General features: G+C 47.2%; 1 protein-coding gene across 1 annotated transcript; it reads right to left on the bottom strand.

The window, feature by feature from the left end:
• Positions 1 to 26,692: 26,692 nt before the first annotated feature.
• Positions 26,693 to 94,852, bottom strand: LOC126065086 (cadherin-5-like). Its single transcript, XM_049864749.1, is given in 11 exon segments — positions 26,693 to 26,906; positions 29,744 to 29,806; positions 30,080 to 30,113; positions 70,636 to 70,840; positions 71,039 to 71,226; positions 72,137 to 72,295; positions 73,203 to 73,319; positions 74,570 to 74,858; positions 90,540 to 90,643; positions 90,646 to 90,763; positions 94,832 to 94,852. Coding segments are annotated over 11 exon segments (1,512 nt in total).
• Positions 94,853 to 144,179: the final 49,327 nt, after the last annotated feature.

Here is a 144,179-nt window from a genome sequence, read left to right as displayed (position 1 = left end):
TGCATCTGGATGTACACCAATCATATTTTGAAGTTACAGTTACAAATATTATTGTTTACAAAACTTAGGACATAACTCTGTACATAAATGCTATACAGTTAAAAGTCACTTGATTGAATTCATTGCAAAGGTTGACTTTTGCAAATGGATATCCAGTTATGCCAGCACCATTTGTTAAAAAGATAGTCTTTTCCTCATTTAACTCCTTTGGGGCCCTTGTCAAGTAGCAAATGCTCATATGTGGATGGATTTATGCCTGGATTCTCAATTCTGTTCCATCGGTCCATGTATCTGTTGTTGTACCAGTACCAGGCTGTTTTGACTACTGTGACGGTATAATAGGTTCTAAAATCAGGTAAAGTAAGGCCTCCCACTTTGTTCTTCTTTTTCAGTAATGCTTTACTTATCTGGGGCCCTTTTCCCTTCCATACGAAGTTGGTGATTTGTTTCTCCATCTCATTAAAAAATGTCGTTGGAATTTGGATCGAAATTGCATTAAATCTATAGATTGCTTTTGGTAGAATAGATATTTTTACATTGTTAAGTCTTCCTATCCATGAGCAAGGTGTATTTTTCCAATTACGTAGGTGTCTTTTGGTTTCTTACAGAAGTGTTTTGTAGTTTTCTTTGTAGAAGTCTTTTACATTTCTGGTAAGATTTATTCCTAAGTATTTTATCTTCTTGGGGGCTACTGTAAATGGTTATGATTTGGTGATTTCCTCTTCGATGTTCTTTTTGTTGGTGTAGAGGAATCCAACTGATTTTTGTATGTTTATCTTGTATCCTGATGCTCTGCTGAGGTCTTCTATTTGTTTCAGTAGTTTTCTTGAGGATTCCTCGAGGTTTTCTGTGTATAAGATCATGTCATGTGCAAATAGAAATATTTTTACTTCTTCCTTGCCAATCTAAAATGCCCTTTATTTCTTTATCTAGCCTAATTGCTCTGGCTAAGACCTCCGGCACAATGTCGAATAAGAGTGGTGATAAAGGGGATCCTTGTCTGGTTCCGGATCTCAAGGGAAATGCTTACAAGCTCTCTCCATTTAGGATGCCTTTGGCTATTGGCTTTGTATAAATGCCCTTTATTATGTTGAGGAATTTTCCTTCTATTCCTATTTTGCTGAGAGTTTTTATCATGAATGAGTGTTGAACTTTGTCAAATGCCTTTTCTGCATCAATGGATGAAATCATGTGATTCTTGTCCTTTGTTTTATTTATGTGGTAAAAAAAAAGTGGATTATATTAATTGTTTTTCTACTGTTGGACCATCGCTGCATACCTGGTATGAATCCCACTCCGTCACGGTGAATTATTTTTTTGATATGTTGTTAAGTTCTATTGGCTAGAATATTGTTGCGGATTTTTTATCTAAGTTAATGGGGGATAGAGGTCTGTAATTTTCTTTTCTTGTGGTGTCTTTACCTGTTTTTGGTATCAGGGATATGCTGGCTTCATAGAATGAGTTTGGGAGTATTCCATCCTTTTCTGTGCTCTGAAATACCTTTAGTAGTAGTGGTGTTAACTCTGCTCTGAAAGTTTGGTAGAACTCTGCAGTGAAGCCATCCGGGCCAGGACTTTTTTTTGTTGGGAGTTTTTTGATTACCTTTTCAATCTCTTCTTTCGTTATGGGTCTATTTAGTTGTTCTATCTCTGTTTGTGTTAGTTTAAGTAGGTAGTGTGTTTCTAGGAATTCATCCATGTCTTCTAGGTTTTCAAATTTGTTAGTGTACAATTTTTCATAGTAATCTGGTACGATTCTTTTAATTTCAGTTGGGTCTGTTGTAATATCACCCATCTCATTTCCTATTCAGGTTATTTGCTTCCTCTCCTGTTTTTCTTTTGGCTGTTTGGCCAATGGTTTATCAATTTTGTTTATTTTTTGAAAGAGCCAGCTTTTGGTCTTGTTAATTCTTTCAGTTGTTTTTCTGTTTTCTATTTCATTTAGTTCTGCTCTAATTTTTATTGTTTGTTTTCTTCTGGTGCCTGAAGGTTTCTTTTGCTGCTCTCTTTCTATTTGTTCAAGTTGTAGGGATAATTCTTTGATTTTGGCCCTTTCTTCTTTTTGGATGTGTGCATTTATTGATATAAACTGGCCTCTGAGCACCGCTTTTGCTGTGTCCCAAAGGTTCTGATAGGAAGTGTTTTCATTCTCGTTGGACTCAATGAATTTCTTTATTTCATGCTTAATGTCTTCTATAATCCAGTCTTTTTTGAGCAGGGTATCGTTTAGTTTCCAAGTGTTTGATTTCTTTTCCCTGCTTTTTCTGTTATTGATTTCCACTTTTATGGCCTTATGGTCAGAGAAGATGCTTTGTAATATTTCAATGTTTTGGATTCTTCTAAGGCTTGCTTTATGACCTAATATGTGGTCTATTCTAGAGAATGTTCTGTGTGCACTAGAAAAGAAAGTATACTTGGTTGCTGTTGGGTGGAAGTGTTCTGTACATTTCTATGAGGTCAAGTTGGTTGACTGTGGCATTTAGATCTTCCGTGTCTTTATTGAGCTTCTTTCTGGATGTCCTGTCCTTCACTGAAAGTGGTGTGTTGAAGTCTCCTGCTATTATTGTGGAGCTATCTCACTTTTCAATGCTGATAAAGTTTGTTTTATGTAACTTGCAGCCCTATCATTGGTTGCATAAATATTTGATATGGTTATATCATCCTGGTATACTGTCCCTTTCATCATTATATGGCGTCGTTCCTTATCCTTTATGATGGATTTAACTTTAAAGTCTATTTTGTCAGTACTTAATATTGCCCCTCCTGCTCTTTTTTGATTGTTTGCTTAGTGTATTTTTTTCCATCCTTTGAGTTTTAGTTTGTTCGTGTGTCAAGTCTAAGGTGTGTCTCTTGTAGGCAGCATATAGATGGATCATGTTTTTAAACCCATTCTGCCACTCTCTATCTCTTTATTGGTGCATTAGGCCATCTACATTCAGCGTAATTATGGATAGGTATGAATTTAGTGCTATCATTTTGATGTCTTTTTTGTGTGTTGTTGACAGTTTCTTTTTCCTACTTAATTTTATGTGCTGAGTAGATTATCTTTATATATTGTCTTTTCCTCATATTTGTTGTTGTTGATTTTGTTTCTGCTGAGTCTCTATTTTTTTCTTGTACTTTATTTTGATGTGTAGGATAGTTTGTCTCCTTTGTGGTTACCTTATTGTTTACCACTATTTTTCTAAATTTAAAACTAACTTTTATTTCTTTGTATCACATTGTTTTCCTCTCCATATGAAGATCTATGACTCCATTTCTTAGTCCCTCTTTATTGTTTTAATGTTGTCTTTTTTTTTACATAATGACATCGCTGTTTCCCTGTTTTGAGCATTTTTTTTATCTTGATTTATTTTTGTGATTTCCCTGTCTGGGCTGACATCTGGTTTCTCTTTCCAGTGTTCTAGTCTTGGGTTGATACCTGATATTACTGATTTTCTAACAAAAGAACTCTCTTTAGTGTTTCTTGTAGTTTTGGTTTGGTTTTTATGAATTCCCTCAACTTGTGTTTTCTGGAAATGTCCTAATTTCACCTTTGTATTTGAGAGAAGTTTTGCTGGATATATGATTCTTGGTTGGCAATTTTTTTCCTTCAATATTTTATATAAGTCATCGTATTGCCTTCTTGCCTGCATGCTTTCTGCTGAGTAGTCCGAGCTTATTCTTATTGGCTCTCCTTTGTAGGTGACTTTTTGTTTATCCCTCGCTGCTCTTATAATTGTCTCTTTATCTTTGGTTTTGGCAAGTTTGATTATAATATGTCTTGGTGACTTTCTCTTAACATCTACCTTATGTGGAGTTCGATGAGCATCTTGGATAGCTATCTTCTCATTTTTCACAATATCAGGGAAGTTTTCTGCCGACAAATCTTTAACAATTTTCTCGTATTTTCTGTTATCCCTCCCTGTGCTGAGACTCCAATCACTCGTAGGTTATTTCTCTTGATAGAGTCCCACATGATTCTTAAGGTTTCTTCATTTTTTAAAATTCTTTTATCTGATTTTTTTCAAATATATTGGTGCCAAGTGCTTTATCTTCAAGTTCACAGATCCTGCCTTCCACTTGCTCAATTCTGCTCCTCTGACTTTTTATTGAGTTGTCTAATTCTGTAATTTTGTTGTTAATGTTCTGAATTTCTGATTGCTGTCTGTCTGTGGATTTTTCCAGCTTATTAAATTTTTCATTACTTTCCTGAATAACCTTTTTAATTTCTTCAGCTGCTTTATCTGTGTGTTCCTTGGCTTGTTCTGCATATTGCCTGATTTCCTTCCTGATGTCTTGAAGGGTTCTGTATATTAATCTTCTGTATTCTGCCTCTGGTAATTCCAGGATGGCACTTTCATCTAGAAGATCCCTGGATTCTTTGTTTTGAGAGCTCGTTGAGGTGATCATCATCAGTTTCTTTATGTGACTTGATACTGACTGTTTTCTCCAAGCCATCTATAAGTTATTGTATTGGTTTATTTTATGTTTGCTTACTGTATCGTAGGTTTTTGCTTTGTTTTGTTTTGATATGCCCAAATGGGTTGCTTGAGTGCGCTAGCTTGATTATTTTCACCTTTGGAGTTCTGATGTCCTGTCTCTGGATGGCTAGAGCTGTTATCATGTATATCAGTCTAGGAGACCATTCACTTTTCTTGTACGAATTCAGCTCAAGTGCCCAGGTAGGGGATCACCAAGTGTGTGGTACAGGCTCTCCCCTACAGTCTTAGAGGGGCAGGGGTGACTGGTGCGGTTACCGGTATCTAGTTGCAGCAGGGGGTCACGCTCTGAACAAGGCAGGAGGCTGAGAATCGTCCCCCATGTGTCTCTGAGGACAGCATGTCCCTGTTCCTTAGAGTGTACAGGTGGGTGGGTTCTGCAGACGGACCATGGCACCCAATGTTTTTGGTTGTAAGTATTGGGAGGTACCAGTTATCCTCGGACCCCTGTTGGAGGTGGCTGGGTGACCTGAGTGGAGACACTAGTCCTTTGGGCCCTGATGTGGGTAGGTGAGTTCCCTGTTTAATAGGCAAAGTGGTGTCAAACATCAAATACCCACCTCTCCAGCACACAGCTGAAACAGTTGTAGTCTGCCAACAAGGGCCTATTCTCCTGAAATAGGCCCACACAGGTCCATGGAGAAGGGAAAGGTACTCAATATCTATGGCCGTTTATGCCTGGACAGGAACCACTCTGTCCTGAGCTCCCCTGTTAGTGGAGCTGGCAAATTATCTCTTCCCCCAGTTGGGAATTTATTCCTTCTCCAGGGCCTGGAGGATGGCTCTAGGGACTCAACAGGGCCTATCTCAGGCCCAGGGAAGTCAGCTGCTGAAGCCGGCTTGGGTGTGTGTGTGTGTTGGCGGGGGGGTGGGGGTGGTAAAATATACGCAAGTATTTAGCTTTTGCTGAGAGCACCGTTCTTCTCTGGGTCTGGAGGTGTGAGTAGGCTGTGTAGCTGGCTGCTTCTCCCTAAGGAAACTGCGGCCGAATGCTAGTAACAGCCCACTGCCGCCACTCCGGAAATGGTGCCTGAGGGCTCCCTGCAATTTGGGAGTGGTAACTCCTCTCTGCTTCTGAACAGTCTCTTCCTCCCACTGCCCCTCAGTTCGTTTTCTAACCTTGCCTTTGATGTTCAGGGCTCATAGCTTGTCACAAATATACTTGTTTCACTTCTTTTTTTGGGTCTTTGTTGTAAGAGGGCTCGCTGGAAGCATCCGTCTATTCCACCATCTTGGCCCCATCTCCTCGAGTTCCCTCACTTCTGCACATCATCTGGGACTGGTGTTCCCGTTCATTGTTTACCAGCCCATGTGCACGAGCATACCCTTGTGTTTGTATCATAGCAAAGAACATTGCTGGACCTTCTGGCTGGAGTTGCTGGATTAGCTGACATGGGTGTACAAGATGGTTCTCTCAAAATGGATCAGAGACCTGCCATCTATTAATATAATCCATCCTTGCCCAGTAACCACTCATGTTGGATCCAGTTGCATAGTGGGTGAAGGTAGCGAGAGTTAGACTTGACGGCCCACCCCCACCTCTTGTTTATTAGAAAGAAATCGTATACTCCCAGGAGACCCGCCAAGATAAGGAATTTCAATTACATGGGGGGGGGGACTATAGGAGACAGATGTCCAAGAAGATGTTGAAGTGGTAGAGGCCTCATAGCTTAAACAGCTCTGCCAGTTCCTTTCCACTGTGGCACTTGCTTTTCCTTGTGTCCTATCTGCTTGGTGTCTATGCATCTTTGCTTTGGACAGCTGGTGCCCCTGTTTTGTTGATGCCCTAAGCATTTATCTTGCTTATTGGGTAATCCATCCCTGGGAGGCCCAGTGTGGGTTGCTGAGTGTACCACTGTACTCCCTGGCTGCCTGTGGCCATGGGAGGCCAGGCCTGTGAATAGCACCTCGATTGCCAGGAAAACACTGTAATTACTGAAACCCAGAAAACTTTCTCCCTTACCTCTCAGACAAAAGGAGGCAAAAAACCTTTGATAAGTGACTTAATTAGCGGCTGCCATTGGCTTAACAACAGCGATTAAAACGATCAATTATTTAGATATGGGAAACTGGGGGAAAAAGCTGTTAGGGGCACTTTTAAAGCCTGCACAGTGTCAATAGTAGTGTTATTAATTTCAAGCTCTAAGATAGTATTTAAAACAGTGGTTATGAGACTCCTCTGAGGGGAAAAAAGGCATCACGAACATTTAGATTCTGAGCTAATGAAATTTCCGTGAGCCTCCAGGGCGCACTACAGACCCTGCCGTCACCACTGGCTACTGTGGGGTGTCCGGCTGGGCCGGCCTCAGGAGCGATGCCCCGGGATCCTGCCCGTTGCACTTGACCTTCCCGTTCTCAGGCCGGAGCCATTGGTTGGGCTGCAGAGCCACATTCCAGGTGGGCGCTGCTACCCTTGATGGTCGCTAGGGGGGGCCGAAGTTCTCGGCAAAGTGCTTCTCTCTCAGCATAAACCCCAGGAATGAGTTCCCTTCTGTGGCTTTGCCATCCCGGATTCCGACAGCGGGCTGGGATGGGGACAGCGTGGCTGCTAACTGGCCTGGCGGAGGTGGACAGTGAAGATGCCCGAACTCTAAGCTATGTCCGGGTTCCTCCCTCGTCAGTCGTCAGTCCGGCTCCGTCTCAAACAAGAAAAGCAGTGCAACATTTTGAGCAAAGCACGACCAGCTTCACGATTACTGTTCCAGAATACCTTCCGGAGGAGTCCCCATCCCTTTCCGTGACCCCTGGGTTGTTAGGGGCCTGCCTCATGTCTGCTCCTGGTCCCAGGACATTGTCTTCCCAGTGAGAAGGCAGACGAGGACTGTATTGCATTTATACCTCCGCTTTTTCTTCCTCCCTCTGCTCTTAGCACCCTACCCCATCCTTTACTTAAGCACCTCTGGTTTGCAGGAAACTGTATGCTTGGTAGGACCCTAGGTGGTGCAAGTGGTTTACACTTGACTACTAACCAAAGGTTGGTGGTTTGAACCCACTGAGGAGTACCAAGGAAGAAAGGCAGGGCAATCTGCTTCCATCAAGATTATAGCCAAGAAAACCCTATGGAGCAGTTCTGCCCTGTAACACATGGGATCATGGTGAGTTGGAATTGACTCAATGGTCACAGGTTTGGCTTTGGTTTTTGGTGGGCATGATGTCGGGGGGAACTGGAGGATGGTGGGGAGAGAGAAATAGCTACTGCATCCAAGAGCTTTCTGCTCCATCTGGAGATGAAGGCATTTCATGCAAGCCATTGAAGGTTTGCTGGGTGCTTGTTTGAGAAACAATGGGAAGCGTTGGAAAAAGACAAATGTTTGGCTCCACCACAAAGAGCCAGTATGACATTGTGTTACTTGAAGCTGCTAGGCCTCTATTTCCTCCTCTGTAAATGGGGCCAGACATTTCTAAGGTAACCACAGCATGTTCTGAGAATCAAAATGGTGATGAGAGAGAGGTTTTCTTACCTACTAATTAAGCATCACCTCCTTCGTGAACCTACCTAAGGACCCCAGGTTAAACAGCTCTCCCCTTGTCTGTCTCCCAAAACCTCTCCCTGAGCAATTAGAGCTGTCTGGGGTGCGCAGTCGTTATTTTTCTGTCACGAACCTATGAACTCCTCCAGGGCTGGGTGGTGAGTAGGCCTGATTCATCTCTACCCAGCTCACAGCCTGGCACAGGGAAGTCCCAAATTTGCAAATTGACTGAAATGTTGAGGGTGAGATGCTGGGGGTAGGGAGGACACTGGAATGACTCCCCTTTTTCCAGTTGGGTCCCTGGGCTGTGTGTGGTGCCTTTCAAGTATGTGGGGGCTCAGGTGTGGGTGTGTGTGTACACTGCTGTGGCTGGAGCTTGGGGTGAACCCAGGGGAGAACCTGACCACTGAGCCATTGGCCACAGGCACCTGGGCTGTAGACACACAGATGGGGACCCTCAGAGTGGCGCGGGCATTGGAGCCCTGGAAATGGATGTGTTCCAGGACAGGGGAGGACAATTCCACAGAGTGGCCCATATATCGCTGAGGGTGGGTGGGTCACAGGAGGATGTTGTCAGGGGCCCAGACTGAGCCTTTACAGTGCTGGGTCACAGGGTGACAAAGGCCCCTTTGACAGCTCCATCAATCCTGTCTTGGTGAAAGAGGTGGTTTGGTGACAAAGTGTCCCTTTGGACTGAAGAGTGGGGCAAGTGCCTCTAGCAGGTAGTAAGATTCAGTGGTAATTCTTGCTCAGTGTTTTCTTTGCAGGTTACTTTTGATAGGTGATACTATTTTTCATATAAAAACTAAAGCAAGTCCGTTGCAGTTGAGTCAGTCCTGACTCATGGTAACTCCGTGTATTACAGAGTAGAACTGCTCCATAGGGTTTTCTTGGCTGTAGTCTTTTATGGAAGCAGATTTCCAGGCCTTTCTTCTGTGGCACTGCTGGGTAGGTTCGAACCGCCAACCTTCAAGTAGCACACAAACCATTTGTGCCTCCCAGGCACCTCCATTTTTACATACACCGTAGTGTTATAGTGTTTACTTTAAATGCATTTATTTATGTCAAAAAAAAAGTCAGTTTGTATAAAAATATTAAGTAAACAATAGGAAAGGTGGTGCACGGATAAGACAAAATCCTGATGCCTGCACAAGACTGACTGTAGTGGGGTTGAGAGCACAGGCTTCAGAGTCACAGGTTGAGATCCTGGCTCTGCCTCTTCCAGTGGCGTGGACCTTGGGCCTCTCTGAACCTCAGTATCCTCATCTATAAAACGAGGCCCACGATGCTCTCAGGAGGGCTGCTATGAGGAGCAAATGAGCTAATGTATATGAAACGCTTGTTACAGGGCCAGGCACACAGTAGGTGCTCAATAATTGTGCATCGTTAGAAGTCTTAGTTTGCAGCAGGGTTAGATGGGGCCTGAAGAGCGAGGGAGCAAGAATCTAAGCCAGAACCCTGGGTGGGAGGGGTTCATGACCTTGGGGATGGAGGGTGAAGGGAAGCAGGGCCTCTGATGAAGGGTCAGGAGGGACCAAGGAACCCAGAGGGCATGACCAAGGGGGCAAGAGTCCATCTCAGCTCCCCCTGCCCTGAGCAGGAGGCCAGGGGCTCCATGATAGAGTTCTCTTTTGGCTTGGAGAAATTTCCTCCCCCTGCCCTGCCGCTCCAAGTCCCATTCTTCCAAGATTTAATTCAGAATTAACAGTGTTCATAATAAGATCCTGGCAATGTTGACCTTGAAGTTGCCTAGCCTGGAGGGTCGCATTTTCTACTGACACTCAATATGAACAGGCTCCTCAGGGAGCCAGGGGGCTTCAGCTGACAAGAATTGCAATTACCCTCCAACTTGCAGGCAGGAGCGGTGGCCTGCAAAAATATTAGCGAGCTTTCCAGTTTGTTTCTTCATTCACTCATTCATTCATTCAACAAGTATTTATTGAGGGCGTAACGGGCATTGTTATCTTCCAAAAACCAAACCAGTTGCCATTGGGTGGATTCCAACTCACGGCGACCCCATTTGTTTCAGAGTAGAACTATGCACCACAGGGTTTTCATGGCTGTGACCTTTCAGAAGCAGATTGCCAGGCCTTTCTTCTGCGGTGCTTCTGGGTGGGTTCGAATCTCCAGCCTTTCAGCTGGCAGCACAGCTCTTAGCCATTTGCACCACCCATGGACTCCACTAGTATTTAGGCCTTTGTTAAAACCAGGAGTGCCTCCTCCTCTGACAAAGGTCTGACTTAATTTTCTAAATACAAGCAAAAGGCAGAAATTTCGCTTGGAACAATCAAAAAATTCTTCTCCTGTCCATTTATTTGCTTCTGGTGTTTGTACAACATTCAGGTCACACACACACATTGCACCGAGTCATCTGCCTGTGAGAATTATTCTTATTGGTCTGTTTGCTTAGTTTAAAATGTCAGGCAGGAGAGACCAAACCCCCAGGAGCACAGCCCTCGGCCCAGGAGCTGGACTCTGGAACCTTCCAGGAGCCAGTCAACCCTCCTGAGCTAGCCTTCCTTCTTTTGCTTTGGTGGCCGCGAGGCCCTCTGCCTGACTACACTTGGCCCTGACAGTCCCCACAGCCACCAGGCAATTCTTGTATCGGTGCCAGCTTCTGGAGTGCTATCTTTGGTCCTCTTCACTTTGAGACACTCAGGCCCTTCCTCTCCTTTGAAGTCCTCCTGAGACTTTCCAACCCTTCCCCGCACGGAGGCCATACCCTGGGCCAGCAGCCCTATAATGTCTGAGTCCCCCAGGTCTCCCCAGTGGAGTCACAGACTCCTGGATTCAGGCCCTTGTCTTCTCCCTGATACTTGTTAAGCATTCATTACTCATAAGCTCAGTGATTTTCATCCATGAACTCAAAACCAACCTGCTGAGGCAGGGGCTGCATGGACCCCATTTCCTGTGCCAGAGGTGAAGAGCCTTGTTCAAGGTCACACAGCAGAAGTAACGGAGTGATGACGTGAATACAGGTGAGCTGGCTGCAGTGTCCTGTGCTCTAAAACACTCCCCTACTTGGCCTGCCCTTCACCTTGTGCTACAGAGTAGAACCGCCCTATAGGGTTTTCTTGGCTGTAATATTTACAGAGGTAGAGTCAGGCCTTTCTTTCCTGTCGCCACTGGGTGGGTTTGAACTGCTAACCTTTAGATTAGTAGTTGAAGGCAAACTGTTTGCCCTATCCAGGGACTTCAGACGTTTAGTAGGTGCTCACGAATCATTTCTGCATGAATGAATGATGGAGTGAATTAATGAAGGCCTTTTATTCCTTCTTGCCAGCTGCACACTTCCCTGACCCCAGGTGGGGACTTGCACATTTATGTTGCCACTTTGGAGATCTAGAACTCCGATTGTACTGCTGAGATTCATCCCCTATTTTCATTCTGCGTGTTCCTTTTTCTGGCTGTTCTATTCTACCGCCTGGTGCACAAAAGGCTTCCACTTTTCTGTACCCGGGAGCCCACCCACTCCGTTTCTGAGGCCCGAGATGCTGATTCTTCAACAGAAGGACTTGAAGTCTTCCTGGGCACAGTCATTTCAGAAATTCTTCATTTCAAAGCTGTGTGAAAGCGAGAGACTGTGGCTTTGATGTCTCTGTTAGCTCCTCTGTAGGGGAGACAGGCTGCCTCACTGAGGTTGCCTGGGGTCTGAGGACAGGGGAGGTAGTGGACTTTTGGGGTTTCAGGGAGGGGTGGAGGACCCTGGGATCAGTCTGCTGGGACTGGAGGTGACAAGGAGGCACCCCCATACCCATCTCCATTCACTACCTGCCTCCCACTGTGGTATCAGCACAGACCCCGTCTGCGGGGTCTTGGCACCCATTCCCCAGAGCTAGGAAAACCTCCCAGCTGCATCCCTCACTGGACATGCTGCTTGGGTGTGGGGAACTGTCTCACCCACTTCCATACAGTGACTGGCTGACGGGGGAGCTGAGAGGTCTGGATTTAGGATAACTCGGAGGGCCATCCTGACTCCAGAGCTCCCTGAGGGATGAGCTGAGCCTTCAGCTGCTTCTGCATGGGGCGTCAGCCTTTTCCTCTGCCCAGTCTGTCCTTCCTGGCTTTCCTTCAGGTAGATCTCCCGGGACCACGCCACACGAGGTGCTCTGCGTGCAACCCTCCTTCCCAGAGTCTGTTTCCAGGGAGCCCACTCTAAAAGACCCTCTCATCTGGGGCCTAGCAGGGGCCTCCTGGACACCAGCTGGGGTGGCGCCATCGGGAGTTGTGTGTGATGCAGCCCCACAGGAAACACATCTCTGAGCTGGACACCTGGCGTGTTGCAATCACAGACCCAGTCTCCCCCTCTCCTTTCCTGGACCCGGTTCTTTTTTTTTTTTAATTTAAATTTTTATCGTGCTTTAAGTGAAAGTTCACAAATCAAGTTAGCCTCTTATACAAAAATTTATTTACACTGCTATATACTCTTAGTTGCTTCCCTCCCAATGAGACAGCACACTCCCTCTCTCCATTCTTTATCTTCGTGTCCATTCGGCCAGCTTCTGACCCCCTCTGCCCTTTCATCTCCCCTCCAGACAGGAGTTGCCAACATAGTCTTATGTGTCCAACTGATCCTCACTCCTCACTAGTATCATTCTCTATCCCATAGTCCAGTCCAATCCTTGTTGGAAGAGTTGGCTTTGGGAATGGCTCCTGTCTTGGGCTAACAGGAGATCTGGGGACCATGACCTCTGGGGTCCTTCTAGTCTCAGTCAGACCATTAAGTCTGGTCTTTTTACGAGAATTTGATGTCTGCATCCCACTGCTCTCCTGTTCCCTCAGGGTTTCTCTGTTGTGTTCCCTGTTAGAGCAGTCATCAGTTGTAGTTGGGAACCATCTAGTTCTTCTGGTCTCAGGCTGATGTAGAGTCTGTTTTATGTGGCCCTTTCTGTCTCTTGGGCTCATAGATACCACGTGTCTTTGGTGTTCTTCATTCTTACTTTGTTCCAGCTGGGTCAAGACCAATTGATGCATCTTAGATGGCGCTTGCTAGGGTTTAAGACCCCAGATGCCAGTCTCCAAAGTGGAACACAGAATGTTTCCTTAATAGATTTTATTGTGCCAATGCACCTAGATTTCCTGGACCCAGTTCCTGTAGAATCCTCGGGTAGGTCTTTACTGCAGCGTGGGAGTTCTTCACTGCAGACTGAGCCCTTCTATCCAGACAATGATCAGTAGCAGCTCAACATGGGGCTTGGATTTCCTTTGTCCTGGGACTTTGGCCTGAGTGAGGGACACACTTAAGGAACAGTAGCCAAAAAGGAAGCAATGCACAGGCTTGCTAGGAGCTGGGCAAGCACACACAAGGCCTCTGGTAAAAGCTGGGTTGGGAATGCAGCTTGTCCTTGAGGCTTAAAGGAAGCTTCCTACATCCTGTGATGAATCCAGGATGGCCTCCTCTGCAGAACAGACCCCAGGTGCCTGCATGAACGAGGACAGCTATCCTGCCTCTTCCTGTTTACTCATGGACACAGGAGGGACAAGAGCATGAGCCATGTGGGCACAAGCACTGAAGTCTAACACACACAATGACCCTGCTCACCGGTAACATTGTACCCAAGTCTCTGGTTTGACCAGTGGGTGACCAAGCCCTCTTTCCTTGGGGGAGTGGCCATAAGGGCATAGGGGTGAGCAGAAGGGTACAGCCATGAGGGATACACTCCTCCTGACAAATGCCTCTCGACTCTGCTGTTGTCCACCCTTGCCTTCTGCACCATGGCCACCTCCGCTGCGTCTTGAGTAGCTCCCCTGCTGGGCCTTCTCCCTCTGATATCAAGCCTTCTCTCCCCAGCACGATTACAGCTACACCAGCTTTCACCTGCAACTGGCTGACCAGCAGTGGAGCACGGGAGGGCTGCCTGTTGCTCAACTTGAACACCCTTCACCGAAGCCAGTTCTTCCCTTAATCTGAGACAGATATGTAGCAAATACCACCTACCCACCAGTCTCTTGCTAGTCACTCTGCACGCAGGGGCACCTTCCACCCATGCCCCAGAGTATATGAGAGGGAGGTCCATTTTACAGATGAAGCAGTAAGGGGCAGAGGGCTTAAATGCCATGTCCAATGTCACTCAGGTGACTGATGGCAGATCTGGGTTTAGAACCCAGATCTACCTGACTCAGAGCCCTGCTCCTCCCTTTGAACATCTTGGCAAGTTCAATACCGATGAGGTGCTATGTGGAAGAGTCAGGACTCAAAGCGAGGTCCTGACTTTGAGAGCTCCTTAGCTCCCACCTAAATGATAATGATCGTCACTGCCATTTATGGAGGGTCTAAAGGTGCCACGTGTTGAGTTTGGTGCTTTGCACACATTTTATCTTCAGTGTAGTCTTTCTGTGAAGTGTGGTTTATAGCATCCTCATTTTCTAAAGCACAGTTAAATGCTTGTTGTCGTTGTTGTTAGTTGCTGTTGAGTTGATTCCAACTCACGAAGACCCCATGTGTGCTGAGTAGAACTGCTCGATAGTGTTTTCAAGGCTGTGACCTTTCAGAAGCAGGTCACCAGGCCTGTCTTCTGAGGTACCTCTGGGTGGGTTCGAACAGTCAATCTTTCATAACCATTTGCACCACTCAGGGACTCCATAAAACAGCCATCATTTTATGAATGAAGAACCTGAGTCTCCAGCTGCCCCTCCCACAGCCTTCTTTGGCCCTGGCCTGGTTTTCCAGTGGAGCTCCGAGATTCCTCCTCCTCCAGCCCCATCAGGCCCCGAACAGCCCAGCCCCCTTTTTCTACCCTTACTTTAGGGGGGATGTTGCTGCCAGTGTGGAGAAAGAGAACCCCATGCTGAGATTTCTGCAAGCTCCGGGGAGACGGTACTGGAGATCTCTGGATAGGGCATCCCACCGTTATATTGACCAGCATTTTGATGAATTCAGCTTCCGCTCAAAAAAAAAAAAAATTTTTTTTTTTTTCAGGGCTGGGCTGGTTCTCACCATGTTCTTCTGGTGGGAACCTGGGAGCAGGGCCAGAGGGTGAGCAGAAGGGGCTGGGGCGTATTTGGAGCCCCCACTAGCAGCGTAGGTTCATTTTGGGAGCCAGTAACTGGAGAGTCCTGGTGGGGCCCGTGTCCCTGTCAGTTGTCTCTATGGGCTGCTCTCAGGGAGGAACTTAGCAGCACTCTCTGTGTTTCTTGGCAGAGGAGCTTGGTGTGGCCTCCTCCGGAGACCTCAGAATTGCATTATGTGTCTGAACTGAGGGTTAGCAAGCAGCAAGCTGCCACCAGGTGAGCATCCTTGTCATGGGGGAGTGGAAAAGGGGCAGCCTTGGGGGTCAGGTGGCTCTGGTTCCAACCCTGGCTCTGCCACTTACAAGCTGTGTGACCTTGACCTTACTTAATCTTTCTTGGCCTTAGTTTTCTCAACTAATAAAAGTGAGTTACTCCCATCTTGGCCCTGAAGTTGATGTGGAGCTTCTGTGAGACAATGCCTAGGGGAAGACCTAGTAGTTTCTCCACAATGGATTCCTGTCCTTAGCTATCAGTGCCCACCCACATCCCTCAGGCCCTGAGCTTTCAGCAAGCACAGTTGACTTCCCATTCCATCTTGTGCCTGATGACTTTCCTGGAACCTGGAAGGCCCGATCCACCTTCCACCTGAACCCTACTATGGAAATGTTGGGGTTGGTGTATCAATATCCCAGCTCCCTTGACCCTTAGCTGGGCTAACTCTGAGGCGGGCTCTGCACCATTTCCCAGGGTTTCCTCAACTGTGTTGGTTTCCTATTGGTGGTGTAACAAACTACCCGCAACGTAGTGGCTTACCAGCTTACAGCTCTGGCGGTCAGAAGTCTGAAATATGTCTTGCTAGGCTAATATCAAGGTGTGAGCAGGGCTGTGTTCCTTTCTGGAGGCTCCAGGGGGGAATCCATTTTCTTGTCCTTTCCATCTTCTAAAGGCTTCCTAAATTCTTTGGCTTGTGGCCCCTTCCATATTGAAAGCCAGCAATGGCCAATTGGGTCTTTTTCACATTACCGCATTCTGCCCTAACTCTTTGGCCTCTGTCTTCCGCATTATAAGGACCCTTGTGATTACATTCAGTCCACCTGGATAACCGGGAAAATGTCCCTACCTCAAGGTCAGCTGGCTCACAATCCTTAATTTCACCTGTAATCTTAATTCCTCTTTGCCATGTAATGTAATATAGTCACAGGTTCTGGGGATTAGAATGTAGACATCTTTGCGGGGGAGGGGGGCATTGTTCTACTCACCACCTCACCCCTGTGGTGGCTGGCTTGATGTTGTTGCTAGTTGCTGTTGAGTCAATTCTGTCTCATGGTGACCCCACGTGGGCAGGGTAGAACTAACCGCTCCATAGAGTTTTCAAGACTGTGGCCTTTTGGAAGCGGATCGCCAGGCCTGTCTTCCAAGGTGCATTTGGGTGGGTTTGAACTGCCAACCTTCCAGCTAGTAGTTGAGTGCTTAACTGTTTGCACCACTTAGGCTGTCTCCTCTTTCTCTGTGCCACTTTCCCAGTCCCCTGCTGGTGGTCTCTGTACCTCCCAACTGACGTACTTGCACTTGAATCCTTATCTCAGGGTCTTCTGGAAGGAACTTGGACTAAGACAATGAGTGAATCTTTAACATTAAAGACACAGTGCAAAGGTAAAGTCAACCTGAGCTACAAAGACTCGAGACTGAAACCAATGAGCTCTGGTTGGGCATGCCCCCGTCAGAGTGGCTGGGCTGTGAGCAGGCTCCCCATCTTACAGATGGAAACCCTGAGGTGGAGGCAACATCTACCCTTTTCCACCACACATCCCTCTCCCTCCCCAGGACTCCCTGCTTCTGCCAGGATTTGGGTGTCACTGTGCTAATGAACGACTCATTCCCTTCACTTGGCAAATTTCAGTTTTAACTAATTGCTTCAATCCAAGTTACTTATTGGATCCTTAATACACCTCAGATTTGAAGCTGGTTTTGATTAGTCTCCATCATTATTAAAATTGAAAATATGTTTTCCATTTTGGGGCAATTTTCCTCAATAATGACATGGTTGCTAATGAATACAGCTTTAGTCATCCCCGACTTGAAGCAATTTCTGGATCTTCCACTCAGCTTTGCTCCTTTTCTGTCTTCAAAAGGGTTTTACATTGTCATAGCCCAGGTTCCCAGTGGCCACTCAATAGGTGATTGAACAATTCCTTCTGGCTATATTAAAATAAAATTTACAACATACTGAAAAGCATCAAGTCTAAAATGACAACCCTTATATTTCCGCTGTTTAACATTTATCATATTTGTCCCGACTTTCACAGGTGCTGTGACTACAGTGCTCCATTGTCCCTGTCTTAGTTATCTCGGGCTGCTATAACAGAAACACCACGAGCGGATGGCTTTAACGAACAGGAGTTTATTTTCTCAGTTTAGGAGGCTTTAAGTCCAAATTCAGGGTGTCAGCTCTAGGGCAAGGCTTTTTTTCTCTGTTGGTTCTGGGGAAAGGTCTTTGTCATTAATCTTCTTCCGGACAAGGAGCTTCTCAGCACAGGGACCGTGGTTCCAAAGGACACACTGTGCTGCTGGAGCTGGTTTCTTGGTGATATGACTTCCCCCTGTTTCTCTCTTTTATATCTCGAAAGAGATTGACTCAAGATACAACCCAATCTTGTAGATTGAGTTCTGGGTCATTAACGTCATAGAGGGAGGATTTACAACACATAGGAAAATCACATCAGATGGCAGAATGGTGGACAAGCACACAATACTGGAAATCAGGGCCTAGGCAATTTGACACATATTTTTGGGGGACACAATTGAATCCATAACATTTTCATACAATATGTCCCCATCTCCCTCCAAATCCTCATCTTTTCCCTCTCTTCCCGGTGGTATCCTCCACAGTGAGTTTGCTGTATAGCTATTTGGCACTTAAAAAACCAAAAAAAAAAAAAAAAAAAACCACCAAAAAACAATCAAACAAAAAAGAAACAAGCCTTTCACATACACTCACACATCCATTGGAAATAATAGTATTTTCTTATGTGTTTTTACTTTCATAAATGGCTTTATACTCTTCATATCATTCTGCAGTTTGCTTTTTATTTTTTTCACTCAACAATGTGATTTTGAGGTTATCTGTGTCCAAACCGACGAGTCTGGTTCTTTCCTTTTAACTGCTGTTTTGTCACATGATTAAAAAAATCCGTCCTACTATTAATGATTGTGTAGATTATTTCCAGTTTCTTTTTGCTGTTATGCACAATGCTTCGTGTCCTGTGCACGTTTATGTGGGTGTCTCTAGGGCAGACGTCTTGCAGGAGAAACACCAAGTCATAGCCCAGTTTTAGTTTTAATGGATGCCACTATACACAGTGCCTGTACCAAGTTACATCCCCTCCAGCGGTGTGTGAGACTTATGCTTTCCCTGTACTCTCACCAACACTTGATAGTGTCGGACTTTTTCATTTTTGCGTCTGATAACACCCATCACCTGATTTGATACTAGAGAAATCAAATGACTTCCTGGAAACTCCACTGATGTTCTTCATCTTAATCCAGAAGAATGATACAAAGTACACATTTTATATGCAGGTTTCTATCAACCAACCAAACCAAAAAAATCAAAGCAGTTGCCACCAAGTGGGTTATGACTCGTGGTGACCCCATGTGTGCAGAGTAGAACTGCTCCATGGGGTTTTCAAGCCTGTGACCTTTTGGAAGGAGATCACCAGGCCACTGGAGTCACTAGGATTGGTATCATTCGATGTGGTAACTCATGGTGTTACAGCCCTCCAACCCCCTTTGGGCAGGCCAGCCCGGAAACCCTCCCTCTCTTGGGTGATGGGCCTGGCCCACCTCCAGCAGCTCCCCAAAGCTACCCTCTTTCCCATTGGCCAAGGTGGAGACCCTCTTCCCCCCCAATGTTGGGTGCTATGGGCCACTGGCATCCTGACCAGCAGGTAGGGGTGCAGGGGAGTAGATGGTGGGGTGGTGGTGGTGATGTTACTGCACTGGATGACAGGTGACACCAACCCTAGTGACAACCCTGCCTTGGCAGCCCCTCCCTCAATGGTGCTGGCCCACCTGCCACTGCTGCCTGACCCTGGGGTCATTTTGGTGTCACCCCTCTGACAGCATCAGGGGGTGTAATCTGTACCCTCCACACCCCACCTTAGTGATGCCATTGCACCAGACCTTTCTTCCCAGGAGCCTCTGGGTGGGTTCAAATTGCCAACCTTTCAGATAGTAGCCCAGCGCTTAACCATTCACGCTACCCAAGGTCTCCTAACCCTCTCCAAAGAGTGTGCTGAGCAGACTGGCACGGGCTGCTTCTGGAGAGCCTGTGTCCCCTAACCAACCCCATTACTATCTGGCTGCGAGGCCGGACACAGCCCTAGAACCTTCTCCTGGGAGCTAATTCGGCTACTGACACCCCGAGAGCCAGAGCTCCGTGTGGGGCCATTCAGCGGAGTGCAATGAGACAGCGGCGTTTATGAAGTGCTCGGCTAGTCAGCTGCGATGGCTCTTGCTCAAAACCCGCTCTGAGTCAATCAGTCGAGAGGGGATTATCTTCTTTTTTCATACCCTAGGGATGTTGAAGTATTTTGAAAAGAACAAGCCCTCATATTTGCAACAAGCCTCACTGAGGTGGAACCGTTCATTTTATAGGTGTCTGCCTCTGAGATATGAGGAGCCCTGGTGGCGCAGTGGTTTAGCGCTTGGCTGCTAACCGAAAGGTCGATGGTTAGAGCCCACCAGTTGCTCCTCGGGAGAAAGATGTGGCGGTCTGCTTCAGTAAGGATTACAGCCTTTGAAACCCTATGGGGGCAGTTCTACTCTCTCCTGTAGGGTCACTACAAGTCAGAATTGATGGCAATGGGTTTGGTTTGGTTATCTTGGCCTCTAAGATATTATTTACCAAGTTAACAACTAGTCACCACAAGCCTGTGTTGAGCACCTCTGGCTCCACCATTTGGGAGTTGTAGAGGGACTGGCCGAGAAGCGAGGCGCTGCAATGCGGAGGACTCAGATGAGAATGGGACCAAGAGTGGTCGGTTTCCAGTGGGATCCTGATGCGGCTTCGGAAAAGTGACTGTGGGTGCTGTACTCCAGAGGTGAGTCTGGAATCACCCAGCTGGGTTTTGGGGGCTCCATGCAGCTGGGGTGGGTGGGGGTAGGGAGGACATCCCCCCATCCTGAGCCCTGCAGCAGGCGGGGCTCTCCCTGTCCTCGGGTGATGTTAGAGGCCATTTCGATTTGCAGATTTTTGTTTTCAAAACACGCCATAGAATCATGCTAAAGAACAGATTTCTGTTTAACATGAGGCTGGGGAAATGGTTCTTGTTTATTAAAACACACACAGACACACGACAAAACCTGCTTACTTTGTATCACCAGAATCAGCCTGGAGGCCAAGGTGAGGCGGAGGAGACTTTATTCGAGGAAACAAGTTTCTTACCTGTTTCTTGGCTTGAGGGGCAGATCCCTGAAGAACAGGTGAGTCCCAGAAGATGAGAATGTTTTCTTGGAGAGAAGGGGGAGAAAGCCAAGGCTTGTCAAGTCTCTGCTCTGTTCCTGACACTTAGATCATTCCATTTCCAGGGGGACAGGGCCACATGAGTGCTGTTCCCTGTGCCTGGCACTTCACAAGGGCTCAGTAACTTCTTTGTCAGCAGATGAGTGAATTATCTCTTCAACCTCCGAACAACCTTCTCTGTATCGTTGGGTGCCATTGTGTCAATTCTGACTCATAGAGACCCCATGTGACAGAGTAGAAATGTCCCATAGGATTTTCTTGGCTGTAATCATTATGGAAGCAAATAGCCAGGTCTTTCTGCCTTGGAGCTGCTGGGTGGGTTCAAAGAGGCAATGTTTCAGTTAGCAGCTGAGAGCTTAACTGGTGCACCCCCAGGGCTTCTTCGCCCTAGTCTGGTAGGTAATAGTACGTCTCTTTTGTAAAATCCTGGACTTCCTTGTGCCACCCAGCTTTAGTCATGTTGCCCAAAACCAAACCCACTGCTGTCGAGGCAATTCCAACTCATAGTGACCCTATAGGGACAGAGTAGAATTGCCCCGTAGAGTTTCCAAGGAGTGCCTGGAGGATTCGAACTGCCGACCTTTTGGTTAGCAGCCTGAGCACTTAACCACTATACCACCAGGGTTTCCAATCACGTTGTAAGTTGTAGTCACCCCTTATTTCTCTGGGTTTTGGCCCAACCTGCTGCTTTCGGATCTCAGGCTGCTTCAAACCTCACCTGGAGATTTCTGGGGCTGGGCACTGGACTCAACTGACTCAGGCACTTTGTCATACATTGGACTGTTAGTCTTTTTCCTTGGGGTCAGCCTTACAATGTTCATTCATTCAGTCACTCATGGATTCGGCAGACAATTATTTGGTCCCCACAGAATGCCAGCACTATGCTAGGCACTGGGGAATCAATGGCGAGAAAACAAACAGGCAAAGATGCACATGGCAGGAAGTGGACGCCCCTGGCACCCTGCACCACATCCCTTGGCCCAGCTCTGATTTCAGCTCAGTTACAGTGGATGGTGGCCAGTTCCACGGCATCTCAGACTCACCTTGCTCCTACAGCCTCCCCTGCGAGCATGCACCAGGTGCCTTTTCCTTATCTGCTTCTGTGGGACCCTCTCAGCCCATGCAAGCCCAGCCTGGCTGCATGTGTGTGTGTGTGTGTGTGTGTGTGTGTGTGCGTGTGTGTGGGAGGTGTTAATCCCTCCCACGGGGCAACCCTCCACAATGAGGGATGGAAGCTTGTGGGTAAATCCCCCAACTTCCTGCCCCTTAGGAATGATTCTGGCGCCTTCTCAATGCTTCTTGGGAGGTCCCAGCAGGATGGAGCCTTCTTATTCTTCCCTGTGTTCCTCTCCCTGCTCCTTCTCTCCTGCTCCCTGGGACCTTCTCCCAAATAAACTACTTGCATCCAAGTCTTGGTCTCAGGCTGCGCCTTCTGGGAGCCCCACACAAGCCACCTGACCCCTGCTGCCTTAAAGCTTTGCACTAGACTACAGGGAGATATGTATCAAGGAAAGCTTCTTTGAGAAAATGGAATTTTTACCGTCACCTGAAGAAAAACTCATGTTTCATGGGTGAAAGTGTTGAAGGGGGAGCAGTCCAGGCAGACGGAACTGCAGGTGTAAAGGCCCTGAGGCTGGCAGCAGGAGCATGGCCTGTTCTAGGGACACCCCAAGAGGTCCCCCAGGGCCCCCCCACTCCTGTCAGTTCCACACTCTTCCTGTCTCCATGGATCCACAGAACCGAGGTCCCAGCATGTGTTGTACCAAGCTCCAGCCAGTTACAACAAAAACCCGTTGCCATCAATTCTGACTCAGGGACCCCAGTCACGACAAAGGGGAGAGTATATTCCCCTTTGGCACATTCCCTTTTAAATTCCAGGGTATTCTGGGACAGTTGGTGGGTGAGTTCCCACAAAGGGAAAAGTTGCAGAGAAACTTAGGTTGTTTGTTTTAATAAGCAACTCAGTTTGGCCTCTTTCTCTAGGGTAGTGGTAACAGCAGGGAGTAATTAGCTTGATGGGCTGTGTGTAAATGGTTGTATGCCTTCCCCCCACTTGCCCTCCTCCCTCTCATGATCTCACTAAAATTCATCCCTTTCTGGGTTCTGGGACTGTGGGGGCCAGTTGGCACAGAGGAGGCCTTGCCTGGCTTTAAACCGTGCTCACCCACGAAGGCAATCAGGCTGCTTTGTTAGTCTTTCCACCGCAAAGATGATTCCAGTTGTCTGGTGACCAGCCTGGAAGAAGTCCCTCTGGCTTTCTTGCTCTGGTTCCCGGGTACTCCCCTGCTGGCCAGGCCACTGTGGTGACCTTGGTCTGGGCAGGCTTTACAATAGCTTGACCGGAGAACTTGGAGACTTAAGATCTCGGCCAGGGAGGAAGGCTTTGCAAGTCAGAACCCAGCCCACTTGTGTTTGAGGCCAGGGGAGAGACCAGGGGGCCAGTGAGGTTCTATCCTTGCATCTTTGCTGGAGATGGGGCAGGGGCAAGGGAGCAACAGAGTTGAATCTGAAGCCACAGGGAGCGGGAGCCACTGCACTGTAGGCATTTCATGGAGCTTGGAGAAGTCATTTTGATGGGCAAAACCTCCATCTTCCCTAAGCCTTCTTTCTTCTCCATTTTTGTGGAATCATACCCAGGGCAGTGGAGATGGACAGAGAGGCCTGAGTAGGCCCCGGGGGGTGGGGTGGGGGGGGAGGGAGGGTAGCTGAACTCCCTGCCCTCCGGTCCTTTAATCCAGCTGCCCAAACCACCAAGCTCCTTTCCTTATCAGTATGGGGATGATAACCCAACCCAACCCGGTATTCCCACTCATAGTGACCCTATAGGACACAGTAGATCTGCCCCATAGGGCTGTGATCTTTATAGAAGCAGACTGCCACATCTTTCTCCCTTCGCGTGGCTGGTGGGTTCTAACCACCGCCTTTCGGTTAGCAGCCGATACGCTTAACCACTGCATCACCATGGGGCTTTAGTATCGGAATAATAGGCTTGATATGAGGAATAATACCTGGAAAGTGTACTAAGGTCAGGTGAGGAGAAAGGTCACAGTAGAATTTGGGATCCCCTCTTTTTTTCTTTAGCTACCACTGTTTGGGGGAAGAAATAAAATTGCGAAGGAAAACATCCCTCTCCGATGGGGAGTGGGCGATCGCAGCGGGCAGGGCGCCCTTTTACATATATAACACATTAGACAAGAGGCAGGGGGTGCCCTATTCGCTTAGGACCTGACTCCAGAGGCAGAGGATTCGGTGCGCTGGGAGTTTCCAGGAAGTCCCCGGATTGCTCGGCGGGGGGCGACCCTGCATCCCTCCGGGAGGACCGAGACCCGGCAGCTGCGCGCAAGGAGCCCGCGGGCCGCCAGGGGGCGCTGTGGCCACGCAGCCACCCGCTGGCCTCTCCCCGACTGGGGAGCGGCGCCTCCCTACAGCCCTGCGGGCCGTGCCCCTGCTAACCGCGCCCTAGAGGAGCGCAGCTTTGGCCCAGTGCTAGCACCCTCACCCCCTCACCCAGCCCTGTGGCCATAGTCTCCGCGGAGAACCGCCGGCTCCTTGCCGAAAGTGGGGCCCTGGCAGAGATCACCGCCTTCAGGCCTCAGTTTGCTCATCTGCCAATTGGCGCTGCTCGCTCCCTCGCGGCCCTGCCTAGGCCCCAAGCCTTTGATTCCGTGTTGTCAGGGTCACCAGGCCCTGGAACTCAGTGCCCACCCAGACCCTGCCCTTCAGCTACCCCTTCAGAGCTATCTAGTTCTCTTTCTTTTCTTCTTCCCTCTCCTTCCCTCATTTCTCCTCCCTCCCACCTTCTCTTGTCTCCCTCCATTTCTTCCTTCTTCTCCCCTTCCTCCCTCATGTCTTCTCTCCCACCTTCCTCACCTTCTTCGCTCCATTCCCTCTTCCTTCTCTTCCCCCCTTCTCTCTCTCTCCCCTCCTCCCCTCCCCTCTTCTCCCTTTCCCGTTCCTTTCTCTTCCTTCCTCCTTCCCCTTCCCTTCTTCCCTTCCTCCCTCTGTCTTCCTTTGGTCTCTTCCTCACTCCCACCCTCCTTTATCTCTCTTATCCCCTCTCTTATTTTACCTCTTGCTACTGTTCCCCCTTCTACCCCCCTACCCCAGGCTTTAAAGGACAGGAACCAGGAGTGGGTGTGTGCACGTGTGTACATGTGTGTGAGAGGGCAGGTGTGTGCCTGTGGGTGGCAGGTCCTGAAGTCCTGACCGCCCCTGAGCCTGAGCTCTGCCTGTCGGAAGCAGAGAGGACCCAGGGCAACTAAGCTTTCCCTCTCTGCTGACTAGCAAAACCTCGTGCCCTGGAGCAGGTGGAAGCTCTGTTAGCACCTCAGGGCTTAGGCTGCTGAACCGCACAGACCTGGGTTTCCCTTTGGGCTTGGTGGCTCAGTGGGTTTACCTGGAAATGGGCTAGTAACATCTACCGTTAGAGGGCTTCAGGGAGAGAAGGTGTGTAAGCGTGTAAGTGGCCTGGGGCCTGGCCGCCCTGTGGAAACCATGATGCAGAGAACAGACCACAGTGCTATGGCTTCAGCGGCCTCACCTGCCAGGCCCAAGGTCCAGGGCTGGGTGAAGCCTTCCTGTGGGGCGCAGAGCCAGTGAACGGCCTGTGACAGGGTGTAGGGTGGAGTGTGAGCACTCAGCAGAGCCTGGAAGAAATACACTGACCTTCCTGGAGAGATTCCTGATGTGGTTTGAGAGGAATGTCGCAGGGCTGTGGGCCGTGGGGCCTGGGAGCTTTCGGTCTTACCGCTAGGTTCTCCAGCCAGGGCTGCACATCTGGATGTGATTTCCAGCTGCCGGGTGGGTCTGAGGCTCTGGTCAGGGCCGAGGTCCTCATTTTGGAGACCTCTGGGAGGGGGAGGCTTCTGGCTCAGACCGAGACGCCCAGTCAGAGTGGGAAAGGAAGGCCAAGGAGAAAGGAAAGGAAGGACTATGCGGGCGGCAGGGGGAGCAGGGGGAGCAGGGGAGAGGAGTTTTGTTCTGAAGAACTTTTTGGTTTTTTCCAAAAAATCAGAAAACACAAAAGGAGAAACTGCTTTTATTCTCCTTGGCCCGTGTCTTAATCACACAAAAGTAAGACACACCCGTGTTTGTGTTCCGGAATTAACCAAAGGGACTAAGCAGGGTCCTAAAAATACATATTGAGAACTGGTCGTGTTCTATCCAGTCCCCTGAAAGTTTTGTTTTCATGACTGAAAAACTTCCAGAGATTTACCATCTCTTGCTCTGACCTCAAGCACCATGGGTAGTGCCAGTGTGTGGACATTGGCTGAGGGCTGGGAGGAGCGGAAGTGGGTGGAGGGGGGGAGCTGGCAGGCTGGGGGTCAATAAGGTGGATTGTCCTCTGGTCACACAGGGAGAAAGAACCATCTAGTTCTACCCTCTCATTTTATACCTGGAGAAACCAGGCCCAGAGAGGAACAGGGACCTGCCCTAAGTCACATGGCCAGGAATGACACAGTGAAGCACGTGGGCAGGGCTCTGGCTCTGGGCTGTTCTGTAGCTCCCATGGGCTACAAGAGGAAAATGGGTCTTAGGAGCCACATCAGTACAGAACGTGAAGGCTTTGTTGTGGGAGGCACTGCATGGGGCTGGCAGAGTGGGGACCCGATTCAGCACCCTGGGTTGGGGGTCTCTCAACTTACCTTCCTGCTGTGTGCTTTTGACTGTGACTCACCTGGGCTCTCAGTTTCTCATTGAAAAATAATGATAGCAGCTGTAGTAGCCATGATACATTTGTCGTATAATGAGCACTCACTGTGTGCACGTCCCACATTTCATCCCGTTTGATCTCACGATCTGTGCAGGTGAATAGTATTATTAGCTCTACTCTGCAGACAAGGAAACTGAGGCTCAGGTGGGTTCGGCAACTTGTCAAAGAGGTGGAGTTGGGAGTTGAACCCAGGTGGTCAGGGAGCTCTTAACTTCTTACTGGTGGCCATACCCCTTGCCGCACAGGCTTGAGGGGGAGGTTCATGGAGGCCTTGGATGGGGTGAACAGAAAAGACCTGTGCTCACTGGTTTTGTAGCAGGGCCCTGGGGGTGGTAGGGCCAGGGTACATGGAGGGGGTGGGCAGGTGGACAGGGGGCAGGTCTCAGAAATGCTTCTCTCCTGCAGTCCTAGGGTCTCGGCAGCTGGACCCTGATACCTCATGTCTCCGTCATATCAAGAGTTAATTCCCCACACTCTGCTTGCAGGAACGTTGGCCCCCAGTGTTCCTGCCAAGGCTAAAGTAGAATGTTCGTCTTCTATGGAGTGGATGGATTTACTCGGGCCTCTGCTGGCTGGCCTGCTCAGGAGGTCGGGGAGAGAATCCAGGGTTGGTGCCCAGGGCATTCCAGCGACAAGGACGTCGTCTCCAGCTGTGCTGCTGCAGCTCAGACCCACAGTCTCCTTGCGAGCCCCTCTCCTTCAGCCTGCCCCCGATGGCACACATCGATGCTGCTGGACGAGGATGCTGGGGCTTCCAGATGCTCTTCCTGGATGGGGCATGGTGGTGGGGGGCAGGGAGAGAGCCTGGAAGCCCAGCATCCAGACGGGGCTGTGAGTGCTGCTCTGTGCACCCACGGGTACCCCTTCCTGCCCTGACAGCTGGGCTGAGTGCAAGACTCACTTGGCTGGTTTATTTTACTAGGTTTAAAAGAATTTTGTCTCCTCCCTAGGGCTGGGCCTTTATCTATTATAGATAAGACATGGGAGCTCAAGTTGGAGAAGGTTGTGTGTCAGTAACTGGAGGGCCATTGGCCCCTCCACAGAGCGGCCCTGTGATTTCTTCCATTTGTTTTGTTCTGCGGCACTTGGGGAAACAGCCATGGATATGATTTGCAGGTTTGCTTTTCTTGCAGCCTAGCAGTAGCAGCCTCAGAGGGGTGGTGGTGGGGGGGGATCTGGGCCTTGGATGCAGGTGAGGAGGTGACACTTCTGGGGGGGTTCCCCAGAGAGTGGTGGGGGCAGGACCTCGTCTTAGCAGATGGCTTGCTGCCCTGGCCCCAGCATCCAGGCAGAGCTGGGTGGGGCATGTGGCACTGACCGTGGGCACTGTTCTGGCTCCAGTTTCTTTGGTCTCTCTATGATCAGTCACACACAGACTGGTTCATGCCAGCTCAATGCTAAGACCGTAGACTCTCCTGTCCACCCAGCCTCCCAACACGACTCATTCTGTCTCTTCCTTTTTGGTATGGCAGTGCCAAGTTTGGGGGGTCAGGTTTGGGGGCTGAGGACATCATGGGAGAGGCATCTGGAGCCCAGCACAACAGGAGAAAGCCTGGAGCAACTTGAGGGCAATCCAAGCTCAGTGGATACCCCATTTTGAGCTTTTCCTCCCATAGTGAGGTGCTCATTTATCAGGGAACGTTTGCCCCAAAGGACAGTGAAGCAAGAAACAGGGTGTGTCAGGATATTCATGTTTGCCCTTCCAGATCTTTCTCCACCCTGCTCTGTGTCGGAAGCTGCCCTTCTGCGTTCTCGGGCTCCCTCACACTCTGGCTTCTGGTTCCATTTGGTCAGTGGGAGGCGGCAGCAGATCAGAGGACAGAAGGGAGAGTACAGGGTATTTCTTCCTGTGCCTCCCTCCCTGCAGGGCTGAGGGTTACAGTGGCTCCTGTCCCGTGGCTACAGCTGCAGCTCCCTCCTTGGTCCAGTCCCTTCCTCCCCAGCCCCCACCCGCAAGGACTAGGGGTGGTAACTCTCCTGGCTGTGTCCAGCCCCTGGGTGCTCCAGGCTCCCTTAAGCCTACCCAGATTTTTGTAAATAGCCATGCAGTGCGTTGAATGATGGCCCCCTCAAATAAACGTCCACACCCTACTTCCCAGAACCTCTGAGTGTGACCTGATTTGGCGATGTAATGAAGGATCTTGAGATGAGACCATCCTAGATCAGGGCAGATTAACCAATAAGCCAGGTACGCACGAGTTTACATGTGAACTCGTAGTGAACAATTTTACATGAGTTTTACCACATCTTCAAAAAACAGGTGAAATTCTTCACTGCAGATTAGTAAATACGCACAAGTAAACCCGTGTGTACCTTGTTAATTAGGTAATCTGGCTGTGTCCTAGATTATCTGGTTGGCCCCTAAATTCAATGACCAGTATGTCTTTTCATAAGAGATGGAAGAGGAGAAAGCCATGTGAACTCCCAGCCACAGACTTCCACCTAGTTTATAGGTCCTGGGTGGTTTGACTTAAAATATTATTCTCTACGTGCATGCAGAATTCATACTGATGGATCCTGGGAGCAAGTGCATCAAAGAGGTGGACAGCCAACCCCAGAATGGCTGAAACTGGGGCAGAGAGAGGGATCTTTAATAAGCAAGCCTTCAGAACTGCGTGACAAACACTCAGTCCTTTAAAAGCTGACCAGGGTCAGCCAGGAGCAGAATTAAATTCAGCCACCATGTGCCTGCCCTCCTTGAGCCTCTACCTCCCCACCTCTTCTAGAATGTTCTCCACTTGCCTTTTGGAATCTTGTATTCTGATCTCCAGACACCAGTAGGTCTCCTCCCCATCTCTCACCTCTGTCCCGAGAGAAAGGGATCTTCACCCCCGTCTCACAGAAGGGAAACCGAGGATCCCAGGGCATGTACCCTTGCCCGTGATGGTAGCTGGGGAGTCATGGAGCCTGGCTTCAGAGCCTGCCCTTCCTGGCTTTAATGCCCATGATCCTTCTTGTCCTGCTGTAGGAGGGAAGAATGCCTCCAGGGCTGGAGAAAAGCTTGGAGCAATAGCGCCAGGCCCAGGGAGCCTGGAGCCCCACTAGGGGTGAGCAGGGTGTTTGGAAGGCCAGGTGACTAATCCTGCCATTTCTCCAAGATCAGACGCACGTCCCGTGGAAAGAGACGTGCTTGACAGCAGCATCAGAGGGGAATCGATGGGTGAGGAGCCTGGATTCAATGGTGTTAAGCTGAGGATTTCATAGTCTGTCTTTCTGCCAGGAGAGTCAACAGTGGGCCAGGGTTGTTTAATCTTCCTGAATAAACAAGCAGGTGAGTTGCAGAAACAGCAGCTGTAGCCCAGTTGTGAGTGTCTGCATGTGAGTGTGCTCGTGTTGGGAAACGTGCATTTGCACTTATAGGTGTGCATGTCTGTATGTGAGTCTGTGTGAAGGGAAGAATGGGTGCACTGTGTATGGATGTGTGTGAATGCACATGTGTGCGTGAGTGTATGTGTGTGAGTGCACGTGTGTGAGAGGGTGTGTGTATGTGTGTGCGCTTGTGTGGGGGCAAATATGTGTGTGGGAGAGTGTGTGTGTGTTTAAAGCTGGATTCTGGGCACACGGACATCCAGTAGGGGCCAGAAAATGCTAGCCGTGTGCTTACCGGTAGTAGCCTGAGTGTTTATGCTTAGCTGTAACTGTCCCTTGTCCCTTGTCCCCTGTGTGGCTGGAAGAGATTTAGACAGGAACAAGGGCACAAAGCATGGGCAGGAGTGATCTTTGTCCTGCAGTGACTGAGAGGAGGGACGTGATGGTTTGAGCCTATGCTGAGTTGAGCCGCACCTTCCTGTCTTCTGGAGCCGTGACAGAGGACGACCTGGGGTGGCTGCCCGCATGGTGGTTAATTCATTCTTCCCTCTCAGCTTGTCCAGGGATCCACTAAATCATTACCCCATGCCATCAGGGAAAGGCACGGTTCCAAGTTCCAATCCTTTCTCACGTTGCCGAGGTGCCAATGGTCTCCCAACTGTCCACTGGAATGAGAGAGCAGGCACCTGGCTTGTTAAGGGAAAGTCCTGCTCCTCTGGCCTCCCACAGCCTGGGCTGCAACACCAGGTGACAAAGGCATGATTGTGATTGGTCGACACAGAGTTCTTCCTTGGAACTACATGTTCTTTGGGCCAAGTGGACGGTGGATTTGCATAAAAAGATTGTACTGCTGGGTGGGGTGAGAGTGGGGAGACAAGGACGGCTCCTAGTAAAACCCCGGGAGAGTGTCATCAACACCCCCCTCCCCAGCAGCCCTGGGACTGGCCACCACACAGTCTGCCCCCCCGCCCCCGGCCTGTCTAATGTTGGTGGCTGGGCCGTGACCAGGGCAGGGGCCAAAGCTGAGGTTTCAGCCTCAGCAGCTGGTGAAGCCCGCAGTGGGGCTTCCTGTTGTACAGCAGGTGAGAAATTTGCCTGGGGCTGGTGAACCGATCAGCAGCCTCTTCCTTGTCCTCCTTCTTGATAAAAATAAAATAAATAATAGCAGATGCTATTTCTTGTCCATTCATTGCCAGGCACGTTGCAAACATCATCTCATTTAATTCTCACACAGCTCCATGAAGTGGTTCTTCTTAGTACCCCCATTACACAGATTAGAAAACTGAGGCTTAAAGACTATGTACATGATGACAATAGCTTAGACACACTCAGCTATTGAATAGGGGAGCTGAGGCTCCAACCCAGCTCTTTTTATATCCATGGACACGGTCGTAGTTTTCTAGGGCTGCTGTAACAAATGACCATAAACTGGGTAGCTTAAGGAAACCCTGGCGGCGTAGTGGTTAAGAGCTATGGCTGCTAACCAAAAGGTTGGCAGTTTGAATCCACCAGGCGCTCCCTGGAAACTCAATGGGGCAGTTCTAATCTGTCCTATGGGGTCGCTATGAGTCTGAATTGACTCGATGCAACAGGTGTTTTTGGGGTGGCTTAAAACAACAGAAATTTATTCTCTTGCAGTTCAGAAGGCCAGAAGCCTGAACTCGAGTTGTCGCGGGGCTATGCTCCCTCTGAAGGCCTTGAGAGCTAGCCTCTGTTCCAGGCCTCTCTTCTAGCTTCTGGTGGTTGCTGGCAGTCCTTGGAATGCCTTGGCTTGTAGCTGCATTGCTCCACTCTGTGCCTCCGTCTTGCCTGGCCTTCTGCCTGTATGTATCTCTACATCCAGATCTCCCTGTCCGTGTAAGGACACCAGCCATTGGATTTAGGACCCACCCCGATTCAGTAGAATCCAGAAGAATTGACGCCTTTGAATTATGGTGTTGGTGAAGAATATTGAGTATACCATGGGCTGCCAGAAAAACAAACAAAACGGTCTTGGAAGAAGTGTAGCCAGGATGCTCCTTGGAAGTCAGGATGGAGATCAAAGATTAGACAGGTCCATAAAACAAAATGAGACTAAAGGGGCACAGCAGCCCAGGGGCAAGGACTAGAAGGCAATGGGGACAGGAAAGCTGGTAAAAGGGAACCCAAGGCCGAGAAGTGAGAGTGTTGACATGGGGTTGTTAACCAGTGTCATAAAACAGTATGTGTACTAACTGTTTAATGAGAAGATAGTTTGTTCTGTAGACCTTCAGCTAAATTTCAATTAAAAAAAAAAAAAAGAAGTAAGGATGACGGGATATCATCTCACATACTTTGGACATGTTATCAGGAGGGACCAGTCCCTGGGGAAGGACATCATGCTCGGTAGGGGGTCAGCGAAAAAGAGGAAGACCCTCAACAAGATGGATTGACATAGTGGCTGCAACAATGGGCCGAAGCATAACAATGATTGTGAGGCAGGTGCAGGACCAGGCAGTGTTTCGTCCTGTTGTGCATAGGGTCGCTATGAGTTGGAACCGACTTGAAGGCACCTAAAAACACTTAGTCCAGTATCACCTTATCTTCACTGGATTACATCTGCAAACTCCTTATTTTCAAATATAGTTACATTCACACATGCCAGATTAGAACTTCAGCATATCTTTTTGGGGGACACAGTCCAATCCACAGCAGGCAGTTTGTTAGCCACAGCTCTTGCTTGGGAGCAGTGGGCCCATGCTGCTTCTTCCTCTGATGTCCCCCTGTGTCTCCAAGAGTGCCTTGCACATACAGCCAATTAAAACATTGATTTGGCATCCCTTAGTGATCTCTTGAGTCTTGATGAGAGAGTTAGGTTTAATCAAAACTTTTGACAAATCCCGAATGAATTTTTCCTAGTCCGTTGATTTGTTTATTCTGTAAACATTTGCTGAGAATCCATGTATACCTAGGATATCCTGTGGGGTTATTTTCTCAGTCCCCATCCAGTATAGACTCTAATTATACCCAAAGTTTTGAAAAGGCAATGTTTTCCCTGGTATTTGGGTAACACACCCTGACTACCCACCGGGGCGTCCTCACCCTCTGGATGGGGAGTAATACCCAGTTTTCGGAGCCTCTTCCCCACCATGGTGAAATGCAAATGGCACAACTTTTCCAAAGAGCAATGGAATTTTATTTACTGAAACATTTTAAACTACTTTCAGTTGTCAGATAAAATGGGAGATAGAATGACCAAAACCAAACCCAGTGCTGTCGAGTCAATTCTGACTCAGAGCGACCCTACAGGACAGAGTAGAACTGCCCCACAGAGTTTCCAAGGAGTGCCTGGCAGATTTGAACTGTGGACCCTTTGGTTAGCAGCTGTAGTACTTAACCACTACACCACCAGAGTGACAGTTAATTCAAATACTGAGAGCATTAGCTAGATAGCTTTAGGAAGAATATTACTTCCTTCCTGAGCCAACCAATGTTTATAAAATTTAAATAATAGTACAGAAAAGAATAATAGCAATTAGATTATATCACAATTATAATTTCTGTAGAGTTATTCTTGTACCAGCATTCATAACATTAAACAAAATAACACTTTAATAACTGCATTTAATTTTTAGTTTCTTAATTCTATTTAGGAATTCTATAGGCCATGAGGATTTCAAGAAGATATTTGGGAATTTTTCCTACCCTGAGTGGATGAATTGGAAATGGAATGCCACCTTTGCCACCTCAAAACAGGAGGAAAAACTCCAAAATCGTGTACAGGGTTCATGATGCATCTTTAATTGAGATGCAATAAAGAATATACAGTATAATGAAAAAAAAGAAAAAGAAGAAAGCATTGGAGAAAGAGAAGGCAACCCAAATGTCTTGCTTCTCTTCTGACCTCAGTTGAGCGCTTTTAAATATCACAAATGAGAGGTAAGAGATCATAGGGGCCACCTGACTGCTGACATTGATAAAATATTACTGCACCTGTCCTAAAACATCAATGTCCAACATGTGACTACTAAAACATAAGTCATAAAATTATAATAATTTTTAAAATACAATGTCAGAAGTGTTCTTTTATACCAGAGGTCCTTTCCACGGTGGTGTCATTTGACTTCAGTTGGGACTGAATACTAATTTTGACACTTCGCCATTTGGCCAATGTGTGTGGTTTGTAATTTCTGGTTTGCTCGCCGGCATTTTCCCGTGGACTCTGACATGTCTGAGTGCCATCTTGCTGCCCTCTCCCCAGCCATACATTTCCTGGCACATAAGAAGTGCTCAATCAATTCTTGTTGAAGGAACAAAGTGCAGCCCAAGGCATTATTATTCTTATAACCAGGGGGCAGCTGTTAACTCAAAACTAATAGATTAGGCACTTTAGTTATATCTACGAAATCTCTTCACCTTTGCCATATAATGTGACCTAACCAAGGCAGCCAACACCCATCTGTCAGTTCGTCCTACTGTTGTGCCTTGTGTGTTGCTTGATGCTGGAAGCTATGCCACTGGTGTTTTAAATATCACTCACGGTGGACAGGTTTCAGTGGAGCTTGCAGACTAAGACAGATTAGGAAGAAAGACCTGGATCACAATGAAAACCCCATGGACCACAACAGAACATTGTCTGATATAGTGCTGGAAGATGAGCCCCCTAGGCTGGGAGGTGACAGTGGACTCAAGCATGCCAGTCATCATGAGGATGGTGTGGTGCTGGGGTTTTTGCTCTTGTACGTGGGGTTGCCATGAGTCAGAGCTGACTCGACAGCAATTAACAACAACGACCACCACAACCACAACTGAGTAATTCTCCCCACATTCCTGATCCTACTTCAGGTCTTGTCCAGATTTCCTGAGCCCCAGCGCTCCCTGGGACACCTGTATCCTTTCAGCCTGGAAACACCACCAAAGGGAAGTACCACTATCCCACCTGCCCACACCTCTGCTGGGTGCAGACCGTCTAAACCCAGAAGAAGCATCAGACTCCCTTAGCCTGTGGATCTCAGCCGCTGGGAGAGCTGTCAAACCCAGCACTCACCAAGGCCTTCTGAGGCCCTGACCAATGCCTCCAGAACAAACTGTGTAGTCTTTATTTACTAGGTGACTTCACTGGGTGCTTACTAAGCACCATGTATTGCTCTAAGCATCTTTCCCCTATTATCCAATTTGACCATCCCTACAACCCATGAGATTCCCACTATCCACATTCCTGTTTTAGAAAAAAAAAGGGGGGGGGGGGCGGGGAGGCACTCAGACAGGCTAAGAAATTCGTCCCAGGCCATACAGCTGGCAGGTGGCAGAGCCGGGACTTGAATGCTGGTCCTCCTGACTCCAGAACACATGTGCTTAATCGCTCTGGTAACGTGCCTTCTCCCATAATGTTCCAGACCTCGAGCCCAGCTTTCACACTTTGCTGATGGATAAAGGTTCAAGGTTCAAGGCCTCCACCCAGAAGGTCAATGGCATTATTGCTTTAATTTCAAGCCTGAACCTGGGGCATGCAGACCAAAGCCAAAGGCAGGGGAACAGTCTCTGCTTTCTTCATTCTCCACCGCTGGCAACGTTACGGTTGTATCTGCTGGGATAGATCTTGCCGGCTTTCGAGAGCTCTCCGCAAGGGAAATGTGCACAGAAAAACAATCCATTTGGTGCTGGTTGGAGAGGAAAATGCTGGCTGCTTTTTAATTTACCTCGTGAAATGGCTGCTGGAGGACGTGAGTTACGGCCACTAGATTACGGGGCCAAGAGCCAGGCACTTTGGTGTCCAGTCCTTACCCTGGATAACACGGGGTATCTAAGAACACCTTCTAAATGCCTCTTGAAGAAACGACTTGGCCAAACTCTCAGGAGGCAGGCGCTTTGCTTCAAGGCATTTTAATTGCCCAGTGAACCTGCAGCAGGGAGGCAGGGCCGAGCTGAGAGGACAGCAGCAGTCTGGCTGGAACAGCAGGGCCCAGAGACAGTTGTTCCCTCCTGCCGCTCTGTCCTCTGAGTCATCCAGCAAACACTCCGGGGCAGTGTTGTCCAATAGAAACGGAGCGGGAGCCACGGGTGCCATTTTTCATTTTCTAGTAGCCGCATTAAAAAAAAAAAAAAAAAGTAAAATTGAAAGTGAAAATTTAAAAAGTAAAATTAAATTAAATATACTTTATTTAATCCACTATATTCAAAATACTATTTCAGCATGTAATCTATATGAAAGTTGTTAATGAAGTATTTTACATTCTTTTGATGGTACTAAATCTTTGAAATCCAAAGTTATTTTAAACTTACCAGTAGATCAATTGCTGTCATGTGCGCTCTGACTCAGGGTGACCCCATGTGTGTCAGAGTAGAACTGTGCTCCCTAGGGTTTTCAATGGCTGATTTTTTGTAAGCAGATCACCAGGCCTCTCTTCCAAGGCACCTCTGGGTGTTCTTGAGCAGCCAAACACTGAACTGTTTGTACCACCCAGGGACTCCTTTACACTCCCATCAGATCTCAATTAGAACTAGGCTTGTTTCAAGTGCTCAGTAGCCACAGACCAGGTTGGCCTGTAGTATAGCTCTGGTCATCACCTGCCTCTGCTCAAAGACCTTCAGTGGCTCCCCATTGCCCAAAGGCTGGAGCCAGCCAGATGTTACAACAGTTTGGGACCACCTCTGCCTCCAGCACTGAGTTTTTATGGGGTGTGAATGGGCGTTTATTGTGTACCTACTATGTCCCGTGGGTGGTGGTGCAGACCCTTAAGTGCTTGGCTACTAACCAAAAGTTTGGAGGTTCAAATTCACCCAGAGGTGCCCCAGAAGAAAGGCCTGGCGGTCTATTTATGAAAAATCAGCGGCCGAAAACCCTATGGGACAGAGTTCTGCTCTGACATACATGGAGTCACCCTGAGTTGGAGCTGACTGGACGGCAACTTGCGTTTACTGGTGTCACTCTGTCCTCGCCTCAAGGTCTCTGAGCTCCGTTAATCATATTTCTGTGGGTCCTCACTGAATCTTGTCAGACATGTGGACGCATCAGGCATTGTGTTAGGCGCTTTGCATAATTCACTATTGTAATTCTCACGTTAACCCCATGGTATAGGTATTTAATTTCCAATTTGCTATTTTAATTCTCACGTTAACCCCATGATATAGGTATTTAATTTCCAATTTGCTATTTTAATTCTCACGTTAACCCCATGATATAGGTATTTAATTTCCATTGTACAGAAGGAAAAATGAAGGCTCAGAGGAATTAATTTAAATCCAGATTGATCAGATTCCAAGTTGCTTTTTCAGCTACCTTGAGCCTGGCACCTTAGCTGGACACATTCTGACCAGCTGCCTCCCAGTTGACCCTGAGTTACAGTGACCACATGTGTGTCAGAGTAGAACTGTGCTTCACAGGGATTTCAGTGCTTGGTTTTTTTTTTTTTGAAAGTAGATCACGAGATCTTTCTTCCAAGCCACCTCTGGGTGAACTTGAATCTCCAACCTTTTGGTTAGCAGTTATTAACTCTTTGTACCACCCAGGGACTCTGGACACATTTTAAGTTCCAGTATTTACCGGATTGAATTGAAACAAGTTTCTCGGCTCATCCTTGGGACCCACGGCGGGGACGTGGAAGCGGCAGGATGTGTACTGTTTGGTATCCTCCTTGGTCAGTGTGACGCAGTCTCAGGTCGGCCGCCAAGAGTGCTGACAGCGGCCTCTTTGGGATCTGGGTCGAGCGGAACCAGCGCTCTCGGCAGCCAGGCAGCAAATTGCAAGGCCTCTGACTGCATGCCATAAAGGCCCCCTCCCTGCATCGGGCTGATAACTGACGCTCTGCACCTCAGGCTCCCTGAGCCACTGCTGTTTATGCGACGCATGATTCACACTCGTTTATTGCCAGAGTGTGACGCTTTGCCTTCGTACCTTATTTCGAGCACAATAAAAATAAAGATGAGCTCCTAATCAAATGTCAGGAGAAAATGTCAATACGGATTACCAAAAAGAGAGCTGACGTTATTGTTCATCCTGTCTGTGAATTCTCTCTAATTAGTCAAATAAATATGCAGTCCTCCCACTCGGGTGTGTGTTTGTTTGCTTTAAAACATTGTAATTACAGCCCCCGCTTTGGAAACTTCTGGGAACCGGAGCCTGGGCTTTGGCTAAGGGGCCGGGAGCCAGCGCTCGGGCTGGGATGAAACCACCGCCTGTATAAGTTACTGGGGCAATAATCATTCAGTCAGAAGCAGGCTGCGTTTGGCACCACCTTCACTCAAACACCATCAGTGGCTCCCTAGGCTTGCTGGCATCAGCACCAACTCCACTCTACACAGGAGAAAGAGAACCGGGTGGGGAGCCTGGAGGGGTGAGATCTGCGTGACCTTGAGCAGACCACTGACCTCTCTCTGTGCCTCTGCCTCCTCTTTAATGAAAAGGAGGAGGCAGGTCTATCTGGCCCCCAGGCCTGAGGCTATGCTGGTTGTCGGTCTCTCAGTGGGCTTGCCCCTTCTCTCCAGCTAATTCACACGTCCCTGTTCCTGCAAGAAAACCCTAGAACTTCTGCGAGAGAAAACCATAGAACTTCAGAGAACATTTGTTGGCCTTAGTTTTCACTGAGTCGGTTCTGCACCATCTTCATGATCATTGGTATGTGGGAGTCCTCTCTTGTGGCCACTTTGTATTTTGAGTGTCCTCCAACCCAGGGGGCTCATCTCCTGCACTAAGTCTGACAATATTCCTGTTGTGATCCATAGGGTTTTCACTGGCTAATTTTCGGAAGTAGATCACCAGGCCTGTGTTCCTAATCTGTCTTAGTGTGGAAGCTCCACTGAAGGCCATCCCCCATAGGTGACCCTTCTGGTGTTTGAAATACCCATGGCATAGCTTCCGGCATCATGGCTACCTGTAAGCCACTACAATACAACAAACTGACAGCTGGGTGGTAGTCAGTATATATTTAGTTCTTATCTATTCCTTCTATTTTTGTGTATGTTTGAGACTATATATGATATTAACAGGACATGTGTATGACTAATAAATAAATCCTGATACGGAGTTTGTGACATGTCCTGAAAATACATTTTACTAAAAAGTCTGTGTGACTGAAAAAAAAAAAAAGAGACAACTGGTTTAAAGAATGGGGGGTTTAGATGAAATAAACTGGAGTCAGAAGGCCAGCTTTAGAATCCTGGTCCTCAGGCAGTGTCCGGCCTCCCTTGTTCTGAGATGGGACTAATCCTGTCTGGATGATTTGTTTTATGGGCGCTGATGGTTCAGTAATAGAATTCTTTCCTTCCATGGAGGAGACCCAGTGTGATGGTTGAGGTTAAGGTTGTGTGTCAACTTGGCTGATTTGCAGTGGTTTGGCCGTCATATGATGATGTGATCACTTCCATGATGAGATTTGATGTGATGTGATCACTTCCATGATGGGATCTGCTATGAATAGCCCATCAGTTGAAAAGGCATGTGGCCTCCATTGAATATAAGTGGACATTCTGGTAAGGCTTGTGGCTTTTTGTTAGTTCTGGATCCTGCAGCTGACTCCTGTTCATCTGACCTCCAGTTCTTGGGACTAGAACTAGCAACTTGCCTGGCGATCTTGGGACTCATTGATCTTTGCAGCCTGTGAGCAATAGCCCTGCTCTCTGACCTGCTGATCTGGGGTTTGCCAGCCCCTGGGGCTACGTGAATCAGGAGAAGCCTCTGTTCTGACCCATGGACTTCGGGCGTTCCAGCCTCTACAAATGCTTGAGCACTTCCCTCTCTATGTATTTATACAGAAAGCCTGGTGGCATAGTGGTTAAATGCTATGACTGCTGACCAAAAGGTCGGCAGTTGGAATCCACCAGGCGCTGCTTGGAACCCCTATGGGGTAGCACTACTCTGTCCTATAGGGTCTCTATGAGTCAGAACTGACTGAATGGCAGTGGGTTCTTTTTTTTTTTTTTTTATGTATTTATACACTTTGCTGGTTTTGCTACTCTAGAGAACCCAGCCTTAGGTGCCTGGGTTCGATTCCCAGCCGATGCACGTCATGTGAAGCCACCACCCATCTGTTGGTGGAGGCTTGTGTGTTGCTTTGATGGAAAAAGTTTCAGCAGAGCTTCCAGACTAAGATGGACTAGGAAGAAAGGCCTGGTGATCTACTTCTGAAAATCAGCCAATGAAAACCCTGTACTTTGTAAAGTCTACCTCCTCTGCGTGATGAGGGAGACAAATCGGTTGGGGCCAGCGCGCAGGAGCACCTATCCCTATTGTGAGCCAGGCAGTGTGCTGGGCTTTACATGAAGGGCCACAAAGCTCCATAGAGAAGGAATTGTTATCCTCATGAACAGATCAGGAGACAGGCTCAGAGAGGCGGAGCCAACGGCCAAGGTCATACAGCTTATGTGCTTTAGGGTCCAGCTTTGAGTCTGAAGCTCCAGGTCTCAGCACTGTATCTGACTTTTCGTCATCTGTAGCCTGATCTTCCAGCCATGCCGTCTTCTGTAAGTCAGTCTGACCATCTCCTTCATACATCGTTGCCAGGCTGGGATAGATTTGTTGGCGTAAGATGCCATTGACCTTATCTAATAAAAAGAATCAGGACTGAAGGAGTCTGTTTAATCCATTATTAAAGATCATTTAATCTTCCCTGTAGCAAAATTAGCTGTTAACCCTCCTGTTAGCATAACCCAGCCAGTATTACTAGGTAATTAGGCAAAAAATCAGTTCAGTGATATGTGAGCTGAGCTCAGGGAATTCCCCATTGTTGGTGCATATTAACGTTACGCCTTAGAAGTTGAAGAAATATTCTGTTAAGTGGGAAAAGAGTTGCAGAAATTCTATTGTTAAAAGTCAAGTACAGAGTTACTTTTTTTTTTTTTTTCCCTAAATCAAATTAATTTCTGTCTCAAGGCAAAAAAAAAAAAAAAAAGTAAATTAAAAATCACAGGCTGCCACCTCCTCCCAGGCCCTGTTTCCTCCTGGGTTTCCATCCCTCCTGGCTGGAGTTTCCGGTTTCTCTGGCCCACTTTGGGCCTCGGAGGATGCCTAGCTTGAGGGCTTTCTGCTCCAGGGAGTGCCTGACTATGGTGGGTGGGCTGTCTGCCCTTCCCTCCACCTGTCCACCCTTCTGGTTCCTTCTCTTCCTCCTGGGCAGTTGTTGGGGGTGAGGAGGGAGGGCAATGTCTGAGACCCTAAGACACAGGGAGGGCCTGTGTTTCATGATGTGGAGTGGCCCCATCATGGACACGGGGTTGCTGGGACACTGATCACCCTCCATTGGGCAGGGAGGTGCCTATGTAGCTGTGAGTGGGCATGGAGGAAGTGGGGAGCGCTGGACAAATAGAGCAGACAGTGAGCAGGTGCTCCCAGGTAAGTGAAACACAAATGCATTAGAGGCAGGCACTCGCCCCCTGCACTAACAGAGGCCCCCACTGGGGTGAGTGTGTGTGTGTGTGTTTGTGTTTTGGGGGGGTGGTATGTGGGGAGGAGGGTACACAGCAGCCTGGTGCAGCCAAGGAGCTGCCAGACTTGGAGTAGACAGGTGTGGGTTGAGTCTTCACTCCATTACTCAACGTTCTTGTGGCCTCAAGCAAATCTCATACCTGCTTTGGGCACCGATTTCTTCACCTGGACAATATAAATTTGCCAACCTCTGGGACTGTGGTGAGGGCTACATGTGATAATATTCCTGAAGCTTCACCAGTGGGAAGAATTCCAAGGTCTCGGAGCAGCCGGCGGTGACAATGCTTGGCCAAGAACGTGGGAGGCGGCAGACATTTACCAACCTACTGTGTACTGGGAGCCCTGCTAGGCCCACAACACGTTTGTGATGGCTCATGGGTTCACTTGAAGAATTCCCAAGGATATTAGAGTTCTTCAGGATAATTGCAGACTCTTGACCCTGCGAGGGACCTTTGGATGCCCAGTAGGGTGACCAACTCATCCCGGTTTGTCTGGAACTTTCCTGACTTAAACACTAAAACTCCCACATTCTAGGAAACCCCTCAGTCCTAGGCAAACTAGGATAGCTAAATCGAAAACCAAACCAAACCCAGTGCTGTCGAGTTGATTCCGACTCATAGCGACCCCACAGGACAGAGTAGAACTGCCCCACAGAGTTTCCAAGGAGCGCCTGGGGGATCCGAACTGCCGACCCTTTGGGTAGCAGGCATAGCACTTAACCACTATGCCACCAGGGTTTCCTACTAGGATAGCTAAAAACACCTAAAAAAGCAGTCCTGGGTCCAGGTTCCATGGCAAGGCAGCGGCAGAACTGCTTTTGACGTGGACCCACCTTTTTGGGCTAAGATGGAATCCAGCCTGGTGCCTACATGAGGAGGACCCACATTCCATGTGTAGCACCCCAAAGAGACGAAGTTTTCTCATTCTCACCTGTTGATATCTGACTCACAATTGTTCTTTGTTAACTCCATTATTTTTAATTGGCAAGAATGCAGCCAACAGGAAGCCTCTGGACATTTTCTCTTTAATGAAACACAATTTGATTACAAATCATCAGAGTCCCCTGGCAGACAGCCTTTTCTAGAGGGTTTCAGACTGCCTTGGCTACCTTAGCACCATCTCTGCCCATCGGGGGTCCAGTGGAGGCTGCTAAAGTCCTCTGCCAGGGGAGGGGCCACCACCCCCAGCCAGCCCATGCGTTAATGTCAACTTTACTGCGGGGGCGAGGGGTTTGAAAACATCTTTCTTCATTTCCTTTGGCGGAGGCTTGGTGGCACAACGGTTAAGCACTCGGCTGCTAACTGAAAGGCCGGCAGTTTGAACCCACCGAGTGACTTCGTGGGAGAAAGACCTGGTGATCTGCTCCCATAGAGGTTACAGCTTAGGAAACCCAGGGGGCAGTTCCACATTGGCAGTTCACATTGGGTCGTTACGTGAATCAACTCCATGGCACCTAACAATAACATCTCCTTTAAGTCCCTGCACGAGGAGTACTCTTTGTGGGTCCCTGGACACATACAAAGTTTTGATCAATATGTAACATTTATTTTTTGTTGCAACTGCTAATGGACACCGTCTTGGCCAATGTCAAGCTGACCAGATATGGGGCTGTGGTGAGTCAGCTGGTTAAAAGTAAAAGAGGAGAGCTGTGCAGCCCAGTCACGCGAGCATGTATGTTTACCAGGAGGTTGGAGAGCTTGGGCTTGTGGATGTAGGAGGCAGCGCAGGCACAGCCTGGCTCCAAACAGCCTTACAAGGCTGACGGGCAATACCAGTGGGCAGTGTGGTCACTGAGGCACTTTAATGGACACGGTGAGACCTGGTGACACTGAGCCTGGGACAGAGTGGTAATGACTTCCTGAACATTGTTTGGAGTTTTGTCAGTCTGGCACATGTGCCCGCCAAATTTTTATCACTTAATGCCATGCCTGCCACAAACACGAGGCAGTTGAGAACCAGGGTCCCCAATCCTTATTTCCTTTGGTCAGCTCAGGCTCCTCAGATCCTATACTCACCTCCAGACTTCCACCTTCATTGACCTATGCATCTACCCTCCCCACCCGCAGCTAAATGTAAGCCACAGCATCGGAACCCGTTGGAATCAGCAGATCGGCAGATGGGTCCCAACAAGGACTCAGGCTCTCACTGATGGATTCCTGAATCCAAATTTGCCTGGTATTAGTTTTGTGTTCTTGAGCAAGTGACTTAGTCTTTCCGAGCTTAGCTTCCTTAGCGGTGCAATGGGGTTAATAATAAGTACCCATGGGGGTCATGGTGATGAATGGATGAGATGATGTGAGGGAGAAGGTTAGGGGTTTGTCAACAGCAATGGGCATGTGGTAGAGTGAGACGGGGATTGAGTATGGGCTGCTCTTTAGCGGTGGCATGGTCTTGGGGAAGCTATTTGGCCTCTCTGGGGGTCAGTTTCTTTACCTGTAGAATGAGGGTAAAGGTAGCACTAGCTCATAGGGCTGTGATAGGGGTGGAAAGACATGCAAGTACAAGCATCGAGGGCAGTGTCTGACACACAGTAAACTCTAGAGTCCAGTATGGATGGCGTTCCTTGGATTGGACAATGTGGTGGGCAGTACTCTATTAAACAGTCACATTTATTATTATTATTATTATACTGCCCATATTGTGGTTATAATGGCCAAGTGGTGAACTCCTTGGTGTTCAGCTACAGAAAGAGAGACCAGCAGAGGTGGAATGAGTGGCCCAGAGTTATGTGCACAGTGATGGCAAGGCCAGGCCTGGATGCAGGCTCTGGTTATCTTTCTGATCCTTCGGGGTTTGGTCTGGGCCCCAGGGGAACTTGCTCAGATCCCGGGAAGAGGGTCTTACCTGCACAAGAAGATATGAAGCCTTCTTTTCTGTTCCTTCCAGTCATCAACAAGAAGAAGCTGAGTGTAGCATGATGCACCCAGGGCACTGAGCAGAAGGGCTGGCTCTAGTCCTTGTTATCACACACTATCTGTGTGACCTTGGGCAAGTCCCTCCTCCTCTCTGGTCCACTCAGTGTCTGCATTTGTAATATTGGAGAATTGCGCTGAAACACCCTAGGTTCTCTCTCTTTTCCGTCATACCATGAGTTTCTAGGTGCCATCTCTATTTCGTTTTCATGCACAATCTTGCTCCAAATCCCATCTCTGCGTTCCAGGTACAATGCACGTTCCTCGATACCAAGGACCCTCCCCGGAAGAGTCTAGTATGTGCCCCACACATGTGGGATAACTAACTTTTGATCCACATCTGTCAGAAACACCCCAGATATGCAGAAAAGTGGATGACAATAGCTATTTACATTCTATTTGTATTTGGCAATGTGAAGGTCAGAAATTTCCATCGAGAGAGATGACAGGAAGAAACAAAAGCATGAGCACTTTGCTGTAGCTCAACTTGAGATGACACCTTCACCATCCTGTTGTTGCTACCTGGCTGGGGTTCTGTGCCCTGTGGCTCATGTGTGGTGTCACTTCCCACAGATTCTTCTACTACTTTGCGTGTCTTGGTTCATAGCCTTCTTACTTCCCCTCTTTGGTTCCACAGTTTCAGCCATAGGTGTTTGTGGTTTCTCCCTTTCTGTAATTGTTTGAAAATACATAGTGTCGAAGCAAATCTCCTTTATCTCACTTCTAATCCCTCGGGGTTTTGCTATTCTAGGAGTTTCTCTCTCTGCCCTCCTCTCTGTCTCCCTCCTGTGCCTATTCTATCCTCAAGGGACTCAGATTTCTTGGGGGAGGTCACACAGGGATTGCTTACTTGGCAGGATTAGATATCAGCCTTGCCCTAGAAAGCAAGGATATCTAGGATGCCACAGTGACCCATGGCCCACTTGTCTCCCCATCCCCTCTCGTACCTCATACCCAATATTTCAGAGATGTTGAGCTATGAGGAAAAGAAAGATGAAGATATGAGAGAGGAGATGTTCCTTGATGTAGGGACAGGCCATTGCCAGAGAATCACAAGACTTGTATTGGATTTGACTCCAACTTGTCACTTCCACATCTGGGACTCAGTTTCCTCATATGAAAAATTAAGGCATTGAAATAAGTAAAACATAAAGTCCATTTCAAGCTCTAAAAAGAGAGAAGGCATTACCAGGTTTTGAGTCCCTATTGCGGGGAGGTACTATCCCAGGAACTTCATAACACACTGCATTTAGTCCTTAAGGCAATCCCTTGATTGAGGAAGGCATTCTTTTTTTTTAAACAAAGAGGAATCTATTTTCTCAGCATCTACTAGTCTAGAAGTCAAAATTCAGGGTGTCTGCTCCAGGAGAAGGCTTTCTCTCTCTGTTGGTTCTGGAGGAAGGTCCTTCTCATCAATCTCCCCCTGGACTAGGAGCTTCTTCATGCAGGAACTCTGGGTTCAAATGATGCGCTCTGCTCCAGGTACTGCTTTCTTGGTGGTATGAAGTCCCCACTCTCTGCTTGCTTTCCTTTCTTTTTATCTCTTGTCAGATAAAAGGTGGTGCAGGCCACACTCCAGGGAAACTCCCTTTACATTGGATCAGGGATAGGACCTCAGTAAGGGTGTTACAATCCCACCCTAATCCTCTTTAAGATAAAATTACAATCACAAAATGGAGGACAACCACACAATACTGGGAATCATGGCCTCACCAAGTTGACATATGTTTTTGGGGGACACAATTCAGTCCATGACAGGTGACCTCCAGGAGTAGTTGCAGTTCAAAGTTTAAAGGTTATTTCAGGGTAATAGTCTTGGGGGTTCCTCTAGTCTCAACTGGTGCAGTAAGTCTGGGCTTTTTAAGAATTTGAGTTTGCTTTACATTTTTCTCCTGTTCTATCAGGGTCCTCTATTGTGTCCCCTGATCAGAATGGTGGTAGTTGTAGTTGGGCACCATGTAGGTCTTCTGGTCTCAGGGTAGGTGAGGCCATGATTTGAGGTATAAGCTGTTAGTCCCGAAGACTAGCTTCTTCCTTGAGTCTTTGATTTCCTTGTTTCTCTTTTGCTCCAGATGAGTAGAGACCAATAGTTGTATTCTGCATCAATTTTTCATATGTGTATTGGATTCAAGTTGCTAATATTTTATTTGGGTGGTATATCAATGTTCACAATGATAGTAACCCATAATTTTTGTGTACTGTCTTTATCTGTTTTTAAAAACAAAGTTAAATTTGTAAAGTAGGCTGGGCAGCATTCCTTATTTTCCATTTCTGCAACAACTTGAATAACAGAGATAATCTATACTTTCAGAGTTCAGTTGTCAAACAGTCTGGGCCTGGAGCTTCTTTAGGGAGGACATGTGTATGAAGAAGTTTTTGATTCTTATTTCAGCTTTTTAAATTTTTTTTGGTTTCTATCTTTTTTTTTTTATTTTACTTTAGATGAAGGTTTACAGAACAAACTAGTTTCTCCTTAAATAGTTAGTATACATATTGTTTTATAACATTGGTCAACAACTCAACAACACGTCAACACTCTCCGTTCTCTACCTTGGCTTCCTATTACCAGCTTTCCTCCCCCTCCTGCCTTCTAGTCCTTGCCCCAGGGACATTGTGCCTGCCCCTTTAGTCTCACTTTGTTTTATGGGCCTGTCTAATTTTTGGCTGAAGGGTGAACCTCAGAGTGACTTCATTACTGAATTAAAAGGGTGCCCGGGAGCCATACTCTTGGTGTTTCTCCAGTCTGTATCAGGCCAGTAAGTCTGGTCATTTTTTGTGAGTTAGAATTTTGTTCTCTGTTTTTCTCCAGCTCTGGCCTGGACCCTGTATTGTGATCTCTGTCAGAGCAGTCCAGTGGTGGTAGCCTGGCACCATCTAGCTGTACTGCACTCAGTCTGGTGGAGGCTGTGGTAGATGTGGTCCATTAGTTCTTTGGACTAATCTTTCCCTTGTATGTTTAGTTTTCTTCATTCTCCCTTGCTCCTGAGGGGGTGAGACCAGTGGAGTATCTTAGATGGCTGCTTACAGGCTTTTAAGTCCCCAGACACTGCTCATCAAAGTAGAATGTAGAACATTTTCTTTATAAACTATGTTATGCCAACTGAGCTGGATATTCCCTGAGATCATGGTTCCCACAGCCCTCAGCCCAGCAATCTGGTCCCTCAGGGAGTTTGGATGTATCTATGGAGCTTCCACGACCTTGCCTTGTACAAGTTGTGCTGGTTGAGGAAGGCATTCTTAACCTCAGGACAACAAAGTTCCAGAGAGATTACAGGACTTGACCAGAGAAAAAAATCTTTAAAGCTAGAAACCGAATCCAGATTTTTCTAACTCCAGAGCCCACTTTTCTAACTCCTGAGATTTTTCTAACTCTGCCCTGGTAGTGCAAAGGTAAAGTGCTTGGCTGCTAACTAAAAGGTTGATGGTGTGAACCCACCCAGTGGCTCCGCGGGAGGAAGGCCTAGCGACCTGCTCCGGTAAAGATTACAATCTAAAAAAACCCATGAGGCAGGTCTACTCTGTCACATGGGGTTGCCATGAGTCAGAAACCCTCCAAAATAATGGGGAGACTTTGTTGTTACTCTCAGGAAAACTGGTGAGAAAAGTTTGCTTTAGTTCCTGCCTCCATTTGCATAGCGTGTTTCATGTCATGAGAGCTTTGCTTTCAAAAATTTTCCAGAGGACAAATGATGCATTATGTCTTCAATTTTTGGCAACTCCACACAATAACCTTAACAGCCTCTTGGCTTCTAATTCCCAGGGATGGCATTTCAAGTATGTGTGGTCGTCGAGTGCTCGTGGTTTAAAATTTTAATGGAGGACACTGACCCTCATCTGTCTTTATCAGCTGGTACCCTGTCTCTGGGTTGCTGGTGGTCACTGGGCTCTGTGGGGCCCTGGATGCCCATCCCCTCCTGCAGTTGAGGGGGAGCTGTCCCTCCTTCCCAGCTGTAGGCCCCGATTCTATCAGCACAGCCAACAGGCTCCGCTGGGGCTTTCTCTAGCTCACTGGCAATTTGGATGTCAGTAGCTGGGAAAATCAAGCTTAATATCTGATGACAGTACAAAGTCAACCTCTTCTCTCTTCATCCTGGGCAGAATTAAAAGGCAGAGTTTTCACCAGGAGCCTCCCCTGAAGGAAGTGGAAGACAGGTGGTCTGGGAGCCAGGGCGGGTTGCTGGGGGGAGCACTGGGCTGGGAGTCAGTGTACTTGGGCTCCGGTTTTGGCTCAGTAGCCAACTTGTTGTTGACCTTGGACAAGTCTCGCCCTCTCTTTGAGCTTTAACTTCTTGCACAGTGAAAGGATCACTCTGGCTATGAGTACCCTGATTTAGGGGTTACACTTTCTTAAACACAAGATCAACTTGGCGGCGTGTTTCAATGTCCCACACAAACTTCAGGAATGGGAGTTATGGGGGAGAAAAATATTTCCATTCTTCAGACTAGCAAAGGTCATCCAGTTTGAAAATGCCAAGACAGTGAGATGTGTGTGTTATCTGTGTGTGAGCGTGGTACTGCCGATGGTAGTGTAAATTGTTACAGCTCATATAGGGGACAATTTGGCACTGTCTTTCAAACTTACTCATGATTCAGAAAGGTGAATGCTAAATCCACAGATGACAAAGGTTTTCCAAATATTTTGCAGCTTTCCAAACAATATTTCACGAAATAGATCCTCCTAATATATCATTGGAGGAGACCTGGTGATGCAATGGTTAAGCACTTGGCTGCTAACTGAAAGGTCAATGGTTCGAATCCACCAGTGGATCTGCAGGGGAAAAGACCTGACAATCTGCTCCTGTAAAGATCACAGGCTTGGAAACCCTGTGGGGGAAGTCCTACTCTGTCCCACAGGGAGGGTCACTATGAGTCGGGGTGGACTTGATGGCACATGACAAGAACGATAATATAACTTTGGCGTGTTTCTCAGGAACACGTCTTGAAAAACACTGATGTGTGATGAATTAAGTAATTGGAATGCATCTGGGAGCTATAAACACTCCAGGCCTACCAGTTTCTGTCGAGTCCATTCTCACTCAAGGTGACCCCATGTGTGTCAGAGCAGAACTGTGCTCCGTAGGATTTTCATGGCTGATTTTTTGGAAGGAGATCACCAGGCCTTTCTTGCAAGGCGCCTCTGGGTAGACTTGAGCCATCAACTTTTTGGTTAGCAGCCGAGCGTGTTAACTGTCTGCACCACCAGCCTACCTCTAGTGATATTCACTGCCTTGCATTAGAAAGAGCAGATTTCTCTCCAACCTGCATCTTTAATTTCTGCTCTTGGAAAAGCTTTTCAGGCAGATGTATGAATGCAAAAGCTTTGAAAATGATTCAAAACCCAGGGGGGATGCCTGGGGGCGGGCTCTGCTCTCTGTGGCTGGGACAAGTTGATGGCAGGCTCCTCTCTTCTCAAGACTCCCTGGCGAGCGATGAGAGGCCAGAGACGTTCCTCTCAGCCTTAATTAGGATAAATGCGACACTTGGAGACAACCCGTTCCAGAGACTCCACACAGGGCACATTTGCACCCTGGGCCCTGGGGCTTGTCTGTGGCAGCAGCCTGACTCCACGCTCCTCTGTGGAGCTCTCCGGCAGAATCTCTCTGAAATGTGTGGAAGAATTTGGCTCTCCAGGTTCTCCTTCTTCACTTCAAGGTGAAACAGGTGACTTCTCTCACTGCCTCTTTGGGAGCAAGATGAGCCCTAATTACCTGCTCACTACTGAGCTGGCACCCAGTGCTGCGGAGCCTCTGATCCTTTCTAGAAGCAGGCAGGTAAGTCAATACAAGCAGGTGAAAAAACAGTGAGGCACAGCTGTGTCACGGTTGGCTTCCCTAGGCCCTGGTGGGCAGGGTGGCCCAGGGCTAATTGGGGTCCCATCTGCCAACTGCTGTCCGCAGACTTGATCCACCTTGACTTGTCGGTAAGGGTTGTGCCTTCCACCTGGAACAGCGGCCCTTCAGCCTTGGCTGCACGTTAGAATCACTGGGAAAGCTTAAAAAAATCACCAATGCCTGGATCTCACCCATACGGATTTTGATTCAATCGTGATGTTCAAAAAGCTCCCCATGTGATCCTAATCTGTAGCCAGGGTTGAGAACCACAGAGCTGGGATGGCCGTATAAATCGAGATACTTTGACAGTGAACGGGAGCGTGACTGATCACTATTTTGGGACAGTTATGTAAGCAGGGACTGTCCTAGGCAGTCTGGGACACACCGTCACCCTACTCTAACCTTGGGAGACCCTGAGACTTGTCTCCCAAGAGTATAAGCTCGTGTTGTTAGTTGCCGCTGAGTTGGCAGTGACTCATGGTGAACTTATGTACAACAGAACAACGTGTTTCCTGGTCCTGTGTCATCCTCGCAACTTCCACCACGCTCAAGTTATTGTTACTGTGGCGATCCATCTCACTGAGGGTCTCCCACACCCTCCACTGGCCCTCTACTTACCAAACATGATGCCCTCCTCTAGCGATCGACCTCTCCTGATGATGTATGCAAAGCAAGCAAGTAGGACAATGTCCTGTTGTGGTCCATAAGGGTTTTATTGGCTAATTTTCAGAAGTAGATTGCCAAGACTTTCTTCCTAGTCTGTCTTAATCTGGAAGGTCTTCTGAAACCTGTCCACCATGGGTGGCCCTGGTGGTATTTGAAATCCCTGTGGCATAACTTCATAGTGTTTTTATTTTCTATGTGGATGAAAATAGATCATTTTACATCATTGCAGATGATTCTAGAAGGATCTCATGACTCTGATCTTGAGTTCTGTTATGATTCTTATAGTCACAATTCCCTCCCTTCTGGAAAGAGGAGAGGGCTGCATGTTCCAGGAATTCTTACCCTTGGTTACCCTTTTGGAAGCACTGAGGAGTCTCACACCTGGAGCACAACTTAGTGGTCACCTGGCTCCCCCTTGTCTACAATGCAACAATCCCTTCTGCAGCGTCTTGGATGATAACAGGCAGAAGACACTGAATCTGGACTCAGCGTACTTTTTTTTTTTTTTTTAAATTTTTATTGTGCCTTAAGTGAAAGTTTACAAATCAAGTCAGTCTCTCATACAAAAATTTATATACACCCTGCTATATACTCCTAGTTGCCCTCCCCCTAATGAGACAGCACACTCCTTCCCTCCACTCTCTATTTTTGTGTCCATTCGGCCAGCTTCTGACCCCCTCTGCCCTCTCATCTCCCTTCCAGACAGGAGATGCCCACATAATATCATGTGTCTACTTGATCCAAGAAGCTCACTCCTCACCAGTAACATTTTCTATCTGATAGTCCAGTCCAATCCCTGTCTGAAGAGTTGGCTTTTGGAGTGGTTCCTGCCTTGGGCTAACAGAAGGCCTGGGGACCATGACCTCTGGGGTCCTTCTAGTCTCAGTCAGACCATTAAGTCTGGTCTTTTTACGAGAGTTTGGGGTCTGCATCCCACTGCTCTCCTTCTCCCTCAGGGGTTCTCTGTTTTATTCCCTGTCAGGGCAATCTGTTGTAGCTGGGCACCATCTAGTTCTTCTGGTCTCAGGCTAACGTAGTCTCTGGTTTATGTGGTCCTTTCTGTCTCTTGGGCTCATAATTTCCTGTGTCCTTGGTGTTCTTCATTCTCCTTTGATACAGATGGGTTGAGACCAATTGATGCATCTTAAATGGCCACTTGCTAGCAAGACCCCAGATGCCACTCTTTAGAGTGGGATGCAGAATGTTTTCTTCATAGATTTTTTTATGCCAATTAGCTTAGATGTCCCCTGAAACCATGGTACCCAAACCTCTGCCTCTGTACACTGGCCTTGAAAGCATTCAGTTTATTCAGGAAACTTCTTTGCTTTTGGTTTAGTCCAGTTGTGCAGACCTCTCCTGTATTGTGGACTCAGCATATTTTTTTAAGTGAGCTTACCAAGCCTCAGTTTCTCATCAGTAAAATGTGGATTGGGGTACCTGTCTTAAAATGTGGTGGCCAGAATTCCATCAGACGCTCTTCTGGCACATTCCCAGAGGGGCATATGAAGCTGGGGGAACACTGAGCAGCAGAGAGCAGTCCTATCCTCCCTCACACAGGCGATATGCTTCTTCCATGTGCAATGGCTTTCTGTGCTAATTGTTGTTGTCAGGTGCCATTGAGTCAGTTCCGACTCATAGCGACCCTCTGTACAGCAGAAGAATATACTGACCAGTCCTGCAACTTACAATCATTGTTGTGCTTTAGCCCATTGTTGCAGCCGCTGTGTCAGTCCATCTCATTGAGGGTCTTCCTCTTTTCACTTTCCCTCTACTTTCCCAAGCGTGATGTCCTTCTCCAGGGACTAGTCCCTCCTGGTAACATGTTCAAAGTACGTGAGGTGTAGTTTCGCCATCCTTGGTTCTAAGGAGCATGTCTTGTCTTCTTCCAAGACAGATTTATTCGTTCTTCTGGCAGTCCATGTATACTCGATATTCTTCGCCAACACCATAATTCGAAGGCAGCAATTCTTCTTGTCTTCCTTATTCATTGTTCAGCTTTCATGTGCATATGAGGCAGTTGAAAACACCTTGGCTTGGGTTAGGTGCACCTTAGTCCTTAAAGTGATACCTTTGCTTTTTAACGCTTTGAAGAGATCTTTTGCAGCAGATTCGCCCAATGCAATGCATCATTTGATTTCTTGACTGCTGCTTCCATGGGCATTGATTGTGGATCCAAGTAAAATGAAATCGTTGACAACTTCAGTATTTTCTCCATTTATCATGATGTTGCTTGTTGGTCCAGTTGTGAGGATTTTTGTTTTCTTTATGTTGAGGAGTAATCCATACTGAAGGCTGTGGTCTTTGACCTTCATCAGTAAGTGCTTCAAGTCCTCTGCACTTTCAGCAAGCAAGGTTGTGTCATCTGCATGTTACAGGTTGTTACCGAGTCTTCCTTCAATCCTCATGCCCCGTTCTTGTTCATATTGTCCATCATCTTGGATTATTTGCTCAGCATACAGACTGGCTACATAAGGCAAAAAGATGCAACCCTGATGCACACCTTTCTTGACTTTAAACCACGCAGTATCCTCTTGTTCTGATTAAACGATGGCCACTTGATCTATGTACAATTTCCTCATGAGCACAATTAAGTGTTCCGGAATTCCCATTCTTCGCAATGTTATCTGTAATTTGTTATGATCCGCACAGTCGAATGCCTTAGCATAGTCAATAAAATATAGGTAAACATATTTCTGGTATTCTCTGTTTTCAGCCAGGATCCATCTGGCATCAGCAATGCTATGCCTGGTTCCACATCCTCTTCTGAATCCAGCTTGAATTTCCAGCAGTTCCCTGTTGATACACTGCTGCAGTTGCTTTTTGAATTTTTTTGGGTGTGATATTAATGACGTTGTTTGATAATTTAAGCATTCGGTTGGCTTACTTTTCTTGGGAATAGGCATAAATATGGATCCCTTTCAGTTGGTTGGCCAGGTAGCTGTCTTCCAAATTTCTTGGCATAGACAACCAAGCACTTCCGGTGCTGCATCCATTTGTTGAAACATCTCAATTGGTATTCTGTCAATTCCTGGAGCCTTGTTTTTCACCAATGCCTTCAGCACAGCTTGGACCTTTTCCTTCGGTACCATTGGTTCTTGAAATCCTTGAACATTGGTTGAAATGGTTGAACGTTGACCAATTCTTTTTGGTATAGTGACTCTGTGTATTCCTTCCATTGTCTTTTGATGCTTCCTGTGTTGTTTAGTATTCCTCACGTAGAATCCTTCAGTATTGCAACTCAAGGCTTGACTTTTTTGTTCAGTTCTTTTAGCTTGAAAAATGTTGGGCGTGTTTCTCCCTTTTCGCTTTCTATCTCCAGGTCTTTGCACATTTCATTATAATACTTTGTCTTCTTGAGCTGCCCTCTGTTCAGCCCTTTTACTTCATCATTTCTTCCTTTCGCTTTAGCTACTGTACATTCAAGAGTAACTTTCATAGCCTCTCCTGACATCATTTGGTTTTTTCTTCCTTTCCTGTCTTTTTAATGACCTCTTGCTTTCTTCAGGTATGATGTCCTTGATGTCATTCCACAACTTGTCTGGTCTCTTATCACTAGTGTTCAATGCGTTAAGTCTATTCTTGAGATGGTCTCTAAACTCAGGCAGGATATACTCAAATTCATATTTTGGGTCCTGTGGACCTGTTGTAATTTTCTTGAACTTCATCTTGAACTTGCATATGAGCAAGTAGCATGTCCTTAATAGGTGACAATCTCTTAATCCTCTTAGAAATGACAGGTGGTAATTCCTGCATTGTTTAAGAATGGGATGACTATTTTACCCTTCCATGGCACTTTGAAGAAATGAAGTCTGTTCTAAATATTAAATATTTTTGCATAAGCTTGATCCTTGAGCAATAAAATAAGAAGGTGAGAACATGCCTGCCTATTGTATGGTTGGGAATACTGAGGTACCACGTGGTCTAAAATCTTACAGCCGATAGTTGTGCTAGGTGGGGAAAGTGTTAACATTTATGGAAAATCTTGTCACTAGGAACTTTCACTTATTTAATTTCATTACAACCTTCCAACAACGCTGCTGAGGAGTTACTGTCATCTCTACATTTTGATTGAGGAAGCTGAGACTCAGAGAGGTTGTGTAACTTGTCTAAGACCATTCAGCAAGGTGACTGGGCTGGGAGCCTTGTTCTGCCTGACTCCACAGTGCAAGTCCAGATCCTGGTGGAGATGGCCATGCCTTTCATTACCAGAAGCATGGTATACAATGGTCGTTATTATGAACATAATATCCAAATCTCTGGAAATTTTAGAAAATTGCTGGATTGTTTGGTCATATCTTTCTAAATCCCCATCCCAGTGAGGACCTACCAAGGAGATATTGTTGCCAAAACATTCCAGTCAATGGCTTTGTCAGGTGGTATCACCTCTGCTTTTACCTTCCTTCCACAAGCATTGATTGGCACCCACACTGGGATACAGTGAGGTTTACGACTTGGTCCTTGCCCTCAAAGAGATTCCAATCTAGTAGGAGAGGCCAAAAAGGAGGCAGAGAAACACTGCAGAGGGAAGGATGAGCTGAAGGAGGGGTGGGCAGGGAACAGGGTTTAGAGGCTCCTTGCTCAAAGGAGAGAGGGTTCAACATTACACAAGAAATCAGGGAAGACAGCGTGGAGGAAGTGATTTCTGAATCTGGGCATGGAGCAAGACTGAGGTGGATAAGTAGAGAAGGAGCAGAGGGAAAAGCACATGCAAAAGCATGGGAGCTTGGAAAGATGCCTTGAGTTTGAGAAAGACAAGGTATGGGGTATGGGGGAGTGATGAGGCTGGTGGGCAGCTGAAGGTCAGCACCTCTGCCTCTGGGACCCAACTTGTCCAGTCTGTGATGGACTCGGTCAGCAGATTGGTTCTCCTTCTGCAATGAAAAAACCCCAAGCCAGTTGCTGTCGAGTTGATCCCTCCCAACTCATGGTGACCGCACATGTTGCAGAGTAGAACTGTATTCCATAGGGTTTTCAATCGTGCAAATTGTTAAGGGCTTTACTACTAATCCAAAGCTTGGCAGTTCGAACCCAGCTAGTGACACTGTGGAAGAAAGGCCTGGCAATCTGCTTCTGTAAAGATTACAGACAAGAAACTCCTATGCGGGTAGTTCTACTCCGTTACACATGGGGTCACCATGAGTGAGAATTGGTTTTTATGCAAAGCTAGAGCAAGCTCCCACAGCCTCAGAGCTTCAAATTAGGCTAAAAAGGGGGAAATGACTTTATTCCACTGTTTTGCCAATTGTCTTTTCTCTTAAGACCCCTCCTGCTGCATCTGTGTTGCTAGGTTACCCAAGGAAGACGGCTTTCATGCGTGTAGACCCGGACCCTTGGCTCATCCCGTCTGCCATTCAGCTGTGACTCCACCCTCATTTTATGCCTCTGCTAAATGCTCACAAAAAGTTCACATTCATTAAAGGGCCATGCTAGGAAATATACTCTATACATTTATTAGGAAAACTAGGCCATATTTAAATTTTAAAGCAGTTGGACCCAGCTGAATATTATTAGTATCTCACCTGTGGTTTGGTGACAGACACAGCTGGCTGGAAAATCATTGAAAAGGCATTCTTTGTTGATTAATTTGTTTTTTTTCTCTCTCATGGTTCTGACACTTAGGAGATGTTTAAATTATATTTCCTCACTTTGTGCAAAACCTTCCTGAGTATCGTGAAGCTGTGTGGGTAGGATACAGATGTTTTTCACGATGCAGTGGTGCGAGTCGACACTTTTGAGACTCACAGAATCAGACACATTGGGACTCGGGAGGACTTCAGTGGTCAAGAGGTCCGACGGCTTAGTTGATGGCTGTTGGTGACAACCTTCCTGGCATGTCGTACATTGACTTCTGCTTGGTTATCTCCAGTAACAGGGAGCTCACTACCTTAACAGCAGCTCTGAGTTATTGCTGGTGGGGCATGTAATGGAGTCACACATGAAGTTCACTGCCTTCATTTTTTTTTTCCAATTTGCCCTGAGGGTGAAGATGTCCCAGTCTTGGGCCATGGCACCCAGGAGGATGTTGATTGTGCCAGAGAGAACACAAACTGATGCAGAAGAACTAAACTTGCCCAAAGCCACCTGACAGTGACCAGGAGGTCTTCAGAACCTGCCTCAAGCAGCAGGTGTGCAAATACTCAGGGTCGAGGGGCCCAGGACCAAGAAGCAGATGTTCTGGCTCAAGGTTTGGGACAAGAACAAGGTGGTTCATGCAGGAATTTTCAGACTTCAAGTTGGAGGATATCTCCTTAGCTGCCCAGTTAGGACCATTACCAACGAGAGAGCTAACTAGAGGTCAGAAATCACTGGGTGCCCTGTATCTTCATTCATTCAACAAACATTTGTCTGTACGTTCTACAGAGTGCATTACAACATAGTGCTCTCCTTACATTCTTCCTGCTCTCATCTTAAAGTCAGGAGTTAAAACAACTCTTGGAAGGTATTACAGTTACATCAAGGACCCAGGGGACTAGGAATTTGGTCGGGGTCTGGGATGCTGGGCTCTGGGTAGGCTGTAGGAGAGAAAGTGCTCTTTTCTCACCTAGGGCCTCCCACAGACACCTGGGAGGCTTGTTAACCAAGCGGAGATTCAGAGGGTCTGGAGTGGGGCAGGCAGTTTGCAATCAGCAGCTACCCTAAAGGTTGCTGGTTTGAAACCGCCGAGTGGCTTTTCTGAAGATCTTTTGTAAAGATTGTTGTTGTTAGTTGGTGTTGAGTTGATTCTGCCTCATGGTGACCCCATGTATGCAGGGTAGAACTGCTCTGTAGGGTTTTCTTGGCTGTAATCTTTTTTTTTTTTTTTAACTTTACAGATTTATTATCTTATAGTTCTGGAGGTCAAAGTCCAAAACGGGTCTCACTGGGCTGAAATCAAGGTATCAGCAGGGCTGCCAGTGGAGGCTCCAGGGAAGAATCTGCTTCCTTCCCTTTTCCAGCTTCTAAACGCCGCCTGCATTCCTTGGCTTGTGGCCTCTCCTCCATCTTCCAATCCTTCAGTGTAGCACCTTCCAGTCTCTCCCTGACTTTGACTCTTGCTCCCCTCTTTCACTTATAAGGACCCTGTAATTAACATTGGGCCCACTCAGGTTACCCAGGATAATCCCATCTCAACTTCCTTAGCCTAATTACATCTGCAAAGTCCCCTCTGCCATGTAAGATGACACTCACAGGTTTCAGGGCTTTGGACACAGACATCTTTGTGTGTGTTTGGGAGGCATTATTCTGCCTAACACGACAGTTGTGAGGAATAGTTAATATGGTAAAACATTCAGAGCCTGGCATGTAGGAGGCCCTCAATACATGTTAGCTGTTTGTATTATTTTCTCAAGCAGAGCTCTTAGTATGAAATCCCTTTACCACCCTCTCCGCCCTGCCCAACCCTTTCATTTGGCCAGATTCTGAGACCTCCTTCAGGAAGCCTTCCTGGTTGGCTGTAATCTTAATGAAAGCAGATGACCAGGCTTTTTCTTCCATGGTACCACTGGATGGGTTTGTACAGCAAGAAGACCCTATGGAGCATTTATACGCTGACACACATGGGGTCGCCATGAGTTGAAATCTACTGGCTGGGCAACGGGTTGAGATTTTTTTGGGGGGGAGCGGAGCTCCCCTGGAGATACAGGTTTGAGATAGACTGCCTTTCAGACCCCTGTCTTAAAAAGGCATCTTTGTCCTAGGTGTCTACATGTCACAAAAGTGCTGTGAAAGCTTCAAAATGTTGGATCGATGCGACAAACGTGTGGCAGGGGTGGGAGCTGTGTGGGTTCACTCCATCCTGAAAATTGGCTACAGTGCATTCCCCTGTCTTCTGTCCCGTCTACAGAGAACTGTCATGCCCCAGAATTTTCTACAGGGCTTGATGTGCTGCCAGGAGTCACCAGAAACAAACATGCCACTCCTCCCCACCCACCTGCTCTGTGTCTGCAGAAATCTCATATCTTCCCCATGACTTCCACACCCTGGAGACAGACGCCAGTTTAGGACCCGATCCAGGGACAACCTGATCTGACCATTCTCCATCTGCTCTCGGCTACGGATCATACATGTGTGACCTGCCATGTGCAGAACGTGGCGTCAGACAGAGCCTTGACTAGTGAGGACATTTCTGCTGCCCCGGAGCCCAGGGATGGTGAGAGCTGAGCTGCTCTGAAGGTTTGCCGGAGAGGTGTGCCGTTCTCACTTTAGCTTTTAACACCTGTTGGTGAGAGCAGCGCAGAAGCCCTGGGCAGAGGTGGGAGCTGCAGGTACTGACATGTGGGCTTGTGTTCTCTGCATGGCAGTGGCGAAGGACAATGTTGTGGAGACATCCACAGCGGCTCCCCACCTGGCAACACTTCCAACTTGCTTTTCCCTTTGGTTCCCTGGAGACCTACGTGCGACATTTCTCGTGAACATTTAAGACTTTCTGCCACCTCTCCCGACTTGCAAACCCTGCCAATGGCCTTGTAACTTGAGCAAGTGACTTCACCCCTCTGAGCCTCAGTGTCCACCTCAAGGTGAGCCTGGTCCAGCTCACAGAGCATTTGCAAAGGGTCATTGTCATGCAGCAATTTGTGCACGCTTTGTTTCCTGCCTGTGAGGGCAGGGCCAGATCTTAGCACATGTGGGGTTCGTCATTGCTCCTCAGATATGTGGGACCCCAGACATGTTGAGATTTGGACCTGCCCTCACCGGCAGGAAATAAAATATGTACAAATTGGTGAGTGATGGGCTTCTTCATTGTATCTAGAGTCCCTGAGTCGTGTAAATTGTTAACACCCTGAGGTTGGAGGTTTGAGTCTACCTAGAGGTGCCTCGGAAGAAAGGCCTGGTGATCTACTTCAGAAAAATCAGCCATTAAAGACCCTGTGGAGCTCAGTTCTACCCTGAAACAACTGGTTCATTCCACGTAGCTCACAGCCTGGCATTGCAGAAGGAGTGAGCGATCAGAAGGAGATTGGGAACACAAAAGGTGAATTAACTTCAAGGGGGGAAGAAGCTTGGAGACGAGGTTGGGGTGGTGGGGTCGAGGCTTGTGCTCACTTCTGTCTGAACTGACTCTTTATGGTGGCTCATCCTGTCTTGTGTCAAAATAATGAACAGGTTTCCTCCCACTTCTGGATCCTTCCGGTATCCTCCATGGCAGTTACAGAGCCATCCTCGTACATGGGTGAACCTTCCCCACCCACCTCACCGCCTTGGATCCTGGGGCCCCCTGGCTACTTACACCTTGGAGTCTAAAGGACACATTCATCCCAAGAACTTAGCTTCTTCCTGCTTTGAGCAAATACAATTCAAACCGACCGGGCAAAGTTGCAACCATGGCTGGAGCCTTCAAAGGCATTTGGGGAACTGACTTGGTGTTTTAACCAATATTCTTATTTTGTTGTAATAAGCCCAACTTGCTGGTGAGATTAAAATGTTATTTTTTGGTGCTCCATAAACGCAGTATGTGCGCAATTGAGCCCAAATAAAATTACTGTTTACGTTTTCATCAAACGTGGAACAAGCTGCTCAGGATGGTTGAAATGCAATATATGATTATGTAAATGAAGCTAGCTTCAGGACACTAATATGTAGATAAACGAGACTTTCATTATTGTGAATCATGATACCATTAACCTTGAAAATCATATAAAATTCTGACAAATATTCCTTAAACAAACAAACAAACAAACAAACAAACAAACAAACAAACAAACAAACAAACAAACAAACAAACAAACACGGACCCTGTCCTCCAGTTTTGTGGTTCCTTCTTTATGGATTCTGGGCCTCGTTGCCTGAAGGTTTAGTTCTTAGTACAGAGCTTTGGGGTTTTTAACCCCTGAGGGTGTGTCCATCCCGGTTGCTTAGGGCTCTGTGTTGAACCTGGATGAGTGGGGTTGGTGCTTTTCCTCTGGGTCCTCCAGACATTTCTGTGAAAGAAATGTTCTCCCTGATACTTTCTTCCCAAATGTCTGTTATTGAGGGTGTTGTGGCATGTAGATGAGGGGTAGAAGACCTGATAAAAGTTCTGATTCTATTGCTTATTAGACATGTGATCCAGGGCAAGGCATGTATCCGTTCTTGGGCCTCAGCTCTCTCATCTGTAAAATGGGATGATAAGGTCTATTGTATCAGCTAGAATTCTTTGATGGCAAGCAACGGATTATGACTGTAACTGAATTAAGCTGGGAAGGAATTTTTTGGTAGGTGTGGGTAGGGGAATTCATAGGAACAAAGGACAGACTGAAAAAACTATCCTCGGAAAGGGCAGAAGCCAGACACTGCCCGGGGATATAGGCAGCAGACTCAGGCGTCTATGCTGGGGTGAATGGGCAGGGTAGAGTCGTTCTCTTCTTCTACGTTATTGGGTCATTCTGCTTAAGATACGAATTCCTGGGAGGGTAAGTCTGCTTAGCTTCCCTTGGGTCAGGGGTCCATCTCCTGGCTGGGGTAGGAGGCTTGTTGACCCTTAGTTTCACCAAGGCCACGTCAAGCGGACCAGGGTCATGCACACTGTGCAGGCAAAAGCAAGAGCTTTCTCACATGGACACAGATGGTATGTGGCAGAGCCAGGATTCAAATCAAGGGCTTCTGACTCCACCCTCTGGGCTATCCCACCCATCCCCAGTGGCTATCCAGAAGGAAGTGTACAGCACAGGAGTTCCAGTTTCCAGAGGTGGGGGCAGGGCCGGATCCCAAGAGAGCCAGTGATCCGAATAAAGGAGCTGGCCCGAGAACATCCAAGTCCCTGGGTGCTCCCTGGTCTATTGACCTTGGGTGGGCTTGACCTCTGACCCACGTGTCTACATGGGTCCAGCTGTGCATTCCTCTCTTCTGAGGCTGCCCTGGGGCTGCCAGGCTAGGGAGCTGGAGCTGCTTGGGAGTTTACGACCACCATCCAGCACCCTGAGAACAGGAGTCCCAGGTTCAGCTCCTGGCCAATGAACCTCATGCAGAGCCACCACCCTTCCGTCAGTGGAGGCTTGCATGTTTCTAGGATGTTGAACAGGTTCCAGTGGCGCTTCCAGACTGAGATGGACGAGGAAGAAAGACCTGGTGACCTACTTCCAATAATCAGCTAATGAAAATCCTACAGCGCACAGTGGTCTCATCCCATGCCCCACTGTGCGCGCATGGGGTCTTCACGAGTCGGGCTGACTGGAGGGCAGCTAGCAACAGCAACTATCCCACACCCCTGCCTCAGGGCAGCCCTTAACAGGACTGGTCCCGGATGGGTATCTCTAGCGCTTGTGCTGCACCAGCATTTTTCAGATCCCTCGGGGGTCTTGTTGACATGCAGTTTCTGCTGTAGCTGGTTTAGTGCGGACCCAGACTCTGCATTTCTGACAAACTCCAGGTGTGGTCGTTGCCGCAGGTCCATGGGCCACACTTTATGTAGCATAGATCTTGTCTTGAACCCTTGCTTGACCTTCCTTTCTGGCCCCCCTTTCCCTCTACCCTATTGACTTGCCTGGCCATTTCCTAATAAATCACTTGGATTGAATTCTCTTTTCAGGGTCTACTTCTGGGGAGCCTGACCTAAGACGCCCTAACACCACGAGATCTGTGAGATGGGTATGGCCATCCGTGGTGTACAGATGGGGAAACTGAACCTCAGAGAAGGGGAGTCACCGGCGCAAGTTCTGCAGCCAGCAAGTGGCAGAGAGGGTCCTCCACCAGGCCGGCCTGACCCCAGGCCCTTTCTCCTCCCATCATGCCAGCTGTTTAAGGGGCTTCCAGCCAGGTGGTCCTCCACTGATTCTCTTTCCCCTGGGGCCCTCCAGCTCCTTGCTTCATTGTGTTCTCCCCGCCCCAGCCCTCCAGGTGTGGAAACCAGCTGGAGGCAGATAGAGACCACCCCACCTACCCCTTCTCAATCCAAGCTCCCCAATCTGGGACCTTTTGCCTGGTAAACACAAAGATCTAATTACCTAATCAGCCCCAGGACTCTGGCCCTCCACCCGACACATCCAAGCACTTCTCAGACACCCGTTTCTCTTTTATTTTGGCCACAAGACAATGAAGCAATGGGTTCTGTGGAAGCCATTAATTAAGGCAGAATGGCAGAATCAATCGAAAGCCCTTCTATACTTTTACGCAAGCAGAGATGGAGCAGAGGTCACGCATTGTGCTGAAGAAACGTTCTGTGTTCTCAAAGGGCTCCTGCCACCCTGCCGTCCCATGGCTGGGGAACAGCAGGGTTGCGTGATGTCCTGTCACTCCTGAACAGCTCTTCTCTGTCCCTGATGAGATACCTGGGCAGATGAAACTGGACGGACCTCCTTATAACTGTAAATGCCAACCCAATAGCCTTCACAGCTGTTACTGCCTCAAAGATATGAAAAAGGGAACAAACATTTGGTTTCTGGTTCTTAGTAAACTCATCCGTTTCCTAGAAATTGCTTTTATTCCCATACCGAAAGCAGAACATTTGTGGGCTGTATGGCTGCTCCTCCAGTTCCTGCCCTGCCCCACTTCAGAAACAGGTTTTTCAAAGCTGGTTTCTCAGCAGGGGTCCTTGGGCAAGGTTGGGGAGTGTTTTGGATCAGAGGGGTAAACAGGCATCTTCTTGCTGCCCCCCCAGAACAGTGTGAACTCAATTGTTCAGGCAAACTTGAACATTTGGTCTGGTGGACATAACAAGTTCTCCTGCAATGAGTGCAGACAAAGGGCCACCCCCCGCCCTGCTGCAGAGGGGTGTGGGAGGGGGCATGTTATCTTCGACTATAACCTGGGGGCCTTTTTCCTTTTTTCTGAACAAAGAACCACACTGCAAGGGAGTGTGGCTTGATCCCCCCTCTCTGTCTGATGTCTGGATCCTGGGGTGCTGCTGTGTACTGGTGAGGAGCAGGGCTCTAGAGGGAACCACTTCCGTTCAAATCCCAGGTCGGCCCCTGCAGGCTGGGTCGAGCAAGTCCTCTCCCCTCCCCGAGTTGCTGTTTCCTCCTGTAAGGTGGGCTCATGCGGATTAAAAGAGACAATGTGCATAAATCACTTAAACAAACAAAAAAACAAACAAACCATACCTTTTGCCATCGAGTCGATTCCGAGTCGAGTCACAGCGACCCTATAAGACAGAGCAGAACTGCCCCACGGAGTTTCCAGGGAGCACCTGGTGGATTCAAACTGACGACCTTTTGCTTAGAAGCCATAGCGTTTAATCACTACGCCCAACAGGGTTTCCACAGACCACTGAGGATAGGAATAATTGCAACTTTTGTAATCCATGGGTGACTGTCAGGATCCCCTGGGTGATGCAAATGGTTAAGCTCTTGGCTACTAGCTGAAAAGGTGGTGGTTCAAACCCACCTAGAGGTACCTCAGAAGAAAGGCTTGGCTATCTACTTTGGAAGGGTCACAACTTTGAAAATTCCATGAAGCGGTTCTGCTCTGACACATGGGGTCACTATGAGTCAGAATCAACTTAACAGCACCTGTTTTATTTTTATTTTTTTTGGTCATTGTCAGTCTCAGGGCTTCCAGTTCAGCGGAGGCCTCAGGGAGGAGGGAGTCCGGAAAAGAGGAGGGAGGTCTTGATGGATGAGTTGAAGTTACTTGCGGAATGGGAGGTTGGGGCTGCTCTCTGTGTAATGCACGTTATCCCTCCTCAGCCCCATTTAAATTTTTAGTATATATCTTATTTCAGGTGCCAAGCACTCTTCGGGATCAGATGACATGTTAGCTCAGGCTGTTGACTCCCTCCCTGAACCCAATCCATGAGATACTAGCAGAAAGATGCGGAGGCTGATGGCTCGTAGACCTGCTCTCAGTCACTGAGACAAGGTTGCTTGTGAGACCCATTGTAGAAGTTTGTTGGATAAATAGGAGGTCGTTGGGTCCAAGCATAGGATGATATGGCAACTTAGAGGAGGACCAAGAGTGGCTTTTGCACCATCATTCCCAGTGGCCCACTTGGGTCTACTGAAGCAACACCCTTATTCTCAAGGGGTACGGTAAGGGTTCCTCTAAAGCTATAGCCATTTTCTGGTCATTGTGGGCTCCTCAGGCTGGTAGACCAGTAGCCAAAGAAAGAGTCACATTACTGGCAGGGCTAATGACTAATTATCATGAGGAGGCTGGGTTGTTGCTATGCAATGGGGGCAGAAAAAAGTATGTTATAGAACTCAGGGGATAAACTAGGGCACCTCTTGGTGCTTCTGTGTTTTCCATTAACAGGCAATTACAGGCATGATACCTGGACATGGTATGCGGGACTCACAGTCTTAGGAATAAAGGGCTGGCAAGAGCCTAGATCAGTAGAAGAACTAGCCAAAGGGACTCCAGAATGGCTGGTAGAGGACGTAATGATGAATATTAATTACAACTCAAGACCAGCTGACCCAGCAAGAACTTAACTTGTCCCACCAATACTTCCACTGTAATTTTATTTTTAAGAAATTTTGTTCAGCCACCACTTTGAAAAATCAGTGGCAGAACACAGAACTTAATGTGGGGTATGATTGGATCTGAGTGGTGCAAGGGGTGGACTGTAGCAGCCACTTGCAGTGCCCTGCCTGTATTCGCACTTTGTTCCATTGGCACAGATGCCTTCCTATTGCAAGTGCCTGTTCTCCCAAGTGCTTTCTCTGGCCTGCTCCACTTGTGCTCAGTGCAGGCAGGAAGTGCAGGGGCATTGGTGCTACCAGCAGCAATCCTCAGCCAGTGATGGGTGAGAGTTTGGGAATAGATACACTAGCTTCTCTATCCTCAGCAGGGATGGGAGTGGGGAATTCTGAAGCATATTCTGTACTGTCCCCCAGAGGTCGCTGGTGGGATCGAGTCTCAGTAGTCCACTGTGTAACCTACTTGTTAATATACCAGTATTGGTTTCCTTCCCTTCCTCTCTTACTTTCCTACTCCCTTTCTGAGATCACCTCCCATATAGACTCCCTGCATTTAAGTCCTGTGTCAGGATCTGTGTCAGAGGTATGTAATGAAGACGGGAAGAAGAATAGAACCCTATCTGACTGCCTGTTGCGTGCTAAAAATTGTGCCAGCGTGTTCACATCCTCATCTCTCGTAATCCTGCGAGGCTGACTTCATTACTCCCATTTTAACATCTGAGGAAACTAAGGCTAAACAGCTTGCAGAGGGCCCAGTACCCCAACAGTAAGTGGTGGAGGCAGGAGTTGTTTTTGATAATGGGGCTGTCACCAGCTCCCAAAGAACAGGTTGCTGAATGTGCTGGGATCAGCCCTGGACTAGGCATCAGGATCTCTGGGTTCAACTTTTAGACTTAGCAATTACTTGGACAAGTTAGCCCCCTCTCTAGGCCTCAGTTTACCCATCTGTGAAATACAGGGGTGGTGTCAGAGTATTCTGAAAGCTCCTCTGGCTCTCCCAGTCTAGGATGGAAACCCATCAGTGGTTGTACATCTGAGCACCATCCTACTCATTACCTTCCACAACACAGTGGGGACGGCAGGTGTGATTTCTTCTAGACAAGGCCCTGGGGGCTGTTCTGGAGGGTGTACCTCTCCATTGGTTTCCTCCTGAGGTTTATTGACTGTCAGATGTTTAAGGGTTAGATGGATTATCTCCCTATGATAAAACAGAAAACATAATTCTCCAAGTGCCATTTGATCTCTAGGAATAGCAAGGTCCTTGGCTGCTTTGAAATGTCATGGAGGAAAGTCATTGGGATTCACTGATGAAACCCTAATCTTTCCCCATGAATTTCCTATGAATGCCATAGAACTCTTCCTACGAGACAGTTTCTATAGATTTCATGAAGACAGTGAAGGAGGTAAGATGGAGGATGATGGCTTGAAGAATCGCGCCCAGATGGCAGCTGATGTTGCATGGGAAGTCAAAGCATACATGTTAAGGGCTTTCTAAGCACCTGGCACCACACTGGACATGAAACACACGATTTAAAGGAATTACCTTTTTATTATTTTATTGTCGGAAATATACACAGCTGAACGTGCACCAATTCAACAATTTCTACATGTACAATTCAGTGGCATTGATTACATTCTTCAAGTGTGCAACCATTCTCACTCTCCTTTTCCAAATTGTTCCTCCCTCCTTAACATAAACTCACTGCCCCCTAAACTTCCCGTCTAACCTTTCTAGTTTCTGTGTCATTTAGATCCCATATAGATAGTTCTTTAAAAGAGCACAATGCTCAAGTTAGACATTCTTTACTAATTAAGTTAAACTATTGTTTGGTTTTAGGAAGACTTCAGGGCAATAGTTTTGGGGGTACATCCAGCCTCAATGGTTCCAGAAAGTCATCTCCATGTCTGAGATGTGAAAACTGAGATTCAGAGAGGGTAAGGAGTCAGAATAAGGTAGCACAGCCAGTTGATGGCAGAGTCGAGAGATAAACCCAGGTCCATTCTTAAAAAGCAAAGGTTTTGGAGCTGGTGGGCAGCATGGATTTGAATCTGCCACCAACTGATTCGTTATGTGATTCTGGGTAGATTACTTGGTCTTTTTAAATCTCAGTTTCTTCATCTCAAAAATGGGAGTAACACCATTGGTAGGATATTGCATGTATAACTGCTAACACAATTTTAGGCGTGCGGAAAGTGCTTAATGTGTTGCAGTGATGTTATGCTGCCTTTCAGAGCCCCAACCCCACCCCGAGAACATGACAGGGTGTCTGCCCTCCCACCTTCCCCCTCCTCCAGTAAGGTTCTTATGACTGCTTGGCATTTCCCTGTGGGTCATTCACACCTGGAAGTAAAACCCTGGTCTAGTCCCTGCGGGCTAGTCTTCTGCCTCAGGCAACACCCTCCTCACTCGCTTTGGCGTTTGTGGTTACAGAAGGGTGTGCAAGTAACTCCCACTGGATTCTGACTTTTCTTTATGACAGTTTCCCAATTTTGCCAACTTCAGAGCATCTCAGACATCTGGGATGGTCAGTGATGTCTGTTTGTCCCGGCACTTGGGCCCCTGTAGCTATTCACTCACATCTGAGCTATCCAGCCCCACTGTTGCCAGTGTGCAACCTCCACCTCTGTCTGCCAAGGTGACTTGCCTGCACCATACCACACTCCCTCCTCTGTCTTAGGCCAGAAGTTTATTGGCAGCCGCCTCTCCATTCTCTTGCCTTGGTGCCTGAGACCCCACCATTAGAAAGCTACTTGTTTGGCTAAACATTAGATGTCTCCTGTTAAAATGCAGCCATCTCCAGAAGATGCACACCAAGTTCTATCAACTGTCCACACCTTAGCAAGAATTATCTAAAAGGATCCCTTTCAGTATTGGGCCACAGAATGGGTAAGACTCTGGGTAGTTCTGATGTTCTCTCTATTGACAGAGCGTCTTGATAGACTCACCCATGACATTTCCTACAGTTGCCAGCTGGGCTGATGCTCCCCTTAAGACTGACCTTCAGGTGACCTTCATTATCAGTTTGTTAAATTAACATAATAACTTAGGGCTCTGACTGAGATAGCATTACACGCATGAATTAATTTGGGGAAGAGTAAGAAATGTACGGTGTTCTCTCTTTATATTCATGAGTACGATCGCTCATTCTAGGTCTTTAAAAAGATCAGTACGTTTTCATAGAAAGCACTTATATTTTTCTTGCTAAATGTATTTTTAGATGCTTTATAATCGCTGTGAAAATCTTGAATGTGATTTTGCTTTCCACTATATTTTACAACTGATTTTTGGTTATAGAAAAGGAAGCTATTCCACTTAAAAATATTTACTCCCAGAAGGCAGGAGGAGAGTCCATTATTGTGGAGACATTGAAGATGGGGCAGCTGGGGTGAGGGGAGCAGCTGAGGTGTGGGCGGAGCAGCTGGGATGGAGGAGCAGCTGGGGTAGGGGGAGCAGCTCTGTGAGGAGGATCATGGGTGATTTTCTGCTCTTCCCCTACATTTGAGGGCTGGCTCTGTGTCTGGGTGAGTCATATTTCAGGATGAATTTTTACCTGGTTGAGCCCTGGATATGGCCAAGTGAGCACATCAGCTTAGTCAGTGACCTTCCAGAACTCCTGGTACCTGTGAGACTGGACCAAAGTCTCTCCCCATGGGCTCAGGAATGGGGGCATATGTGGCATTGCTGGTGGCCTGGAATGATCAATGTCTGTATGTATGCAGTATACACACGCACACACACACACACTCAACATTTGATGTTGTTCTGACTCACAGCAATCCCATGTGTCAGAGTAGAGCTGCCCCATAGGGTTTTCTTGGCTGTAATCTTTACAGAAGCAGATTGCCAGGTCTTTCCTCCATGGAACTGCTTGATGGGCTTCAACTGCCAAGCTTTCAGTTTGCAGATGAGTGCAAACCGTTGCACCATCAGGGCTCCTTCAGCATTTGATATATGCTATTTAACTGACAGGTTGGGGGTTTGAGTCTACCCAGAGGTACCTCAGAAGAAGGGCCTGATGGTCTCCTTCTGAAACGTCAGCCATTAAAAACCCCACGGAGCACAGTTCTACTCCGACACGTGGGGTCGCTATGAGCCGACACAACGACAACTGTTTTTTAAATCTCTCTCTCTCTCTACCTACCCACCTATGCAATCTCTCTTGATAAAACTTCTAAACACACTTTTAAGCAAGAGAATCTAGAGGTTTCCTACAACGTTTGATATTTCTGGGAGTTCTGAGATAGAAAAGATACCAGCTGGTTATATGCCTGTTGCTATTTCTCTGTGGAAATTTGTGCAAAATTGCACTGGTGTGGGTGGCACCAGCCCATAGGTGGTAAGTGAAGCTGTGGGGTAGTGTTTTCAAGCCTGTACGTATATCATCTCTGGCTCTGGGTGGGCTCAGGACATGGCAGATTGAAGTCACGTTCTAAGCCTTCACAATGAATATGGGAAACTGTCTAACAAGTTGTACAATTTGGTTTAATGGGCTGTCTGATGAGTGACACATGGTTGTCTGTTGACTAAAATATCTTGAAGACTGTTGAGCAGACCGAGGGAGACCTCTCTCACATTGTGTCTCATGAACAGCTGTGCCCTGCCCTGGGTACACATAATTGCAGAAACCGATTTGGGAGAATGGACAAAAAAATATACAAAACAAAACAAAAAATAGCGAGGGAAGGACTTGTCTTACACATTCTCAGATTCAGTATAAAGCTACTACAGTAAAATAGAATGCCTTTGCTATAGATGGACAGGCTAGAGAATTCAGAAATAGATTCAGGTAGATACAGGAACTTAGTATACAGCAAAGGTGGGAAAATGATGGCTTACCTCATAAACGGTGCTAGCACAGATAACCTGGGTGGCACAAGTGGTTTGGGACCTCCGACCACCGTGAGCAGATAGGTAGGAATCCGTTTGGATGCAGATGGAGGAGTCATATATTCAAAGGTCCCTGGGACACAAACAGTTTGCGCTCGACTACTAACGGAAAGGTGGGTGGTTTGAACACACCCAGTGGAGCCCTAGGAGAAAGGCCTGGAAATCTGCTTTTGCATAGATGACAGCCAAGAAAACCCTGTGGGGCAGTTCTACTCTGTAAAACATGGGATTGCCATGAGTTGGAATCAATTTGGCGGCAATGGGTTTTTGGGTTATCAAATACTACCCACTGCCGTTCATTGGATTCCGACTCATAGTGACCCTATAGGACAGAGTAGAACTGCCCCAAAGGGGTTCCAAGGCTGTAAATCTTTACGGAAGCAGGCCGCCACATCTTTCTCCCATGGGGTGGCTGGTGGGTTTGAACCGCTGACCTTTTGGTTAGCAGCCGACTGCTTTAACCACTGTACCACCAGGCCTCCTAGCAAATATTATGGGGTTCTAAAAAGTATGACTTAGAACTGTATTTTTTTTGTCCCAGAGGGTAGGGAAGGGAAGTCTAGTTAGGACAGTAGAGCAAGTAGCAGGGAAACGAGTATGGTATGATATGAAGAATTCGAAAAACAACAAAAACTGCAAACCAAGCCAGCTAGCCAAGCAAGCAACCAACTAACCAACCAACCAAACAATAACAACAACAATCCACTAAAAATGTATCTACATGTTTGTGTGGTCATGGCAAAAGGCGTGATAGAAACACACCAACCTATTAACATAATGATAGGACCACAGAAACTATTAAACAAGCTATTATCTGGGCGGGGGGGGGTTACCGATGTTTTCTTTATAGATCTGTGCTTTGGGAAGACAAATTTAATAAAATATTTATAATGAAGGGGCTTCAGGTATGACATTGGTTGTTTTCTTGCCTGTCAGATCTCACTAGATGGGGCAGGTGGGAGTCGTGGCCCCAAGAACAGAGCTGTCAAGGTGTAGCAGGTGACAGGTTGGCTGGTGGTCCCCGGAAGGCACAGGGACAGGACAAGCTCCTGCTCGGCCAGTGGCTCTAGTCTGGCCGGTGCTGCTTCACATGTGATTGCCAGAAGAAGCCAGCTTTCCTCTCAGAGCCTGTCTCAGTCCAGCAGGGATAACAACAACAGTGCCAGGATGGTTCTGTCACCATGAACAAGCCAGCCTCCCTTACCAGATGTTGGGAGAGCCGAGTCGGGGTCGGTGGTGGCCGTCTCTGAGCCAACCACAGGTTTCTTCTGTTTCCCCACGTTGGTGACATTGATGGTGATGCAGGCGATGCTTCTGGTGGGGCTGCTGCTCAGGTAGCGGAGGTTGACGGTGGGGTCTGTGGCCTCGATGGTGAAGCTGTATTGTGGGATGCGCTCATAGTCTAGGGGCTGCAGGGGGGAAAGATTACGGTGAGCCCAAGACACTGACTCTCTCCCCTGGCTCCAGGATCCCAGTCTCCATGGGCACAAGCCCATCTCTGAGCTGACCCAGGGTGTGCACTTTCAATGGGGAGCATCCCCTGGATGGGCCCTGTGGATGCTGGGAGCCTTGAACCACGTTTGATATTATTGCTGTAGGCTACAGACCTTCATGGGCTTGATGATACCCTCATTGCGGGTGGGGTCCGTCTCGATGGTGAAGGTGTCCCTGTACTCGCCCTGCACGATGCTGTACTTGGTCATCCGGTTCTGGGGCTCATCTGGGTCCTCAACAAACACAGAGCCCAGGGGGCTGCCTACGCGGATGTCTTCAGGCACGGCAAATGTGTATTTGGCTGATGCATATAGGTCAACCCAAAGGGCATTGAGTTGATGAGATAGACAAAGTGACTGTCCCCTCATATTATTCTAATACATTTTGATACAGCTAGTGGGGCAGTTCTACTTTGTCCTATAGGGTCGCTATGAGTCGGAATTGACGGCACTGGGTTTTTTTGGTGTTTTAACGGGCACAGTGAAATAATGATGATGATGATAATAACAACAATAGTAGTAGTAACAATAATAGAACCCCTGGGTGCTATTCTGGATCGCAAGGCAAAGAGGTTCTGCTCTGTCCATCCATCCCTCCCTCCATGCAATCGGCAAGTAGTTACTGAACACCCACTGTATGCCAGGCACTTTGCTAGGGGCTAGAGGATGCATCAATTGAGACAAGCCTTTTGTTTAGGGAGCTTGCACATGCGCAACTCGGCCACTAGAGGGTGCAAGTGACCTGAGCCATGGCTTTCCTTCCCAGGGCCACCCAAGAGATGAGAAAAGGTTTTGTCTGATATTTTTGGGGGGGGGGGGCGGGGAGAGGAGAACCAGTCTGCATGTGGGCCCAGGCTCAGCCCAGGCTCTGGGGGTGGAGCTTTGCTGTGACCCAGTTCATTGGCTCATGGGGATTTTCTAGCTAGAGCCTGGATCTGATCCCACAGGATCTGGGTGAGACTGTTCCTACCTGGTAGTTGCGCTCTGGACACAGTGAGGCATAGAGTGGGGAGGGTGCTTCTCCTCTGGGCTGTGACGGGTCATGGCAGGGGCAGTTGGGAAAGCCTTGGGGATATGTCGGGAGGATGGGGAGCAGGGTCCCTTCCTGCACCAGAAGACTTCCCTGGGCCTTAGACCCATGCTGGGGGTGGACAGGCCCCCAAGTCATGGAGTCCCCCCACCTAGGGCCCAGGGTAGCGGGGAGGAGCTTGCCCCGGGTGAAGATGGGGGAGTTGACATCTTGCAGAGTGACCAGCATGGTGGCCGTGCCTGACTCCCCCTGTTTGCCCCGGGCATCTCGTGCCTCCACAATGATCTCGTATTTGCCCTGTGTCTCTCGGTCCAAATTTGTGGTTTTCGTGAAAATGAGTCCTGCAGAAAGTGTCCCAGGAGGACCCATGTTACCCAGGGAACTTTTAAAAAAAACACTGATGTCTGGGACCCACCCCCAGAGAACCTGACTTAAATCCCCAGGCGATTCTAATGCATAGTCAGGGCTGAGACCACTGGTGACCCTGCACTGATGGGCCGAAGCTGGCCAAACGGTTCTGTCCAAGCCTCATCCTAGGCACCTGGAACATCGCGTTGAGAAAGCTCATGAAGCCACATCTCGGCTCAGGGTGAAAGACTGCTGTGATGGATTAGTGATGTCTGCCTTGGTGCACTATAGGATAACGGTGGTATCTGCGGTATGTATTTGACAGTATGTGCAGGTCTGGCCAACTGGACTTCTGTCTTGCTTTCAAGACTCACTCATTGAAGTTTTCTGTTAAGTCACATTGATTGAACAATTACTATGCCCCAAGGTCCCTCCATAAGTTATCTACCAAACTTCACAGCTACCATGCAAGATAAATATAAACACATCCGTTTTCTAGGTAAGAGAACTAAAATTCATAGGAGCTAATGGACTTGCCTGAGGTCTCTAGTGTTGGTGAGTAGCAGAGCTGGGTATGGAAACCAGGTCTGTCTGTACCAGGACCAGAGCTGCTAACAGCATTCTCTACTGCCTCTCTTATCACTGCTTGGGTAATAAGATCCTGATTTTGTTGCCTGGACTTGAGTCCATGTCTTGGGCACCTATCTGCTTCCTTCTCCTCCCACCAGCCACCTTGTCTTAATGCTTGACCCTGACAACGCCATGGGGCAGTATTTCCCAGTGGTTAGCAAACCTTTTAGAAGCCAGGTATCACCTGCCAGACTGGACTGCCCTCAGCACCTGCACCTGGAATGCCCCTGCCCCCCGCCCCCCGCCCCCAGGAGGGTTAGTCACACAGACCAGAACCATCGATGCCAAATTTGTCATCTCCTTTCCGGACTTGATACGCGATAGAGGTGTGGTCTGCCACTGTGGGGTCATCTGCGTCCACTGCTGTCACATGAATGACTGAGGTTCCTGCAGAGAGAAATCCCCCGGGGTGCTACCTTGTGACTGCCAGTCCCGCACCCAATTCCTGGATAAGAACAGATAGGGCTGAGGCTGTTCCTGCCCCCCTGGGCCCCAAGGGAGAAAAGACTGCTTTCTTTTCTGAGGAGACTGTACCAGGGATCACACGCTTCAGTCGGGGGTGGGGGGCAGCCCTGTTAGCCTTGAAGGGGGCCAAGAAAACAGGTGGTTTGCATCTATGGGGAAACTGAAGGAGGGGGCAGGTGGTTGGGGTCATGAGGAGAAACTGAAGGGTATAATGGGCTGTTTCTTCTCGGTTCTGGAAGGCTGAGTACAAGGCAATGGGGAGATACTTCCGAAGTGGTAGGCATCACATCTTTCATTCCCTTCAACTCCAGGGCCCTTATACTCAATAGGGAGGTCTGGTCCCAGGGCCCTTTCCAGGGACTCTGGGATGAAGGGGTGGGGAGGGCACCCCTTTTCTGACATCCCCCAGAGGCTAGGGGAGGGCTGAGAAAGAAGTAGTGACCACCTGAGGCCCGGGACTAGGCTGGTAACATACTCTAGGGCAAGGGCTCTGGCTGCTCATACCTGTCCCCCCTTCCCCTGCATGCCCCTTAGAGATGGCCTTTCTTGCCTTGGTAGCAGGGCTTAATACTTTTCAAGCAAAAGTTTATGCTCTTGGCACGCCAGTCCTGAGGGTTAAAAGAAGTGGGTGGGGTTCGCCCCAAGACTTGTGAGACATTGTGTCTCTCTGATGGTCGGGCTTGGCCTGAGGCTGGGGACAAATTCAGTCTGCAGGCCAGGATCAGATCTTAGTCAATAATAAGGGTCATCAGGTCGTTGTCTGAAATAAGAGTTAAAGTTCAGCCTGTGCTCAGAATCAGGGCTCAGACTATGACCAGGGTCATGACTCAGTCCATAATCAGGATCAGGGCTCAGTCTATGTGTGGGATCAGGACTCAGTCTAGGTCTAGTATCAGGGTTCAGTCTATGACTAGGGCTAGGGCTCAGTCTAGGTCTAGTATCAGGGCTCAGTCTATGACTAGATTCAAGGCTCAGTCTGGGGCTAGGTCAGAGTTTAGTCTAGGGCCCAGAGTTTCTTTTAAGTCATATAAACTGGCAATATGGGCATTAAAACCACTGCCCTGGTCTGAACTCAATGAATTCCAATTTCAGGCAGTTGCTGATGTGAGAGGTGCCTCCAGGCTGGGAATGAGGGAGGGAGGGAGGAAGGAAAGGGACAGGTGGGCATATACCTGCAGGTGACATCTCAGGCACAGACGCATTGAATAATTGGCGTGTGAAAACGGGCAAGCTGTCGTTCACGTCATGGACTTTGATGGTGAAGCTGGAAGGAGGCTCCAGGTCCTTACTGGTGTCCTTGTCCACAATGAAGGCAGTGAGGCGGTACTCAGACTTCTTCTCCCGGTCCAGCCTCTCCCAGGCATACACGTCCCCGGTATCCTCATCGACTTTAAAGATCTTACCCGCCGACTCTCCTTTGAGTAGGTACTTGGCATTCTTGCGGTTCACGCTTGACTTGATCTAGGAAGGAAGGGGCGCTGTGAGCTGGGAATGGGAAGTGGTGGCTGGGTGTGTGTGTGTGCGTGTGCACACATGTGTGTAGGCATGTCTGTGTACATGTATGCGTGCAGATGTGTGCACGTGTGTGAGCTTGACAGAAGACCCTAAACATGACACTGCAGGGTTTTTTTTAATGAATAGACTTTATTTTTTAGAGCAGTTTTAGGTTTATGGAAAAATTGAGCAGAAAGTGCAGAAGGCTCCTAAATACCCCCTCTCCTCTTACCGCAGTTTCTCCTATTACCAACGTCTTGCATTAATGTGGATCGTTTGTTACAACCGATGAGCCCACATTGATACATTATTAGTGACTGAAGTCCCTAGTTTCCATTAGCGTCCAGCCCTATGGATTGTACAGTCGTGTGGGTTTTGACAAATGCACAACGCCCTGTGTCCGCCATTACAGGATCGTGCAGATAGTTTCACTGACGAGAACCTCTGGCTGATCAGGAGTGAGTTGTTTTGGCCTGGTCACCGCAAACACCACATTACCGTGAGTTGCCTGGCACAGTGCCCCAGTGTGCCTACAATAGTGTCTGGAGAATCGTAAGTGCTCAGGAATCATTTTCTGCCTTTTTATTTTATTTTTTATTCAACTTTAGATGAAGGTTTACAGAACAAACTAGTCTCTCATCAAACAGTATACACATTGTTGTATGACATTGGTTAACGACCTCATGACATGTCAATACTCTCCGTTCTCAACCCTGAGTTCCCTATTACCAGCTTTCCTGTTCCCTCCTGCCTTCCAGTTCCTGCCCCAGGGCTGGTGTGCCCCTTTAGTCTTGTTTTGTTCCATGGGCCTGTTCAATCTTTGGCTAAAGTATGAACCTCAGGAGTGTCCTCATTACTGAGCTGAAAGGGTGTCTGGGGTCCCTACTCTCAGGGTTTCTCCAGTCTCTGTCAGGGCAGTAAATCTGGGCTTGCTTTTTGAGTTAGAATTTTGTTCTACATTTTTTCCAGCTCTGTCTGGGACCCTCTACTGTGAGCCCTGTCAGAGCATTCAGTGGTGGTAGCTGGGCACCAACTAGTTGTACTGGACTGAGTCTGGTGGAGGCCATGGTAGATGTGGTCCATTAGTCCTTTGGACTAATCTTTCCCTTGTGTCTTTAGTTTTCTTCATTCTTCCTTGCTCTAGAAGGGGTGAGACCAGTGAAGTGTCCTAGATGGCCGCTCACAGGCTTTTAAGACCCCAGACACTGCTCATCAAAGTAGTACGTAGAATGCTGGGAGCCAGGCTGCAAGGGCGGCCCCTCTGCACCCACTGCCCCCAGCATAAACATTGAAGAATCCCTGAAAAGTCAGGAGGAGCCAGGCTGCAAGGGCAGCCTCTCTGCACCCACTGCCCCCAGCATAAACATTGAAGAATTCCTGAAAAGTCAGGAAGAGCCAGGCTGCAAGGGCAGCCTCTCTGCACCCACTGCCCCCAGCATAAACATCGAAGAATTCCTGAAAAGTCAGGAATATCTCTGTCATCTGTGTTATGTTTCTATTTCATTTTCAGCCTGTGTATAGCAGAATGTATAAGCATAAAATTCCATTATAGATTTAGAGACCTTTGGACGGGGGGCGTCCTACTCATAATCCCCTGGTGAAATCCCGGGTAGGGACAGCCCGTGTGTTACTTGGGGATCAACATGAAGTTGTCTTAGGGGAAAAACAAATAGCTCGACTATGGAAAATAAGAATAGGATGGTGAAATCCTGGTATTTACCAAGGCCCTTTTTGTTTTTAAAACCACCACCCACACATGACCCCATAAAAGTGGAAAAACAAAAGGCAGTGAGTTCTCTCAGCCAATTTCTCAGCCAATTACAGCTCAACCTTCTCGTTTACCTCGCTCACTGCTGCGCTTGACTGGTCTTTGGGTATAGAGATTGGGCTAATTGTCCTTGGCATAATCGTGGACAATATGACGTAACCCAAAGTGGCTGGACTTCAAGAACTTGACCACCCTGGACAAGATGGACAAAGCCTATGTGGCAATGGTTTTGCAAAAAGATTAATTGTTATAAAAACTGTGGAAGGTATTGCAAGATTAAGCATAAGTGTAAAGCAGTGTGAAGTCAATTGTTACTCTAAATCAACTAAACAAAAGCTCATTGTATTTGTGTGTGCGTATGCAGAACTATACTATGTGTCACTTGGAAAATTATGTCTCTGGGAAATGATGTTATACTGCCCCTTTGTTGATCATGCGATGTTATGCTTTTGTAAGCTTATGATATAAAAGACCATGTAAAAAATAAAGAGCAGAAAGGCTTCTTTTTCTGCAGAATGAAAATATAAGACACTCTACCGCTCATTCTTTTTTCGCCAAACTCTACCCCTCCTCTGGTAACCCTGTTCACTGCTGAGGCTGGCCCCCGGCAACTGGCGCCCGAACAGGGACCTGAAGGTAAGCATTGTCGTCTCGGGGTAGATAGGGCTGTTGCCTAGAGCTAAATAAGAAAGGAGAAAAGCTCCCTTTAGCCACCCCGTTGTTAGAGAGGACGGGGATAGGAAAGGAAAGATAGGCAAAACATATGAGAAGTTGTTAGACCCCTGTATAAGCAGGAGAATACTAGAAAAACACTATGGGACAAACATCCTCTGCAGAAAGGAAACTGTTTATTGATATCATCACGTGTATGCTCAAAAAAAGGGGAACCGCAGTGACTAGAAGCCAAGTAGCTCGGTTTTTACATTTTGTTCAGGAACAATGCCCCTGGTTCCCAGAGGGAGGCTCGGTTAATTTGGACATATGGAAAGCTGTGGGAGAACAGCTACAAAAATATTATACTAGATGTGGTCCTGAGGGGGTGCCTGTTGATGCTTTTGCACTATGGATGCTTATCAGAGATACTCTTGACCCAGCTCCCGATTCTGTTAAAGCATTCCAAGTACTAGACAATCCTGACTCTGACCCCACTTTAGAGGAGGAAGAAACACCTCTGCTTCAGAAACATCCTTCTGTAGTGTCTACCCCTTCGGCTCCTCCCTTTGTTGGTCTGTCTAATCCAATCACAAATGACACTCTGAGCCCGGAGGAGCAAGTTGATCTAAAGGAGGAGGCTGCTAGATATCATCAAGATGAGGATATTGTTCTTCCTTTACGAAAGTTGCAAATTGAGTCACAGCCTCCAAAGTATGAGGTTAAATCATTGACCTTTACTCCTCGAAATAGAGTACCTTTACCTCCCCCACCTCCTTCTCTGGCAGGAAAATCAAAAATCAAAGCAGCCTTAAAACAAGGCTTGTCTGAAGGGGACGTTACCCTCCCTTTGTGCTTTCCAGTACATTATAGCGGGGAATTTGATGAGGATGCAGAATGGACTCCTCTTTCTTATAAATTCCTCAAGGAGGTTAAAAATGCCTGCAAAGAATATGGACCCCTGTCTCCATACACATTGTCGTTAATAGATATTCTGTCAACCAGCTGGATGACTCCTTATGATTGGTATCAGCTGGCAAAAACCTGCTTACCAGGGGGTAGTTTCTTGTTATGGAAAATGGAAAAGACCTGACCCATTAATCTCTTGTGGAAGAGGCTATGCTTGTGTTTTCCTACAGGACAAAACTTCCCCTTTGTGGATACCCGACAGACTCATCAGACATGCAAGACCCAAAAACCACCAAAAATCCTCCAACACTTCCTCCCTCACTGCTCACAAACCTAACACCTCCCACGACTATTCTGAGAAATCTGTCTCTTGAAAATGCTCCATCTACACCCCCACCTTCGCCTGTCTCTAGTTCCTCCTCTTCATCTTCTACTCCACCCCTTCTCACTGACTTTATACAACCCTCTACAAACCTCAACAACTCTTCATCTCGAGACAAAGTGCGGTGGAGAAGCCGGAGATATACTCCCTATTCAAGAACCCATCAAACCATTGCGGCTGAGCCCCCAACTTGGGGCCAACTCAAAAAACTTACTCATCTGGCTCACACCTTAACTGTGGATCAACATATTCCCATAAATGCGGGTACTCTTTTTGTGGCTATGCTCGCTATCATTTCCTGCCAGGTATGTGTTGTTACGGCTGATATACATTGGGCTTATGTCCCAAAACCTCCTATATTTTATCCCGTCACCTGGGAAGATCCTTCCCCCTCTGTATTTACTAATAATTCTGCATTACTGGGTGGCGAAACCATATTTTGGAACCCTCAGGGCTTTAATTCTAATTATTCCTATTCTGGTGTGTCAGATAATCCTCCTATTTGCATTCAATTAAGAAATTTGCGAAAAACTATCCCTGGCTGTATTCCTTTTGACTTCAAATCAATGATTACTGACTCACCTAATGGAAATCAAAACCAACAGCCTTACAGATTATTATGGGCTCTACGCCTCATCCTTCCAGAAAAAACTGACTTTCTTAAAGGTATCCCAAAAGTACACACTCCTCTTTTTCCTACCTGTGATGAGTCGCCTCCTGAGGATTCTAAGAGCAATCAAGATTGGGCTATGATTGACCCTTCAAAAGGATTTCCTATTTGGAGAAATTGTATGTATAATTCACAAGTTGTATATGCTCTGCCTGAAATGTCTGCACGTCTTATTGATTGTAGTATTTTAGATCCTGAATATGATTATCGCCAATATTTAAAATTAGCTGGATATCGTCTTAATTGGCAAGATACCTTAGTCCCTCTCCCACAAAAAGTTAATCGTTGGCATATAAATGGATGGGTTCCCCCTATTCTTTCTACCTTCACGGGTAACATACATCCATCTTTGTGGAGACTGGCAACTGCTGCCGGCAATGTCACTTTGTCCCGTCCTTTTAATAATGAGAGTTTTGATATTCAAGCTTGTGTACCTGCTTCATATGTGTTATTAATTAGCCGCAACAATCATTCTAGTATTGTTATAGAAAACAAGAAAACACATTATGTTAGTTCTTGTGAAAATTGTATACTGACCAGTTGTATAAATCCTGCAATTCCTGTCGAAAGTATGATGATTTTACAACAACCAAAATATATTATGATTCCTGTACATTTACAAGAAGATTGGTATGATGATTCAGGCCTAGAAGCCTTAAAACAAGCTTCTGCTATTTTATCTCGAGCCAAACGGTTTGTAGCAGCTTTAATACTGGGGATTTCCGCTCTCATAGCTTTAGCAACTTCTCTTTCACTTTCTGCTATGGCGTTAACACGACAGATTCATACTGCAAACTATGTAAATAATTTAAGTAAAAATATTACTTTAGCCTTAGCCACACAAAAGCCATTGATAGAAAATTACAACAAGAAGTTAATGCCCTTGAAGAAGCAATTCTATATATAGGACAAGAAATCACTAATCTCAAAGTGCGACTTACTTTGAGATGCCATGTAAGTTTCAAATGGATTTGTGTTACTCCACTGCCTGTAAATACTACCATACATAATTGGGAAAAAATCAAAAATCATATCCAGGGCATATGGAATCATTCCAATTTGAGTTTTAATATTGACAAATTACATATGGAAATACAAGATATTACAAATGCAGAAAAAGATTTTTCCTCTTCTCAAACAGCTAAACAATTTATTGATTCCTTAAATTCCTTTATTCAAAAGCATAGTCTTAAAAACATTCTGTTAAACACGGGTATTTCTTTATGTTTATTCTTGATTTTGTTGTTCTTTCTTCCAGTCATCTTCCGAATCTTAAATCAAGCTATCCAAAAGGTGGCTTCAGATCTTCATCTGGCGAAATTAAAAAATAAAAAAGGGGGAGATGCTGGGAGCCAGGCTGCAAGGGCGGCCCCTCTGCACCCACTGCCCCCAGCATAAACATTGAAGAATCCCTGAAAAGTCAGGAGGAGCCAGGCTGCAAGGGCAGCCTCTCTGCACCCACTGCCCCCAGCATAAACATTGAAGAATTCCTGAAAAGTCAGGAAGAGCCAGGCTGCAAGGGCAGCCTCTCTGCACCCACTGCCCCCAGCATAAACATCGAAGAATTCCTGAAAAGTCAGGAATATCTCTGTCATCTGTGTTATGTTTCTATTTCATTTTCAGCCTGTGTATAGCAGAATGTATAAGCATAAAATTCCATTATAGATTTAGAGACCTTTGGACGGGGGGCGTCCTACTCATAATCCCCTGGTGAAATCCCGGGTAGGGACAGCCCGTGTGTTACTTGGGGATCAACATGAAGTTGTCTTAGGGGAAAAACAAATAGCTCGACTATGGAAAATAAGAATAGGATGGTGAAATCCTGGTATTTACCAAGGCCCTTTTTGTTTTTAAAACCACCACCCACACATGACCCCATAAAAGTGGAAAAACAAAAGGCAGTGAGTTCTCTCAGCCAATTTCTCAGCCAATTACAGCTCAACCTTCTCGTTTACCTCGCTCACTGCTGCGCTTGACTGGTCTTTGGGTATAGAGATTGGGCTAATTGTCCTTGGCATAATCGTGGACAATATGACGTAACCCAAAGTGGCTGGACTTCAAGAACTTGACCACCCTGGACAAGATGGACAAAGCCTATGTGGCAATGGTTTTGCAAAAAGATTAATTGTTATAAAAACTGTGGAAGGTATTGCAAGATTAAGCATAAGTGTAAAGCAGTGTGAAGTCAATTGTTACTCTAAATCAACTAAACAAAAGCTCATTGTATTTGTGTGTGCGTATGCAGAACTATACTATGTGTCACTTGGAAAATTATGTCTCTGGGAAATGATGTTATACTGCCCCTTTGTTGATCATGCGATGTTATGCTTTTGTAAGCTTATGATATAAAAGACCATGTAAAAAATAAAGAGCAGAAGGGCTTCTTTTTCTGCAGAATGAAAATATAAGACACACTACCTCTCATTCTTTTTTCGCCGAACTCTACCCCTCCTCTGGTAACCCTGTTCATTGCTGAGGCTGGCCCCCGGCAGTAGAACATTTTCATTATAAACTCTGTTATGCCAATTGAGCTAAATGTTCCCTGAGACCATGGTTCCCACAGCCCTCAGGCCAGCAATTCGGTCCCTCAGGGAGTTTGGGTGTGTCTATGGAGCTACCATGGCCCTGCCTTGTACAGACTGTGTTGGCTTCCCCAGTACTGGGTACCGTCTTACTCTTCACCAAAGTTACCACTTATCTATTGTCTATTAAGTGCTTTTCCATCCCCATCCCTCCCCACCCTTGTTACCATCAAAGATTGTTTCTTTTGGTATGTAAACATTTTCATGAGTTTTTACAGTATTGGTCTCATACAGTATTTGCCCTTTTGTGATTGAATTTTTTCACTCAGCACAGGAAACATTTTTTGCGTGAAAGAATGTACCTGGTGCCATCTGAAGGCAGGGGTTTTGGAGCAGAAAAGCCTGGGTATTTTTGACCGTTTTAAGTCACTTAACTTCTCTGAATTGTCGTTACCTCATCCTTAAAATGGAGATAATATTGCCTCTGATGTTGAGTTGCTCTAATGAGTAGAACAGCATTTTTGAAAGAGAGTTCTAGGAAAAGACTGGTCCCTTTCAATGTTCCACACAAATGTGGGGACTCGGTCAGTGGAGCTGGCTTGTACTGGGTTGGCTTGCAAGAGCCAACTTAAATTTTCAGGAATTTTTGTGAGCTGTTTGTTAAACATAGCCATAATGAAGTATTACATTATATAAACTTAGAATTAAATGAAACATATTAAAAACAAAGGTACAAAGACAAACAAACAAACAAAAAAAAGATTAACTTCTGGGACTGCTATGTACAACCAAAATTTTCATGGGGTTTGGTTGCTTGGTTTGGAGGTTTAGGGTCATGGTTTCTGGGACATTCAAGTTAATTGGCCTAATAACGGGGTTAGTGCTTCTGTTCTACTTCCTAATGAGACAGATAGGGTTAACTGTGCTGGTGGAACAAAAGAGCTATTAAAAGATTACCATCTAGTTGTTGGGTAAACAGGAGCCACGCCCTGTCAACATGAGATAAGGCTAAAATAACCCGTGAATTACTCTCTCCTTCTTAGTGTTTTTCTAGTCCCTTCCTCCCTTACAGGCTCCCAAAGCATGCACAGAACGAAGTGTGACCGCCATTTAACCTTTCTTAGCCCTCGAAGATGGCAATATAGTGCCAAAGATCGTGATGCCAAGGGCTGCTGAGAGGACACCATCTTGAATATCACTGGGTTCCATTTTGGATTCCAGATGCTCAGGCAACCTAATTAACATGCACCAGCATTCTGAGAAGCACCCACCCCTTGAAAGAAGCCCACTAAATATTCATTACTCTATTGTCTCCACTGAACCCATGTAAGCCCTAGCCTTGCTTCCCTTTTCTAGTCAGTCTTTTGGAAAGCCTTAGATCCCCGCTAACTCCTTTTGTTTGACTCAAGCAAAACAAATCTTTTTGAAAATACTTTGTCTTTTGTGTGTATTCTTACTCAGGAAAAGACAAGGACCCTTTGCGTCAGATTGGTGATTGGTAACACTAGTTCTTCGCGTAGTGCCTGGGGTCTTAAAAGCTTGCAAGCAGGCATCCAAGGCATGACAATTGGTCTCTATTTCCCTGGAGCAACAGAGGAAGAAGGAGATTCACGAATAAGGGGAGAGATGGAATGTGTGGCTAATTACCTCTATTAACAACTGTCTCCTTTTCCTTGAGAGCAGAAGAACTGGATGGAGCCCAGCTACCATTACTGAACATTTTGATCCAAGATTGTATAGAAGAATCCCGATCAAAAGGGAGAAAATGAAGACCAGAATTTCAAATTCTCATAGACTCCAGACTTGCTGGAACCATGGAAGGTGGACGAACCCCTGAAACTATTGCCCTGAGATAATCTTTAAACCTTCAACCAAAAATACTCCCTAAAGTCTTTTTAAAACCAAAGAATAATTTAGCTAAACTAGTAAAAAATGTCTGCCTTGAGTGCTATGCTCTTTTAAGAACTATCTATATGGAATCAAAGTAACAACAGCAACTCAAAAGATTAGGTAGAAATCTTAGGGGGCAGTGAATTTATGTTAATGGGGTAGGAACAGCTCAGAATAGGAGGGTGTGAACGCTTGTACAACTCCGAGAGTGTAATCAATGTCCCTGAATTGTACATATAGCAATGATTGAATTGGTGTATTTTTTTTTTTTTTGCTGTGTATATTTTCAACAACGACCAAAAAAAAAAAAAAAAAAACAATTAAAGGTAATGTATACTCAAACTTCATTACTTCCTAGTTATTTTACAAGTTTACTTTCTTTATGCTCCTGAGGTTATTCATGTCTATTGTATCCGTATCAGTGACATCAGTTGGAAGCTTGAAATCAGACGTGGTGGGAGTATTTACACCGTGGAAATTGGCAAAAACTACAAATCAAGGCCTTTCCCTGTGGAGAGCTGGTTGTCAAATATTTATCAGCACATCACTGGTTCTGGTCAATTTAGATTTGGAATGGTACGTAATCTGTCCTTTTCTTGGAGATTGTCTATGTGTAGTTCTGAGAAAAGAATTCCAGTGACCTTTCTTTAACTCAGACTTCCCATACTTATTATACTATGGAATCCTTTTTCTTTGTAACAGGTATTATTAGTGTTACATTATTTGGAAAATTGTATGAAGCAATTTGCATGGAACAGGCTCTCAATAAATGCTATTACTTATTAATGCTAGATCCACAGCTTACAGGATATTAGAAGGTTAGAATTGCTGAACATCCCTTGTGTAGAATCTGAGAATCAGAGAATATTAGGAACGTAAGTGGGAAGTGGTAGAATTCTCGCTTGCGGTGCAGGAGACCCAGGTTGGATTCCTGGCCAATGTATCTCACGTGCAGCCACAACCCGTCTGTCGGTGGAGGCTGGTGTGTTGCTAGGATGCTGAGCAGGTTTCAGTGGAGCTTCTAGACTAACGTGGACTAGGAAGAAAAGCCTGGTGATCTACTTCCGAAAATCAGCCAGTGAAAACTCTATGGATCACAATGGTCTGATCTGCAACGGATCAGGGGAATGACACAGGACCAGGCAGCATTTTGTTCCATTGTGCATGGGGTCACCATGAGTCAGGGGCTGACTGTATGGCAGCTAACAACAAGAAGATAATAGTACATCATGCACGTAAAATAGTATGCTCATAGAATGTTAGAATGCCTGAATGTTATAATTAAACTCTCTTCCACAAAAATAAATTTCATGCTTACAAGATGACAGTCCCCACTCCAAGCAGTGGGAACAGAGACAGCACAGATCCCGTTATTGTTCTCACAGCCTATATTTGAAGCCTCAGGGACTGAGGCTCTGAGGAAGGGCAGCATTTAAGGGTCAGATGGAGCAAGAGCCTTGAGTGAGGTGTCTGATGAGGACCATTAGAGAGGCTGGAAGAGAACCGGGAGAGAATGGGGTCTTGGGAGAGAACTGGGTGGAGGAAGTGGAGTCAGGGAGTGAGGACCCCTCCATGAGAGAGTGGGAAAGAAGGGCAGCAGCTGGAGGTGGCCAAGCACCCTGGAGCAGGGCTGTGGTGTGCAGGGGCAGATGGTCATGAAGAGGTCCCAAGGCCCCATGGTCAAGACATACGATAACCAGCTGGATGGGGAGGCAAGAAGGAAGGAGAGAGTTGGGGCAATGAACCGGTGGCCTAGGGGAATGGTGGGGACCCTGGAAGGAGGGACAGGCTGGAGTCATGTGTGGCCACTGGGAGTTAGAATAAGATGGTGGTTTTCAAACTTGGTTCTGGGTGGGCAGGCGCCTGCAGATCCACGTGGACAGGGTGATGACGGGGAGCAAGGCAGCTTTGATCTGTTTTAGAGGAGTTCTCCATAAGATTTCATTTGAATATGTTTCTGCTGTCCTTTCTTTCAATTTTTTTTAATGTCACTATAATGGGACATAATGTCTTAATGCCAAAAGCCACAATGAACCACATTTGTGGATTTGGAAGCCTTCTCAGGCCTGTTCCCATTGCCCATCCAGGTCTGTAAACAAAGGCTCAGGGCTCTGGCCTCGATAAACAGGGACTTCCTTCCCTCACATTGCATCCTTGGGATTTGGAGGTGAGCCTCGGAGCCCTGTCATTGCCTCTCCCAGGCCCCCCTGTGTCTCCCCAGGGTGGGGACTGCCTGTGGCTCCTCTATCCCCAACCCCGGCTCCACATTGTGTGCCAAGTAAATGCTGCTGAAGGGTGACGCCAGGCCAGATGCTCTCCTGGCTGCTCTAGATCCTAGGGCGAGCCTTCCTGAGGCTGCCTGGCAGGGCTGCACATGTCGCAGGTGCCTCCGCTTTCTGCTAACTCTCACTGACTCACCCCCAATTATCCCTGGGGCCGGCCGTTCTCTAGGAGGTTGAGTCCTGGCACAGTTATCCTGTTAGGGGGCACATAGGTGTGTCGATTACCTTTTCCTCTATGATACAGAGTTCACATTCATGTCGGGGGTCAGGAGTCCTTGGTTTTCCGAGGGCTCTGTCCTGGCCCCACTGTATGCCCCTGGGCAAGAGTCTTCCCCTCTCTGGGCCTGGGTTTCTGACTGGCCCTGTTGAAAGGTTTAAATTTTCCAGTCATTCCTGGGAGGATCCAGGGGCACAGTGAGCTGGCTGTGGGTGGGACTGTGAGTGGAGATTCCGAGCTAGTCCTTCCTTCCATGGCATTTCTGGTGCTGAGGCAAGACTGGACCCTCCCCTCAAAGGGTTCTCCCTAGCCTGTTTCCCTATGACCAGAGGGCTCCCCCATCACCACTAGCTGTTTGTGGGATTCTTTGTCCGATATGTGCTTGTCCCTCTAGACCAAGGTTGTCAAACTTTGTGTAAAGGGCTGGATTGTAGATATTTTTGACTTTTCAGGCCGTAAGGTCTTTATCCCAGCTACTCATCTATGCCATTATTGCACAAAAGCACCATAGACAAATTGTCAACGAATGGGCATTGCTGTGTTCCAGTAAAACTTTATTTATAAAACCAGGTGGTGGACTATATTTGGCCTGAAGGTTTTAGTTTGCTGAACGCTGTACTCTAGACCACAAGCTCCATGAGGGCAGAGACCATGACTGTCTTTGTCCATTATTGTCTCCCAGTACCCAGCATGACCCTTAGCACTGTGCTTCCTCTTACCAGCATTGATCCATTTTCTCTTGTAGCTGACACTTAGATTCCAAGAAGCTGACCTGATGAGGTTTTGATGCCCTTGAAAGAGACTTTCTTCCTTACTGAAAACTCTCAAAATACCTTCTACGTCTACGATCCACCACTAGGGCTATTTCTTTGACTCAGGATAGTTTTTTTTTTTAATTTTTAATATATCTATCATACAACCTTTGCCAATTCAACTTTTAACAGGTGTGCAACTTATTGACAGCAATTACTGTAGCTGGCTGTGCAATAGCCTCAATCAATGTGATTTTTCCATCACCATTAACCCCACTTTTCCCTCTCCCTCCTGGCCCTGGTAACCACTGATAAACTTTGGTCTCTATACATTTGCCTTTTCTTGTCTTTTTTATGTAAGTGAGCTCATACAATATTTGTCCTTTTGTGATGGGCTTATTTCACTCAGCATAGTATCTTTAACTTCCATCCATACTGTAGTATGTATCAAGACTTCATTTCTGCTGGCTGAGTAGTATTCCATTGTATATATGTACCACATTTCATTTATCTATTCATCTGTTGATAGGCATTTAGGTTGTTTCTACTTTTTCGCTATTGTGAATAACGCTGCAACGAACGCTGGTGTATAAGTCTCTTTTTGAGTCTCTGCGTTCAAGTCTTTTGGGTGTATACCTAGGAGTGGAGTTGCTGGGGCATATGGTAGTACTATTTTTAGTTTTTTGAGGAACCACCACTGTTTTACACAACAGCTGTACCATTTTGCATTCCTACAAGCAATGGATAAGGGTTACAATTTCTCCACATCCTTGCCAACATTTATTATTATTATTATTTTTTGTCATAGCCTTCCTAAATGCAAACAACCAAACCCATTGTGAGTTGATTCCAACGAGTAGAACTGTCCCGTGGGGTTTCTGAGGCGCTGCTGGTGGATTTGAACTTTCGACCTTTTGGTTAGCAGCCAGGCTTTTAACTACCGTACCACCAGGGCTCCCTTAGCCATCCTAACGAACCAAAAACCCGTTGCCGTCAAATTGATTCTGACTCATAGCGACTCTACAGGACTGAGTAGAACAGCCTCACAGAGTTTCCAAGAAGCGCCTGGTGGATTCCAACTGCTGACCTTTTGGTTAGCAGCTGTAGCACCTAGACACTATGCCACCACGGTTTCCTTACCCATCCTAGCAGAAGTAAAATAGTATCTCATTGTGGTTTTGATTTGCATCTCTCGGAAACCCTGGTGGTGTAGTGGTTAAGTGCTACGGCTGCTAACCAAAAGGTCAGCAGTTCGAATCCTCCGGGCACTCCTTGGAAACTCTACGGGGAAGTTCTACTCTGTCCTATAGGGTCGCTATCAGTCGGAATCAGCTCGACGGCAGTGGGTTTGGTTTTGGGTTTTGGATGGCTAATAGGAGCTGACTGCTAACCAAAAGGTCAGCAGTTTGAATCCACCAGCCGCTCCTTGGAAAGCTAATGGGGCAGTTCTACCTTGTCCTATAGGATCGTTATGAGTTGGAATCAACTCAATGGCAATGGGTTTTTTTTTGACGGATGGTTAATGATGCTGAGCATCTTCATGTATTTGGTGCCCGTTTGGAAACTCTGGTGGCATACAGTTAAGTGCTACGACTGCTAACCAAAGGTCAGCAGTTCAAATCCACCAGGCGCTCTACTGTCCTGTTGGGTTGCTATGAGTCAGAGTTGACTCGATGGCAATGGATTGATGGCCATTTGAATGTCCTCTTTGGTGAAATATCTACTCAAGTCCTCTGCCCATTTTATGATTGAGTTATTTGTCTTTTTGTTGAAGTTTTTTTGGTTATTAGGCTCTTGTAGGGTATATGCTTTTGGAAGATATTCTCCCAGTTGGTAACCTGTCTTTCTACTTTTTTGGTAAACAAAAGTTTTTAATTTTTATGAGTTCCCATTTATTTATTTTGTCTTTTACCATTTGTGCTTTTGTTATTATATTAGATAATCCATTGTTGAATGTTAAGCCTGACACCATTGACCTTCCTTGTTCTTCTAAGAATTTTATGGTTTTAGCTTGCACATTTAGGTCCTTAATCCATTTTGAATTTGTTTTTGTGTATGGTGTGAGCCATGAATCATGTTTCATTTTTCTGCATATGGAAATTCAATTTTCCTAGCACCATTTATTGAAGACGCTTCTTTTCCCATCAAATGGATTTAACGCCCTTATAAAAAATCAGTTGACCATAGACGTGTGGGTTTATTTCTGGACTGTCAATTCTACTCTATTGGTCTATGTTTTAATTCCTGTAGCTGTGTAGGTATGTTTTAAAATCAGAAAGTGTGAGTCCTCCTACTTTGTTCTTCTCTTTCAATATTGTTTTAGCTATTCAGGGCCTCTTGCCACTCAATATAAAGCTGAGGATTGGTTTTCCTATTTCTGCCAAGAAGGATGTTGGAATTTTAATCGAGATTGCATTGAATGTATAGATAGCTTTGGGTAGTGTTGACATCTTAACAACATTAAGTTTTCCAATCCATGAATATCTTTCCATTTATTTAAGTCTTTTTTAATCTCTTTCAGCAGTATTTTATAGTTTTTATTGTACAAGGACTTAGGAAATTTTGACATCAATAACAGTTTGACGCAGTAAGACAGTTTGATAGTCACTCAGATTAGCTCCAAGTTCTAGGAAGATGGGCTTGGGGTGGACAAGTTTAAAGGGGGATAAAATAAGGGTTAGAGCCTTAGGCACTGGCCTGAAGATTAGGCTTGGGTCAGCAGCTTGTTCTGGGCTTTCTGGAATCTGGGGAACCGTGTAGGGTCACAGGGAACCAGAGAGAGATCATCTGAGAGAAAGGGGTTTTTGAAGAGTTTAGAGGCCTAGAGCAAGAATAGGCAAACTATGGCCTGGATAATTAGCTTTGTCACCAGCACAATTGTGTAGGAGGTTTCCCGGGCTTTACCTACTGTATGGGGCTTACTGTATCTCTGACAGCTCTGGATGGAAAAACCTAATGGCAGCCTTTACTGCTTCTGTCTCAAGTCCTCAACTCCCAGGCCAGGCTTGTCTCCTTAGCCTATGCAAGGGGTAACCCTTCTACTAGCAATATCTAGTCAACAGACGAAGGTCTAGGAGAAAATGAACCACAGTGTTCACCATCACTACCACCATCACCACTATCACCACCATCACCTCCATGATCACCATCACCATCACCATCATCACACCCATCACCACCATCACTACTCCATCACCACCACCACCTCCATGATCACCATCACTATCACTATCATCTCACCCATGAACACGATCACTACTCCATCACCATCACCACCACCACCACCATCCATCACTACTACCACCATTACCACTCTCATGATAACCATTGCCAACCACACCCGCGACTACCATCAACACCACTACCATCACCACCACCATCATCACCACTGCCTTCCCCTTTTTTATCACAACCACCACCACCTCCACCTCCACCATCGCATCTACCGTCATCATCATCTCAAGCATTATTACCACCACCCCACAACCATCATCTCCACCCTTACCACCACTGTCTTTACCATTATTATTGCCACCAGCATCATTACCACTGTCACTATGGGCTGGCTGCTGGGGACCTCTCTTGCTCTGGATCTTGAGCCTTACCTTGCCCACATGATGGGGGAGCGGGTTGTTTTTCTCTTCATCAATATGCATCTCGTTTAAAATCCAGTCTCTCTTCTGGTGCCAGTGAGAGGGTAGCGTTCTGGGGTGTCTAGCTGGGCAGACTTAGCACCTGTGGCTGCTATAGCTGCTGCCAGCAGGCCCAGGCAAGTGCCCAACATGGTGACCAGCAGTCTGAGCGTCTGCATCTTCCCAGAGGGACAGACCTGGGAAAGAATAGAGACACTATCAGGGGAGAGGGGTCACTGCCCTAGGGTGTGGACAGCTCCCAGTGAGAACCAAAATTCCTTCATCTGTTCACCTCTTCATCCTACATTCTCTGCTGATACCAGAAGGACCAGACCCTGCCACTGTCCCCAAGGAACTTCCAGTCTGGAGTGGGGGAAAGACAGAGACAGAAACAACTCCAACCTGGTACTGTCACATATGCTCCAATCGATGGAGGCAAGCACAGTGGATTTGAGTGCACGGAGAAGGGGCCTGGCTCATCCCAGGGCTTTAGGAAGGTTTTCTAGAGGAGGAGACGGTGCTGATGCTGATGGTAGCTCTCAGAGCCCCATGCAGTAGGCCCTCAGGTTATCCTTATTTTGCAGATGAGAAAACCAAGGCACAGAGAAATTAAGTTCACACCGAAGTACTTGGTAGGGCTGAGAATGGAATCCAAGTCTGACTGACTTCAAAGACTAACGTTTGTTGCTGTTAAGTGTTGTCGAGTCGGTTCCGACTCAAAGCGACCCTATGCACAACAGAACCAAACACTGCCCGGTCCTGCGCCATCCTTACAATCATTGTCATGCTTGAGCGCATTGTTGCAGCTACTGTGTCAATCCACCTTGTTGAGGGTCTTCCTCTTTTTTGCTGACCCTGTACTCTGCCAAGCATGATGTCCTTCTCCAGGGACTGATCCCTGCTGACAACATGCCCAAAGTATGTAAGACGCAGTCTCGACATCCTTGCCTCTAAGAAGCACTCTGGCTGTACTTCTTCCAAGACAGATTTGTTCGTTCTTTTGGCAGTCCATGGTATTTTCAATATTCTTCGCCAACACTACAATTCAAAAGTGTCAATTCTTCTTCAGTCTTCCTTATTCATTGTCCAGCTTTCACATGCACATGATGCGATTGAAAATACCATGGCTTGGGTCAGGCGCACCTTAGTCTTCAGGGTGACATCTTTGCTCTCCAGCACTTTGAAGAGGTCCTTTGCAGCAGATTTGCCCAATGCAATGCGTCTTTTGATTTCTTGACTGCTGCTTCCATGGGCATTGATTGTGGATCCAAGTAAAATGAAATCCTCGATAACTTCAATCTTTTCTCCGTTTATCATGATGTTGCTCATTGGTCCAGTTGTGAGGATTTTTGTTTTCTATATGTTGAGGTGCAATCCATACTGAAGGCTGTGGTCTTTGATCTTCATTAGTAAGTGCTTCAAGTCCTCTTCACTTTTAGCAAGCAAAGTTGTGTCATCTGCATAACGCAGGTTGTTAATGAGTCTTCCTCCAATCCCGATGCCCTGTTCTTCTTCCTATAGTCCAGCTTCTCAGATTATTTGTTCAGCATACAGATTGAATAGGTATGGTGAAAGAATACAACCCTGACGCACACCTTTCCTGACTTTAAACCAATCAGTATCCCCTGTTCTGTCCGAACAACTATGTAAAGGTTCCTCATGAGCACAATTAAGAGCCCTGGAATTCCCGTTCTTCCCAATGTTATCCATAGTTTGTTATGATCCACACAGTCGAATGCCTTTGCACAGTCAATAAAACACAGGTAAATATCCTTCTGGTATTCTCTGCTTTCAGCCAAGATCCATCTGACATCAGCAACGATATCCCTGGTTCCACGTCCTCTTCTGAAACTGGCTTGAATTTCTGGCAGTTCCCTGTTGATATACTGTTGCAGCTGTTTTTGAAAGATCTTCAGCAAAATTTTGCTTGCGTGTGATATTCATGATATTGTTCTATAATTTCCACATTCGGTTGGATCACCTTTCTTGGGAGTAGGCATAAATATGGATCTCTTCTAGTCAGTTGGCCAGGAAGCTGTCTTCCATATCTCTTGGCATAGACGAGTGAGCACCTCCAGCGCCACATCTGTTTGTTGAAACATCTCAATTGATATTCCATCAATTCCTGGAGCCTTGCTTTTTGCCAATGCCTTCAGAGCAGCTTGGACTTCTTCCTTCAGTACCATCAGTTCCTGATCATATGCCACCTCTTGAAATGGTTGAATACCGGCTAATTCCTTTTGGTATAATGACTCTGTGTTTTCCTTCCATCTTCTTTTGATGCTTCCCGCGTCGCTTAATATTTTCCCCATGCAATCCTTCACTATCGCAACTCGGAGCTTGAATTTTTTCTTCAGTTCTTTCAGCTTGAGAAACGCCTAGTGTGTTCTTCTCTTTTGGCTTTCCATTTCCAGCTCTTTGCACATGTCATTATAATACTTTACATTGTCTTCTCAAGACACCCTTTGAAATCTTCTATTCAGTTCTTTTACTTCATCAATTCTTCCTTTTGCTTTAGCTGCTCGACGTTCAAGAGCAAGTTTCAGAATCTCCTCTGACATCCATCTTGGTCTTTTCTTTGTTTCTTTCCTGTTTGCCTGGAAACCCTGGTGGCATAGTGGCTAAGAACTATGGCTCCTAAACAAAAGTTTGGCAGTTGGAACCCACCAGGAGCTCCTCGGAAACCCTATGGGGCAGTTCTACTCTGTCCTATAGGGTGGCTGTGAGTTGGAATCGACTTGATGGCAATGGGTTTGGGTTTTTTTTGGATTGTTTGCCTGACACCATATCAAGCACTTTACATGTGTTCTCTCATTTATTCTACCCAACAGCCCTCGAGGTGGGTATAAGAGGAATCCTTATTTTGTAGATGAGCTGTGGAATGGAGACATTCAGTAATGTTCCTGGGATCACACAGCCTGCAAGGAGCAAAGCCAGGAATTCTGAGTCTGCCTGGCCCCCAAGTTTGTGCTGTTTCCTACTGTCTTCCTTGCCCTAGCAGCTGCCATGAGGTGGGACTTAAAAGGGTCCCTTTGGACACATGTGCCCCCTGTAGCCAGCCGGAGAGTCCTTGTGGCAGCTTTCTTTTGATGCTCAGAACCCAGATGTCTTAAGCCAGAGGGTCAGGCCCTCACCCCAGAGTCACCAGATGTGATCAGTTTAGGAGCTGTCACAGGGCAGGGGTGGCACCTACAGCTGCCAGCAGGCCTAGGCAGGTGCTCAACATGGTGACCAGTATCACGAGCACCTGCATTTTTCCAGGAGGGATGGGGTAAAGGGGTGAGAGTCGGGGCTCACAGGACTAGCTACATAATTTGTGGGGCCCAGTGCAAAAGGAAAACACGGACTCTTGTCAAATGTTATTAAGACGTTCAAGATGGAGACAGCAGAGCATGAAACCAAGCATGAGGACCTTCTCAGCTCAGAACCCTGTGCAGCTGGACAGACTGTGCCTTTGGAGCCAGAACCAAGGGATCAGTCTGGGTCGGGAGCTGGGGTCTCCCAGTGAGCAGGGTCAGCTTCATCCTGACCCCATCAATTCATGCATCCTGGGTCCCTGTGCCACTGATCTGTGTCTCCTGGGGTGGGGCAGGAGAAGGCGGCACGTGGACAGGAGTGGGAACCAGGCTTGTGCCCGCAGGACAGAGGCACCCATGGAATGCCAGATGGGGACTCCACCCCCCGCTGTCTCCCTATCACCCTGAGGAGGAGGCTGGACCTCTGCACATTACAGGCATTCTAAACTCTGGTAACATTTCCCCTGATCTGCCAACACCCACGGCCTCAGTGACAGCTGACCTTTGCATTCAGGCCCCCATCCTCCAGACTGGCCTCTGGCCCAGGAGGAAGTGGGACCCTAGGTGTGCGTGGGGAAAAAATGCTGGAGGAGGCCTTCAGAACGAAGACGCCATGTGCCTGGGGGGAGACTCTTCCTCCTCTGGGCCTCAGTTTCGTCAGTCATAAATGAGCGGGTCAAGTTGGAAGCTATCTGGAGCTTTTTGCGATAGGATATAGGAAAGGCAGGCATTCCAGTCCTGAGGAGGACGGCGGTGGACAAAGGCTTGGAGCAGGGAATGTGGTGCGGGGAAAGGTGTCAGGAGTTCTGGTTTGGAAGCTTGTCCTGACTCAGTGCTCCCCGAAGCAATAGCTGACTTGGCACCCCTTCACTTCCACCCACTCCCTCCCCCCTGCAAGGCTCCTGACCCACCATTGTTGGGGCCTGGGATCAGTCTAGTGTCCCCGAACTGTGCCTCAGGGGCCCAAACCTTCATGACATTACCAGTCATGGTCGGGCCTGGGGTCGCAGGGAAATCAGCCACGATTCCTGAAGGATCTCCCTACTTGGAGCCATTCCCAGTGCCAGATGTGGACACCACTCACCTCATTTAATGGGCTCATGAAAAGATTTTTCCTCCATTTTACAGATGAGAAGACAGAGATAAGAAGCCATGTGGTGCTGGATCAGATCCCCCGCCAGCTCTTAACTCCTCCAAATCTCAGTTGTTGCCACAGAGAAATGGAGAAAGACTATCCCTACCTCATGGTGCTGTTTATAATGGTAAAATAAGGAGTCCCATTGCCTGAGAACCTTCTACGCACAGATCTCCAGGTCTCACAGTGAATTGTAAAAACATTTGCTATCCCCATTGTTCAGACAAGCAAACTGAGGTTGCTAAAACTGGTGAGTAAATTTCCAAGCTCACAAGGGGAGTGAGCGGTAGAGCTGGCACCTGAACCCAGGATGACTGGCTGAGCTCTGCCCCAGACCGCCGGTTCTCAAGGCTGTCCCGGCAGGCTGCCCTCAGATGTGAGGACTTCGGGTCCTTCTGGCCCAGCCTTTGGGTGTGTGGGTGTTGGGTGAGAAAGGAAAGGCCATTTTCCTGACCACAGCTCCACAGCACATAGTTAGCCCCCATGGGGCGGGGAGGAGAAGGAATTTCATAGACAGCACCTCATGTGCCCAGAGCTGAGCCTCAGTGTGCCTATCCTAAAACTGAGACTCTGGCTGACAGGGAGGGCACGAGGCTCAGAGCTCCTTTCTGGCCTCCTCCCTTGAATTTCAACACAGACCTCAGCTGGGGCTGGGGGTGATGTCCAGCCTCAGTGAATCTGCTCCCATGGACTAAGGGGCACTGACGGGGAGCCAAGGCGTGGGTGCCAATCCTCTGCTTGGTGTGCTGGGTGACTTGGAAAGAACCTTGCCCTCTTTGAGCCTGGCACAGATGGAAGCCAGTGGGCCTCTGAGGCTCGGTGGGCCCTGGGGTCACACTGAGCTGGTGAGTCTATTTGTGGGATAGCCAAGCTCTCACATTCTCACCCGGCTTGAGAGCCCCTGTTTCTGGCCTGTGGCAGCACTGCTGGGTGTACCTTCTTCCCCACCTGCTCTGAGCAGGATGAGGCCCAGTCTATGCCACAGGAGTGGTTCTCCCTTGGGAGCCTGACGCAACCATTCTAGAGATGGGGAAACTGAGGACCCTACCATCTTAGGCACGTGGTGGTGGGTCTGGGGTAGAATGGGTTGTGAGGACCCTCACTCGCCGTGCCTGTGAGCTGAGGGGCACCTCTGGTCAGTCAGGTTGTCTGTCCAGGGCTGAATGTCGTGTGGAGCTCTGCGCAGCTGGGTTGTCCAACTCTGGGGCAGGGGGAACCACACCCAGCCAGCAAGGGAGGCCTGGCTGCCGCCCCTTCAGGTTTTCCTGTTATTGTTCCTTTGTGAGGGCCGGGCCGGTTGCAGATAGGCAGGTCCCAAGGTGGGCAGCCACCTCGCCCAGACAGGCTGTCCACATGGAGGCCTAACTCTGGACCTGGCTGGTCTTGAACCCTGACTCCAGACCTCAGCCCTGGGCCCCTGAGCCCAATACCTCAAGGGCCTAGTCCATGGGCGCCCCTGGCCCTACACCCGTTATTACCCACATTTTATAACCCAGGAAACTGATATCAGCAAGTTTAAGGCACTTATTCACCTAGCAAAGTTAAGTACTCTGCTGCTAACTGAAAGATTGGGGTTTGAACCCACCAGTGGTGCAACGGTTAAGTACTCTGCTGCTAACTGAAAGATTGGGGTTTGAACCCATCAGTGGCTCCATGGGAGAAAGACCTGGTGATCTGTTTCGATAAAGATGACAGCCAAGAAAACCCTATGGGGAAGTTCTACTTGTCACACAGGGTCACTATGAGTTGGAATCGACTCAGTGGCACCTAAACACAGCCACAACAACATTCAATTAGCAGGGCTGTAGCAGAGCCAGAAATCAAGCCTCAGTCCGCCTGGCCCCCAGTGACCCTGTGATATACTGGGGTGCTTGAGGAGCAGATTTATAGGTGATGGGGAGGATCGAGGGACCCTGGGGGTGGGATGGGTGAGGAGAGGGGAAACAGCCATTCTTGGCTTAAGAGGACCAGATGGGCTTCTCCCTAGTGGGTGTGGGTGTGAGGGGGTTCCAGCTCTAAGGAGCCAGTCTGAGCTGTGGGATTTGGTTGGGTATCAAAATATCGGGCAGGGATCCAGGTGTCCTGCCTCTGTTTTTGTTGTGATGGTGAGCCAGTCATGTCCCTCCTTGAGTCTCAGTTTCCTTATCTGTAAACCAGGGATAATCATAGTCTCAACCTCACAAGGCTGTTGAGGTAAAGAAGAGTCAGTGAGGTGCTTGGAAGATAGTAGAGCAAAAGGTGGGCCCAGAACCTGTGACAGTCAAGAAGCTGGGAAGGGAGGTTCAGATTCTGTCACTCATGGGGGTCACCTGGGGAGCTTTCAAAAACTATCGATACCTGGGCCTCACCCCAGACCAGCAGATCTGGGATCCTCCAGGGCAGGGCCTGGGAGTCTGTCCTTTACATAGTTGCCCTTGTTTTTGCATGGATGAATGGTTGGGAAGTCCATTATACAGCTAGGCAAACAGAGGTCCCAGAAAGGGAGGGCCTTGCCCAAGGACACTCACTAAGTTTGTGGACACCTGTATGGAGGTGGAGAATGAGGTGGAAGAATATATATATTTATTTATTTGGTGGAGGATAAGGATTTCTCTGTTTGGGCAGGCTAGGGTTGAGATGCCAATTAGAACCCAAGTGGAAACGTCAAGTCGGAAATGGCCCGGCCTGGACATGACTTCTGGAAGCCATGAGCTAACAGCTGGCTCTTGAAGCCATGGGAGTGGACAAGTTGACAGGGAGAGAGGCCCCCAGGCCTCAAACAGCAGATCTGTTAGAAGAGGAGGGTCCAGTGAGGAAGGAGGGAAAGCAGGAGAGGGCAGGGCCATGGGGGCCAAGCAAGAAGAGTGGACGTGGTCTGCTTGGGCCCGGGGAGGGCCGAGCCTTGACCAGTGGCTTTGGAAGAGGCCATCTATGACTTTGACCAGAGCAGTTGAATGGAGAGAAGCAGGCAAGACAGCCTGGGGAGGGAATTCGTGAGGAACGTGTGGCAGTAGAGGTGACAGCTCCTTCCCAAGTTTTGTAGTGAATGGGAGCAGAGAAACTGGGAAGGTTTTGTCTTTAAGCTGATGGCCTAGGCAGCATGTTTATGTGTTCAGGGCACATCCAGCTAAGGGAAGACAGATGATGCTGGAGAGAGAAGCGTGACCTGCTGGAAGAAGAATAGTCCTCGACTCGAGTGGATCCAGCACGTTCCATCATCCTTGATGCAATAAACAAACAACAGCTCAGCGTTTCTTCCTCTACAGGATTAACACTGCCTTTTCTTGCCTGGAGCCTGGGTGGCTGCAGGAGAGCCAAGACAGGCCAGCGCCCCGTTCTCCTTTACCTAAGGTCCTAGTTGTCCAGCCGGTTCTCCTCACCCCAACTGTGCTGAGTGACTTCCTTGCTGACTACAAGCCCTGGGGACCTTCCCAGCCTGAGCATCACTTCCTGCTGGGTCTTAGGCTTGGTGCTGGTGGCAGAGGGAGATAGGTCCTGTCTGGCACCATCTGTCAATTCCCTTTGTAGTCCTAGTCTGTGGGGAAGGTAACTCTGCCCTGAAAACTTGCCCTTCATTCCTGTTGCCTGTAAACTAGGACATGGACAAGCAGGTTCATGCCCTTAGACCCTGGGGGTGGGGGTCCAGGCCACAAGAGGGGAAGTTTGTACACCTCAGAGCTCACTGAAGATACCAGGCCCAATTTCTGGCCCTGCCCAGGCCCTGCCACAACCCCTCTCGAGGCCAAGGATGTAACAGGAGGGCACGTGATCAGGAAGTGCCATCAGGATCAAAGGAGGGAGCCAGAGGCCCACAGGAAATGGGATGGCCTGTGAGAACCGATTAACAACTGGAGGAGGAAGCACAATGGGCCGTGTGTGTGTGTGTGTGTGTGTGTGTGTGTGTATGCAAGGACAGATACCCACCCAGTCTGTGCCAGGACAAAAGCTGACTGGGGAGGGGGCCCTATGATGCTCTGCTTGGAGAGGGACAGACTTGGGGATTGGCAGACCCAGGTTCAGATCCCACCATGGTCCATCACTGGCTGTGCGTCCTGTGGCAGCTGACTTAACCCCTCTGAGCCTTTTTTCTCCGCCGTGAAATGGGTTATCAGTTCATACTGTGCAGGGCTGTCTGGAGTGTCATCAAGACAATGAAGACAATGACAGTCACAGCATTTTTGGGTGGGCTAAAAAAAAAAAAAATTTTTTTTAGTTTTTTGTGGTCAGGCTGGGGAGAGGCCATAGGTTAGGGAACCACAGGCCACCATGGCCGAGGATGTGGTCAGGGAGGTGGCGGGCTGAGGAGTTAAGGGCAGCCTCTCCTTGGCCAGGAAGGACCAAGGTTGAGCAGAGACTGAATTGCCGACGGTGAGAACAATGCCTTATGTGGGGGCCCTGGAGGGAGAGAGGGAGGCAGCTGAGCACTTTCCTAGATGTTTCTCACTTTCCTTTTGCAACATCCCGGGAAGGCTGCTGGGGCAATGGTGCTGAGTACTGAGTACTGCAGGCCTGGGGAGGTCTGGGGGTGGGGGAGATATGAGGGTTATGTGCTGGGGCACATCCGGCCTCTGCCAATTACAGTCCAGCTGAGCCTGGACTTGCCACATGGCCCGTGGTGCCTTAGTTTCTCCTTCTGTAAAATGGGGGTGATTGCAATGCCTTCCTCATGGGCATGCTGGAAGGAGTGATTGAGAGGGTGAACCTAAAGTGTATAGAACCGACGCCGGTATACAGTAAGTGCCCAATACATGTTAGCCATGACAATGATGCCACAGAGATGTTGACAGTGGGGCACAGGCAAGGGTGTGAGCATGGGCATGGCGTGTGCTTGTGGGGCAGCTGTGTGGCTACGTGTGTGTGTAGGGACATACAGGGAGCATGTAAGGCACCCCATGATGTGACTGTGTGTGTGTGGTATTCCCGAGTACAAGAGGGGCCTGGGGAGTGCAACCAGGGCCAAGGGAGGGCCAGACCCCGGGGCAACACCTTCCTCCTCCTTTGTCTGGGATCTCTGTCCATTTCACTCAGTGACCAGCACTCCCTCAGGGATGCAGAGGGGGCAAAGCCTGGCTTGGGGCTGCCCAGCAAGCCCAGCAGGGCAGGATGGGACCAAGTTCCCCAACTCCCTGTCTGGAGGGCAGGCCTGAGTCTGGTAGGAGCCTGGCCCTGCGGAAGCCAGGACTTCCTGTCTCCAGTCCCCACATTCCTTGCATCCTGTCAAAGTGTCCCAGGGAACAATGGGTGGGAGCCTTGGCCATCTGCGGGGCAGGAAGGTGGGTCAGGGGCCACCCCGTCCTGTCTCTTGATGGGGCAAACACACCAGCTCCAGCACTAGCTGTGAGCTTGGCGGCGCAGTAGCAGGACCAGAACCAGGTGAGCCCAGGACGTCTGCCCCCTGCCTGCCTGGGTCCCGGAGCCATAGCTCCTTGTCTTCTCTGTCTCAAAGACAAGCTTTTTCCAGGCCCCTCAGCACACACTGCCCCCTTGTCCTGAGGTAGGTTTTATGCACAAAGTCCAGCTAGGGGAGGGGGAATCTGAGCTGGTCATTGGAAGGATCCTGCCCAGGGAGAAACCAAGGCATATTGGCGGGAACCCATCACTCAGGCTTGTGGAGGCCTTGAGAGTTCTCCAGGCTCACCTGCCCAGCCTGCTGCTGAGAATCAAGAGGAAAGCAAGAGGTTCTGACCCAACAAAATAAACCCTCCCCAGTCCCTGTGCTAAAGCTCCCTTCTCGTAGGGCCATGTCAGATCCCGTTAACTCTTCCTTTACACACAGTCCTGACAAGCTGCTTCTCTAGGCCAGAGGGCACAGAGGTGAGGGCAGTGATCACAAGCTCTGCTACTGCCTGCTAATCAGTGTTTCTTGCCTTGGCTTTCTTATCTGTGAAATGGTGGTGACTGTCCACACCCTGTCTGAGAGGGCCACATGAGAAATGGATCTCCAAGAACTTTGGAGACTCTGAAGCCTGCCTCCTCCTCTGGCCTGTACCTATGCCATTAAGCCCAGCCGAGGCCAAAGGCAACAATATAAAAGGGGAGAATTGGAAGGAAAGAGGGAGCCCCAGGAGGGGGTACCCGTGTGAGCAAAGGCGAGGGGACTGGCAAGAGCAGAGCAGTGCTGAGGAAACCCTGCGGGAATTGCCTCTCTGAGGGCAGCCAGCTCAGATGAGAGGGAGCAGCTGGGGGTTCCTGGAGCCTCTTTCGTCTGTCAAGGACCCTTCAGAGGGGCTGTTCTTGTACCTCCTTTCGGATTCCGTGTCTGAGAACCTGGCTGCCACCTGGGGTTCCCCTGACTTGGACTGAGGTACCATCTCTGAGAACGACTCTCTCAGGCCTGTTTGTGGGAAAGTTTCCTTCTGTCTCTCAGATGGGGCTGGAGTCACTCACAGGAAAGATGTGGTGGTCCTTGGCTGGAGTGAGGGAGTGAGGGGTGCCTGGCCTCCTGAATGAACCACTTGTGAGTTCCCCAAGCTCCTCTTTGGAAAGTCAATGATGTGTGAAGTCGCCATCTAGTGGCCAGTGCTGAGAACCGACGAATATCTCCAGGACTCAGAACGACTTTTCCCAGAAGAATGCAGAGCAAAGCCAGGACTCAGTTGCTTAAAAAAAAAAAAAAAAAATCAAAAAACAAAAAACCAAACCCAGTGCCTTGGAGTCGATTCCGACTCATAGCGACCATATAGGACAGGGTAGAACTGCCCCACAGAGTTTCTGACGAGCGCCTGGCGGATTCGAACTGCCGACCCTTTGGTTAGCAGCCGTAGCACTTAACCACTTCGCCATCAGGGTTTCTTAAAGGGTTTCTTAGGCATTATTAGGAGACTTGGGCCCATTTCCTCAAAAGGCGTCCTTTGAGAAGGAGAGTGGAATGACGGTGGGTTACATATTTAATCTATGATTAGCGTTGGTCAGAAACCCCAGGAGAGCCGTGGGTCCCAGGCGGGGTCGGTGTTTTGAACTCACCAGCTGCTCCTCAGGAGAAAGATGTGGCAGTCTGCTTCCATGAAGATTTACAGCCTGGGATACTCTATGGGGCAGTTCTACTCTGTCCTATGCGGTCGTTATGAGTCAGAATTGACGGCAACGGGTTTGGTTTTGGTTTTCTATTGGAGTAGTACAAGACCTCATTGAAGTGTTAAAAAGCAAAGATGTGAGTTTGAGGACTGAGGTGACCCTGACCCAAGTCATGGTATTTTCAATTGCCCCATATGCATGCGAAAGCTGGACAACGAATAAGAAAGACCAAAGAAGAACTGATGACTTTCAATTACAGTATTGGCTAAGACTATTGAATATACCATGGACTTCCAGAGGAACAAGCAAATCTATCGTGGAAGTACAGCCAGGATGTGCCTTAGAAGTGAGGATGGTGACCAAAGATTGGACAGCCCCATAAAACAAAACGAATCTAAAGGGGCACACCAGACCAGGGGCAAGGACTAGAAGGCAAGAGGGGACAGGAAAGCTGGTAAAAGGGAACCCAAGGTCGAGAAGGGAAAATGTTGACATGCAATGGGGTTGTTAACCAATGTCATAAAAGTGTATGTGGACTAACTGTTTAATGAGAAATTAGTTTGTCTGTAGACCTTCATCTAAATTAAAACAAACAAAAAAAGAAGTGAGGATGACGAGACTTCGTCTCAGGTACTTTGGGTATGTTATCAGGAGGGACCAGTCCCTGGGGAAGGACATCATGCTTGGTAAGGTACAAGGTCAACAAAAAAAGGAAGACCCTCAAAGAAATGGGTTGGCACAGTGTCTGCAACAATGGGCTCAAACCTAGCAAAGATGGTGAGGATGGTGCAGGACCCGGCGGTGTTTCGTTCTGTTGTACATAGGGTTGGTATGAGTTGGAACCAAGTCGATGGCGCCTAACAACGAGTATTGGAAGGAACGGGCTCTGGTGGCGCAGTGGTTAAGCGCTTGGGAGACCCTGCTTGGAGCACTGTGTTCTTCCCGTTCAGCACAATCATAGGATGCCTGGGGAACAGCTAGAGGGAAGTGTAACCCAGGGTGGAATGGGATGCCAGGCAGGTAGAGAGCTCCTGGTCCCTGGGAATGCTCAAGCAGAGGCTGGAAGACCCCGTTAGGGCTCTTGTGAGGATGGGGACTAGAATAAATAATGTTTAAGGTCCCTCCATCCTCTGCAATTCTATAATCCTCTATAGCAACTTATTACTTTAAAATCAAGTTTGATATGGGAGAATTATATTTTTTACACACTGAATGTGCATTATTTATCACACGGCAGAGTTTCTCCTGTGACAAATACACACACGATATTTATTCCCAAGTTCTAGGACTTGTGACATAATTTTGCATGACCATTTAGGGTTTACCTTTCAGCTGATTATTAAGACATTTATAGTTATCGTACATTTATATTTATGACACGGTGTTAGTCATATTTTGACTACTGGATGCCCAGTCATTGGTCAGGAACCCACACTGAATTTCTTACATTGCCCCTGTGGGAAAACATGCCCGGCTTTTTGACAACTGATTTTATGATGTGGTTCCAGAAAGTCAGCGAATTTCCTTTGGGAAAAAAATGCCCCCAGCCACTGGGTTTAGGGAAGCCCATATACTTGGAAGTAGACAACCTGAGGTAGCTATGTGGCTGGGGTGAGTTTCTCAACATTTCTGTGCCTCAGTTTCCTCACTTAGGAATCGGACGGGAGGAGGTGGCCCCCTTGGGCATTACTGAGATGGTGTGCGTGGCAGTGCCCAGTGCCTCCTCTGCACACGGGAGGCACTCAGCTATGACTCTTTCTTCTCTCCTGTCCCCATGGTATTGATGGTGCTACCTTGGGTACCATGAGCCTTGAAGGCACAGCTCATCAGAGGGGGCTCCAGACTTTGGGAGGTTTCCCCGGAATCTTCTGGCCAAGTGGGGTTTCTTAGCAAATGTTTAGATTTTGCTCTGAGCCTCCCAACTAGTTTCCCCTCAAATAAATCAATTCTTGCAGTTCAGCTGTTGCTCCGAGATTGATTTGGCGTAAATTCTGAGACAGCCTGGCTAATAAGCAGGTAAGGCAGTGAGCGTTAAGAACCTGAGAGAGGATCGGGGCAGGCAGCTGGGAAGGGCGGTAGGGTCTCAACTCCCTTGTCAGTCTCCATTCCTGTTCCCAGCCTTGGCTTGGAGACCTTTGTCCATTGTGGGGTGTGGCTGCCTGATGTGTGTGGTGGATCTGGGGAAGTACGGGGTCTCCTGGGACTCATGGTTGCTCAGACCAACTGGGCAGAGCAATGGGAGTCCTGCTCCTCCCCTCTCTGGTCTGTGGTGAGCCCTAGCTCTTGAGCTGTGTGAATATGGGCAGGTGAATTAATCTCTCTGTGCCTTGGTTTTCTCAAGTGTGAAACCAGGGGTACTCTTGGCCGCATTGCCAGATGCAGGGACAGTGACACCCACAGTGGAGCACCACCACATGGCAGCTCCAGTTTCCATGCTGTGAGGGTTAAAGTAGGCATGTCTGTCACGGTCGGACCCCCTCAAGTCCTGGACACTGCCCCTTCTTCCACACTCTGTGTCTTCTGCAGCCCAGCTGCGGCCCCGGGATGATCCACTGGTCACATGCCCTTTAAGCTCTTGAACTTTCTCCTGATTCCCAGGCCTAGAGGTCAGGGTCCTCGACCTCTGCCTGATGCTCCCCTCCCCACCCTATCACTGTGGGCCTCTCTGGGCTTGGCGGGTCACAGTTGCTATGTCAAGGGGGCTATCAGGTTCTCCAGCCAACTCTGCATCCAGCTTCCCCAGGCTGGGAAAGGATGCCCTGGTCCTTGCGGCAGAGTTGGATTTTTGAGTGTGTTAGCAACTTCATCACCGGTTAATAGGAACCTGGAAGAAATGACTCTTCTCCCCATCTGCTCACTGGTAGGTGACGAGGGGAAAACAAATGCACGTTCAAAAAGTAACACGTTCCCCCAACGTGATTTCTGTCTCTGGCCATAAACTTCAGAGATGAATGAATCTGTTTTATTAAGAATCAGCACATTGGTGCAGGGAGGTCGCTGTGGGCTATGAATCATGAAGCCCCCAGAATTCACCCCTGCCCCACCCCTGTAAGGACTGCCTTTCTGCTTGAGTATTGGGGACCTTGGCAGAAGGAGCTGGGTCAAATCCAGGTCCTTCCAGGTGCTGTGCCCATTGGTGCAAGCGGCTTTGTCGTCCCAGCCTGACCTTCTCCAGGACCCTGAGCACGGCTGCCCACTCTACCCTCAGATTCAGAGTCAGGTAAACTGAGCTTCATGCCTCCTGGCTGTGTGACCTGGGGAGAATGGCTTGGACTCTCTGAGTGTGGTAGGCAGAACAATGGCCTCAGAGAAGACCACATCCTTGGGTCTTACATGGCAGAGGGAAATGAAGGTTGCAGATGGAATTAAGGTGGGTAATCTGCTGACTTTGACATGTGGAGATTATCCGGGATTATCTGGGTGGCCTCAATGTAATCACAAGGGTCCTTGTAAGGGAAAGGGGGAGACAGGAGGGTGAGAGTCAGAAAAGGAGATGTGATGAAGGAAGCAGACGTTGGAAAGGTGCGATTGCTGGATCTGAAGATGGAAGGGAGCCACGAGCCAAGGAATGCAGGCAGACTCCAGAATATGGGGGAAAACAAAGAAACAGGCTTTCTGCTGGAGCCTGCAGAAAGGAATGCAGCCCTGCGGACTCCTTGATTTTAGTCCCGTGAGACCCAGTGTCCGACTTCTGATCTACAGAACTGTAAGAGAATAAGCTTGTGTTGTTTTAAGCCACTAAATGTGTGGGAATTTGTTACAGCAGCAAAAGGACGCTCATACACTGAGCCTCAGCTTTCTTAGCTATAGAATGGGGACAATAGCCTGGAGTTGATTTGTCCATAGGCACAATCAGCACAGGGCCTAGGGCCCAGGAGACTTTCAGGGGCCTGTCTTAGTCATCTAGTGCTGCCTAAGAGAAATACCACAAGTGGATGGCTTTAACAAAGAGAAGTTTATTCTCTCACAGCCCAATAGGCTAGAAGTCCGAATTCAGGGGGCTGGCTCCAGGGAAGGCTTTCTTTCTCTGTCAGCTCTGGAGGAAGGTCCTTGTGATGCATCAGTCTTCCCTTGGTCTGGGAGCATCTCAGCTCAGGAACCTCAGGTCCAAAGGACGCGCTCTGCTCCTGGCACTGCTTTCTTGGTGGTATGAGGTCCCCAACTCTCTGCTTGCTTCCCTTTCCTCTCTTGTGATAGAAGATTGTGCAGGCCACACTCCAGGGAAACTCCCTTTATATTGGATCAGGCATGTGACCTGGTAAGGGTGTTACAATCCCACCCTAATCCTCTTTAACATAAAATTACAATCACAAAATGGAGGACAACCGCACAATACTGGGAATCACAGCCTAACCAAGTTAATACACACATTTTTGGGGGGGTCATAATTCAATCCATGACAGAGCCCATGCAAATATTCTAATTTCTTTTAAAATCAGAAGAAAAAAATGAGTATAATCCAGGCTGGATTACATTCACCTTTCTACCAATGCAGTCATAAAATCAAAATTTTAACCTTTGTTTTATGGAGGAAGGATCCCACAAAGGCAAGAGTGCTTAGGGCCTAGGGAAGTCATAATGTGGTCCTGGTAGTACCTACCTTGCAGGCTGGTGGTGGGCTCAAATGGGAGAATGCCGACAAAGCACCCACTAGGGCGCGCTGGGTAGACAGCAGGAGTCAGACGTGGTCACCAGAGCTGTTGCTTTTGTGGGTGTCTTAGTCATCTAGTGCTGCTATAGCAGAAATACCCCAAGTGGATGGCTTTAACAAAGAGATGTTTATTCTCTCACAGACCAGTAAGCTAGAAGTCTGAATCCTGGGCGCCACCTCCAGGGGAAGGCTTTCTCTCTCTGTTGGCTCCGGAGGAACGTCCCTGTGATGCATCAGTCTTCCTTTGGTCTGGGAGCATCTCAGCGCTGGAACCCCAGGTCCAAAGGAAGCGCTCTGCTCCTGGTACTGCTTTCCTGGTGGTATGAGGCCCCCAATTCTCTGCTTACTTCTTTTTTCTTTTATCTCTTGAGAGATAAAAGGTTGTGCAGGCCACACCCCAGGGAAACTCCCTTTACACTGGATCAGGGGGGTGACCTGAGTAAGGGTGGTGTTACAATCCCACCCTAACCCTCTTAATATAAAATTATAATCACAAAATGGAGGACAACCACACAATACTGGGAATCATGGCCTAGCCAAGTTGATACACACATTTTTGGGGGTACATAATTTAATGCATGATAGTGGTTAGGGTCAATTTCCCTTTCGAGCACCAAGGCTCCCTGTCGGGGGGCTGCCCTGTCCTGAAGCTTTGCTCCCCAGCTCACCCAGTGTTCAGGACTGAAACCTGTGTTGAAAACACCAAGAGCTGTGGGACTTCCCACTGCTGGGACACCTCCTGTCCTCTCTGGGACCCCACTGACAAGAGGTCTGTCAAATCCCAGCTTGCTGCGTACCTAATGTTACCTCTCTCCTGGTCCCCCTGAACCTGGATCCCATTGCTGAGTCTCCCATAACAAGAAAATCTACTTAACATCTGCTCTGTGCTTGGACTGGGGACCTGAAAGTTCGTTAGTCCTTCCCTAAAATAGCAACATCTCTGAGTCCTCAAAACCCCTGAAGAGGCAGGTACAGTGTCCCGACCCATCATCTGACCCAGTGTTTACATGACTCCTTCCTGCACCTTCCCTGACTTCTCTGATGGTGAGATTTTAAAAGAAATTCTTCAGATTTTAAAAGAAATTAAAAGATTTTCATGGGCCCCTAAAAGTCTCATGGTACTCATAAGAAACACAGTTCGCTAGTCCCACCCAGCCCCACTGAACCTGTGGGTAAGTGTCTCCCTCTGCCCAGCCTTGCCTTCTCACTTCCTTACAGATGTAACTCCTGGGAACATGCCCCAACCAACCTTCTGCATGCAACTCTCCATCCCAGCATCTGTTTCCTGGTAACGCACTCTTAGATACACATCTTCCTGGCAATTCTCTATCTGGCATCCCAAGAAAATCATCTTAAAACATCTGGGTCTTTTTATGGCTGGAAAAAAAAAAAAAGTGAGCTCCCCAGCTGTGGCTCGTGGCTGAGTGTCTGCTGTTGGCTGAACAAGTCCCTAGATAATTTGGATAATGGTGTGGCCACCGCAGATGTTGGCATAAAACAAGGAGAGGTGGTGAGAAGTACGCTCCATTCATAATCAAAATGAATCCAAATGCTAGTCTACCACAGCTGTTTAGACAGAAACTGCTCCAGCTCCCTGGTTTCCTCCAACTGTGGGCCTTCTGTCTTTTCCCAGCCAATGTTTGTCTTCTGGCTTTCACTTAGAAGTGCATAACTCAGGCTTCTGCCTCCTCGTTGACTAGCCCCACCAGGAAAGACATGCCTGGTGGGCCAGGTGAACCCTTCACCAACCACCTGAGTGATATTTCCAAAAACCAAGTCTGCCCTTGTCAGTCCCCTGCTCAAGAGCTCTCATGGGCACCCTGTCATCTTCAAAATAAAATTCAAGTTCTTTGGTCTGGGATTTTGGGCAGCCACAATCAGGTCCCTGAGTGACTCCCCAGCCTCCTCACGTGTCAGTTCTTAAACACTCTGTGATGGATTGAATTGTGCTTCCCAAAAAGATACGTTGAAGTCCTAACCTCTGATACCTGTGAACGTGACCTTATTTGGAAATAGGGTGTTTGAAGATGTTATTAGTTAATATGAAGTCATACCAGAGTAGAGAGAGTCCTAATCCACTTACAAAAGAGAAGAGACACAGGGAGACAGACAGATGGAAGACGGTCATGTAATGATGGAGTTACGCTGCAGCTTCAAGTCAAGGAGGCCTGGGGCTTCCAGAAGCTGGAAGAGACAAGCAAGTATCTTCCCCTTGATCCTTCATAGAGAACACAGCCCTGATTTCAGATTCCTAGCTTCCAGAAATATGATACAATAAATTTCCGTTATTCCGTTGTTGTTGTTAGGTTCTGACTCATAGATACCCTATGTACAACAGAACGAAACACTGCCCAGTCCTGCACCATCCTCATAATTGTTGCTATGCTTGAGTGTATTGTTGCAGCCACTGTACCTACCCATCTCTTTGAGCACCTTCCTCTTTTTCACCGACCCTCAACTTTACCAAGCATAATGTCCTTCTCCTGACAACATGTCCAAAGCCTGTGAGATGAAGTCTCATCATTCTTGCTTCTAAGGAGCATTCTGGCTGTACTTCCAAGACAGATTTGCTTGTTCTTTTGGTAGTCCATGGTATATTCAGTATTCTTCGCCAACACCATAACTCAAAGGCATCAATTCTTCTTCGGTCTTCCTTATTCATTGTCCAGGTTTCGCATGCTTATGAGGTGACTGAAAACACCATGGCTTGGGTCAGGCGCTCCTTAGTCCTCAAGGTGACATCTTTGCTTTTTAATACTTGAAAGAGGTCTTTTGCAGCAGATTTGCTGGATGCAGTGGGTTGTTTGATTTCTTGATTGCTGCTTCCATGGGCATTGGCTGTGGATCCTAGTAAAATGAAATCCTTGACAACTTCAGTCTTTTCTCCATTTGTCATGATGTTGTTTATTGGTCCAGTTGTGATGATTTTTGTTTTCTTTATGTTGAGGTGTAATCCCTACTGAAGGCTGTAGTCTTTGATTTTCATCAGTTAAGTGCTTCAAGTCCTCTTCACTTTCAGCAAGCAAGGTTGTGTCATCTGCATAGTGCAGGTTATTAATGAGTCTTCCTCCAATCCTGATGCCCCATTCTTCTTCATATAGTCCAGCTTCTCGTATTATTTGTTCAGCATATAGATTGAATAGTTATGGTGAAAGGATACAACCCTCACGCACACCTTTCCTGACTTTAAATCACGAAGTATCCCTTTGTTCTGTTCGAATGACCGCCTCTTGATTTATGTAGTTTCCAAATGAGTACAATTAAGTGTTCTGAAATTCCCATTCTTCTCAGTGTTTTCAATAATTTTCCATAATTATGATCCACACTGTCAAATGCCTTTGCATAGTCAACAAAACACAGGTAAATATCCTTCTGGTATTTTCTGCTTTCAACCACGATCCATCTGACATCAGCAATGATATCCCTCATTTCGTGTCCTCTTCTGAATCCAGCTTGAATTTCTGGAATTCCCTGTCCATGTACCGTTGCAACTGCTTTTGAGTGATCTTCAGCAAAATTTTACTTGTGTGTGGTATTAATGATATTGTTCGATAAAGTCCACATTTTGTTGGGTCACCTTTCTTCGAAATGGACATATTATAAGTCACTCAATTTGTGAGACTTTGTTACAGCAGTCCTAAAAAACAAATACACATTCCAAGCTCCAGCCACACCAAATCACCTAAAGTTTTCTTGAACATGCCCTGCTTATTTGTGTCTATGTGTCAATGGACATACTGTTTCTTCTGCCTAGAAATAAACCCCTCTACTCCTTGTGTGATTGGAGAACCTCTACTCCTCTGTCAAGACCCACTTTGACTATCACCTCCTCTGGGAAGTCTACTGTCAGTGCTCCAGACAAAATTAATCTTTACCCCCTGTGGGCTTCCAGTGGGCCTAAAGCCCTTTCTAGCATAGCCGTAGTCTCATGACTTTGACATTTGCTTTTTGTTAGGGAATGATGGGCACATGTCCAAGTTGACCTGTGGTAAGAGTCAGGGTTACATGCCTATCCTTTTGTCCTCTGGCTGGGGAATGGCCCCGTATCACAATGGAGAAAGGCTATTCCCTCAAAAGGTGGGCATTTGGAAGTTCTAAAGGAAAAACTCACATCCCGCCCCACGCACCTTTGGCTAAGAACTGTTCCAGAATGTCTATTCTGCTCTGGTCTAAATTTGCTCTTCTGTTTGTCCCAGGTGTTCTTGTTCTGGGACAATGTTAAGCTATACTAGTGGAAATCATCTGGAAATCTCATATTGAAATTGTTGTAGTTAGGTACTGTTGAATCAGTTCCGACTCATAGTAACCCTATATGTACAACAGAACGAAACACGGACCGGTTCTGCATCATCCTCACAATCACTGTTATGCTTGAGTCCATTGTTGCAGCCACTATGTCAATCCATCTTGTTGGATGTCTTCCTCTTTTTTGCTGACCGTCTACTTTATCAAGCATGATGTTCTTCTCCAGGGACTGGTCCCTTCTGATAACATGTCCAAAGTATGCAAGATGAAATCTCTCCATCCTTGCTTCTAAGGAGCATTCCGGCTGTACTTCTTCCAAGACATATTAAAATAGAATTTGAAAAATTAAGTAAGAAAACTCATTTTCCACCTTCCCTCCAGTTTCTGTCTGAGAGCTTCAGGGTGGAAGGGGTAGAGCAGCCTAACATCTTGACATCTCTCTTCTTCCTGGTTAAGTTAGAGCCCCTCTGGCCTGGAGGCCTGCAGTCTGACCATGTTTTTTCTATCCCCTTGTAAGTTCTTCCTAAAGGTTTCTACCTCCAAGACAAGTTTGGACACAGATACCACTTGACTCCCAAGGCATGGAGAACATCCTGTGACCACTAAATCTTCCAACTTTCTGTTTAGCAAACACTTAAATAATGCCTACTATGTGCCAGACACTTTTCTGAACACTTTACATATTGTCACACATTGTTCTTGCTGGGAAAGTGGATTCTGAGTCCAAGGTTAGAGTGCAGGGTATTTATGAGGTCAGGGTGTCTTGGGATCAATACCTGAGGAAGGAAGCAGTGGGAAGCAGGATTGGGCAGAAGGAGAAGTTGAGATAGTGCCAAGGAAGAGCTCAGCCAATCCCATAGGAAGCTCTAGAGCTGGGATGGTCCTCCAGAGTTGCCTGAGTTGGGGCAAGGGGGCCAGGCCTTTACACCTCTAAGATGATTAGTCCTTGGATTCAGGCTGCCCCTGGTAGGAGGTGTTACCCAGGGCAAGGCAGTTTTCTGCAACTGGGACAATCTCTAACAGAGGGCTGACATGTGACAGCATTCCTCAAAGCTAGGGAAGTAAGGCTTTCATTCCTGGAGGGGGAGGCACTTCACAATATCCAAGACCCATACATGATTGCATTTAATTCTCACAACAAGCTAGTGAAGTTGCTATTATTACTGTTTCTATTTTACAAAAGAGGAAACTGAGGCTCAGAGAAGTTATGTGCTTTGCTCAAGGTCCCATGGATCGTATATGGCAGAGCTGGAATTGCAGCCCAGGCGATCCCCAAAGTCTTTGCTTGGAACCAGTTTTTGTCTTGCTTAAACTTGTCCCAGGATCCCCACAAGATCCTGTCTTCTAAAAAAGGGGTCCCAGGAGTGTTTCCTCGTAGCTGTGTAGCATTAAAAATTATAAACTCCAAACCTTTTCACATCAGGCTTGATTAAAATTAAGTTGAGACCAAAGGCTTGAAGCTTCAGTAGCAGGTGCCTAGAGAGGGTATAAGCACTTTTGAGAATGCAAAGCCTGGGATTAACCATTAGTATTTATTTAGATAGAGGGAAGAAGTGCCATAAATATTTACATACCAGGTACCATGACGTTCAAGTTAAATCTGTATTTATTCTGTATCTTGTCATCAAGAAGTTCATTTTCTGTCCAAGTGTGTTTCCTAAGGGGACAAAGAGATTTCCTGAAATATTGAAAGGTTTATTTTAATAATTCCAAGGGCTGTAGACTTTTACATTCGAGGCTATGAATACTTGTTAGAGGAAAGGACATTTGCTAGAATGTTTGTTGGAGAATATTGTGTTTGTTCACTTAAAGTTATAAACTATGATTTTCCTAAGAGGTTGACTTTCCTCACAAACTCTGGGCAGACGAGCCCAGCGGACCTCCTGGATCTGGTTCTAATGATCCCGGTGACACAAAAGACTGGGCCAATTCCCTTCAGATCAGGAGCACAAATAAAACCATTCAGCCTTGGGAAGGAAAAAAAATTTACAAGAAAAATAAATGAGCAACCCTAACAAAAACTTTAAAACACAACTCAGAGCCTTGATTTTCCATGAAAAGTGTTGGAGGTGTTCAGTGCGGTGGTCCGTTGGCCCCTGTAACCGGGGCTGGTCTTTCTACCTGCTGCCCTGCTCCATCAGTGCTCAAGTTCAACCCCAAGGGTCTTTTTCAGTTCTGTTATTAAGGCTGTTTGGTCTGGGGCCTTTCCTGAGGCCTGTCATTTTTGTGCTGTACATTTTGGCAGGCTGCCCCTTTCTTCTCACTCTGCCTGCTCTGCCACAAAGGGGGAGAAATAACTTCCTGATTAGGGTCCAAGATGCCACAGTACTTTCTGGAAAACCATTTAATGCTTGCACCCATGCCTTTCCTCTTGCATATTTCAGAGGTGGCACCTCTGGGGCAGGGGTGGTGGCTCAGTGGTAGAATTCCCCCCTTCATGCAGGAGACCGAAGTCTGATTCCCGGGCCGTGCACCTAAGCACAGCTATCACCCGTCTGTCAGTAGAAGCTTGCGTGTTGGTATGATGCTGAACAGATTTCAGTGGAGTCTCTAGACTAAGGTGGACCAGGAAGAAGAGCCTGGCATCCACTTCCAAATCGTCAGCCAGTGGCCATCCTGTGGATCACAGCAGTTTGATCCTGTTGTACCTGGGGTCGTCATGAGCTGGGGGCTGACTGGACGGTAGCTCACACGCACCACCATCACCACCACCTCTGGCGCTATCATAACAGCATGTTGACGTGTCCTTGTTAAAGGGAGTTCTTCCCTCTTCTTTCCATCTGCTTCCCCTCACCTGCCCATCTTGCTGCAAAAACAGTCCTGACTTTTGCCCCAGTTCCCACCCCGTCCCTCCCTCGCTTCAGCCTTTCCTTTCCACTAGTGGTTAGTCTCAGCTCCAGCCCCATAGTCCTCATTCAGATAGTCTCTGCCCATGACCTTGCCTCCCAGCCACAAAGACAGGTATTACAGTGTCAGCCACCCTGTAGGAAGCCCTGGCATCAGTCCACCTGTAAGGGCTGAGATTCATTTCCCTTTCTAGGTTCTTGGTCTTTCTTGGGTGTCATTTTTTAAATGGAAATTGGCACCAGGTTGATGACAGACAATGTGGAAAGTGAGAAAAGAAATTCATTTTCCATTGGTGAGCCAGGAAGATGCTTTATATATAAGCTGTGGGTGCCACTGTGAAGTCGGGCATGGTGACCGAGAGCAGGCTGTGTGTGTGTAGATCTATGAATCCAGGTACGTTGCTGTCAGCGTACAGTGACCCATTTGTGTGTGCAAGTGTCTGTGCCTGCGTCTATCTATGGAAAACTGTGCATGTGACTGAGTGTGCATCATCTGGCCTGTGTGTGTGAGCATGTGCACACTGATGTGTGCGCAGATAGGTAGTGGCTGAGTCCACGTGTGTGCGTGCATGTTTGTAGGTGCACACGTGTGAGCGTGCATGGGCTGTGCTCTGGGGTCTGCAGCCGGCTAGGGAAGGAGCTGGAGTGGGACTAACTTGGAGGCGAGACCACGGAGGAGGCACGCTGAGGGATGGCCATCCAGATTCTTCTGCCAAGCATTGCCCAAGAAGTTGGATGCCAGGTCTGTGTTTGGAGGCAGATGTGCCAACTTCCCGCGCTCCCTCAGCGAGCCGTGTCTGTCCTCCTTGCCTGGTCTCAAGTTCACTGTCTCTGCTGGGAGCTTGGAAGCACAGGCAGTGTCCTTCTGCCAGGACCTGGCTGTAAAGCTCTCCCTCTTTGTATACTCCATTCTAAGAAGTTGGGGGGCACCCCATCTCCACTCACACCAGCCGCCTTCTGCCAGAGGCCCTGGGCACACCTACCTGTCACCTGAGCCTGTTCTGGACATGGCCCAAGAATGGCCCTTAGCTCCGTCATCACCTAGTCACTCCGATCATTGGCCTTTAGTATGACTGAGGGAAGTGATAGGCTGTGCACTCCACTCGGACCCACTCACTCTCTCCAGCCCTTCCATTTGGGGAGGTGATGCTGCCGATGGGGACCCACCTTCCTTCCCTGTGTTCAGAGCTTCACTCTGGGCTCTCGACTCTGCTCCCTCCCCAAACTCCAGCACTACTACCTTCTCCAAAGATGGCGTCTGCCAGTGAGCAGTGCTGACCTGCTGAGTGGGGCTGTCTGAGGGGAGCCTCCGAGGCTGGGTTTGACATTTTAAAGGTGCATCGAGGCCTCAGATGGCTTCTTCTGAGGGAGGGACTTTTCCTTTAAAGCTCTTCTGGAAGAAGTAGAGAACAAAACAAAAACTAAAACAAACAAACAAAACACACACACACGTACACACAGACACACACACAAACCCACACCCGTTGCTGTGGAGTGAACTCCGGCTCATGGCAATCCCGTGTGTATCAGAGTAGGACTACGCTCTGTAGAGTGTTCACTGGCTGGTTTTTGGGAAGGAGATCGCCAGGCCTTAGTTCTGAGGTGCCTCTGAGTGGACTCGAACCTCCTTACTGTCAGTTAGCAGCCAAGGTGTTAACACTTTCACCGCCTGGGGACTCATAGAGACTTACCATTCCTGGTTTTGGGGCTCCATGCTTGCCTCTGTGAATTTTTCAATTAGGCCTCGTGCCACACCCTCCCACCCCACCGGTACAGCCCCCTGCGTGGGGCAGAGCTGCGCTCCCCCAGCATCAGCCCATCCCCAGGCCTATCGGTGTCACTCTGAGGCTGTGGCCTGACGGCTGCCTCCTCGGCCCCTGCCCAGGCTGAGATGTGTGCAGACTGGAGGTGAAGGGTCCGCGGGCTCAGCGCATTACCACACACAGGCAGGAGCGGACGGTCTCAGGGACAGCTGTGCCAGGAGGTCACCATCCCTCGGCTGCCGCCCCGCAGGCCTGGTCCCCCGCTGTGGAATGATCGGGCTTGACATGCTCATTTGCTGCCTGTTAGACGTCCATTTGCTGAGCCTGAGCTGGCGCCGGTGGGGCGGGTTTGAAGGCCTGACCGTGGACCAGCTGCCCCAGCTGCTTAGCATTCAGCATGAATATTAGTCTCCCCGAGAAGGAGGCTCAACTGCAATTGTCTTTGGCTGATGGACGTGACTGGGCTGTTTGCCCACATTCCTCCCCGACCCTGCCTGGCTCACGGACGCTCCCAGAACCCTAGAAGACTGGGTGTTGGCTGACCTCAGTCCAGCTTGGGATTTAGCCCTTAGAGCCCCTGTGGAGGCCCATTCCACCCTGGGCAGAGGAGGGAGGGAGACAGAGGGCATGTGTGGGGGGCACGCCTGATGTTTATTTCCTGGGAAGCCATGAGCCCATGGCCTCAGCGCCTGGTGTTTCAGTCTCCTCATCTGCAGAAGAGAACCACCACCCCACCCAGCTTCCGAAGGGCTCCTTTTTTAAAAAAATAATTTATTTTTTGTTGTTGACAATGTACAGAGTAGAACATGCACGCATTCAACAATTTCTACATGAACAATTCAAGGACATTGATTACATTCTTTGAGTTGTGCGACCATTTTCTCCTTCTTTTTCCAAGTTGTTCCTCCCTCATTAACACAAACTCACTGCCCCGTGAGATTCCTATCTTTCAAGTTGCTGTTGTTAGTTGGATCCCATATAGATAGATCTTGAAAGAGCTCAGTGCTCAGGGCAGAATTCTTTACTAGTAAACTAAACTATCGTTTGATTTAAAGAAGACTCCAGGGGATATTTTTGGTTTAAGGTTTAAAGATTGTCTCAGGGCAATAGTTTTGGGATGTCATCCAGCTTTAATGGCTCCAGAGGTCTGGATTCCATAAGAATTTAAAATTCTGTTGTGCATTTTCCCTCTTTTGATCAGGATTCTTCTATAGAATTTTTGATCAAAACTTCCTCAGCTGGTTCCTTTGACTTGTGGCATCGTAAGGGCAGACATGATGTCTGCTGATTCCTTCCTGACTCAGTGCTGGGTGGGCCAGCTTCCCTGGCCCTGAGTACCCCATGGCCCTGCCCTGGGACTCACCCCCATCTCAGGACAGCCCTGGAGTCTCCAAACCTGTGTGTGCCTCCTGACCTCACCATCTCCATCGTTCAGCCAAATTTACTCTGTGCCAGGCTCTGTGCTGGGTGTGGGGTTGGACAACAGACAAGGTCGGTAAGGTCTCTTGGAGCCTACATCCTGGGGGGCGTGGGGGGGAAGGCAGATGAGAAACACAAACATGTTACTAAATAAGGCAATTTTAGAAAGTCCCAAGTGCTGTGACAGGGGGTGACTGGGGCTACCCTGGCCTGGTGGTCAGGGGAAGTGACCCATTTGAGCTGAGACCTGGGGATCAGCTTCCTAATCTGTGAAATGGTGATAAAGGAATCCCCCCCTGCCCCCTCCCTGCCATAGCCTCTCACCATGGACAGATCAGGGCTTCCTAAACTTCTTTGTGAATAGCAATCGGGGGGGGGTTCTTGTTAAAAATACAGATTCCCAGGCCTCCCCCAGGGTCTGATTCAGCTGGGCTAGACTGGAACATTGGAATCTGCATTTTTATGGGCACTATAGGTGACACAGGTGGTATACGGAACACGCTTTGAGAATCATGGTGTAGACATCCCGTAAGACCCAGTATCGCCCTCATGAAGACTCGACTCTAAAAACCAGTGGGGTGGTGGCTTTGGAGACAATTCTCTGTGCCCCAGCAGACCTGGAAAAGCTGCTCTGATAGCCGAGGGCTGTCTGGTCCCCATCCTGGGCCGAGCTTGCCTGTTGGACTGTGTGAAACGTTGCTTTGAAATCACCAGCTGCTCAGAATACCAAAGTGTCGTGAATTTATTAGCACCCAGAATGTCTTCTGAGAGCCTGATGGAGAATATTAAGTATCTGTGGTGCCTGGAATGATGCTTTGGGGGAAAGTGGATGTTGGGTGGGCAGGCTGAGGGGGTGGCGGGGCATGGTGCCTCTGGCAGGAGGGACACTGGTCCCCCGGGGTTGGGCGGGGTATGTCCTGGGCATATTGCAGCCACTCTGAGAGGTCCAGAGGCTCAGCCAGGGATCCCCCCACCGTCACCCACCCCACCATCTCCCTTACTCACAGATGGAGATTGGGGTGCAAGTGGTTCTTCTTTCCATGGTAATGACATCTAATCAGCGTGTATCACACGTGTTAATGTAATAACAGCTGCTAATTATATATCCCTGCTACTACTCTGCTGCCAGTAGTGGGGATTGAAGCAGGAGCATTGGGGGCCAGGAGAACCCCCCCGCCACCTCCCCCATATGTTATTTTATTCACTGGGCTGCTATGTTTTTAAAGAAAATTTTTAATAGCAAAATTCCTCCTGTTTGCAATTTGTTTCTCTGTCCTTCTTGGATGGGCTTCTCTGACTTCCTGCCTCAGCCCAGCCCACCACCCAGCAGCTTTGGGCTCCAGCTTCTAGCCTGGCCTGGGGGACTGAGAGGACCCACCATGGCCTCTGCCTGGGGCGGCCTCTGGCTAGTGCCATGGGAGGTTGACACACAGCAGGCAGGGACACCTGCCTGGGCTTCCTCCTCCTCTGCTGCCTGCTGGTGGCTCCACTCACAGCTGGTGGCTTGCCAAGGCAGCCCCTGCACCCTCACCTCTAGTCAGGATCTGCTCAGACATGGATGACGTGGGGGCAGAGCTCCCCCTCCCAGCAGTAGCCAATGATTCAGTCTGGGTGCCCCTGGCTTTGTACCCCCACCTCCTGCGTCCAGCTCTTCCTGAAACCCCTGGGCCTCAGTCTCCTCATTTGTCTAATGGAGACACTATCTATACCCTGGCGTCCCTGGGCGGCACACATGGTGAGGCGTTTGACTACTAGCTGAAAGTTTGTTGGTTCAAACCCACCCAGAGGTGCCTGGTGAGCTGCTCCTGAAAGATCACAGCCTTGAAAATTCTATGGAGCAGTTCTGCTCTGCACATATGGGGTCGCCATGAGTCAGCATTGGCTTGGCAGGAACTAACAATAACAACATCTACACCCAACTCGGAAGATCCTATCGAGGACTGATCAGTGGTCCCCAAACCTGGCTGTACATTTAGAATTCCCCAGGGTAATTAAAATGCCAGGGTCCACCCTGAGTCCCACCTGGACCAATTTCATCAGAACTTCTGGGGAGTGGGACCTGGACAGGGGTCTTTGAAAGCTTCCAGAAGATTCCCACGTGCAGCTAGGAATGAGAACTACTCCTGCCTGGGAAGCGTCTACGGTAGGGTCGGCATGGAGCAGAGCTGCCACCAACGAGAGGCCTTGCTTCATCATTACTTATTGTGTTATAAATAAGTGTTAAACGGTATTACATTTCAAGCCACTCTTGGAACCAGTAGACTAAGAAGGGCTTTATTAATAAATAAGTCCTTAATAAAAGAGAAATATAAATGTGCCTGTGTTAAAGGTGAGCTGGTAAGGAAAGGCATCTCTTTTCCCCATCCCTCGTCCAGGAAAGAGGCGGAGGGGATGGAGGGATGGCTGGGCTGGGAGGGTGGAGGTGGGGTAGGCTGAGGCGGCCTGTGAGAAAGAGGAAACTCCGCAGGACCAGAAAGGACATAGGGTTTTGGTGGACTCCTCATAGTATTTGGGCTGGGGGTGGGGGTGGTGGTGGCGGCTGGACCTAAGAGGACTGGATTTGTGGGGCACTTAAGGAAGCTGGGTCCCAGGGGTGCCTGAACCAGTCCCTCAGGGTGCAAAAGAAGAGGCTTGAACAATGGGGCCAAACTCAAGGCAATTAGAATGCTCTGAAGACCAGAGGTGTTACCCCCTTTCCCAGACTGTACCCCCCTTCCTGGTCAAGATGGAATTTCTCACCACCTGGGAGGGGGAGAGGGGATTTAACTGGCTATTAAAAAAAACCAAAAAAAGTAATATGACATTCTTGGCACTGCAATAAAGTGGAGTAAAATTCATACGTAGTAGCCCTGGTGGTGTGGTTGTTAAGAGTTTGTCTGCTAACCAAATGATTGGCAGTTCCAATCCACCAGGCGCTCCTTGGAAACCCTATGGGGCAGTTCTACTCTGTCCTATAGGGTCGCTATGAATCAGAATTGACTTGACGGCAATGATTTTTTTCTTCCTACAAGGGGGCAGTGGTGGTTCCGTGGTAGAATTCTCACCTTGCATGTGGGAGGCCCGGGTTCCATTCCGGGCCAATGTACCTCATGCACAGCCACCAGTCAGTGGAGGCTTGTATGTTGCCATGTTCCTGAATGGGTTTCAGTGGAGCTTCCAGACTAAGATGGACTAGGAAGAAAGGCCTGGCAATCTGCTACCAAGAAACCAGTGAATGAACATCTTATGGCTCACAATGGTCCGATCCCATTGTGCATGAATGAAAGTTGACACAATAGCAACTAACAATGGCAACAACTCCTACAAGACAAAAACTAGCAGAGTTAACCATGAAATAATCACCGGAGAGCTACGGTAGACCCCAGCGGAGAGGTTCGGGGCCCCGTGTCTGGGGTCAGTTGGCCTGGAAAGGAGCATGGGGCTTTCAGAATGAGGCACTGGAGCCTGCGGGCAGGGGGCCCTGGGGTCCCTAGAAGTGGGCCCAGGAGGAGAGAGAAGGCAAGTCCCTCCAAATGAGAGGGCAGGGGTGGTGTTTTAGATGTGTGTTTCCCAAACCCACCTGGGCATTTAGGATGACCTGGGTTGGGGGAGGTGCTTGTTAAAAATGCAGATTCTCAGGCCCCACCCCAGAGATGTGGCTACAGTAGGTCTGGGGGGAGTCCAGGAATCTGTATTATCAACTAGCTGCCTGGGTAATTCTGATGATCCCCAGGTTGGAGAGGCACAGGGGGCAGGACCCAGGGTTCCCAGAGCAGGCGTGGAGAATCCCAGGTAACCCCACAGCAGCCCTGTGCCCCTGGGAACAACTTCCAAAGCCCCTCCCTGTTTTCCGAGCCTCCCACGTTGGGCTGTGTCTTCACAGCAGAGCTTGAGCTCTGCAAAGGGCGAGTGTGTGTTGGCGCCACATTTGTTTTGAATAAACCTTTCGAAATGCCGCCCTGCGGTTCTGTGTGCAGGCTACTTTTCTCTCTGATGAGCAGGGTGTCACAGACACCAAGTAAATGACGGTGAAAAAGAAAAGCGATAATTTACAGGGCTCAGATGGTTAAGTGTTCGGCTGCTGACTGAAAGGTTGGTGGTTCAAACCCACCAAGAGGTGCCTTGGAAGAAAGGCCTGGCGATTTGCTTCCAAAAGGTCATAGCCTTGAAAACCCTGTGGAGCACAGCTCTGCTCTGACACACATGGGGTCGCCATGAGTTGGAATCAGCTCGATGGCAACCGCGTGTGTGTGTGTGTCTGTCTGTGTGTGTGTGTGTGTTTAAATTATGAAGTGAATCTTTGAAACCTGGTGCAGGCAGCGAGGCTGTGCCTCGGGAAGCTCATCCTATGACCAGCAGCGGGGGGCTGCTGGCTCTCTGTCTAGTTGCAGGAGAAGTGGTTACCTCAGGCTGATGGAAGGCAGGGTTTTACCCAATGCTCAAGGAGCCCTGGTGGGCAGTGGTTAAGTGCTTGGCTGCTAACCGAAACGTCATTGGTTCAAACCCAGCAGCGACTCTGCAGAAGAAAAGACCCGGCAATTTGCTGCTGTAAAGATTAATCAAAAAATCCCATTCCCATTTAGTCAATTTCAATTCATAGCAACCCTACAGGACAGAGCAGAGCTGTCCCACAGGGTTTCCAAGGCTGTAATCTTTATGGAAGCAGACTGTCACATCTTTCTCCTGTCATGAATGCTTAACCACTGTGCCACAAATGCTCCTTCCGATAGCGATTACAGCCTGAATCGGATCAACTCAGTGACAACCACCACCACCACCACCACCCAATGCTCACGGGGTCCTTGGATGACGCAGATGGTTAAGCACTCAACTACTAACCCAAACGTTGGCAGTTAGAACCCACCCAGAGGCGCTTCGGAGGACAGGCCTGATCTGCTTCCAAAAAGTCACAGACTTGAAAACCCTATGAGGCACAGTTCTACTCTGCACACATGGAGTGGCTATGGGTCGGAATTGACTTGATGGCAACTAACAACAACCCAAAGCTCAGCATCTGTCTAACCAAACCTATCTGCTCCTCCCCGCATCAGCTTCCGTAGTCACTTACCCTGTTATTGCATCTGACACCTACGTCTTTGCAATCACCTGCTCAAGACCTTCCACTCCTCCCCATTGTCCTGAGGCTAGAATCCACATGGCCAAGCTTCAAACCGCCTGCCATGACTCTCTTTCGTTGTTTGGGTCTTTGCTAAGTTATTTGCAACACCCCCAGCCTTGTCTTGGATAGACCCATCTTCTCCACCTCTTTGCCCCTGCTGTTTCCATGGCCTTGCGAGCTTCCTCTCTCAACTCCACACACCCACGGCCTACCTGCCCCAGTTCTAGCTGAAGTGCTTCCTCCTGGCCCAGCCTCCTGTGACAGTTGTCATCCCCCAGCTGGAAGCGAGCCTCCTTTTGGTGCTTCCACCTCAGTTTGCCTGAATCATGAGCATCTTTTGTAGCCCATCCTCCTCTATCATTGCCCATTTATGTGCCTGCTTCTTCCTTTTTAAGTTTTATTTTATTGCTGTTGTTGAGAATACAGACAGCAAAACATACACAAATTCAACCATTTCTGCATGTACAATTCGGGGACATTGTGTACATTCTTGGAGTTGTGCGACCGTTCTCACCCTCCTTTTTAGTTGTTCCTCCCTCATTAACATAAACTCACTGTTCCCTAAGGTTCCTATCTAATCTTTCGAGTTGCTGTTGTCACTTTAATACCATATAGATAATTCTTGTAAGAGCATAATGCTCAAGGCCGGCTTTTTTACTAGTTAAGCTAAACTACTTTTTGGTTTTAAGAAGACTTCAGGGGGTATTTTTGGTTGAAGGTTTAAAGATTATCCCAGGGCAATAATTCCAGGGGTTCATCCACTCTCCGTGGCTCCAGAAAGTTCGGAGCGCGTGAAAATTTGAAATTCTGGTCTGCATTTTCCCCCTTTGATCCAAGTTCTTCTATAGAATCTTGGATCGAAATGTTCAATAATGGTAGCTGGGCACCACCCAGTTCTTCTGGTCTCATGGCAAAGATGCCTGCTTCTTCTTCATAGTTTCTGTGTGTCTCGTATGGTGCCTGGCACACACTAGGTGCTCAGCTACTGTTGACTGCAAAGACCATGGTGCAGAACACACGCAGCTTTTGAGATCTTGAGGGAGAACCTGGTGTTTGCCTGAAGGACTGAGGGCTCATTGCCTCAGGTGATGAAATAAGAAAAGTGGCCTCCCTTCTCCAAGGGGCATACCCCAACCCTCTGTTCCTACTGAGTGGGGTCTCACCAAATCTCCAGTGAGGCTCAGCCATCTGTGGACCTGGATGGTACACCCAGGAAGACATGGCTTCTGACTGTGTTCCTGGAAACTGAGGCTGAGGGATCAGACTCAACCTCATCTAGCTGTCCTCCCAAATGGGGACAGGGACCCCTCAGGAGATATGTTGCATTGTAAGGACATGGGCTGTGGAGGCAAATATCATTGCATTCCTATCTTATGTTTGTATTAATTGGCTGTGTGACCTCAGACAAATTCCTTAACCTCTCTGAACCTCAGGTTCTTGGTTTGGAAAATGATACTAAGTACAACTTTTAGGGCCATTAAGAACGTTGGGGATAATATCTGCAAAGCTACGTGGCACCTCATAGGAGTTTGATGTTAAGTGTTCAGCTGCTAACTGAAAGTTTGGTGATATAAACCTACCCAGCGGCTCCACAGGAGACAGTCCTGGAGATCTGCTCCTATAAAGATTACAGAAAACCTTACTGGGCAGTTCTACTCTGTCACATGGGATCACTATGAGTCAAATTGGATTAGATGGCACCTAACAACAACACCAGTATTATTATCCTTGTTATTACCATCCCTGATTTTTAATATTTTTGTAGTCTTTGTTGCTCTCTCCAGCTGTTGGTGCCTGTGCTGGGATCACCCAAGGCCTTGAGCTAGCTAGGAAGAGAGCTGCAGTATTTTATAATGAGGTTGGCAGATGCAGGATGCAGCGGCCCCCCTGCCAGGGATCACAAATCAACTAGCATCCTTTGTGGAGAGGAGGACCTTTACCAGGCTTGGTAGGGATAGGCCAACCTGATGGGTGTCTGACCTCAGTCCATGTGGCTCTGGGGAGGGATGAACTCTATTAACCTTAGCAGGGGTGGGTGCTTCTAGGTTCTGCAAGGGACCTGAGCCACAGAGGCTGCCCCTGCATGTAGGGCAGGCAGAGCTGGTCTCAGTTACACCCCGTGGGTTCAGGGAATCCCCAAGTTTCAGGAAGACCATGGATAGAAAGTCTTCCCCACACCCCCTGTCCTGATGTATGACCTGAGCATATGCCTCAGTTTCCTCACTCAGCAGTCCATCTGCTTTCCAAGTCTATATGTGCCCTGGCCTGGTCCCTTCTCAGGGCTTGGCCACCTGCTCTACGTGCTGAAAATTCCCACAACACATCAGTGGGCAGCGCCCAAGTGTCTAGTCCTCGCAGCATCCAGAAGCCCAGAAATCATGACTTGCCCACAAGCAGCAACAGCAATGTCTGTTCGTGTCTGGGGACCAGGAGGGAGACAGGGCTCCCAGCACAGCTTTTCCCAGGATTCTGGAGCAGTGGGTGGGCTGGTGGCCTATCCGCCTGGCTCATTCCTTGTCCTCTTCCCTGCCTCTGCACATACCAGGGGTCATCCTCACCTGCACCCTCACTCTACTTGCTTCACTGCAGGAACTTGGGCAAGCTTTTATTCAGTTAATATTTATTGCGTGCTTTTCCAAGTCTCAGGTGCTGAGCCAAGCTCTTCACACACACTAAGTTTTCACTTAATAGCCAGGTGTGCCCAGGTAAGAGCTAGTATTATGCCCATTTTATAGGCAAGGAAACAAGAGTCTTACAGATTAACCTGGGTCACAAATGTGGTAAGGGATGGAGCCAGGATTCAAACCCAGACGGTCTGACTACACATCTTTTTCACATTGAAGGATAATGAAAATACAACCAAATGTATAGATCTTAGGTGTTCAGTTCAACGAGTTGACAAATGTATTCATCCATGTAACCAGTGTTTCCAGCAAGATACAGAACACTTCCATCATCTTGCAAGTCTCTTCCCAGTCAATCTCTACCCCCCAAGTGAAGGCACCCACTATTCTGATTTCTATCACCATAAAAAAAATCACCATAGACAAGCTTTATTCTTTGATTTCATAGGAATGGCATTACACAGTATATACTTTTTCATATATACTGTATGTACTTTTGGAAACCCTGGTGGTGTAGTGGTTCAGAGTTATGGCAGCTAACCAAGAGATCTGCAGTTGAAATCTATCAGGCGCTCCTTGGAAACTCTACTCTGTCCTATAGGGTCGCTATGAGTAGGAATCAAATCGACGGCTATACTTTTGTATGCTGCTTTCCCTCAGCATCATGTTTTTGAAATTTATCCATATTGTTGCACATATCAATAGCTTGTTACTTTTATTGCTGAGTAGCATTGCATTGGGTAGGACATCACAATTCATTTATCCCTTCACTTACTGATGGACATTTGGGTTCTTTCCAGTTTTGAGCTATTATGAATAAAGCTGATATGAACATTCATGTACAAGGCTTTGTGTAGATATATGTCTTCATTTCAGTCGGGCAAATACTTGGAGTGGAATTGCTGAGTCAAAGAGTTGGTGTATGTTTAACTTTATAATTGCCAAACATTTTCTAAAGTGGTTGTGCAATTTATACATTCATCAGCAATGTAAGACAGTTCCAGGTGCTCCACAACCTCACCAACATTTGATGTTGTAGTCTATTTTAGCCACGCTTGTGGTGTAGTAGTGGTATCTCATTTTGGTTTTAATTTGGATTTCCATGATGACTAATAATCTTCAGGTTTTTTTTTTTTATTGGCCATCCATATATTTTCTTTTGTGTTGTTTCTGTCCTAGCCTTTTGCTCGTTAAAAAAATTGGAATCTGGATGTGAATATTTTTCCTAATCAGTAGCTGTCCATTCATTTTTTTTTTTTTAATTTTTATTAAGCTTCAAGTGAACATTTACCATTCCAATCAGTCTGTCACATGTAGGTTTACATACATCTTACTCCCTTCTCCCACTTGCTCTTCCCCTATTGAGTCAGCCCTTACAGTCTCTCGTTTCGTGCCAATTTTACCATTTTCCCTCTCTCTCTATCTTCCCATCCCCCCTCCAGTCAAGAGTTGCCAACACACTCTCCCGTGTCCACCTGATTTAATTAGCTCACTCTTCATCAGTATCTCTCTCCCCCCCACTGACCAGTCCTTTTCATGCCTGATGATTTGTCTTCGGGGATGGTTCCTGTCCTGTGCCATCAGAAGTTCTGGGGAGCATTATCTCTGGGATTCCTCTAGTCACAATCATACCATTAGGTGTGGTCTTTTAATGAGAATTTGGGGTCTGCATCCCATTGGTCTCCTGCTCCCTCAGGAGTTGTCTGTTGTGTTCCCTGACAGGGCAGACATCGATTGTGGCCGGGCACCAACTAGTTCTTCTGGTCTCGGGATAATGTAGGTCTCTGGTTCATGTGGCCCTTTCTGTCTCTTGGTTTCTTAGTTGTTGTGTGACCTTGGTGTTCTTCATTTTCCTTTGCTCCAGGTGGGTTGAGACCAATTAATGTATTTTAGATGGCTGCTTGTTGGCATTTAGGACCCCAGGTGCCACAATTCAAAATGGGATGCAGAGTGTTTTCATAATAGAATTGTTTTGCCCATTGACTTAGAAGTCCCCTCAAACCAAGTTCCCCAGACCCCAGCCCCTGCTTCGCTGACCTTTGAAGCTTTCATTTTATCTCGGAAACCTCTTTACTTTTAATCCAGTCCAATTAGGCTGACCTTCCTTGTTTTGAGTGTTGTCTTTCCCTTCACCCAAAGCAGTTCCCATCTACAGATTGATCAATAAAAAGCCCTCTCCCTCCCTCCCTACCTCCCTCCCCCCTTTGTAACCACAAAAGTATGTGTTCTTTTCCGTTTTTTCTATTTCTCAAGATCTTATAATAGTGGTCTTATACAATATTTGTCCTTTTGCAACTGACTCATTTCGCTCAGCATAATGCCTTCCAGATTCCTCCATGTTATGAAATGTTTCAGAGATTCGTCACTGTTCTTTATCGATGCGTAGTATTCCATTGTGTGAATATACCACAATTTATTTACCCATTCGTCCTTTGATGGACATCTTGGTTGCTTCCAGCTTTTTGCTATTGTAAACAGAGCTGCAATAAACATGGGTGTGCATATATCTGTTTGTGTGAAGGGTCTTGTATCTTTAGGGTATATTCCGAGGAGTGGGATTTCTGGGTTGTATGGTAGTTCTATTTCTAACTGTTTAAGATAACGCCAAATGGATTTCCAAAGTGGTTGTACCATTTTACAATCCCACCAGCAGTGTATGAGAGTTCCAGTCTCTCCGCAGCCTCTCCAACATTTATTATTTTGTGTTTTTTGAATTAATGCCAGTCTAGTTGGTGTCAGATGGAATCTCATCGTAGTTTTAATTTGCATTTCTCTAATGGCTAATGATCGAGAGCATTTTCTCATGTATCTGTTGGCTGCCTGAATATCTTCCTTAGTGAAATATGTGTTCATATCCGTTGCCCACTTCTTGATTGGGTTGTTTGTCTTTTTGTGGTTGAGTTTTGACAGAGTCATGTAGATTTTAGAGATCAGGCGCTGGTCTGAGATGTCATAGCTGAATATTCTTTCCCAGTCTGTAGGTGGTCTTTTTACTCTTTTGGTGAAGTCTTTAGATGAGCATAGGTGTTTGATTTTTAGGAGCTCCCAGTTATCTGGTTTCTCTTCATCATTTTTGGTAATGTTTTGTATTCTGTTTATGCCCTGTATTAGGGCTCCTAGGGTAGATCCTATTTTTTCTTCCATGATTTTTATCGTTTTAGTCTTTATGTTTAGGTCTTTGATCCACTTGGAGTTAGTTTTTGTGCATGGTGTGAGGTATGGGTCCTGTTTCATTCTTTTGCAAATGGATATCCAGTTATGCCAGCACCATTTGTTAAAAAGACTATTATTTCCCCAATTGACTGACACTGGTCCTTTGTCAAATATCAGCTGCTCATAAACGGATGGATTTATATCTGGATTCTCAATTCTGTTCCATTGGTCTATTCCATTCATTTTTATAATGGTGTTTTTGGTGAGCAGAAATTGACTGCAAATCCCTCATTTTTGATTGTTGATTCTTTGTTGTTGTTGTTGTTGTTAGGTGCCGTCCAGTCAGTTCCGACTCATAGCGACCCCATGCACAACAGAAGGAAACACTGCCCGGTTCTGTGCCATCCTTACAATCGTTGTTATGCTTGAGCTTATTGTTGCAGCCACCGTGTCAATACACCTTGTTGAGGGTCTTCCTCTTTTCCGCTGACCCTCTACTCTGCCACGCATGATGTCCTTCTCCAGGGACCGATCCCTTCTGACAACATGTCCAAAGTATGTAAGACGCAGTCTGGCCATCCTTGCTTCCAAGGAGCATTCCGGCCGCACTTCTTCCAAGACAGATTTGTTCATTCTTTTGGCAGTGCATGGCATATTCAATATTCTTTGCCAACACCACAATTCAAAGGCGTCAACTCTTCTTCGGTCTTCCTTAGTCATTGTCCAGCTTTCACATGCATACGATGGGATTGAAAATACCATGGCTTGGGTCAGGCACACCTTAGTCTTCAGGGTGACATCTTTGCTCTCCAACACTTTGAAGAGGTCCTTTGCAGCAGATTTGTCCAATGCAATGCGTCTTTTGATTTCTTGACTGCTGCTTCCATGGGTGTTGATTGTGGATCCAAGTAAAATGAAATCCTTGACAACTTCAATCTGTTCTCCGTTTATCATGATGTTGCTCATTGGTCCAGTTGTAAGGATTTTTGTTTTCTATATCTTGAGGTGCAATCCATACTGAAGGTTGTGGTTTTGGTCTTCATTCGTAAGTGCTTCAGGTCCTCTTCACTTTCAGCAAGGAAGGTTGTGTCATCTGCATAACACAGGTTGTTAATGAGTCTTCCTCCAATCCTGATGCCCTGTTCTTCTTCATACAGTCCAGCTTCTCGGATTATTTGTCCAGCATACAGATTGAATAGGTACGGTGAAAGAATACAACCCTGACGCACACCTTTCCTGACTTTAAACCAATCGGTATCCCCTTGTTCTGTACGAACAACTGCCTCTTGATCTATGTAAAGGTTCCTTATGAGCACAATTAAGTGTTCTGGAATTCCCATTCTTCACAGTGTCATCCGTAGTTTGTTATGCAAAGTCGAATGCCTTTGCATAATCAATAAAACGCAGGTAAACATCCTTCTGGTATTCTCTGCTTTCAGCCAGGATCCACCTGACATCAGCAATGATATCCCTGGCTCCACGTTCTCTTCTGAAACCAGCCTGAATTTCTGGCAGTTCCCTGTTGATATACTGCTGCAGTCATATTTGAATGACCTTCAGCAAAATTTTGCTTGCATGTGATATTAATGATATTGTTCTATAATTTCCACATTCGGTTGGATCACCTTTCTTGGGAATAGGCATAAATATGGGTCTCTTCCAGTCAGTTGGCCAGGAAGCTGTCTTCCATATCTCTTGGCATAGATGAGTGAGCACCTGCAGCGTCACATCTGTTTGTTGAAACATCTCAATTGATATTCCATCAATTCCTGGAGCCTTGTTTTTTGCCAATGCCTTCAGAGCAGCTTGGACTTCTTCCTTCAGTACCATCGGTTCCTGATCATATGCCACCTCTTGAAATGGTTGAATATCCACTAATTCTTTTTGGTATAATGACTCTGTGTATTCCCTCCATCTTCTTTTGATGCTTCCTGCGTCGTTAAATATTTTCCCCATAGAATCCTTCACTATCGCAACTCGAGGCTTGAATTTTTTCTTCAGTTTTTTCCGCTTGAGAAACACCGAGTGTGTTCTTCCCTTTTGGCTTTCCATCTCCAGCTCTTTGCACATGTCATTATACTACTTTACTTTGTCTTCTCGAGAGGCCCTTTGAAATCTTCTGTTCAGTTCTTTTACTTCATCAATTCTTCCTTTTGCTTTAGCTGCTCGACGCTCAAGAGCACGTTTCAGAGTCTCCTCTGACATCCATCTTGGTCTTTTCTTTCTTTCCTGTCTTTTCAGTGATCTCTTGCTTTCTTCATGGATGATGTCCTTGATGTCATTCCACAGCTCGTCTGGTCTTCAGTCCTAGTGTCCAATGCGTCAAATCTGTCCTTCAGATGGTCTCTAAATTCCGGTGGGATGTACTCAAGGTCATATTTTGGCTCTTGTGGACTTGCTCTGATTTTCTTCAGTTTCAGCTTGAACTTGCATATGAGCAATTGATGGTCTGTTCCACAGTCAGCCCCTGGCCTTGTTCTGACTGATGATATTGAGCTTTTCCATCGTCTCTTTCCGCAGATGTAGTCAATATGATTTCTGTGTGTTCTATCTGGCGAGGTCCATGTGTATAGTCACCGTTTATGTTGGTGAAAGAAGGTATTTGCAATGAAGAAGTCTTTGGTCTTGCAAAATTCTATCATTTGATCTCTGACATTGTTTCTATCACCAAGGCCATATTTTCCAACTACTGATCCTTCTTCTTTGTTTCCAACTTTTGCATTCCAATCGCCAGTGATTATCAATGAGTCTTGATTGCATGTTCGATCAATTTCAGACTGTAGCAGCTGATAAAACTCTTCTATTTCTTCATCTTTGGCCCTAGTGGTTGGTGCTTAAATTTGAAAAATGGTCGTATTAACTGGTCTTCCTTGTAGGCGTGTGGATATTATCCTATCACTGACAGCGTTGTACTTCAGGATAGATCTTGAAATGTTCTTTTTGACGATGAATGCAACACCATTCCTCTTCAAGTTGTCATACCCAGTATAGTAGACTATATGATTGTCTGATTCAAAATGGCCAATACCAGTCCATTTCAGCTGCCTAGGATATCGATGTTTATGCATTCCATTTCATTTTTGATGATTTCCAATTTTCCTAGATTCATACGTCGTACATTCCAGGTCCGATTATTAACGGGTGTTTGCAGCTGTTTCTTCTCATTTTGAGTCATGCCACATCAGCAAATGAAGGTCCTGAAAGCTTTACTCCATCCACGTCATTAAGGTCAACTCTACTTTGAGGAAGTAGCTCTTCCCCAGTCATCTTTTGAGTGCCTTCCAACCGGGGGGGCTCATCTTCCAGCACTATATCAGACAATGTTCTGCTGCTATTCATAAGGTTTTCACTGGCTAATGCTTTTCAGAAGCAGACTGCTGGGTCCTTCTTACTAGTCTGTCGTAGTCTGGAAGCTCAGCTGAAACCTGTCCTCCATGGGTGACCCTGCTGGTATCTGAATACCGGTGGCATAGCTTCCAGCATCACAGCAACACACAAGTCCCCACAGTATGACAAACTGACAGACACGAGGGGGAAAAAAAATACTTACATACACCTTGGTATATATTCATAATTGCCCTCCCCCTAATGAGATAGCCCACTACTTCCCTCCACTCTCTTTTTTCGTGTCCATTCAGCCAGCTTGTAACCCCGCCTGCCTACTCATCTCCCCTCCAGATAGGAGATGCCAACATAATCTCAAGTGTCTACCTGATCTAAGAAGCTCAGTCCTCACCAGTACCATTTTCTATCCCATCGTCCAGTCCAATCCCTGTGTGAAGAGTTGGCTTTGGGAATGGTTCCTGTCCTAGGCTAATAGAAGGTCTGAGGACCATGACCTCTGGGGTCCTTCTAGTTTCAGTCAGACCATTAGGTCTGGTCTTTTTATGAGAATTTGGGGCCTGCATCCCACTGCTCTCCTGCTCCCTCAGGAGTTCCCTGTTTTGTTCCCTGTCAGGGCATCATAGGTTGTAGCCAGGCACTGTCTAGTTCTTCTGGTCTCAGGCTGATGTAGTCTCTGGTTTATGTGGCTTTTTCTGTCTCTTGGGCTCGTAATTACCTTGTGTCCTTGGTGTTCTTCATTCTCCTTTGCTCTACGTGGGTTGAGACCAATTGATGCATCTTAGATGGCCGCTTGCTAGCCTTTAAGACCCCAGACAATGCTCTCCAAAGTGGGATGCAGAATGCTTTCTTAATAGATTTTATCATGGCAATTGACTTAAATGTCCCCTGAAACCATGGTCCCCAAACCCCTGCCCCTGCTTTGCTGGCCTTCGAAGCATTCAGTTTATTCAGGAATCTTCTTTGCTTTTGGTTTAGTCCAGTTGTGCTGATCTCATCTGTATTGTGTGCTGTCTTTCCCTTCACCTAAAGTAGTTCTTATCTACTATCTAATTAGTGAATAACCCTCACCGTCACCCCCTCCCTACTCTCGTAACCATGAAAGAATATTTTCTTCTCTCTTTAAACTATTTCTCGGGTTCTTATAATAGTGGTCTTATACAATATTTGTCCTTTTGCAACTCTCTAATTTCACTCAGCGTAATGCCTTCCAGATTCCTCCACGTTATGAAATGTTTCACAGATTCGTTATTGTTCTTTATCGATGCGTAGTATTCCACTGTGTGAATATACCATAATTTATTTATCCATTCATCTGTTGACGGCACCTTGGTTGCTTCTGTCTTTTTGCTATTGTAAATAGGGCTGGAATCAACATGGGTGTGCATATATCTGTTCCTGTAAAGGCTCTTATTTTTCTAGGATATATTCCAAGGAGTGGGATTGCTGGATCATATGGTAGTTCTCTTTCTAGCTTTTTAAGGAAGCACCAAATCGATTTCCAAAGTGGTTGTACCATTTTACATTCCCACCAGCAGGGTATAGATGTTCCAGTCTCTTCACAACCTCTCCAACATTTATTATTTTGTGTTTTTTGGATTAATGCCAGCCTTGTTGAAGTGAGGTGGAATCTCATTGTAGTCCTGATTTGCATTTCTCTAATGGCTAATGATCATGAGCATTTCCTCATATATCTGTTAGCTACCTGAATGTCTTCTTTAGTGAAGTGTCTGTTCATATCTTTTACCCATTTTTTAATTGGGTTATTTGTCTTTTTGTAGTTGAGTTTTTGCAGTATCATATAGATTTTAGAGGTCAGGCGCTGATCAGAAATGTCGTGGCTAAAACTTTTTCCCAGTCTGTAGGTAATCTTTTTACTCTTTTGGTGAAATCTTTGGATGAGTTTAGGTGTTTGATTTTTAGGAGCTCCCAGTTATCTAGTTTTTCTTCTGCATTGTTAGTAATGCTTTGTATACTGTTTATGCCATGTATTAGGGCTCCTAACGTTGTCCCTACTTTTTCTTCCATGATTTTTATCATTTTAGATTTTATATTTAGGTCTTTTATGCATTTAGAGTTAGTTTTTGTGCATGGTGTGAGGTATGGGTCTTGTTTCATTTTTTTGCAGATGGATGTCCAGTTATGGCAGCACCATTTGTTAAAAAGTCTGTCTTTTCCCCATTTAACTAACTTTGGGGCCTTTGTCAAATATCAAATGCTTATATGTGGATGGATTTATGTCTGGATTCTCAATTCTGTTCCACTGGTCTATGCATCTGTTGTTGTACCAGTACCAGGCTGTTTTGACTACTATGGCGGTATAATAGGTTCTAAAATCAGGTAGAGTGAGGCCTCCCACTTTGTTCTTCTTTTTTGGTAATGCTTTATTTATCCAGGTCATCTTTCCCTTCCATTTGAAGTTGGTGGCTTGTTTCTCCATCTCATTAAAAAATGTTAATTAAATCAGGTGGACACTGGAGAGTGTGTTCGCAACTCTTGACTGGAGAGGGGATGGGAAGATAGAGAGAGAGGGAAGATGGCAAAATTGGCACGAAACGAGAGACTGTAAGGGCTGACTCAAGAGGGGGAGAGCAAGTGGGAGAAGGGAGTAAGATGTATGTAAACCTACATGTGACAGACTGATTGGAATGGTAAATGTTCACTTGAAGCTTAATAAAAATTAAAAAAAAAAATGTTGGAATTTAGATCGAAATTGCATTAAATCTATAGATTGCTTTTGGTAGAATAGATATTTTTACAATGTTAAATCTTCCTATCCATGAGCAAGGTGTGTTTTTCCAGTTATTTAGGTCTCTTTTGGTTTCTTGCAGAAGTGTTTTATAGTTTTGTTTGTGTAAGTCTTTTACTTCTCTGGTAAGATTTATTCCTAAGTATTTTATCTTCTTGGGGGCTACTGTAAATGGTATTGATTTGGTGATTTCCTCTTTGATGTTCTTTTTGTTGGTGTGGAGGAATCCAACTGATTTTTGTATGTTTATGTTGTATCCCGATACTCTGCTGAACTCTTCTATTACCTTCAGTAGTTTTCTTGGGAATTCCTCAGGGTTTTCTGTGTATAAGGTCATGTCATCTGCAAATAGAGATACTTTTACTTCTTCCTTGCCAATCTGGATGCCCTTTACTTCTTTATCTACCCTAATTGCTCTGGCTAGGACCTCCAGCACAATGTTGAATAAGAGTGGTGATAAAGGGCATCCTTTTCTGGTTCCGGATCTCAAGGGGAATGTTTTCAGGCTCTCTCCATTTAGGATGATGTTGGCTATTGGCTTTGTATAAATGCCCTTTATTATGTTGAGGAATTTTCCTGCTATTCCTATTTTGCTGAGAGTTTTTATCATGAATGTGTGTGAAACTCTGCCAAATGCCTTTTCTGCATCAATGGATAAAATCATGTGATTCTTGTCCTTTGTTTTATTTATATGATGGTTTACATTAATTGTTTTTCTAATGTTGAACCATCCCTGGATACCTGGTTTGAATCCCCCTCCGTTACGGTGAATTATTTTTTTGATATGTTGTTGAGTTCTGTAAGCTAGAATTTTGTTGAGGACTTTTTATCTAAGTTCATGGGGGATATAGGTCTCTAATTTTCTTTTCTTGTGGTCTCTTTACCTGTTTTTGGTATCAGGGATATGCTGGCTTCATAGAATGAGTTTGGGAGTATTCTGTCATTTTCTATGCTCTGAAATACCTTTAGTAGTAGTGGTGTTAAATCTTCTCTGAAAGTATGGTAGAACTCTACAGTGAAGCAGTCCAGTCCAGGGCTTTTATTTTTTGTTGGGAGTTTTTTTTTTTTTTTTATTACCCTTTTCAATCTCTTCTTTTGTTATGGGTCTACTTAGTTGTTCTACCTCTGTTCGTGTTCCTTTAGGTAGGTACTATGTTTCCAGGAATTCATCCATTTCTTCTAGGTTTTCAAATTTGTTAGGGTACAATTTTTCATAGTAATCTGATATGATTCTTTTAATTTCAGTTGGGTCTGTTGTAATATTGCCCGTCTCATTCCTTATTCGGGTTATTTGCTTTCTCTCCTGTTTTTCTTTTGTCAGTTTGGCCAGTGGTTTATCAATGTTGTTGATTTTTTCAAAGAACCAGCTTTTGGTCTCGTTAATTCTTTCAGTTGTTTTTCTGTTTTCTATTTCATTTAGTTCTGCTCTAATTTTTGTTATTTATTTTTTTCTGGTGCCTGAGGGTTTCTTTTGTTGCTCTCTTTCTATTTGTCCAAGTTGTAGGGATAATTCTTTGATTTTGGCTCGCTCTTCTTTTTGTATGTGTGCATTTATTGATATAAATTGACCTCTGAGCACCGCTTTTGCTGTGTCCCAAAGGTTCTGATAGGAAGTGTTTTCATTCTCACTGGATTCCCTGAATTTCTTTATTCCATCCTTAATGTCTTCTATAATCCAGTCTTTTTTGAACAGGGTATCGTTCAGTTTCCAAGTGTTTGATTTCTTTTCCCTGCTTTTTCTGTTATTGATTTCCACTTTTATGGCCTTATAGTCAGAGAAGACACTTTGTTAATATTTCAATGTTTTGGATTCTCCTAAATCTTGCTTTATGACTTAATATGTGGTCTATTCTAGAGAACGTTCCATGTGCACTATTAAAGAAAGTATGCTTGGCCGCTGTTGGGTGGAGCGTTCTGTATATGTCTATGAGGTCAAGTTGGTTGACTGTGGCATTTAGATCTTCCATGTCTTTATTGAGCTTCTTTCTGGATGTCCTGTCCTTTATGGAAAGTGGTGTGTTTAAGTCTCCTACTGTTATTGTGGAGCTATCTCACTTTTCAATGCTGATAGAGTTTGTTTTGTGTATCTTGGAGCCCTGTCATTGGGTGCATAAATATTTAATATGGTTATATCCTCCTGGTATACTGTCCCTTTCATCATTATATGCTGTCCTTCCTTATCCTTTATGATGGATTTGACATTAAAGTCTATTTTGTCAAAAATTAACATTGCTACTTCTGCTCTTTTTTGATTGTTGTTTGCTTGATACATTTTTTTCGATCCTTTGAGTTTTAGTTTGTTTGTGTGTCTAAGTCTAAGGTGTGTCTCTTATAGACAGCATATAGACGGATCACGTTTTTTAATCCAGTCTGCCACTCTCCGTCTCTTTAGTGGTGCATTTAGTCCACTTACATTCAGCATAATTTTGGATGCGTATGAATTTAGTGGTATCATTTTGATGTCTTTTTTTGTGTGTTGTTGACAGTTTTTTTCCCACTTAATTTTATGTGCTGAGTAGATTATCTTTATATATTGTTTTTTTCTCATATTCATTGTGGTTGATTTTGTTTCTGCCGAGTCTCTATTTTTTTCTTGTAGTTTATTTTGATGTGTAGGATAGTTTGTCTCCTTTGTGGTTACCTTATTATTTACCCTGATTTTTCTAAATTTAAACCTAACTTCTATTTCTTTGTATCGCATTGTGTTCCTCTCCATATGAAAGATCTATGACTACATTTCTTAGTCCCTCTTTACTGTTTTATTGTTGCCTTCTTTTACATAATAACATCGGTGTTTCCCTGTTTTGAACTTCTTTTAATCTTGATTTATTTTTATGATTTCCCTGTCTGGTTGACATCTGATTGCTCTGCCCAGTGTTCTAGTCTTGGGTTGATACCTGATATTATTGATTTTCTAACCAAAGAACTCCCTTTAGTATTTCTTGTAGTTTTGGTTTGGTTTTTACGAATTCCCTCAAATTGTGTTTATCTGGAAATGCCCTAATTTCACCTTCATATTTGAGAGACAGTTTTGCTGCATATATGATTCTTGGTTGGCAATTTTTTTCCTTCAATTTTTTATATAAGTCATCCCATTGCCTTCTTGCCTGCATGGTTTCTGCCAAGGAGTCCAAGCTTATTCTTACTGGCTCTCCTTTGTAGGTGACTTTTTTTTACCCCTAGCTGCTCTTAAAATTCTCTCTTTATCTTTGGTTTTGGCAAGTTTGATTATAATATGTCTTGGTGACTTTCTTTTAACATCTACCTTACGTGGAGTTCGATGAGCATCTTGGATAGATATCTTCTCATCTTTTATGATATCAGGGAAGATTTATGCCAAGAAATCTTCAACAATTATTTCTGTTATCCCTCCCTGTTCTGGTACTCCAATCACTCGTAGGTTATTTCTCTTGATAGAGTCCCACATTATTCTTAAGGTTTCTTCATTTTTTAAAATTCTTTTATCTGATTTTTCTTCAAATATATTGGTGCCAAGTGCTTTATCTTCAAGGTCACAGATCCTGCCTTCCACTTGCTCAATTCTGCTCCTCTGACTTTTTATTGAGTTGTCTAATTCTGTAATTTTGTTGTTAATGTTCTGAATTTCTGATTGCTGTCTGTCTGTGGATTTTTCCAGCTTATTAAATTTTTCGTTATGTTCCTGAATAACATTTTTAATTTCTTCATTTGCTTTGTCTGTGTGTTCTTTGGCTTGTTCTGCGTATTGCCACATTTCCTTCCTGATGTCTCAAAGGGTTCTGTATATTAATCTCTTCTATTTATTCTGCCTCAGGTAATTCCAGGAAGGCATTTTCGTCTAGAAGATCCCTTGATTCTTTCTTTTGAGAGCTTGTTGAGGCGATCATGGTCAGTTTCTTTATGTGACTTGATATTGACTGTTGTCTCCGAGGCATCTATAAGTTATTGTATTAGTTTATTTTATGTTTGCTTACTGTGTTGTAGCATCTTGCTTTGTTTTGTTTTGATATGCTCAGATGGGTTGCTTAAGTGAGCTAGCTTGATTATTTTTGCCTTTGGAGCTCTGACGTTCTGTCTCCGGATGGCTAGAGTTGTTATCAGGTATATCAGTCTAGGAGTCCATTCACTTTTCTTATATGAATTCAGCTCAGGTGTCCAGTTAGCTGATCATCAAGTGTGTGGTACGAGCTCTCCCCTACAGTCTTAGAGGGGCTAGGGGTTATCGGTGTAGTTACTGGTATCTGTTTGCAGCAGGGGGTCATGCTCTGAACAAGGCAGGGGGCTGAGAATCTTCCCCCAGGTGTCTCTGAGGAAAGCGTGACCCTGTTCCCTGGAGCGTACAGGTTGGTGGTTTCTGCAGACAGACCATGGGCTTCCAATGTTTTTGGTTGTAAGGACTGGGAGGTACCAGTTATCCTTGGACCCCTGTGGCGGGTAGCCGGGTTACCTGAGTGGAGCCACCAGTACTTAGGGCCCTGATGTGGGTAGGTGAGCACCCTGTTTAATAGGCAAAGTGGTGTCAAACATCAAACACCCACCTCTCCAGCGCACAGCTGAAACAGTTGTAGTCTGCCAACAAGGGCCTATTCTCCTGAAGTAGGCCCACACAGGTCCATGCAGAAAAGAAAGGTACTCAAAAGCCACGGACCTTTTATGCCTGGACAGGAACCACTCTGTCCTGAGCTCCCCGTTAGTGGAGCTGGCAAATTATCTCTTCCCCCAGTTGGGAATTTATTCCTTCTGCAGGGCCTGGAGGATGGCTCTAGGGACTCAACAGGGCCTATCTCAGTCCCAGGGAAGCTGGCTTGGGTGAGGGGGGTGGGGTGTGTGGGGTGGGGTGGGCAGGGACGTGGTAAAATATACGTAGGGACTTAGCTTTTGCTGAGAGCTCCGTTCTTCTCTGGGTCCTGAGGTGTGAGTAGGCTGTGTGGCTGGCTGCTTCTCCCTGAGGAAACTGCAGCGAACACTAGTACCAGTCCACTGCCGCCACTCCGGGAATGGTGCCTGAGGGGTCCTCGCAATTCAGGTCTGGTAACTCCTCTCCGCTTCTGAACAGTGTCTTCCTTCCCCCGCCCCTCTGTTCATTTTCTAACCTTGCCTTTGATGTTTAGGACTCCTCGCTTGTCACAAATATACTCATTTCACTTCTTTTTTTGGGTCTTTGTTGTAAGAGGGCTCGCTGGAAGCATCCGTCTATTCCACCATCTTGGCCCCATCTCCTCGAGTTCCCTCACTTCTGCACATCATCTGGGACTGGCGCTTCCATTCATTGTTTACCAGCCCATGTGCACGAACATACCCTTGTGTTTGTATCATAGCAAAGAGCATTACTGGCCCTTCTGGCTGGAGTTGCTGCATCAGCTTACGTGGGTGTACAAGATGGTTCTCTCAAAATGGATCAGAGACCTGCCATCTATTAATATAATCCGTTCTTGCCCAGTAACACTCATGTTGGATCCAGTTGCATAGTGGGTGAAGGTAGCGAGAGTTAGACTCGATGGCCCACCCCCACCTCTTGTTCATTAGAAAGAAATCGTATACTCCCAGGAGACCCGTCAAGATAAAGAATTTCAATTACAGGGGAGGGGACTATAGGAGACAGATGTCCAAGAAGATGTTGAAGTGGTAGAGGCCTCATAGCTTAAATAGCTCTGCCAGTTCCTTTCCACTGTGGCACTTGCTTTTCCTTGTGTCCTATCTGCTTGGTGTCTATGCATCTTTGCTTTGGACAGCTGGTGCCCCTGTTTTGTTGATGCCCTAAGCATTTATCTTGCTTATTGGGTAATCCATCCCTGGGAGGCCCAGTGTGGGTTGCTGAGTGTACCACTGTACTCCCTGGCTGCCTGTGGCCATGGGAGGCCAGGCCTGTGAATAGCACCTCGATTGCCAGGAAAACACTGTAATTACTGAAACCCAGAAAACTTTCTGCCTTACCTCTCAGACAAAAGGAGGCAAAAAACCTCTGATAAGTGACTTAATTAGCGGCTGCCATTGGCTTAACAACAGCGATTAAAATGATCGATTATTTAGATGTGGGAAACTGGTGGAAAAAGCTGTTAGGGGCACTTTTAAAGCCTGCACAGTGTTTCAAGCTCTAAGATAGTATTTAAAACAGTGGTTATGAGACTCCTCTGAGGGGAAAAAAGGCATCACGAACATTTAGATTCTGAGCTAATGAAATTTCCGTGAGCCTCCAGGGCGCACTACAGACCCTGCCGTCACCACTGGCTACTGTGGGGTGTCCGGCTGGGGCGGCCTCAGGAGCGATGCCCCGGGATCCAGCCCGTTGCACTTGACCTTCCCGTTCTCAGGCCAGAGCCATTGGTTGGGCTGCAGAGCCACATTCCAGGTGGGCGCTGCTACCCTTGATGGTCGCTAGGGGGAGCCGAAGTTCTTGGCAAAGTGCTTCTCTCTCAGCATAAACCCCAGGAATGAGTTCTGCTTCTGTGGCTTTGCCATCCCGGATTCTGACAGCGGGCAGGAATGGGGACAGCGTGGCTGCTAACTGGCCTGGCGGAGGTGGACAGTGAAGATGCCCGAACTCTAAGCTATGTCCGGGTTCCTCCCTCGTCAGTCGTCAGTCCGGCTCCGTCTCAAACAAGAAAAGCAGTGCAACATTTTGAGCAAAGCACGACCAACTTCACGATTACTGTTCCAGAATACCTTCCGGAGGAGTCCCCCATCCCTTTCCGTGACCCCTGGGTTGTTAGGGACCTGCCTCATGTCTGCTCCTGGTCCCAGCACATTGTCTCCCCAGTGAGAAGACAGCCAAGGACTGTATTCTATTTCTTCCTCCCTCTGCTGTTAGCATCCTACCCCGCCCTTTATTTAAGCACCTCTGGTTTGCAGGAAACCGTATGCTTGGTAGGACCCTGGGTGGTGCAAACGGTTTGCACTTGAAGAGGAACCTAAAAGTTGGTAGTTTGAACCCACCCAGCAGTACCAAGGAAGAAAGGCCTGGCAATCTTCCTTCAAGATTTTAGCCAAGAAAACCCTATGGAGCAGTTCTGCCCTGTAACAGATGGGATCATCATGAGTTGGAATTGAGTCAATGGCCACAGGTTTGGCTTTGGCTTTTGGTGGGCATGGTGTCGGGGGCAACTGGAGGATGGTGGGGAGAGAGATAAAGAAGTCCAGGAAATGGCTACTGCATCCAAGGGCTTTCTGCTCCATCTGGAGATGAAGGTATTTCATGCAAGCCATTGAAGGTTTGCTGGGTGCTTGTTTGAGAAACAGTGGGAAGCGTTGGAAAAAGGCAAAGGTTGGCTCCACCACAAAGAGCCGGTATGACATTGTGTTACTTGAAGCTGCTAGGCCTCTATTTCCTCCTCTGTAAATGGGGCCAGAATTTACTAAGCTAACCACAGCATGTTCTGAGGATCAAACTGGTGATGGGAGAGAGAGGTTTTCTTACCTACTAATTAAGCATCACCTCCTTCGTGAACCTACCTAAGCACCCCCAGGTAAAACAGCTCTCCCCTTGTCTGTCTCCCAAAACCTCCCCCTGACCAATTAGAGCTGTCTGGGGTGCATAGTCGTTATTTACCTGTCCTGAACCTGTGAACTCCTCCAGGGCTGGATGGTGAGTAGGCTCTGATTCATCTCTACCCAGCTCACAGCCTGGCACAGGGAAGTCCCAAATTTGCAAATTGACTGAGATGTTGAGGGTGAGATGCTGGGGGAGGGAGAAGACTGGAACAACTCCCCTTTTTCCAGTTGGGTCCCTGGGCTGTGCATTGTTGCCTTTCAGGTGTGTGGGGGCTCAGGTGTGGGTGTGTGTATACACTGCTGTGGCTGGAGCTTGGGGTGAACCCAGGTGAGAACCTGACCATTGAGCCGTTGGCCACAGGGATCTGGGCTGCAGACACACAGATGGGGACCCTCAGAGTGGGGCGGGTATTGGAGCCCTAGAAATGGTTGTGTTCCAGGACAGCACAGGACAATTCCACAGAGTGGCCCATAAGTCACTGAGGGTGGGTGGGTCACAGGGGGATGTTGTCAGGGGCCCAGACTGAGCCTTCACAGTGCTGGGTCACAGGGTGACAAAGGCCCCTTTGCGAGTTCCATCAATCCTGTCTTGGAGAAGGTGGCAGTTTGGTGACAAAGTCTCACTTTGGACTGAAGAGTGGGGCAGGTGTCTCCAGCAGGTAGTAAGATTCAGTGGTAATTCTTGCTCAGTGTTTTGATAAGTGATACTATTTTTCATATAAAATCTAAAGCGAGTCCGTTGCAGTTGAGTCAGTCCTGACTCATGGTAACTCCGTGTGTTACAGAGTAGAACTGCTCCACAGAGTTTTCTTGGCTGTAATCTTTTATGGAAGCAGATTGCCAGGCCTTTCTTCTGTGGCACTGCCGGGTGGGTTCGAACCACCAACCTTCAGGTAGTGCACAAACCGTTTGTGCCACCCAGGCACCTCCATTTTTACATACACTATAGTGATATATTGTTTCCTTTAAATGCACTTATTTATGTCAAAAATAAAGTCAGTTTAAATAAAAATATTAAGTAAAGAATAGGAAAGGTGGTGCACTGATAAGGCAAAATCCTGATGCCTGCACAAGACTGACTGTAGTGGGGTTGAGAGCACAGGCTTCAGAGTCACAGGTTGAGATCCTGGCTCTGACTCTTCCAGTGGCGTGGACCTTGGGCCTCTCTGAACCTCAGTATCCTCATCTGTAAAACGGGGCCCACGATGCTCTCAGGAGGGCTGCTATGAGGAGCAAATGAGCTAATGTATATGAAGCGCTTGTTACAAGGCCAGACACACAGTAGGTGCTCAATAGTTGTGCATCGTTAGAAGTCTTAGTTTGCAGCAGGGTTAGATGGGGCCTGAAGAGCGAGGGAGCAAGAATCTAAGCCAGAACCCTGGGTGGGAGGGGGGCGTGACCTTGGGGTTGGAGAGTGAAGGGAAGCAGGGCCTCTGATGAAGGGTCTGGAGGGTCCGAGGAACCCAGAGGGCATGACCAAGGGGCAAGAGTCCATCTCAGCTACCCCTGCCCTGAGCAGGAGGCCAGGGGCTCCATGATAGAGTTCTCTTTTGGCTTGGAGAAATTTCCTCCCCCTGCCCTGCTGCTCCAAGTCCCATTCTTCCAAGATTTAATTCAGAATTAACAGTGTTCATAATAAGGTCCCGGCAATGTTGACCTTGAAGTTGCCTAGCCTGGAAGGTCGCATTTTCTACTGACGCTCAATATGAACAGGCTCCTCAGGGAGCCAGGGGGCTTCAGCTGATGAGAATTACAATTACCCTCCAACTTGCAGGCAGGGGCGGTGGCCTGCAAAAATATTAGCGAGCTTTCCAATTTGTTTCTTCATTCACTCATTCATTCATTTTTTCATTCATTCAACAAGTATTTATTGAGGGCGTAACGGGCATTGTTATCTTCCAAAAACCAAACCAGTTGCCATTGGGTGGATTCCAACTCACGGCGACCCCTTTTGTTTCAGAGTAGAACTACGCTCCACAGGGTTTTCGTGGCTGTGACCTTTCAGAAGCAGATTGCCAGGCCTTTCTTCTGCGGTACTTCTGGGTGGGTTCGAATCTCCAGCCTTTCAGCTGGCAGCACAGCTCTTAGCCATTTGTACCACCCATGGACTCCACTAATATTTAGGCCTTTGTTAAAACCAGCAGTGCCTCCTCCTCTGACAAAGGTCTGACTTAATTTTCTAAATACAAGCAAAAGGCAGAAATTTCGCTTGGAACAAGCAAAAAATTCTTCTCCTGTCCATTTATTTGCTTCTAGTGTTTGTAGAACACTCAGGTCACACACACACATTGCACTGAGTCATCTGCCTGTGAGAATTATTCTTATTGGTCTGTTTGCTTAGTTTAAAATGTCAGGCAGGAGAGACCAAACCCCCAGGAGCACAGCCCTAGGCCCAGGAGCTGGACTCTGGAACCTTCCAGGAGCCAGTCTACCCTCCCGAGCTAGCCTTTCTTCCTTCCCTTTGGTGGCTGTGAGGCCCTCTGCCTGACTACACTTGGCCCTGACAGTCCCCACAGCCACCAGGCAATTCTTGTATCGGTGCCAGCTTCTGGAGTGCTGTCTTTGGTCCTCTTCACTTTGAGACACTCAGGCCCTTCCTCTCCTTTGAAGTCCTCCTGAGACCTTCCAACCCTTCCCCGCACTGAGGCCATACCCTGGGCCAGCAGCCCTATAATGTCTGAGTCCCCCAGGTCTCCCCAGTGGAGTCACAGACTCCTGGATTCAGGCCCTGGTCTTCTCCCTGATACTTGTTAAGCATTCATTACTTGTAAGCTCAGTGATTTTCATCCATGAACTCAAAACCAACCTGCTGAGGCAGGGGCTGCATGGACC

Source organism: Elephas maximus, chromosome 21, assembly GCF_024166365.1.
Source record: "Elephas maximus indicus isolate mEleMax1 chromosome 21, mEleMax1 primary haplotype, whole genome shotgun sequence".
Classification (NCBI taxonomy): domain Eukaryota; kingdom Metazoa; phylum Chordata; class Mammalia; order Proboscidea; family Elephantidae; genus Elephas; species Elephas maximus.
The sequence above is the reverse complement of the archived record's forward strand: the minus strand, read 5'-3'. Positions and strand labels throughout refer to the sequence as shown.